General features: G+C 41.0%; 13 protein-coding genes across 13 annotated transcripts; 6 read left to right on the top strand and 7 right to left on the bottom strand.

The window, feature by feature from the left end:
* Positions 1–56,652: 56,652 nt before the first annotated feature.
* On the top strand, positions 56,653–57,021 carry GGS23DRAFT_601142 (cytochrome C oxidase copper chaperone-domain-containing protein; the record flags this gene model as incomplete). Its single annotated transcript, XM_051519175.1, has 3 exons — positions 56,653–56,677; positions 56,732–56,796; positions 56,881–57,021. 3 exons carry the CDS (start codon positions 56,653–56,655, stop codon positions 57,019–57,021), a joined length of 231 nt encoding a protein of 76 aa, XP_051367446.1.
* Positions 57,022–62,042: 5,021 nt separating this feature from the next.
* Positions 62,043–65,126, top strand: GGS23DRAFT_588911 (general substrate transporter). Its single transcript, XM_051517579.1, has 5 exons — positions 62,043–62,940; positions 63,003–63,128; positions 63,203–63,453; positions 63,537–63,979; positions 64,043–65,126. Exons 1-5 carry the CDS (start codon positions 62,771–62,773, stop codon positions 64,628–64,630), a joined length of 1,578 nt encoding a protein of 525 aa, XP_051367445.1. The 5' UTR covers positions 62,043–62,770; the 3' UTR covers positions 64,631–65,126.
* Positions 65,127–68,093: 2,967 nt separating this feature from the next.
* GGS23DRAFT_601140 (uncharacterized protein) lies at positions 68,094–69,438 on the top strand (the record flags this gene model as incomplete). The annotated part of the gene is made up of 2 exons (XM_051519174.1): positions 68,094–68,178; positions 68,240–69,438. 2 exons carry the CDS (start codon positions 68,094–68,096, stop codon positions 69,436–69,438), a joined length of 1,284 nt encoding a protein of 427 aa, XP_051367444.1.
* A 1,587-nt stretch (positions 69,439–71,025) lies between these two features.
* GGS23DRAFT_588893 (SURF4-domain-containing protein) lies at positions 71,026–73,289 on the top strand. Its single transcript, XM_051517578.1, has 4 exons — positions 71,026–71,485; positions 71,656–71,768; positions 71,845–72,338; positions 72,412–73,289. The coding sequence occupies exons 1-4, from the start codon at positions 71,325–71,327 to the stop codon at positions 72,547–72,549; spliced, it is 906 nt and encodes a 301-aa protein (XP_051367443.1). The 5' UTR covers positions 71,026–71,324; the 3' UTR covers positions 72,550–73,289.
* GGS23DRAFT_588891 (glycosyltransferase family 57 protein) lies at positions 73,290–75,482 on the bottom strand. Its single transcript, XM_051517577.1, has 2 exons — positions 75,028–75,482; positions 73,290–74,919 (listed from the first exon to the last, which is right to left on the bottom strand). The coding sequence occupies exons 1-2, from the start codon at positions 75,257–75,259 to the stop codon at positions 73,370–73,372; spliced, it is 1,782 nt and encodes a 593-aa protein (XP_051367442.1). The 5' UTR covers positions 75,260–75,482; the 3' UTR covers positions 73,290–73,369.
* Positions 75,483–75,510: 28 nt separating this feature from the next.
* GGS23DRAFT_588887 (uncharacterized protein) lies at positions 75,511–77,873 on the top strand. The gene is made up of 2 exons (XM_051517576.1): positions 75,511–77,031; positions 77,099–77,873. Exons 1-2 carry the CDS (start codon positions 75,859–75,861, stop codon positions 77,165–77,167), a joined length of 1,242 nt encoding a protein of 413 aa, XP_051367441.1. The 5' UTR covers positions 75,511–75,858; the 3' UTR covers positions 77,168–77,873.
* A 341-nt stretch (positions 77,874–78,214) lies between these two features.
* GGS23DRAFT_608024 (DNA-directed RNA polymerase) lies at positions 78,215–79,699 on the bottom strand (the record flags this gene model as incomplete). Its single annotated transcript, XM_051520144.1, has 4 exons — positions 78,215–78,219; position 78,335; positions 78,528–79,586; positions 79,640–79,699. 4 exons carry the CDS (start codon positions 79,697–79,699, stop codon positions 78,215–78,217), a joined length of 1,125 nt encoding a protein of 374 aa, XP_051367440.1.
* A 359-nt stretch (positions 79,700–80,058) lies between these two features.
* Positions 80,059–83,627, bottom strand: GGS23DRAFT_601135 (ubiquinone biosynthesis hydrox; the record flags this gene model as incomplete). The annotated part of the gene is made up of 5 exons (XM_051519173.1): positions 80,059–81,380; positions 81,436–81,506; positions 82,411–82,817; positions 82,899–83,445; positions 83,518–83,627. The coding sequence occupies 5 exons, from the start codon at positions 83,625–83,627 to the stop codon at positions 80,059–80,061; spliced, it is 2,457 nt and encodes an 818-aa protein (XP_051367439.1).
* A 1,837-nt stretch (positions 83,628–85,464) lies between these two features.
* Positions 85,465–87,815, bottom strand: GGS23DRAFT_617786 (Ribophorin I; the record flags this gene model as incomplete). Its single annotated transcript, XM_051520898.1, has 3 exons — positions 85,465–86,477; positions 86,541–87,392; positions 87,463–87,815. 3 exons carry the CDS (start codon positions 87,813–87,815, stop codon positions 86,201–86,203), a joined length of 1,482 nt encoding a protein of 493 aa, XP_051367438.1. The 3' UTR covers positions 85,465–86,200.
* Positions 87,816–93,920: 6,105 nt separating this feature from the next.
* On the top strand, positions 93,921–97,374 carry GGS23DRAFT_588867 (hexokinase). Its single transcript, XM_051517575.1, has 7 exons — positions 93,921–94,287; positions 94,350–94,599; positions 95,439–95,561; positions 95,619–95,644; positions 95,702–96,115; positions 96,175–96,629; positions 96,687–97,374. The coding sequence occupies exons 2-7, from the start codon at positions 94,560–94,562 to the stop codon at positions 97,108–97,110; spliced, it is 1,482 nt and encodes a 493-aa protein (XP_051367437.1). The 5' UTR covers positions 93,921–94,287; positions 94,350–94,559; the 3' UTR covers positions 97,111–97,374.
* Positions 97,356–98,810, bottom strand: GGS23DRAFT_601132 (arginine N-methyltransferase 2; the record flags this gene model as incomplete). Its single annotated transcript, XM_051519172.1, has 2 exons — positions 97,356–97,972; positions 98,042–98,810. The coding sequence occupies 2 exons, from the start codon at positions 98,808–98,810 to the stop codon at positions 97,356–97,358; spliced, it is 1,386 nt and encodes a 461-aa protein (XP_051367436.1).
* Positions 98,811–121,733: 22,923 nt separating this feature from the next.
* Positions 121,734–125,639, bottom strand: GGS23DRAFT_588858 (eukaryotic translation initiation factor 2C 2). The gene is made up of 6 exons (XM_051517574.1): positions 123,940–125,639; positions 123,637–123,884; positions 122,572–123,577; positions 122,522–122,536; positions 122,170–122,486; positions 121,734–122,099 (listed from the first exon to the last, which is right to left on the bottom strand). The coding sequence occupies exons 1-6, from the start codon at positions 125,033–125,035 to the stop codon at positions 122,046–122,048; spliced, it is 2,736 nt and encodes a 911-aa protein (XP_051367435.1). The 5' UTR covers positions 125,036–125,639; the 3' UTR covers positions 121,734–122,045.
* A 504-nt stretch (positions 125,640–126,143) lies between these two features.
* GGS23DRAFT_608018 (SPX-domain-containing protein) lies at positions 126,144–128,648 on the bottom strand (the record flags this gene model as incomplete). Its single annotated transcript, XM_051520143.1, has 5 exons — positions 126,144–126,390; positions 126,462–126,835; positions 126,886–127,490; positions 127,531–128,038; positions 128,151–128,648. 5 exons carry the CDS (start codon positions 128,646–128,648, stop codon positions 126,144–126,146), a joined length of 2,232 nt encoding a protein of 743 aa, XP_051367434.1.
* Between the last annotated feature and the right edge of the window lie 14,785 nt (positions 128,649–143,433).

Here is a 143,433-nt window from a genome sequence, read left to right as displayed (position 1 = left end):
ATATAAAATTCGAATTTGACGGAAGTACCTTTATAAGAACCGTTAACTTTATCTCGGCCTGAATAATGGTTCCTTTCGTTATTAACGCAAGAAATAATACGTTACTAAGTCTTATATTCGGCGATTAAGAAAACTAGATACTATTAATACCTTAGGCCGCTTTAATAACATATATAAGCCTAAAAACGCGTTCTTAATTAAATACTTAGAAGCCGACGTTAGCCTTTAAGCTAAAATTAACTATATCTACTTTTATAACGACGATACGGAGGTAGTACCTATCTTTAAAGCTAAAGATTCATTAATCCTCGAACTCGGTTTCGATGAGGGAGGTAAAGCAATCGCTAAATTAAGCCACGAAGAACTTCTTTACGTTTTTAATAAAGCCGTTACGAAGGTAATTCGATATACGACGTAGGAATCGAAATAATATAAACGAGACCTAACCTTTATTTCGAAATTAGCTTACTAAGCTAAACGTACGTTTTTAATTAATACTATATATAAACTTAAGTCGCGTAAAGTTTAACCCGTAGATAACGTATCGTTAGATGACTAGATACCGCTAGGAATACTAGATTAAAAAGATTAAGTATTAAGGAGGAGCAGAGCGTACGTGATACTAAAGGCCCGGATAGGTTTACTCGAAAGTATATTCTATCGAAGAGTATAATACGTACGATAGTCTAAGATAGATAAAATTAATACCGCTATACTAATCGAGAGATAAGGAATCTAATGTAGTTATTATATCTTAGCTATGCCCCTTGGTTATAGAGATATAGTAGTCGCTAGCCCGAAGGTATAAGAGGTAAGGGGAGAAAAGGAATAAAATGCAAAAGTTACTTATTCGGTTATAATAGTACGACGAAGTAACTTAAGCGCCTATAACTAAGATAAATATATTAACCGAAAAACGACGAATCTAATAATAAAAACAAATCTTTAATTAAGGTAAAAATAATAAAAATAGTAATCTAGTTCGGCAGTAAATTCGATAATAAGTATAGTATAGCCCGTACTTACCGGAGCTATGGTTACTTTATATAGGTATAAGGCTTGTCGTAATGTATTACGTAATATATTAAGAAGGTATATCCTATCGTATTACTATAGCCTCCTTAGTTTAATTATATCGTAAGGAATAATTAAATTAAAAAGGGTAGTACGGTATATCCCGATTAATATCTTCCCTTAAAAACTACCGCGAAACTTTATTCTACCTACCGTTATTTAATTATTAAGGCAGCGCCTTTAGCTTATCGTTTAATATAACGAAGGGATTCCTTTATTATTTTATAGCTAACTTAGCCCGGTTTACCCTTACCGATCTAGCCCGATCGACGTATTCTTTCTTTATTTCGGTTACCTTCTTTTTAATCTCGGTTTAGCCTTTCTAGTTAAAGGGATAGTAGGAGAGCGGACGCGTCTTAAGGGTCGATTAGGTATTTCCCCTCTATCTATACGGTATAGAGGTTTCCCTAGATTAGAAAGCTTTAATCCTTATTAGGCCGGGGAAGAAAAGGAAACGGGTCGTAACCTTAACGAGGTTATCGTAACGGAGGTTTATATCCGTTAATACGAAGAAGTAAGAGAAATTAGGTACTAAGGCTATAAAGGAACGGCGGACCTCCGCTTATGCGATCGAGCGAACGAACGATTTACGGCTAAGGGGCTCGCCGATCGGCGTACTTTAAGCGGATGTTATAGCGTTAATAAGGTCGATTCGCTTTTAATAATTTACAGCTTACCGGAAACGCTTAACGATACTAACTCCTCCCTTTAAAACCCGAACGCTATAGAATTACTTTACTACCTCGGCGTACTTCCTTATTATATTAAGGGGGTTAAGTCCTTCATTTTCTTAGGCTTAATAAGCAACTTCGATCGGTCGTTTAAATATAAGATACGGTAGAATATCGCTTTAAAAACTATAACTATAGTTATTTTATTAGTTTACTAACGCGACGTAATAAGTAGATTAAGAAGTTATCGTAAGCTTGAAATTACCGTTTTCCTAGGTTCGTCGTAACTAGCCGAGCGCGTACGCTACCTAATCGAAGGCGCCGTTCCTAACTATATTAAAGCTAAATAATCTTCAGGGCTTAGGAAGGTAAAGCGCTACGGCGAAGTAAGCTTAGGAGAACTCCTCGAGATCGATAATAATTCGTTCGAAATTTACTAGATCCGTATAGATTATAAAAACTAAAGCAGAGGTAGGGTTATCGAGGAAGTATTAGCGCGTTAAGAAGTTAAACGATCCTATCGATTAATAGCTTATCGTTTAGTACGGGTTTACTTCGAAGGCCGCCTTTTTACCTTCGAGGTCGTAACTTATTATAGTATAGAAAGCGCGGATATTTTCGTTAATAAGGTAAGCGTAACGGACAAGGTATACGAAAGAATTAGCTAAGGTTACTTTCGTTTATTCTTATTATTAATAATTTATAATTCGGGATCGATTAACGAATAGCCGGAAGGCCTAAGTTATATCGGATCTTAACTCGATCGGGCCCTTTTCCGAATCATAGTTATTTATAATATTAAGCTAATACTTCTTTATATTACTTTAGTTATCTTTATTACTATAAATCTCCCGTAGGAATTCTATTAAGTCGGTTAAATCGGCGCGACGTACGTCTCTATAAACGGAAGGAAGAAAGAAGGAGAGGGAAACGCCGGCGGAGCGAGGGAAAGATATCGTAAAAAATAAAAAAAAGAATTAAGGAAAGGAGAAAAAAAATAATAAGTTAAAGGTAAAAATAAGAATTTAAATTAATAATAAGAAAGGCAGGCTAAAGATTAATAAGAATATAATAATTATAAGGGGAGGGTTTTCGAAATGGGATACCTAAAGAGGAAAAAGAGAAGGAGGAAGAGAAACGTATTAACGATATAATTAAATATTTCTTTACGGCTAACCTTTTAGGAAAGCGCGTTTTTCCGTATACGTATTGTAGTGGTGCGGTGGATCTAGGCCACGTAGCCTTTTCGATGTCTATTTATATGGGTCGCGCACTTATATTTTCATTAGTTAGACTTAGACCAATAGCTATCACGACCTATAGCTATTCACTCATTTCTTACCATGCCTTTCTAGCCATCCTCGATTGCCCTTTTCTAGTCCCCTTCCTCTTTTCCTTTCCTAGCTGCCGTTTTTAGCTGGCCGATTAACCGATTATAGCTATTTATAGCTATAATTTTAGTTAATCGGCACTAGGCTAGTTATTAGTAGTTAGGCAGTCCTTGTTTCGTACCTCTATTATAGCGTACCTACGCTGCTCTTATTTAATGGCGACTACCTAGTAGCTCGCCCTTACCTTAGCCTTAGGAGCGACCTTTTAATCGACTGTTTTTATAGTTAATAGGTTTAGGATACGACGATTAGGAGATTCCCTGTTTTTTAGTTAATTATAAGCTATTTTCGTAGCTCCAGAGCCGTTTTCGTAGCTTTCAGCCTCAGCTTTTTAGGTTAGGATTAACGAGAGGGCAGATAACTATAGCGACTATCAATAACCACGCCCTTCCATTAGCTTTTGATTAGCTTAACTAAAAGCTCGTTTACCGATTAGTGGATCTATCTTATCCTCGTTTCTTAATTATTTCTTTCAAAGGAGCTATGCCCGTTTTTACCCGGTTTCGCCTTCGTTTTTAACAGTACCTAGATAGCAGTTTTTCTCTTAGTTGATTTAACTCCGTTACCGCTACTACCTCCTTTTTATAATAACCTCGTACGCGCTTAAAGGCATCCGTTCGTTATTAATTAGTTTATTTTAATTATAAGAGGCTTGCCGATAGCTCCGATCGCCCTTGTTTTATCCCTGCTAGCCTATTACGGCACCTGGGGAGGTTTCTCCTCCCTAACCGATAGGTACCACGATGCCCTTAATTACCAAGAAGATACCGATATACCTTATACCTACGCCATAAGCCTAATCGGGGACGTACCGATTAGGATCAAAAACCTATATAGACGATATCGCGATAAGAAATAGATAAGATATTGAATAAGATAGCCTAGAAATAGTTACAGGATAGGAACGGTTATAGTAATGCATAGAGACCCCTCTTGTCGCCCTTACCGATATGTAGTTAGTAGGAAGAGCCTAGAGAGCCCCTAGAACCACGTATAGGGGAGGGATCGAGGGTTAAGGGAAGCCCGGTAGATGCTGCCAGACGAATAATAGTTAGAAACGAGTCATAGTCGGGCATGAATAGGATATATTAGTTAGTTTATAGGATTAGGATTAGTTAAAAGGATCGGTAAAAGATAGCCATGGACGAGAAGGACAGGATTACGTTATATCGTATGAGATTATTTCTTTATTTCTTACGAGAGCTACGCTTGTTTTACCTGCCCCGTTATAGTTTACCTATTTCTTAACTGTTAATGCCTATTATTTCTTGGTGGCCTTTAATGGAACTAGCTTGCTCCTAGTGTAGTGGTGCGGTGGATCTAGGCCACGTAGCCTTTTCGATGTGTATTTATATGGGTCGCGCACTCATATTTTCATCAGTCAGACTTAGACCTGTAGACATCACAGCCTACAGCTATTCACTCGTTTCTTGCCATGCCTTTCTAGCCATCCTCGATTGCCCTTTTCTAGTCCCCTTCCTCTTTCCCTTTCCCAGCTGCCGTTTTCAGCTGGCCGATCAACCGATTACAGCTGTTTACAGCTGTAATCTTAGTTGATCGGCACTGGGCCAGTTGTTAGCAGTTGGGCAGTCCTTGTTTCGTGCCTCCGTCAGCGTGCCCACGCTGCTCCTGTTCACTAGTTAATTAGGATTAATTAGAAATAGGTCGATTAGGTTAGCTTACACGTTTATAGCTCCGCCAGCCTAGTTGTTCTTGTTATTAGATCTTTTCTATTATTTTATATTAATTGTTAATTAAACTAGCTAGCTCCTAGTTAGCAGCGATTGAACAGGTTCAGGATTAATTAGGATCAAGCACAGTCAGGCACGGTTGCAGTTACCCACCCTACCACCCACTTATTACTATTGCAATCGCTCTCAGTTAATAACCTATTCCCTAACTTATCCTATTAGCCTTTAATTAAACTAACTAGCTTTCAGTTAATCAGGGTTAATCGGGATTAGGTTAATCAGGCTTAACAGGAAACGAGAGCTACCGTACCTATTACTATTAAGAGTTTAACTACTTCTTATGGATTAATTAAACTAGGGAGGCTGTAGTAGTGCGGTAGATCTAGGCCACGTAGCCTTTTCGATGTCTATTTATATAGGTCACGTACTTATATTTTCATTAGTTAGACTTAGACCTATAGCTATCACGACCTACAGCTATTTACTCGTTTCTTGCCATGCCTTTCTAGCCATCCTCGATTGCTCTTTTCTAGTCCCCTTCCTCTTTCCCTTTCCCAGCTGCCGTTTTCAGCTGGCCGATCAACCGATTACAGCTGTTTACAGCTGTAATCTTAGTTGATCGGCACTGGGCTAGTTGTTGGCAGTTGGGCAGTTCTTGTTTCGTGCCTCCGTCAGCGTGCCCACGCTGCTTCTGTTCAGTATAGAGTTATAATAAAAGATACGTTAGCTTATAGCTTTCTATTATATGCTCTTAATAAAGTAATAAATACGTACGTTCGTAGACTCGTAATTAAACATAAGTTAAGGTAGGTACTATCGAGGCTTTCTTAAGTACGGTACTTACGACCTAGGTAACGTATTCGACTCTCTCGTTCTCGTCCAACCTTCCCTCTTATTTCTCGTTATTTTATAGTTCTGATCTATTTCCTCTCTTCCTTTCCTTAGGTTCTCTATCTTCGTTTTAATTTATTTTTCGATTTTTCTTAATTCTAGATTTATAATTTCGTCGTTTCTCTCTTCCTCTCTTACATATATATATATAATAAACCCTACCCTCTAGAAGGAACTCTTAAAACTAAACCAAGCGTCCGTCCTTAAGCTATTCGGGTAACTTAAGGCTACGGAAATTACCGACGAAAAGATCGCCGGGGCTTCCTAAAAGACTAAGGACGATAAAAAAAAGGCCGTAACGTATTAACGGATTAAATCGATACCGCCGCCGGTAAAGCTAATAAATAAATAACCTAACGAATCCTTCCGCCGGTTACCTTTTACCGAGAAATTTTAGGACGTTAATCGGCTAATCCCTAAGCCTTAGTAAATACCGTATATCCCGTACTCTCGTTCCCTAGATTAAAACCCGAAAATAATTATCAGCCGGTAGCTTCGAAGCATCGAAGGGATTCGGATAATAAACTAATAACGCTAGATATATAGCTCTTAATATTAATAAGATTTATTAATTAAAGGCTAAATTAATTAATAATAAAATAATTCGTAACGTTTAGTTTTATTTTCTAGGTAGGCCGGCGGTCGATTAATATATCGTATAGGAGATCCTAAGTAAGGATTTTTAGGAGGTTACTTACCTTTAAAGCTATATTATATTCCTCGCCCGCTACGTTTAATCTTTCCGTCGTCGGACGTTATTTATAAGGATTAATAATAAGAACCCGGTTAACGAATATTTCCGTCGATTAGCGACGGATTCTCGTTACGTCGTTAGTTTATTTATTTAATAATATAAAGTACCTAATAAGGTATCCTATTAATACTACGAACGCCGGCTCGCTTCTTCCGATACTGCTAAATACGCGGGTATATAGCCGTTCTTTTCCTACCGATCCCTAGCCCCCGATCGTATCTTTAGGTATTTCTACGGCGTTTATTTCTTCTCTATTAACGGAATACGTTATAAATTTCAGGATAAGCGGTTTACCTACCTACGGACGAGGGTAGATCGTAATCCCCCTTTAGTAAAGGATTTAAACTTAGCCGTATACCTACTTATGATACGGGTAACGAGGAACGAGTTACTAGTTATAATAAACTCGAAAATCGCTACGTTCCGGAGGTCGGAAAGTAAGTAAGTTTTTAGTTTTCTTAATAATTAATAAGTAAGGAATAAAGTAAAGGAATTAAAAGGAAAAGAGAAGTATTAATCGGCGGGTATATATTACTTCTAGCTTATTTTTAAATGCGTATTCCTTTTCTTTTCTTTTTCTTTTATTATTATTAATATAAATTACTTTCCTTACTTTCCCTTTAAATATTAAAATATACCTATATTAAAATATAATAATTTCGTAACATTAGGATATTAATATCTCGGATTTCTAACGATAAACGTAAAGAATAACTTATCTAAGTATAAGAACGCGTTAATCGGCGTTAATGATTTATAGAAACATACTTTCTTTTAAGGTAAGAAATAAGGAAGGGCGTATTTATTAGTATCATAATTTAAGGTATTAATTTCGTATATGGACTATCGGTTTAATAACCATATAGGAATAACTTCTTTCCTCCCTTACTTAGGAAAGCGACTATATATTAAGCTCTTAGATTCTATTACTCTTCGATCGATATAGGTAGGTCGTTTTACGGTACTATAGCTTTATCGTTTTATAATAAGAGGGTTATTTATTAAATCGGATCGATTTTCTTAATCCGGGTTTATCGTTAGGTATAACTTTATATCCTTTAAGCTTCTTATTTAATATTTCTATTATAATTCGCGCCTTATCGTTCGGGGTTAACCATTCTTCTTCTTTATCGTTAATTACCGAAGGTATAAGCTTTAAGCCTTCTTTAGCTTAAGGGTCGTTAGTAATCGTCGATTCCTAGTCCTTATATTTAATTAGTAATAAGCGTATACTTTATTCGTTCTCCTCCGGGTTTTTTAGTTCTTAAAACCCGTTAATATCTTAAATAAATTTCCGTAGTTTATAACCTAAAACCGGATATAATAACGTAATTCTATCCGGTTCTTTAAGCTTATAACGACTATAGCTTAAATCTTTAGCGATTAAGTACGGTCCCTTCTAATAGTACTTTAGTTTTACGGCTATCGACTTATTTATATATCGTAACGTATCGTATAATAATACGAGGTCGTCAGTTTTTAGAGGCTCTTTTCGTATTTAGTAAGCGTTCTTTTCGTCCTAATACCGGGTAGCTTTTATATATTTAACCGCTAAAACCTTAACTACGGTTAATATATCTTTCTAACGTCTCTCGATTAATCGTATACGTATAACTAAAAGCGATTCTCGGTCCGGGATATTCTTTTAGTTTATAATACGTTAGGTCGGAATAACGGTTTCTATCGGAATAATAGCCTTACGTTTATATATTAATTCGTATAGCGATATTCCGTATAATTATATCGAAGTCTTATCTACTTATATAATTATACCTAATAAGTTTATTTACTTTTAATTACTACTATTTATATCTTTTATAAGGCCTTCGCGAATTACTATATATCTAACCTCGATTACGCCTTAGGATTATAGGAAATAAGTAATACTAACTTTAACTCTAATACCGACTAACTTTATTACTTTACGAACCTCCTTTTTATTTTCGGAACCGCTATTATACTTAATTATAAGGGGTACGCCGTACTATAAGAATATTTACTCCTAAAGAAACTTAGCGATCGTTTTAGAATCTATCTTTCTAATGGCTCGGGCTTCGAGAAAATCGGATAATTCGTTTCGTACTTCGATTATTATAATAAATCCGTTATCTATTAATATATATTATACGTTTATTACCTAATAAATAAGAATGTTAATTAGCTTATTATATAAGGCGGGGTCGACTTTCTAGGTATTATTTCCGTTTTAATATCTAGGATACGATTTAACCTCTCGGGCGACGTATTCGAATATACCACGCTAGTAATATAGTTTAACTATCCGATCGTAGGTCGAAATACGTCTCTTATAACTAAAATCCTCGTAGTAATCCTTAACTATAGCTTTACGTAGTTTCTCTTAATCGATAACTCGTCGTATACCCTTATACTTTTCGGGCTTCCTCTATAAGATATCTTTAGAAATAACGTATTTAAACGCTTCCTTCTTAAACCGGGTCTATTACTTTTAGTACCTTATTAATTCGTTATCTTTTAATCGGATAGGTAATTAAAATCGTATAAGAAACGTTACTATTTCTTACGACTTTATCGATTATTCTTTTAACGGTTATAGCGGTAGGGCTTTATCGCTAGATTACTTAGCGGTATTAAGTAATACGGTTATATTCGCGTATATTATATTAAGCTATATATCGATAAAGTCCTTTATATCGCCTTCTTATTAACCGTTATCGTCGTCGCTTAGGGCGCTAGGTTTACGTAAGAAACCGTCCGTAGCGGAGTATCTTTTACCGGGTATATTTTAAATATCGAAGCTAAATATCTTTATATAAGCTATCTACCTAATAAGGATAACGCCCGGGAAACTAAAGAATCCGTCGTTAAGCTAGGTAATTAATACTTTAACGTCGGTTTTAAATACGAAATAAATACCGTAAAGGTAGTTTCAAAGCCGTCGTAAGGACTTAATAACTCTTAAATACTCTCGTTTCGTAGCGTCGTAATTTAATTCCGCCTCTCTTTAAATCCCTAACTCGTATCTCGAAGGTTTAAAGTTACCTTTATCGTTATCCTAACCTAATACGTAGCCCTAACCGTCTCTTAATACGTCGACTTTTATTCGAATTAACTATTCGATAATATAGATTAAAATAATTAATACACATACGTTAATAAAGTAATCTTAAGTAAATCTATAATTTATTATTAATCGATACCTTAAATAAAGTATACTTCCTTACGTATTAATACTAGGAAAGGTTTAACGATTATAACGTAATAATAGATCCATATCCTAAAGAAAACCGTAATACTAATAAAAGACCTTACTTCGTTTATATTCTTATATAACTTCTATCTTAAGATCTTAATTATCTTCGCTTCCGAAGGCTTCCTACTATTTATATTATATAAATATCCGACGATTACCGTATTACCTTTATACTAGGTAAACTTAATGGCCTTAATAATAATACCGGTTAATTTAAAGTTTAAAAGAACGGCGTCGATATTTTCTAAGTACTTTAAGATAAAGCGTTATATTCCTAGAAAAGCCTCTTAATTATCGTATCTCGATACCGGCCCTTTAATACTAACGTCGTCGAAAAAGGCTTACATTTAATAGGAATTAAATCGTAAAGAATTCGTATAACAGCTCGGAAAAAAGCGATAATAAAGTTCGTTACGCCTTACGGTAAATTCGTTATACGTAAAAGGCTAATAAAAGTAACGAACGTAATTAGGTTACGGTTTATTTCCGCTAGCGTTATTTAATCGTACCTAGAGAAAATATCAACGACTATAAGGATTAAATATATAGCGAACTTTTAAGTACAAGAGTCTCTATTTCGAGGTAAAATAGCGTCGTAAATAATCTAGGCGTTAAGTTTTATAATAAAATTAATAAATCATAAATTATTATCTTTCTTCTCGACTACGAACTACGTATTTCGATAAGGACCGTAACTCTCTTCTAAGATTCCCTTCTTTAATCGTATACGTAAGACTTCGATTACCCGTTCCTTAAGGGGTACTAAGATAAGGATATCCTTAGCCTATTAGGCGTTATATAGTACCGTCCTAATCTTATAATCGGGGTAAACCTTAGGTTGGATTTTCCCGATTTTAAAAAGATCCTAGGCTAAGGCTATCTCTTTTCGGTATAAGATCTTAATAAGTATGTCTTTCTCTTAATCGGTTACTTCCGTATCTAATAAACCTATTTTAATAACGTTAAGCATTTTCGTTATTAATTTAATACCTCGGGAGGTACTAGCGAATCTTAGTATAATATTCTTATAGAGTTTATTACGTTATAATATATCTAATAACTCGTACTTCGATTTAACCTTCCTTAATATCTAATCCTTTTAATCGAATATTTCTAGCGGTATTTAATCATTTAACGGTACGTTATTCACGAGTTAAACTTTACGCGACTTAGGTTTATATATAATATTAATTAAAAATATACGTTTAGCTTAATAAGTTAATTTTAAAATAAGGGCTAAGTTTCGCTTATATTATTTCGATTCTTACGTCGTATATTAAATTACCTTCGTAACGGCTTTATTAAATACGTAAAGGAATTCTTCGTCGCTTAATCTAGCGATCGCTTTATTTCCTTTATCTAGACCGAGTTCTAAGGCCGATAAATCCTTAGCTTCGGAGATAGGTACTACCTTTATATCGTCGTTATAAAGGCGGGTATAATTAATTTTAGCTTAGAAGCTAGCGTCGGTTTCTAAGTACTCGGCTAGAAACGCGTTTTTAGGCCTATATACGCTATTAAAACGGCCTACGGTATTAATGGCATTTAGTTTTCCTAATTACCGAGTATAAGGCTTAGTAACGTATCGCTTCTTAAGTCGATAACGAGAGGGACTATTATTCGGGCTGAGCTAAAGTTAACGGTTCTTATGAAGGTACTTTCGTCGAATTCGAGTTTCATACTGAGGAGGAGCAGAGCGTACGCGATGCTGGAGACCTGGATAGGTTTACTCGAAAGTGTACTTTATCGAAGACTATAGCTCGTACGATAGTCTAAGATAGATAAAACTAGTATCGCTATATTAATCGAGAGATAAGGAATCTAATGTAATTATCGTATTTTAGCTATGCCCCTTAGTCGTAGAGATATAGTAGTCGCTAGCCCGAAGGCATAAGAAGAAAAGGAAGAAAAGGGGTAAAACGTAAAAGTTACTTATTCGGCTATAGCGGTACGACGAAATAACTTAAGCGCCTATAACTAAGATAGATATATTAACCGGAGAACGGCGAATCTAATAGTAAAAACGAATCTTTAATTAAGGTAAAAATAGTAAAGATAGTAATCTAGCTAGGTAATGAACTAAATGATAAGTATGGTATGTCCCGTACTTACGGGAGCTATGGTTACTCTATATAGGTATAAGGCCTATCGTAGCGTGTTACGTGATGCATTAAGAGGGCATGTCTTACCGTACTACTATAATACGGAACTAAAAGATAAAGTTTATACTAAGTAATAAGGGGTAACTAACGAATTATTACGGTTTTAAGAGCTGTTCGCTGGGTAAAAGCCGTATGTTAATGAACTAAAGCAAACGAGGAGAAAAAGGAGAAAAAAGATACGCCGTATAAGCCGTATTTATAATAGCTGGCCTTATCTTCTGTAGGTACTGGTTACGTATTAAGCCCTAGTACTAGCTAGGGCCCTATAATAGGTATAGCTTATTATATAAGGTCCCTTCCCGGAAAAAAAAAAAAGTACGTCCTACCGCCCTTTTCTTCGGCGTTTAGCCCTAATAACCTAATCCGTTTTCCTTCCTTACGCCTTAGGATACGTACCGCATCCTTAGATGCTACTTCCGTCCCCCGGGGTACGTTACTCGCTCCCCGGGTTACTAATTCCGCTACCTAGGGTACTAATATATCCCTAGGCCTCCTTCCTCTTCTTCCCGGCGGTTATACTATACCCCGGGGTCTCCTCTTCCGCCGTTTCCTTCCCGGGGCCTTTCGTTTCCCGGGGTACTATGCCGGGCGCCTCTAGTCCCCCGGCGCTCTTCCCCCGGGTCTTATTCTTTCCCGGGATTTCCTCCGTAGGTCTCCCGGGTTTCTTCGCTTACCGGGTACGCTTTCCCGGTAGTTACTTCCTCCGAAAGCCCCTCCTTTTCCTAGGGTACTACCGGCGTTCCGGGTATTATCTAGCTCCCTCGGTATGCTATTCTTTTAGGGCCGCCGTCTTCGTTTTTATTTACCCGGGGGCTCTTCGTATTTCCGGGTGCTTCGTCCGTTTCCCGGGTTACGTTATCCGCTTCCCGGGTTATTATCTTCGTTCCCCGGGGTACTACTACTCCCCGGGAGCTACTAGTCCCGATCCTCCTATTAAACCGTAAAGCTCTAAAGCCCCGCGTACGAAGTCGCGTATAGGCGCCTACTAGGTTTAGCTTAACTCCCGTAGCTACGAAATCGTCGGTCCGTTTACCGCCGTTTAAAAACCCTCGTTTATCTTCCGCTAAAGGACGTATTAAAATACGCCGTCCGATTCGTTTAGAAACCATCGTTTATCGTCCGCTAGCGGAATCTAAAGGACTCCGCCTAAGGACGCGCGGAGGCGCGCCTTTCCGTTTACTACTAGCGCTTTTAACGCTCTTATCGAAGTATTATTATCCTAGCTTAACCTATCGTTTCGTCGCTATTCTAACGCCGTTCCTTCCTTATATTACGCTTCGGGCGCTCTTAACTCGCGCCTCGGGCGCGGCTTAACTCGTCGATAAGCGCTATGCTCTAACGCTCTACCATCTTTTTCCGGAAAAAAATTTTCCGCCGTTTTTAGCCGTATTTTTCGTCGTTCTTATCTCGAAATTACCGTCTAAACTACGTTTTCTCGAGGCTATCGGTCGTTTCTTCGGTTATCTTATATCGGTTCTCGTCCGTAAGTACTACCGGCGCGTATATCCAAAAGCTAATACCGCCTTTCCGACTACTAACTTTACCGTACGGTATCGCCTTTCTTATTACTAATCCCGCGTATTAAGATATTATTTCGTCGGTCCTCTTCGTAAGGGCCGCCGGCGCGTATATCTAAAAGCTAATACTGCCTTTCCGATTACTAACTTTACTAGCTACCGCTTCCTTTAGTACTACATTGCCGTTCTTATTACTAATTCCGCTTATTAAAATGCTAATTCGTAAAACGATAAAAGAAGGTTAGTCTAGCTTTTTATTACGGTTTTAAGAGCTATTCGCTAGGTAAAAGCCGTATATTAATGAACTAAAGCTAGACGAGGAGAAAAAGGAGAAAAAAGGTACGCCGTATAGGCCGTACTTATAATAACTAGCCTTATCCTCCGTAGGTACTGGTTACGTGCTAAGCCCTGGCACTAGCCAGGGCCCTACAATGGGCACAGCCTATTACACGAACCTATCTTTAACGACGTAGATCGGTAAGCGAAAGTAGTAATCGGTAAACTAAATAAAACCGTCGATTATCCTTACGTATAAGGTCTTTATGGAAGATCTAAAACCTTACTATATCGCCTTAGTACCGGTTATAAAGAAACGCTACTTCTTTACGTAGCTTTTTACGATTATATTAAACTACGCCCCTATATCGATTACCGTAAATACGAAAGCTTCGTTCCCGTTAGGTACTACGTTAACTATTAGCTTAGGAAGAGGCCGGATATAGTTCCTAATATCCTTTGCGATAATAGAATTTACCGATATTGTAGTAGTGCAGTGGATCTAGGCTACGTACCCTTTTCGATGTCTATTTATATAGGTCGCGTATTTATATTTTCATTAGTTAGACTTAGACCTATAGCTATTACGACCTATAGCCATTAACTATTTATCCGTTTCTTGCTACGCCTTTCTAGCTATCCTCCTTTATCCATTTGTAGTCTCTTCCTTCCTTTCCCTTTCCTAGCTGCCGTTTTTAGCTAGCCGATTAACTGATTATAGCTATTTATAGCTATAATTTTAGTTAATCGGCACTAGGCTAGTTATTAGTAGTTAGGCAGTCCTTATTTCGTACCTCTATTATAGCGTACCTACGCTGCTCCTATTTAATAGCGACTACCTAGTAGCTCCTCCTTACCTCAGCCTTAGGAGCGACCTTTTAATCGACCGTTTTATAGTTAATAGGTTTAGGATACGACGATTAGGAGATTCCCTGTCTTTTAGTTAATTAGAAGCTATTTTCGTAGCTCCAGAGCCGTTTTCGTAGCTTTTGGCCTTAGCTTTTTAGATCAGAATTAATAGGGAGGGTAGACAACCATAGCGATCATTAATAACCACGCCCTCCCATTAGCTTTTGATTAGCTTACCTAAAAGCTCGTTCGCCGATTAGTAGGAATCCCTGTTCTCGTTTCTTAGTTGTTTCTTTTAAAGGAGCTATGCCCGTTTTTACCTAGCTTTGCCTTCGTTTTTACTAGTGCCTAGATGGCAGTTTTCGCCCTTAGTTAATCTGACACCGTTACCGCTACTACCCCCTTTTTTATAACACGCGCTTAAAGGCATCCGTTCTTTACCGATTAGTTTATTTTAATTATAAAAGGCTTGCCGATAGCTCCGATCGCCTTTGTTTTATCCCTGCTAGTTAGTTACGGCACCTGGGAAGGTTTCTCCTCTCTAACCGATAGGTGCTACGATGCCTTTATAATAAGATACCGATATACCTTATACCTACGAACCTAATCGGAACCTACCGATTAGCCCAAAAGACCTATATAGACGATACCGCGATACGAGATAGATACGATATTAAATAAGATAGCCTAGAAATAGTTATAGGATAGGAAATAGTTATAGGTTAATGCCTAGAGACCCCTCTTATCGCCCTTACCGATATGTGGTTGGTAGAAAGAGCTAGAGCCCCTAAAACCACGTATAGGGGAGGGATCGAGGGTTAAGGGAAGCCCGGTAGATGCTACCGGACGAATATAGGAACGGTTATACGAATAATAGTCAGAAACGGAAATAGTCGGGCATGAATAGGATATATTAGTTAGTTTATAGGATTAGGATCAGTTAAAAAGATCGGGAAAAGATAGTTATAGACGAGAAGGACGGAGATTATAATTGCATTAGTTGTTTTACAGGATTATTGTTTCGTTTCTTACGAGAGCTACGCTTGTTTTACCTACCCGTTATAGTTCCTGTTTTCCGATTGACCCCTGTTGTTTCTTAGTAGCCCTGATAGACCTGGCTCGCTCCTAGTAAATTAGGGTTAATTAGGAATAGGTTGATTAGGTTAGTTTATAGGTTATAGCTCCGCTAGCCTAGTTCTTATTATCAGATCTTTCCTATTTCCTATTGATCGTTAATTAAACTAGCTTAGCTCCTAGTTGGTAACGATTGAATAGGTTCGGGATTAATCAAGATTAGGCATAGTTAGGCACGGTTGTAGTTACCTACCCCACCACCTACTTGTTGCTATTACAATTGTTCCCAGTTAACCCTGTTTCTTCCTAACTTATCCTGTTAGTCTTTGATTAAACTGGCTAGCTTTTAGTTGATTAGGGTTAATCAGGATTAGGTTAATGAGGTTTAATAGGAACGAGAGCTATCGTACCTATTACTATTAGGAGTTTAATTGCTCCTTGCGGATTAAATAAACTCGGGAGGCTATAGTAGTGCGGTAGATCTAGGTTACGTAGCCTTTTCGATGTTTATTTATATGGGTCGCGTATTTATATTTTCATTAGTTAGACTTAGACCTGTGGCTATTATAGCTATTAGCTATTTACTCGTTTCTTACTATGCCTTTCTAGCTATCTTCGTTACCCGTTTCTAGTTTCTTCTTTTCCTTTCCTAGCTGCCGTTTTTAGATAGCCGATTAACTGATTATAGCTGTTTATAGCTGTGATCTTGGTTGATCGGCACTAGGCTAGTTGTTGGCAGTTAGGCAGTCATTGTTTCGTGCCTCCATTACAGCGTGCCTACGCTGCTCCTGTTCAATATTTTATTCGAAGGGTTAGTAAGCGAGGCGATAGTTTACGATATATTAAGTATTTTAATACTTTCTTCCTGATTCTTCTATACCTATTCCTTTATTATTTTAATAACCTTAGGCTAACCTTCGTTAATCTCTATAACGCGCGTCGTAAGGTACTTAATTACCTATTCCGAAAATCTAGGTATAAATTTAATTAGGTCGTCCTACGAAACTTTAGAGCGTTTCTTATTATTCTTATTAATTTTATTTAACTAAAACTCTTTTAATAACTCGTTAATAATCTTCGCCTTCCTAGTTAGGTCGTTCGTATTCGAAGTAGCGTTCTTACCGGCTTTAGTCGGTTTACGCCTAGGCTATAACGATAGGACTTCTATATCCTCTTAATCGGGTACTTCTTTCTCGATATCCTCGCTGTTAGGACCTTTAACTCGCTTAACTACGTTTACTTTAACTAGGTCCGTTTTAATAGTATCCTTATAATAATAAATACCTTTGTCGTCGATAAAACCCTTTGTTTAATTATAACTTAAGATCCTAGTTTCGTATAATTCGTAGTTATATTTACGTTCGATTATTTAAATAACGTTAATCTCCGATATAGCTCTTAGTATCTCTTCCTACTTTAGTACTACTTCCTTATTCTTAAAGTATCGTAAGTCGAGGGGTATAAGCTTTAGCTTCTCGGCTAAATAATAATATGCTATCCTACGTACCTATTCTAGAGATTCCTTACTTTAATATACGTAGAATAAGATATAATAAGCGATCGGTTTACCTTTACGCTTAGCTTAAATAATAATCGATCCTAAGACTAATATTAATTCTAACTTATCTAGGTCTTCGTTCTCGAGGTAATATAATCGCTTTTTATTCCTATAGTAGAACCGATTTTACGTTATATCTATTAGTAAAGAATAGCGGCTATAGTTATAAAGCTAATCGAAAGTATTATAAAACTAATATTTAAACTCTTTATAATTACTTAACTAAGTTAATAAAATCTTATAACGTATGCTTCGGTAGTTTAATATAGTACTACGTTTAAAGCTTATTAAGGTCCTTTCGTTAATATATAGGTTATAAAGACTTAAGTTCCGAATCGCTTTTACTAGAAACGGATTTTCTTATTAATATTATTAATCGGCGCCGTACGTATCCCTAGGGCTATAAGAACTACTTTTTTAATAGTAATTCTACGAAGTTATTTTTATTTCTAGAGCGTTAAATCGATCGTAGAGGGCTTATATACTAGCTTCCTAACTAGTACTTAGGTAGCCGTAAAAGGGTTTAAGCTACGAGGAAAGTGGTAATAAAGGTATTTAAAGGCTAAGAGTCGCTAATCGTTAAACTATCTATATTATAAGCTTTTCGGGTTCTTCGAAAGTTACCGTTTTATATTATTATCATTCTTCGGCTTAGTTCCTATTAATAATTTATATTATTATACGACGTTCCCCCTACTTATAAAACTAAGTATAAAGAATTCGGTAGTTAATATCTCTAATTTTATTATAGTTATAATCTTCCCTCTTATAAAACTTTTGTCACGTAGGCATGCACCCCTAGTGGGAACCACCTAGCTTACCTAAGCTAACTGAGTACTACTATATATACCTATAGATCGCTCTATACTCTCTAGTAGCTTTCCTTCTTTTCTAGTTAGTTAATATATACCTTCTTACCCTTATTTCATTACTCTTTTTACGAATAACCTATTAACCTAAGCTTAGCTCTCGCTAGTTACGTAATAGTTATAAGCCCGGGGTACTTCTAAGGAGCTATTATTACTTAGGTTATTCCAGTATAAGTAAGTAATATATTTATCTATCTCTTAGATCTTACGATTATATTCCCTTCTTATTTTTAAACCGGTACTTTGCTCTCGTATCTAGCTTTAGATAGTCGCTTATTTATTTCGCCATAACGACTAATACTTCCGAATTCTTCCTGGATAAGATTCTAGTTAACGTTTACTTACGAGCTTACGATAAATAGCTACGTTAGTTCCTAACGCTTAAGTCGATAGCTACTTAATTCGGTATCTAGAAAGACGTTAATCTAAATAAAGCTAAGTTTAACGTTACTCGAGTCGTAGTAGGTACTCTTAAGGAGTATATTACTTAAGAGAACGAACTTCTTAAAGAAAACTATAAGAAAGCCGTCTACGAGTAGGCGTCGATTCTAACCGAAGACCGAGGAAATTAGCTACTAAGGCTTAAGGTACGAACTTAAAAGTAATAAACGGTAGCGTATAATAAGCTCGTTTCCTAGTAAATAACGATCGAGGCTTAGGTTATAGCTATTAGTAAGTAATATAAGGTCCTCTATAGCTAGATTCTCGCTTCTATCTCTATAGGCTTTCTTAAGGTAGCTAATATAGAAATATAGTTCCTAGATCTCGACCCGATTATTTAAAACCTCGTAAAGATTTTCCGTAAGTAAATTACTTCTACCGAAGCTATTATTAAGACGTTCGTTAGACGAGAATATCGTAAGGTATTCTAAAGAATAAAGGCAGGTACCTATAATCCCGAATAGTTCTACGTTATATAGTAATACGCCTTCCTTCGCGCTCGCGCTTATTACATTAACGAGATTAAAGGCGTTATAGGAGTAAAGGATTTCCTCGAAATAGTTAGGGCTAAGATCGTAATCGATTAAGCTATACGGATATTAATCGCTCTTATTAAAGCTAATAAACTCGGCGAATAACTAAAGACCCTTAAGTAATTAGGTATCGTATTTAGCGCTTTCGCTACCGAGAATAAGTAGAAAGGTAAATTAAGTTATAAAATTTTCGTAATAACTTATTAAGGACCGACTTTAGGAGCGAAATTAGCTAATAGTAGCGGCTAAGGAAAATTAACGAGCTACGAATATCCTTATAAGTCTAGAGGTAAACCATACTTATAGGTAGCTCGTTCTTATGGAATCCTATAGAAGTCCGTTACTAGTTAAACTATACGTAACTTAAAGCCGATTCCGGCTAATATTATACGAAAAATTAAGGCTAAATACGACTTACTTAAGTACGCTAAGTTCCGAAATTAAATTAACCGCTAGGGGTAGGACGTTCCTGTAAATAATATACCTAATAATCGCTCCGGGAACGGGGGAGGAAATAACGTTACTACCTAGCTAGTTAATATTAGCGTAATAATAATCGATTTACGTATTATATACCTATCTACCTAAATTAAGATTTATTTTACTATGAACTTAATCCGATACTTATTATCGGAAAGTACCGTCTTCGATAACTATAGAGTAGTTTACCTTATTAATAATCGTAATCTTTTAATAAAGGGGTCGTTCGTTGCCGTTAGAGACGGATAAACGGTCGAAGCTAGTATTATAAGCTTTCCTATTACTAGTACGGGTCGTAGGATTATCGAGAAGTATATCTTAGATTAATCTAATAAGCCTACTTTTAATTTAAAGCTTAAGGACGTCGTACTTATTAAAGATTTTTACGTTAATATTATCTCTAAGGCGAAACTTTATAGTATAGGTATTTAGTTTTACGGTTTAAATTATACTTTAAGGAATGGAACCCTCGAGAAAAGTACCATAATAAGGAAGCTAAAGCGACGCTTTAACCTAGTCTTTTTCGAATTTAAGTAGTTCTTTTTTTATTCGTAAGTCCTATCCGTAATACTATCTATAATACTATCGAGTATTTTACGTAGCGTAGCGTCGATCGTAATAATACCTTATTTCCCGGAAAGAAACGTCCGGTAAAGAAGATCGAGAGATATTATTAAACCGAAAGAAGATTCCGAGGTATTTTAGCATTAACAAGTAAGGCATCTTAGTCCTAAAGCGCTTAAAGCCTTCGTTAAAAACGCCCGGAACGTTAAGATTAACGGTATACCTATAATTAAGTACGAGTATTATAGTTAAGCGATAGGTAAGAAAGTAATCTTGCGCCGTTTATTAATATATCGCTCGCTACGTCCTTTTTAAAAGGTATATTAGGATTTATTTAACTACCCGGAAGATTACGACGGGTTTAAATAGCTTATCGTAATTAGAAATAAATTTAACGGAATATTATAGGTTAAGACCCTAGAAAGTAAGCAAGGTTTATTAGTAATAAGAATTCTTCGACTCTTTAAAAGATAAGTTCGGAAGTAATTCTGATTCTTAATCTATAAGATACGTTACGATAATAAGCGTTTAATAATAAGTATTAAAGGTATATTCGGATATAAGATCTAAGTAGTAGAAGAAGGTATTAATCTCGAACTCCCGCCGGTTAATATTAAGGAGCTAACCGGTAGGGGTAAGAGAGCTAAATAAATCATTATCGTTAAGTCGATTAAAATAAGGATTAGAGTAAGGCTATTAAAGAAACTATAGCCGGAAACCGTTAAAGCCGCGGTATATTTAATTAATATTAACTTTAGCTAAGCTTATAATCTTCGTATACCTTACGAATTCTTAGATATCTAATTTAAGTAATACTTTAGATAATATACTCTAGAGGTAATAAGGGAGCTAACGAGCGACTTACGACCGGATTAGAACGGTATTTATATATACGGGTATCGCGCGTATCCCTTAATAGAAAAACGTACCTAGGATCTTAATAGGAGAGGGTTTAAGGTAAACCTACGAGCTTATATCGGGTATTTAATAAGATATTATACTAATAACCTATACCGAATTTAGGTTCCTAAGCTAGGTAAAGTAATCTTAATTAAGGATATAGTCTTTAACGAAGAAACGTTTTATAACTAAATAAATAAGCTAAAAGCTTAGTAATTCGAACGGAAAGAGATTAATCGAATAAATCTCTCGATACGTATAAATAATAACGTTACTTAATTAATTATCGAAGCATTAGACCCATAGGATTCGCTCGTATTATTTAATCGAAAGCTAAGTAGCGAGCTAACTTCCCTCGGGAGTAACGAGCCTACCTCGGGTAACGAGGATCTAGATACGACTTAATCCGCCGGTCCTAGCTCGGGAGAAGGATAGCCTCTAGAAAAAGAACTAAAAATAAATTCCGATAATTTAAAATACGAAACGGCTAGGTTTAAAGACGAATAACCGTAAGAGCTAATAAAATCATTCGAATTAATCGAGTAGGAGATATAAAAGTAACTCGAAGCGGAAACCTAGGAGAAATTAAACGAAAAAGCGGATATACCTTACGGGCTCCCGAGTCTAAGACTTACTTTAGTCGTACCCGCGGAAGCTACGAGAAGTAGGAGTACTTCGATAAGGAATATAGAGTAACTAGAGTTAAGTACGGCTATTAGTAAAAGTACCGAAAGTCCGGAGCGGTAAATATATTTCGCCGACGGAATAAATATTCGGGAATAGCCTCTAAAGTAATTAACTAAAAAAACTCGTACTTCCTCCGAAAAAGAGGAATAATATAGCCTATCCCCGTAAACTACTTAGCGTAAATAGCGCAAGAGAAAGGTCCATCTTCTTATTATCCGTTATAATAAAAGGAAGAAAGAAGAAAGCCCGGAAAGGAATAGAATAATAGATAACTTAAGTATTAAAGTTTACGTAATATCGGATAACCTAACGACTAAAAATAACCTCCTAAGAAATCGCTAGCTCGACTTTATAATAACCTTTTAGCTTAATTAACTAAAAGGATAATAAGTAAAGAGCTACGATAAATATATTACGCTATACTTAGTTTTCGTAATAATCGTTAATTAAACGAAGGCCGAGCGATTAAGCGTATCGCTTAATAAGATAAGAATTTACCGCGACGATTTACTTAAACCGCTAAAGATATAAAAGGATTTAAATAAGTATTCATTAGGAGAGCGATTTAAAAAAAACGCTAGATCTAAGATTAAGGCCTTCTTACGTATTAGAATATGGCGTATTATTAATCGCGAACGGGTAAGAATAAAGCTAATTTCATTAATATAGGTCTTCGATTATAAATTCGATAAAGATAATTTCCTTATTACTTATAAGTCGCGCTTAATAACGCGAGAAGATTTATAGCTTAAAGAGTTACTCGAAAGTACTTACGTAGCTACGTTAGTAATAAAATCGTTCCGTATAATAATAGCTATCGTAGCTTAATTTAACCTCGAAGTTAATTAATATAACATTAAAAACGCGTTCCTTAACGCGGTAAGACCGGAAAACGACCTTATACCTATAGAGTTACTAAACGGGTTTAAGGAAGAGGGAAAATACGTCCTCGTTATAAAAGTAATATACGGGTTTAAAGATTTACCCTTATTTTAATTTAAGGAGATCGAGAGTACCTTTAACCGCCTAGGACTTTAGAGCTTTCTAGAGAAGCCGTACTTATTCTATATAGAAGGACGAGAAGTCTTCGTATTAGTATACGTAAACGATATATTAGTTATAAATTATAAAAGCTTAAAAGCGATAGTATAAAAGGTAGCTTAGGGGTTAAAGGATACCTATAAAACGAAAGAGCTTAGACCGGTAAAGTAGTATTTAGGAATTAAGATAATACGTAATCGTAAAGTACGAATTATAACTTTAATATACGACGCTTATATCGAAAAAATTACTAAACGCTTTAAACTAGCGGATAATAATTAGTTTCCGATAATATTATTATTAATTACCGAGTTAGTAAAGTATATAAGCGTTACTTCGAAATAATAAGTTAAGGAATATTAGGAGAAAGTAGGGTTATTCCTTTATAGCGTAATTATAATACGCCTAAACGTCGCTTTCGTAGCGTTTTAACTATCTTATTTCCTAACTAATCTAGGACTTTAGTACTTTAAAGCGGTTAATTAAACGATTAGATACCTATATATTATTCGCTTCTTTAGTATAAGGTATAGGGATAAGAGTAATAGCGCTTAGGTACTCTTAATTAATAGTAACGCTTCGTTTATAAACGATTCTAAATTAAGAAAGTCGTCTTAAAAATACGTAATATCTTTATTTAAAGGTCCGATTATATAAAGAACCGCTTACTAGGATATAGTATCGATATCGACGATTAAAGCTAAACTATTCGTACTAAAGTATATAGCTAAGGAAACGATAGCTTTTAAACGTTTCTTTAGGGATATTACCTTAGAGTTAAGAGAACCTTAGAGGGTATATAACGATAATTAATAAACGATAAGACTAGTAGTAGGGAAGAAAGAAAGGATTAATACTAGGTTACGCTATATAGATATATAGAATATATAACTACGCTAGGAGTATTAAAAAGGTACCTTCGAAGTAATTTACCTCCTTATTAACTAAATGCTAGTAAACGGACTTACGAAAGCTTTATTACGTTAATCGTTCGAGTACTTTAAAGTATTACTTAACTTATAAAACGCTTACGGAGAAATAGTTATAATAATACTTAAAGAGTCGCCGTAAGTACTAACGGTACGTAAATTCTTCCTTTAATTAATTAATATATAAGTATAAAGTATTACCGCTATATAGAGATAGCTTTTCTTACCGCTAAATACCGAACTCGTATTACTTATAGATCTTAATATAGGAAGGCTATTCTAAGATAAAGAATTTAATTACGGGAGTAATAAACGCGGTCGGACTAGCGGGAGATACGAATATTAACGGATTCGTTTTAATATTCGATAATTTCCTCGTATAAGCGGTCGGCCTATCGTTATAATACTTCGCGTAAGTATTACTCGAAAGAAATAAACGCGTAAGCGCGAGCGATCTTAGATATTACTTCCTTAGAAGATTATTCTTCGTTCTCGGAAGTTTCTTCTTCTTTTTCTTCTCCTTTAACGTCTTTTATTTCTATATCTAACTCTTATTCGGGGGCGATAACGGACGAGGCTACGTTAGGTATTACGGTCGATAAGCCGGCGAAGGCGTTACTTACGCCGGTTAAAGTAATAAAAGGACTAGTAGGTATAAAGCTAAGGGCGGATACGGTAAAGGCGGTCGATAATCCGGTAGCCGAAGGACTTACGCTTAGTTAAATAAACTAACCGGAATTAGTTACGCTTCGTCGCGACTTTACGGTTTCGGAAACCGCGGGTATTTATTCCTTATCCTAATAAAGGGTTAGGAATTTTTTTATTATCGTAACGAGCTTAAGGGCTTATAAATAACGTTAGCGAATATTAAATAACGTAAAATAAGGCTTATATATCGATAGAACCTTCGATATAAGCGACGATAAAATAAATAGCCGGTAAGATTAAAACGTCGGCCCTATATAATATTAGCTTTAAACCTCGACGTACGGAGGTAAGAATATCTATAGAAATACGTAAGCGTAACCGAATAAGTAGCGGTAGTAACGGCCGGTACTCTAGAAAGAATCGAAATACTTTTTAATAAATCTATTCTAAGCCGTATTACGTACGTAACCTAAGTAAGAAACTATACGGCGAGTTCCGTACTTTCGATTACGGATAACCGAGGTAATTCCTAAGGCGACGGTAATAAAAGCGAAAGCGGTTGGTACGACGGAGGTATTAAACGAAACCGCCGGAACGGCCGGGCTAAAGGGAATAATAGGAACGGTAATAGCTCCGGGAGCCGAGGAAGCGCTACGGCCTCGTCCTTATTCTCGTTTTCGTCTTACGATATTACTACGAATCGAAATAATAATAATAACGGCCGCTTAAGTTACGCGAATAACGGCGATACTACTAAAAAACGTAACCGAATATACGCGAGTCTAAGTTCGGGTTTTACGCGAGAAAACCTTACGAATAATTAATATAACCGGGCGGTCGCCTTCCTCGATTATTTCCTCGTATAAAGAAGGGAAGTCTTCCTCGGAGGATTTTTCCTTAAAGGATTTATCGGTAGAGACCTTAATAACTCGGGATACGGTACCTTAAAAAACGCGAGTAACTAAGGCTTAGGTACGTTATATTAAAGCGCTAGGTACGATTATATCGACGTCGCCTTCGTCGATAAAGGGATCCTTAAGGGGCTAAGCGATAACTAAGGCCCCGGACCCGGGAGTAAAGGGTATCCCTCCGCGGCGAATAAAGCTACCGGCCGAAGCTCTAACGTTACCTCCCGTATAAATACGGAAGATAAGCTAGGAACTCGCGGCGGAAAAGCCGAATATCCTTTACTTTAACGAAGCTACGGTACCTTAAAGCGCTAGTACTATCTTACGAAGCTTTTAAGTATCGGATATATTAAGAGATCGTTAATTACGGTACTATATTATTACCGGTAAATAACGAATAAGTAATAAACGGATTATCTCGAATAACTTCTTATTTATTAATATAAAATAACTAACGATTACTTTATTATCCTAGGATATTTTAATATTAAAAGTAATATATTAATCGTAAATAATAACCCTTACCGTAATAAGTTAGGCTACTATCCTACGGTCGCTTAATAGGAATATATTACGACTCGTATAATACGCGAGCTACGCTTTACGTAAATTATAAAAGAAGCGGACTTACCTTACGATAATAAATTAACGAAGCTTTATTAATTATATTAGCTTACGATCGCGTAATTAATAGAATTATTTAATTATAGTTAGGGGCATATACCTATAATAAATAACCTAGGAAAGAAAAAGAAAAAAAGAGGTACGTTTAATTCGAGAGCGAGAAATCCTAGATATATTTATACTTAACCGCCTTCGTAAGAGAAACGGTAGAATCGGTTAGTATAAGTAACGCGCGCGAGCGCGCGCGATAGTAATAAAAGAGATTAAATCTTAGTATTAATACTAAAGGTATTACTACTACTATTACTATAAAGGTATTACTACTACTATTACTATATTACCTATATAATTAACTACCGCTTAATCGAAAGCGAATAATTATACGAATAATTATACGAGTAATTATTTTCATTTATAATAAACTATAGAATACTAAGTAAGGGGTACGAAGAGTATATAACTTAGGAGAAAATATTATTAGTAATAAACCGGAGCATATACGGATAAGGGGATATAGGGGAGCCCGAGATAAGGCATTTAGTAATCGATTAACCTTAACGAGGCATAGCGAGACTAGGGAATAACCCCTTGGCCTATCATCGTAAGCAAAGGACTATAGTTAACCTTACTATCGTAAGCTTAATTAGGGGGTATATTACGTAGGTATATACCCTTAGTAGGAACTACCTAGCTTACCTAAGCTAGCTAAGTACTACTATATGTACCTATAAATCGCTCTATATTCTCTAGTAGCTTTCCTTTTTTTCTAGTTAGTTAATATATACCTTCTTACCCTCATTCCATTGCTCTCTTTACGAATAACCTATTAACCTAAGCTTAGCTCTCGCCAGCTACGTAACAACTTTATAATTAAGGATATTAAGAGTTTATCGGTTAGGTATTTTACTTTCTAAGGAAGCTTTCCGTTATCGTTTATAAGCTTAGAAAAACGTTTATAGTTTATAAAATAGGTAAAGATCGCCTCGGAATCGTAAATTACGTTACCTCGTTCTAGCTATACGAGTTTTCGTTTAACGTTAGCTTAACTTAATTTATTAGTAATCTTAAAACGGTACTTTAAGGTTATAACGATAACTCTTTAGATCGTTTAATCTTTTATAACGTCGTTAATACGCTCCTTAATAATCTTAATCGTAATTTATTCGCCGATTTTCTTAATCTTATCGTCGTCGCTTATACGATAGCAGTTAAATAATCGATCTACCCTTTTTAGCTATTAGGTTACATTACGTTTATTAAACTTAAGCCTAAGGTAATCGGTAGGGTTTAGAAATCTAATAACTAGTATTATAATAATTAAGGTAGCTACCGGTATATTCTAGCTACTATAGTGGTGCGGTAAGACATGCCCTCTTGATGTATCACGTGACACGCTACGATAGGCCTTATGCCTATATAGAGTAACCATAGCTCCCGTAAGTGCAGGCTATGCTATGCTTATTATTTAGTTTACTACCTAGCTAGATTACTATCTTTACTATTTTTACTTTAATTAAAGATTCGTTTTTATTATTAAATTCGTCGTTCTTTAATTAGTATATCTATTTTAGTTATAGGCGCTTAAGTTACTTTGTCGTACCGCTATAGCCGAATAAGTAACTTTTACGTTTTGTTCTTTTTTTTCTTTACCTTTTATGCCTTCGGGCTAGCGATTATTATATCTCTACGATTAAGGGGCATAACTAAGATACGATAACTATATTAGGTTCCTTGCCTCTCGATTAATATAACGGTATTAGTTTTATTTATCTTAGACTATCGTACGTACTATAGTCTTCGATAGAGTATACTTTCGAGTAAACCTATCCGGGTCTTTAGTATCGCGTATGCTTTGCTCCTCCTTAGTAACGATTACCCTATAATTTTTCGACCCCTTAACCTTTAGTCTACGGAGTTTCTATTACGTTATTAGGATTTAGAGGATACCGATCGCCGTTAGCGCCGCTATTTAATCCGCGAAATAGTCCGCGTTTTACGTTAAATAAAGTATCCCGCCTTATAGTCGTTTATCTATTATAGGGAAGTACGTATAAGCCCGGGAACGTTTATAATGATATTATTATTACTAGGATAACGCTTAGCCCTTAAATACCGATAACGCCGTTACGCTATCGATACTACGATATAATACGACGATTAAACCGCGTTTATACCGATTAGGATAATCCTCGTATGGTTATCCATCTACTATATAAAGGACGTACGAGCGCCTTAATATAAATTACGATAACCTATACGACCCGTTATTCCCTTATTAATATTAAGGGCGGATAAAGGCTAATAGTAAATATACTTTAACCGATCTTACGATAGCTTCTTTTCCCCTCTAAACCTATTAATCGATATAGATTAAATGTATAGAAACTAATAACTTATTATACTAAAGGCATTTTAGGATACATAGGCGTAGCGATTCGACGATATAGTATACGATATGATATGGATATTAGTATTAATAGCATAGATAGAATTAATAGATTAATAACTATTAGTAACCGATAGTTTTAAGGAGAATTAAAAATTAATATTAATAGGACTACGTAGATATAAAGGATTAAGGAAACGGAACTAAAATCGAGCTAATAGGTATACCTATATATAGGCTGGCCTTATATTACTAACTAATAACTAGTATAGCGAGAAGTACTAATATAGGCGTAAAGCGGCGCCTAACGGTAATACTACTAATATTATTAAATAACCCTTATTAGATCGAGACCGGCTTATAGCTCTAACCGGTATCGTATTTAGCGCGATCCTTTACTCGAGATCTATTCCTTATACGTATTACCTTAACGAAGGTTATACGTTAGGAGTTCTAAACCTTAATAAAAGGAATTATCGTCGATTTATTTATAATAATCAAACTATTGATCCAAGGAATACGTATCGTACTCTAGTTAGGCGTTAGCCAACTAGAAAAGCTTGTATAATATCTAGATCCTATCGATCGGAATAGTATAATAAATAATAATATATCTATACTAGAGGAAAAGTATCAAGATATAAATAATAGCTATCTTATCTTTACCCTTATGTTAGATAATAAGACCCTTACTATCCCTCTTTCTACTTTATACCTCGTACCGTTAGATTAAACGGAATCCGTAGCTAAGAAACGGAGTAAATCGCTATCGAGGCCTAAAGTAATAAAAACTAAACTACTAATAAAGACCTTAAAAGTCGATACTAGCCTTCCGCCCTTATATCCGCCCGAAGAAAAGAAGGACGACGATAAAACTCCTACTTAGCTACTCCTTACCCGTAGCTTTATACTTATTCCGTTAATCCTTATAGTATTATCTTAGAATAATAATAACGGGGCTTTTAGTAGTTAAAATATACCGGTAGCTACCCCGATTATCGTAATACTAACTATTAGATTCCCTAACCTTACCGATTATCCTAGGCTTAAGTTTAATAAATTTAACGTAACCTAATAACTAAAGAAGGTAGATCGATTATTTAACCGCTACCGTATAAACGACGACGATAAGATTAAGGAGATCGGCGAATAAATTACGATTAAGATTATTAGGGAGCGTATTAACGACGTTATAAAGGATTAAACGATCTAAAGAATTATCGTTATAGTCCTAAAGTACCGTTTTAAGATTATTAATAAACTAAGCTAAGTTAATATTAAACGTAAACTCGTATAGCTAGAACGAAGTAACGTAATTAACGATCTTAAGGCGATTTTTACGTATTTTATAAATTATAAACGTCTTTCTAAGCTCGTAAACGATAACGGAAAGCTTCCCTAGAAAGTAGGATACCTAACCGATAAACTTCGGATATCCTTAATTATAAAGTTCTATAAGACGGGAGATTATAACTATAATAAGATCGGAAATGTCGACTACCGGATTCTTTATACCTAGCTTTATAAGTAGGCGGAACGTCGTATAATAGCATAAATTACCGATAAGGCCTAAGCCGAAGAACGACGATAGTAAAAAACGGTAACTTTGAAAGAACCCGAGAAGCTTATAATATAAATAGTTTAACGATTAGCGACTCCTAGCCTCTAAATGCCTCTACTACCGCTTCCTTCGTAGCCTAAACCTTTTTATAGCTACTTAAGTATTTATTAAGAAGCTAATATATAGGCCTTCTACGACCGACTTAATGCTTTAAAGATAAAAATAACTTTATAGAACTACCGTTAAAAGAATAGTTCTTATAGTCCTAAGGATACGTACGACGTCGATTAATAATATTAATAAGAAAACCCGTTCCTAGTAAACACGGTTCGGAACGTAAGTCTTTATAACCTATAAACTAACGGTAGGACCTTCGTAAGTTTTAAACGTAATATAATATTAAACTACCGAGGCATACGTAATAAAATTCTATTAACTTAGTCGAATAATTATAAGGAATTTAAATACTAGTTTTATAATACTTTTAATCGGCTTTATAACTATAGCCGCTACCCGCTACTAATGGATATAACCTAGAATCGGTTTTACTATAGGAATAATAAGCGACTATACTACCTCGAGAACGAAAACCCGGATAAGTTAGAATTAATATTAATCCTAGGATCGATTATTACCTAAGCTAAGCGTAAAAAGGAACCGATCGCTTACTATATCTTATTTTACGTATACTAAAGTAAGGAATCTCTAGAATAGATACGTAAAATAGTATATTATTATCTAGCCGAAAAACTAAAGCTTATATCCCTCGACCCGCGATACTTTAAGAACGAGGAAGCAATATTAAAGTAGGAAAAGACATTAAGAGCTATATTAAAGATTAACGTTATTTAAATAGTCGAACGTAAATATAACTACGAGTTATATAAGACGGGGATCTTAAGTTATAATTAAACGAAGGGTTTTATTAACGACGAAGGTATCTATTATTATAAAGGTATTATTAAAACGGACCTAGTCGAAGTTAATATAGTTAAGCGAGCTAAAGGTCCTAACGGCGAATATATCGAAAGAGAAGTACCCGATTAAGAGGATATAGAAGTCCTATCGTTATAGCCTAGGCGTAAATCGACTAAAGCCGGTAAGAACGCTACTTCGAATACGAACGACCTAACTAAGAAGGCGAGGATTATTAACGAGTTATTAAAAGAGTTTTAGTTAGATAAAATTAATAAGAATAATAAGAAACGCTTTAAGGTTTCGTAGGACGACCTAATTAAGTTTATACCCGGGTTTTTGAAATAAGTAGTTAAGTACCTTACGATACGCGTTATAGAGATTAACGAAGGTTAGCTTAAGGTTATTAAAATTATAAAGAAATAGATATAAAAGGATTAGAAAGAAAGCGTTAAAATACCTAGCGTACCGTAAACTACTACCTCGTTTACTAACCCTTCGAGTAAAATGGCAGTAAATTTTATTATCGTAAAGGATATTAGAAACTATATCCGGCCTTTCCTTAAGTTAATAATTAACGTAGGACTTAATAAGGACGAAGCTCTCGTATTTACGGTAATCGATATAGGGACGTAGGTTAATATAATCGAAGAAAGCTACGTAAAGAAGTAACGTTTCTTTATAACCGGTACTAAGGCGATATAGTAAGGTTTTAGATCTTCTATAAAGACCTTATACGTAAGGATAATCGACGGTCTTATCTAGCTTATTAATTACTACCTTCGCTTACCGATCTACGTCGTTAAAAATAGGTTCGTTAATTATCCCTTATTACTTAATATAAACTTTATCTTCTAATCCTATATAAAACTCGAATTCGACGGAAGTACCTTTATAGGAACCGTTAACTTTAATTCGGCCCGGATAATAATCCCTTTCGTTATTAACTTAAGAAGCGATACGTTACTAAGCCTTATACTCAGCGATTAGGAAAACTAAATACCATTAATATCCTAAGCCGCTTTAATAACGTATATAGGCCTGAAAACGCATTCTTAGCCGAGTACTTAGAAACCGACGCTAGCCTTTAAACTAAAATTAATTATACCCGCCTTTATAACGACGATATAGAGGCAATACTTATTTCCGAAGCTAAGGACTTATCGGCCTTCGAACTTAGTTTAAATAAGGGAGATAAAGCGATCGTTAAATTAAGCGACGAAGAATTCCTTTACGTCTTTAGTAAAGCCGTTACGAAGGTAATTCGATATACGACGTAGGAATCGAAATAGCATAGGCGAAGCCTAGCCCTTATTTCGGAATTAGCTTATTAAGTTAAATATACGTTTTTAGTTAATACCATATATAAACCTAAGTCGCGTAAAGTTTAACCCGTAGATAACGTACCGTTAAACGGTTAGATACCGCTAGGAATATTCGATTAAAAGGATTAAGTATTAAGAAAGGTTAAGTCGAAGTACGAACCGCTAAAGGTATTATAACGCGATAGACCCTATAAGAATATTATACTAAGATTCGCTAGTAACCCCCGAGATATTAAATTAATAACGGAAAGGCTTAACGCTATTAAAGTAGGTTTATTAGATACGGAATTAACCGATTAAGAGAAAGACGTACTTATTAAGATCCTATACCGAAAAGAGATAGCCCTAGCCTAGGATTTCTTTAAAATCGGGAAAATCCGACCTAAGGTTTACCCCGATTATAAGATTAGGACGGTACTATATAACGCCTAGTAAGCTAAAGGCATTCCTATCCTAATACCTTTTAAGGAACGAATAATCGAAGTCTTACGTATACGACTAAAGAACGAAATCCTAGATGTTATGGTTTCAAGAGCTATTCGCTGGGTGAAAGGGTATAAATTAAAGGAATAAAGTTATACGAAGAGGAAAAGGAAGAAAGGTACGCTTTACTAAGGCCGCGCCTTCAGGAGCTGGCTATATACGGGAGGAGCGGTTACGTATCCTAGTATTATATTAACTAAGGTTTTATAATTAGGCGTAACTTATTATATGTTACGTAGGCATGTACCCCTAGTGGGAACCACCTAGCTTACTTAAGCTAGCTAAGCACTACTATATATACCTATAGATCGCTCTATATTCTCTAGTAGCTTTCCTTCTTTTTAGTTAGTTAATATATACCTTCTTACCCTTATTTTATTACTCCTTTGCGAATAACCTATTAATCCTAAGCTTAGCTCTCGCTAGCTACGTAATAGTTATAAGCCCGGGGTACTTCTAAGGAGCTATTATTACTTAGGTTATTCTAGCGTAAGTAAGTAATATATTTATCCATTTCTTAGATCTTACGATTATACTCCCTTTATATTTCTATACGGTACTCTACTCTCGTATTAGTATTAGATAGTCGATTACTTATTTCGCTATAACGATTAATACTCCGAATTCTCCTTAGATAAGATTCTATTAACGTTTACTTACGAGCTTACGATAAGTAGCTACGGTAGTTCCTAACGCTTAAGTCGATAGCTACTTAATTCGGTATCTAAAAGGACGTTAATCTAGATGGAGCTAAGTTTAACGTTACTCGAGTTATAGTAGTACTCTTAAGGAGTATATTACTTAAGAGAACGAACTCCTTAAAGAAAACTATAAGAAAGCCGTCTACGAGTAGGCGTCGATCCTAACCGAAGACCGGGAGATTAATTATTAAGGCTTAAGGTACGAACTCGAGAGTAATAAACGGTAGCGTATAATAAGTTCGTTTCCTAGTAATAACGATCGAGGCTTAGGTTATAGCTATTAATAAGTAATATAAGGTCCTTTATAGCTAGATTCTCGCATTTATTTTATAGGCTTTCTTAAGGTAGCTAATATAGAGATATAGTTCTAGACCTTAACCCGATTATTTAAAACCTCGTAAAGATCTTCCGTAAGTAAATTACTCCTACCGAAGCCGTTATTAAGACGCTCGTTAAACGAGAATACCGTAAGTCTTTAAAGAGTAAAGGTAGGTACTTATAATCCCGAGTAATTTTACGCTATATAGTAATACGCCTTCCTTCGCGCTCGCGTTTATTACATTAACGAAATTAAGGGCGTTATAAGAGTAAAGGATTTCCTCGAAGTAGTTAGGCTAAGATCGTAATCGACTAGTTATACGGATATTAATCGCTCTTATTAAAGCTAATAAACTCGGCGAATAACTAAAGATCCTTAAGTAACTAGGTATCGTATTTAACGCTTTCGCTACCGAGAATAAGTAGAAAGGTAAATTAGTTATAAATTTTCGTAATAACCTACAAGGACCGACTTTAGGAGCGAAATTAGCTAATAATAGCGGCTAAGGAAAACTAACGAGCTACGAATACCTTATAAGTCTAGAGGTAAACCATACTTATAGGTAGCTCGCTCTTATAGAATCCTATAGAAGTCCGTTACTAATTAACTATACGTAACCTAAAGCCGATCCCGGTTAATATTATACGAAAAATTAAGGCTAGATACGACTTATTAAGTACGCTAAGCTCCGAAACTAAATTAACCGCTAGGGGTAGACGTTCCCGTAAATAATATACCTAATAATCGCTCCGGGAACGGAGGAAATAACGCTATTACTTAATAGCTAATATTAACGTAATAATAATCGACTACGTATATATACCTATCTACCTAAATTAGATCTACTTTATTATAACCTAGTCCGATACTTATTATCGGAAAGTACCGTCTTCGATAATTATAAGTAGTTTACCTTATTAATAATCGTAATCTTTTAATAAAGGGGTCGTTCGTTTCCGTAGAGACGGATAACGGTCGAAGCTAGTATATAAGCTTTCCTTATTATAGTACGGGTCGTAGATTATCGAGAAGTATATCTTAGATTAATTTAGTAAACCTACTTTAATTTAAAGCTTAAGGACGTCGTACTTATTAAAGATTTCTACGTTAATATTATCTTTAAAGCGAAACTTCGTAGTATAGGTATTTAGTTTTACGGTTTAAATTATACTTTAAGGAATGAAACCCTCGAGAAAAGTACTATAGTAAGGAAGCTAAAGCGACGCTTTAACCTAGTCTTTTTCGAATTTAAGTAGTTCTTTTCTTATTCGTAAGTCCTATCCGTAATATTATTTATAATATATCGAATATTTTACGTAGCGTAGCGTCGATCGTATATAGTACCTTATTTCCCGGAGAGAAACGTCCGGTAGAGAAGATCGAGAGATACTACTAAACCGAGAGAAGATTCCGAGGTCTAGTACTAGCGAGTAGGGTATTTAGTCTTAAGGCGCTTAGAGCCTTCGTTAAAAACGCCCGGAACGTTAAGATTAACGATATACCTATAATTAAGTACGAGTATTATAGTTAAGTATAAGAGAGTAATCTCGCGCCGTTTATTAATATATCGCTCGCTACGTCTTTTTAAAAGGTATATTAGATTTATTTAATTACCCGGAAGGTTACGACGGATTTAAGTAGCTTATCGTAATTAGGATAAATTTAGCGGAATGTTATAGGTTAAGACCTAAAGAGTAAGTAAGGTTTATAATAATAAGAACTCTTCGATTCTTTAAAAGATAGGTTCGAAGTAATTCCGATTCTTAATCTATAAGATACGTTACGATAACGAACGCTTAATAATAAGTATTAAAGGTATATTTAATATAAGATCTAGGTAGTAAAAAAGGGCATTAATCTCGAACTTCCGCCGGTTAATACTAAGGAGTAACCGGTAGGAATAAGAGAGCTAGATATTATTATCGTTAAGTCGATTAAGATAAGGATTAGAGTAAGGCTATTAAAGAAACTATAGCCGGAAACCGTTAAAGCCGCGGTATATCTAATTAATATTAGCCTTAGCTAAGCTTATAATCTTCGTATACCTTACGAGCTTTTAATACTTAGTTTAAGTAGTACTTTAGATAGTATACTCTAGGGTAATAAGGGAGCTAACGAGCGACCTACGACCGGATTAGAACGGTATTTATATATACGGGTATCGCGCGTATCCTTTAATAGGAAAACGTACTAGGATCTTAATAGGAAAGGATTTAAGGTAAACCTACGAGCTTATATCGGGTATTTAATAGGATATTATACTAATAACCTATACCGAATTTAAGTTCCTAAGCTAGTAAAGTAATCCTAACTAAGGATATAATCTTTAACGAAGAAACGTTTTATAGCTAGATATAAGCTAAAAGCTTAGTAACTCGAACGGGAAAAAATTAATCGAATAAATCTCTCGATACGTATAAGTAATAACGTTATTAATTAATTATCGAAGTATTAAACCTATAGGATTCGCTCGTATTATTTAATCGAAAGCTAAGTAGCGAACTAACTCCCCTCGGGGCGAGCCTACTCGGGTAATTAGGATTTAGATACGACTTAGTCCGCCGGTTAGCTCGGGGGTAAGGTAGCTTTAGAAGAAGAAGAACTAGAGATAGATTCCGATAATTTAAAATACGAAACGGCTAGGTTAAAACGAATAACTAAGAGGTAATAAATTATTCGAATTAATCGAGCAGGAAATAAGAGTAACTCGAAGCGAAAACCTAGGAGAAATTAAACGAAGAAACGGATATACCTTACGGGCTCCCGAGTTTAAGACTTACTTTAATTATACCCGCGGAAGCTACGGAAAATAAGAATATTCCGATAAGGAGTATAAAGTAACTAGAATTAGACGGCTATTAGTAAAAATACCGAAAGTCCGGAGCGGCGAATATACTTCGCCGACGGAATAATACTCGGGAATAGCCTCTAAAGTAATTAATAAAAAAACTCGTACTTCCTCCGAAGAAAAGGAGTAATATAGCCTATTCCCGTAAACTACTTAGCGTAAGTAGCGTAAAAGAAAGGTTTATCCTCCTATTATCCGTTATAATAAAAGGAAGAGAAGAGAAAGCCCGGAAAGGAATAAGTAATAAGTAACTTAAGTATTAGAGTCTACGTAATATCGGAACCTAACGGCTAGAATAACCTCCTAAAGATCGTAGCTCGATTTCGTAATAACCTTTAGCTTAATTAATTAAAAGGATAGTAAGTAAAGAGCTACGATAAGTATATTACGCTATACTTAGTTTTCGTAATAGCCGTTAATTAAAAAGGCCGAGCGATTAAGCGTATCGCTTAATAAGATAAGAATTTACCGCACGATTTATTTAAACCGCTAAAGATATAAAAGGACCTAGATAAGTATTTTTAGGAAAGCGATTTAAGAGAACGCTATTAAATTAAGGCCTTCCTACGTATTAAAATATAGCGTATTATTAATCGCGAACGGGTAAGAATAAAGCTAATTTTATTAATATAAGTCTTCGATTATAAATTCGACGAAGATAATTTCCTTACTACTTATAAGTCGCGTTTAATAACGCGAGGAGATTTATAGCCTAAAGAGTTACTCGAGAGTACTTACGTAACTACGTTAGTAATAAAATCGTTCCGTATAATAATAACTATCGTAGCTTAATTTAACCTCGAAGTTAATTAATATAACATTAAAAACGCGTTCCTTAACGCGGTAAGACCGGAAAACGACCTTATACTTATAGAGTTACTAAACGGGTTTAAGGAAGAAGGAAAATACGCCTTCGCTATAAAAGTAATATACGGGTTTAGAGATTTACCCCTACTTTAGTTTAAGAAGATCGAAAGTACCTTTAACCGCCTAGGACTTTAAAGCTCTCTAAAGAAGCCGTACTTATTTTATATAAAAGGACGAGAAGTCTTCGTACTAGTATACGTAAACGATATATTAGTTATAAATTATAAAAGCTTAAAAGCGATAGTATAAAAGGTAGCTTAGGGGTTAAAGAATACCTATAAAACGAAAGAGCTTAAACCGGTAAAGTAGTATTTAGGGATTAAGGTAATACGTAATCGTAAAGTACGAATTATAACCTTAATATACGACGTTTATATCGAAAAGATTACTAAACGCTTTAAATTAACGAATAATAATTAATTTCCGATAATATTATTATTAATTACCGAGCTAGTAAAGTATATAGGCGTTACTTTAAAATAATAAGTTAAGGAATACTAAGAGAAAGTAAGGTTACTACTTTATAGCGTAATTATAATACGTTTAGATATCGCTTTTATAGCGTTTTAATTATTCTATTTCCTAATTAATTTAAGACCTTAATACTTTAAAGCGATTAATTAAACGATTAAATACCTATATATTACTCGTTTCCTTAATATAAGGTATAGGGATAAGAATAATAACGCGTAGGTATTCTTAATTAATAATAACGCTTCGTTTATAAACGATTCCGAGTTAAAAAAGTCGTCTTAGGGATACGTAATATCCTTATTTAGAGGTCCGATTATATGAAGAGCCGTTCGTTAGGATATAGTATCGATATCGACGACTAAAGCTAAACTACTCGTATTAAAGTATATAGTTAAGGAAACGATAGCTTTTAAACGTTTCTTTAGGGATATTACCCTAAAGTTAAGAAAACCTTAGAAGGTATATAACGATAACTAGTAACGATAAAACTAATAATAGGAAAGAAAGAAAGAATTAATACCAGGCTACGTTATATAGATATATAGAATATATAGCTACGCTAGAAGTATTAAAAAGGTACCTTCGAAGTAATTTATCTCTTTATTAACTAAATACTAGTAAACGGACTTACGAAAGCTTTATTACGTTAGTCGTTCGAGTATTTTAAAGTATTACTTAACCTATAAGATACTCGCGGAAAAGTAGTTACGATAATACTTAAAGAATCGCCGTAAGTATTAACGGTACGTAAATTCTTACCTTAATTAATTAATATATAAATATAAAGTATTACCGTTATATAGAGACGGCTTTCCTTACCGCTAAATATTAAACTCGTATTACTCCTAGATCCTAGCATAGGAAGGCTACTTTAAGATAAAGAACTTAACTATAGGAATAATAAGCGCGGTCGGATTAACGGGAAATATAAGTATTAACGGGTTCGTTTTAGTATTCGATAATCTCCTTATATAAGCGGTCGGCTTATCGGTATAATACTTCGTATAGGTATTATTCGAAAAAGATAGGCGCGTAAACGCGAGCGATCTTAGATATTACTTCCTTAGAAGATTACTCTTCGTCCTTAGAAGTCTCTTCTTCCCCTTCTTTTCCTCCGACGTCCTTTATTTTTATATTTAATTTTTATTCGGGGGCGATAACGGGCGAGGCTACGCTAGGTATTACGATCGATAGGCCGGCGGAAACGCTACTTACGTTAGCTAAAGTAATAAAAGGGCTAGTAGGTATAAAGCTAAGGGCGAGTACGGCTACGGTAATCGATAAACCGGTAACGGAAGGGCTTACGTTTAACTAGGTAAATTAACCGGAATTAATTACGTTTCGTCGTAACTTTACGGTTTCGGATACCGCGGGTATTTATTTTCCGTTTTAATAAAGCGTAAGAAACTCCTTTATTATCGTAACGAACTTAAGGGCTTATAAGTAACGTTAACGAGTATTAAATAACGCGAAATAAAGTTTATATATCGATAAAACCTTCGATACGGGCGACGATAAAATAAATAGCCGGTAGGATTAGAACGTCGGCCCTATATAATATTAGTTCTAAACTTCGACGTATAAGGGTAAGAGTACCTATAGAAATACGTAGGCGTAACCGGATAAGTAGTAATAATAACGGCCGGTATTTTAAAGAAAATCGAAGTACTTTTTAATAAACCTATTCTAAGCCGTATTACGTACGTAACCTAAGTAAGGAACTATACGGCGAGCTCCGTACTTTCGATTACGAAAGGCCGAGGTAATTCCTAAGGCGACGGTAATAAAAGCGGAAGCGGCCGGCGCGACGGAGGTATTAAACGGAACCGCCGGAACGGTTAGGTTAAAGGAAATAACGGAAGCGGTAATAGCTCCGGAAACCGAAAAAGCGCTACGGCCTCGTCCTTACCTTCGTTCTCGTTTTACGATATTATTACGGGTTAGAATAATAATAATAACGGTCGCTTAAATAACGCGAGTAACGGCGATATCATTAGAAAACGTAACTTAATATACGCGAGTTTAGGCTCGGGTTTTACGCGAAGAAACCTTACGAGTAATTAATATAACCGGGCGGTCGCTTTCCTCGATTACTTCTTCGTATAAGGAAGAGGAGTCTTCCTCGGAAGATTCTTTTTAAAGGATTCGTCGGTAGAGACCTTAATAACTCGGAATACGGTACCTTAAGAAACGTAAGTAATTAAGGTTTAGGGGCGTTACGTTAAAGCGCTAGGTACGATTATATCGACGTCGCTTTCGTCGATAAAAAGGTCCTTAAAAGGCTAAGCGATAACTAAGGCCCCGGACCCGGAAGTAAAGGATACTCTCCGCGGTAAATAAAACTACCGGCCGAAGTTCTAACGCTACTCCCCGTACGAATACGGAAAATAAACTAAGAGCTCGCGGCGGAAAGGCCGAATACCCTTTACTCTAGCGAGGCTACGATACCTTAAAGCGTTAATATTATTTTACGAAGCTTTTAAGTATCGGATATATTAAGAGATCGTTAACTACGGTATTATATTACTACTAGTAAATAATAAGTAAGTAATAAACGAATTATCTTAAATAATTTCTTACTTATTAATATAAAATAACTAACGATCGTTTTATTATCCTAGGATACTTTAATATTAAAAGTAATATATTAGTCGTAAATAATAACCCTTACCGTAATAAGCTAAGTTACTATCTTACGGTCGTTAATAGAAATATATTACGATTCGTATAATACGTAAACTACGCTTTACGTAAATTATAAAGGAAGCGGATTTACCTTGCGATAATAAATTAACGAAGCTTTATTAGTTATGTTAACTTACGATTACGTAATTAATAGAATTACTTAATTATAGTTAGGAATATATACCTATAATAAATAACCGAGGGAAGAAAGGGAAAGAAAGAGGTACGCTTAATTCGAGAGCGAGAAATCCTAAATATATTTATACTTAACCGCTTTCGTAAGAGAAACGGCAGAATCGTTAATATAGATAACGCGCGCGAGCGCGCGCGATAATAATAAAGGAGATTAAATCCTAATATTAATACTAAAGCTATTACTATTACTACTACATTACCTATATAGCTAATAACCGCTTAATCGAAAGTAAGTAATTATACGAATAATTATACGAGTAATTATTTTCATTTATAATAAATTATAGAGTATTAAGTAAGGGATACGAAGAGTATATAACTTAGGAGAAAATACTACTAGTAATAAACCGAAATATATACAGATAAGGGAATATAGGAAAGCCCGAGATAAGGCACCTAATAATCGATTAACCTTAACGAGGTATAGCGAGATTAAGGAATAACCCCTTAGGCTACTATCGTAAGTAAAGGACTATAATTAACCTTACTATCGTAAGCTTAACTAAGGGATATATTACGTAGGCATATACCCCTAGTAAGAACTACCTAGCTTACCTAAGCTAGCTAAGTACTACTATATATACCTATAGATCGCTTTATACTCTCTAGTAGTTTTCCTTCTTTTCTAGTTAGTTAATATATACCTTCTTACCCTCATTCCATTGCTCCCTTTATAAACAACCTATTAACCCTAGCTTAGCTCTCGCCAGCTACGTAACATTATATAAGCTTTCCTTTCTGTTAATTAAGGTATTCGAATCGTTCTTAATTAGTAGCGCTTCCTTTCCTTTTTAATTAATTAACCTTTTTCTTACTTTTCCTCTTATTCTTCCTTCTAAACCTCTCCTTTTCTTATAATAATAATAGCTTTTCCGTTTCCGTTACCTTAATTAACGTAGGTAAACCTCTTTCTTTACGGCTATTTATCGTTATTATATTTTACTAAGGCCGTATTTCGTCGGGATATAGCTCTTCTTTTAACTCGCGCGTTCCGTAAGATATTCGATCAATTCCTAGCTAACGTAATATTAGTAAATATTTTTTTCTTCGTTTCCCGACCCCTTAGGTCTTTCCGCTCCTACCTTTCGTCGCTTAATACGACGCCTTACGTCCGTTTTTCCCGCCGACGAAAGTAGTAATAATAACGCTAGTAATATCGCCGCCGTAACGGCCTTAATAAGGCTAATCTTTTTCGTTTCGTTATTCCTTTCGCTTAATTACGTATTAATCGGTTTTATAGCGAGAAAGCGCCCTTTTTAACCCTAAGCCCGCCGCTTAGGAAATTACCGCTTTCCTTTAGATTCTTATCCTCTCGCGTACGATTACCGCCCCGCGTACGGTTATTACCCTTCGTTTAGCCGTTACCCGCCCGGCGGATACCTACGCCCTTTCTTACCGTCGTTACGTAAGCGCTTTACGTATTTATTACGATAAAAAGGGCCGGAGCCCGGCGTATACGGAATACGTAATTAACGAGTATAGTTATTAGCCGCTATAAATATTACGTATGCTTTATATAAATAATTATTATTAATATTTCTTAGCCCCGCCGTCGCGCTTTCCGCCGCTTATTAATAAGTAATCGGCCGTACTTCCGTTAATAACTCCCGCTTACGGGACGTCTTCGCTTTTATTAACGCCGCCGAACGCTTATTAGCTTACGGCTTAATCGGCTCGTTAACCTCCTTTCCTTTTTATATATATATATATATATATATATATATTAATCCCTTTTTCTAAGGAATTCGTAGATACTATAACCCGAGCCTCTAGCCCGGCTTCCCGCTTTAATAAGGCCGCTTTTACCGGTTCGTTTACCGTCGCCGCTACCGCTTCCGCCGGCCCGCCCGCTACCTCCGTTAGCCCGTCCGTTACTCCCGCCGCCCCCGGTCTTAATAACGCCGTTCTTTAGCGTACGATTTCGGCCCTAGAGGAGCGGATTAACGCCTTAAAGGGCTCCTAAAGCTTCCGTTCCCGCTCGCCGGCCCGCTTCCCGCGCCCCTGCTTACGTTTCCGCCGCTCTTAACGCCGCTTCCGCTCCTTAGCTTCTCCTCTTTCCTTAAAGACGTTAGGTATTAACCGCGCCGCGCGCGCTTATTACTCCTTCGCCGTTTAATTTATTTTCGACGAGAAAGCCGAGGAAGCCGATACTTCCGAGTTTTTTTCGGAGGAAAAAAAAGACGGCGACTACGACGACAACGACGATTAATCGCCCCTTTCTTTCCTTTTTTTTTTATAATTAAATAACGCTTTCATAACGTTTAAGAAAGAGATTTAGCCTCGCGGTTTAATTCTTAGGTATTCCGTTTCTTAGTTAATTATAATTTTAAGTTTTCCTAGGTCGTATATTTTTCCCTTAAGCCGTCGTTTACGGTTATTAATCCGTATTTATTTTCGTAAACGTTTAATACCTCCGCTTCTATAAAGTCGGATCATAGGTACTAGGATAATTCCTAGTAGCCCTTTTAACGTATTAAAACTTCGCGTCGTTTTTCCTTCCTTACTTTCTTATTTCTTACGTAAAGGATTTCCTTTATTATAAACTCGTTAGTCCTTTCGATAAATAATAAGAAGAGTTATAAGTCGTTTCGGGTTTAATTTAATAACTCGTCCGTATACGCTTTCTATAATTAATCGACGTAAAACTTATTATTAATTTCGGTCGGGATATCTTTTAGTTCGATTACGTACGGGTTTAATACTTTCGTAACCGTATATTTTATCTTTAATTAATCGAGCTTTTTCTTAAGTTTACTTATATTATAATAAATAAGGTCGAGCTATATTTTATCGCTTACTTAAAATCTTTCGGCCGGGAATCGTTTTTAGTTTACGTAGAATTCGTATTATTAAAAGGTTACGGTTAACGTTACTTATACGAAGTTTAAAACTACGCGGACCTTATTTACGAACGCCTTCGCTTAAAGTTCTGGTAGTAAAGGTATTATTTCCGCGCCCGGGTCGGCGGAAACCGCGGGTACGGGGTTTAAATCGAAGCCGTATATCGCGAAAAAGGGAAAGAGCTTTATCGAGGTATTAGGCCGTTCGTTTAACGTTAATTAAACGATAGGTAGCTATTATATTTAATCGTTTTATTCGTAGTTAATATAGCTTCGTAATACCGCCTAGATTTCTTAATTAACCCTTTCGGAGCCTTCATTTATTTAGGGGTAATATACCGTACTTAGTTTTTATTTTATATTGTCACGTAGAGAGCCACCTGTACATGGCTCCCTACTCCTTCTCGAGTTGCTCGCTTACCTAACATAGCTCCCAGCTCGCTTATATAACATAGCTCGCAGCTCCCTATCGTCTATATATAGGTAGCTCGCATCTCCTTTGTTAATCTCCTTCCTTCTTAGATAGTCAGTCAATTCACCTTCTTCTTCCCACCTTCCGTTGCTCCCAAGAAGCAACCTCAGTGCCCACGTAGCTCTCCCGATCTACGTATCATATATTTATTAATCGATAGAGATAGCTTTAGAAACGGCTTAGTTAATTCGATCCTTTATCGCTTATAATATTTCTTAGCTAGTTATAATATTAAACGTAATACGCTAGGAAGCGCTTCGTATACGCTTTTACGTTTATAATAGGCGTAGGTTCGAGGATTATAATCTTACTTAAGCGGTTCTTAATTACTTATATATATTAATTATTCTTCGATAGAGGTAGGTTTACGATAAAGTCTATTTATATATCCTTAAAGTAACGGTTAGGTATAGGAAGGGATTTAAGGAGTTCTTTTTTATGTTTTTTTTATAGCTTAAAGCGGCCGTAGACGTTATAGTTACGGATAAACCTCTTTACGTATTAATAAAGCATCGGTTAATAAAAGTTTCGGCTTAAGATCGTTATAATATTCTCTCAGCCGGGGTAGCTAATAACGTATAAGTCGTAGGCTCTTTAAATTATTTTCATTCGTAATTCGTTAAATTAATCCGTACCTCGGGAGTTTATTTCCGCGTTTCCGGGGAACGGACCTCTTAATATCTATATCCGGTCCTTTAATAATAACCGTCCTCCGGCGTTAATCGTATATTCCGCGATTTATACCTTTAATTTTATGGTCGGGGCGAAGGAGCGGGCGCTTTATTTTATTACCTAGTACGTTTATTAATATAACGTATCGAAGTACGCCGTCTTTTTTTATAGGGACTAAAGTTCGTTATCTTCGAAAACTCTAACATCGGGCCCGGCGGATTAAGACGTTATTATTACGTAGGTTTAATTTCGAAAAGCCCCTTTAGGGATAAGTTATAAGTACCGTAATTCCTTATCGTTTATACTTAATCGGTTTTAGTTCTTTCGGAAGAGCGTATCGGGAATCGCGGCTTAATTATTAGCGCGGTAAACGAGGTCGAAGTTATATCGGGATAGGAGTTTCGTTTAGCGCGTTTATCGCTCCGAGAGGCGCTAACGGGTTATAAAATATTCGAGGTTTTTATGGTTAATTAAAATAGTAAATTTTTTATAGCTTCTTAGCTCGGCGTTTTATTATTTTAGGTACCTAATAATAATTAATATTTCCTTATCGTAAATCGGGTAGTTAATTTCGGCCGGCCTTAGCTTTTAAGAGTAATAAGTTACTACCTTTCTTCCCTTTCTAGCTTATTAAAATAATACGCCGCCGAGCGTCTATCTTAAGTAGTTTATTTCTAAGAACGTTAACTTATTTAGGTTCTATTACGTTAAAATAAACGCCGACGTAAATAAGGTCTTTAAGCGTTAGAACGCCTTTTCGTAGATAAGGTTCTATTTAAAGGGCTAATGCTTCTTTATTAAAGTAATAAGGGAGGCGGTAATCTCGGAAAATCCGGGGATAAATATACGGTAATAATTAGCGAACCTTAGGAAGCTTTTAATTTTTTTTATTAAGGTAGGGGCCTCTTAGTTTAATATTGCTTTTATTTTTTCCGGGTTTATTTATATTTCTTTACCGGCGTATATAATAAACCCTAGCTATTTAATGATCGTTATTACGAATTCGTATTTCCCGGGGTTTAGGTAGAGGTCGGTTTTATAAAAGCGCTTTAAAATTATACGTACTTTAGCTATATAGTTCTTACGGAACCCGCTCGTATAAATAAGAATATCGTTTATATAAGCGCTAGCGAAGTCGTCGAGGAATTTCTTTAAGACGTTATTTATATATCTTTAGAAGGTTACCGGGGCGCTTATTAACCCGAAAGGTATTATTAATTATTCGAATAATTCGTATCGGGTTTTAAACGCCGTTTTAAATTCGTCGCTTTTCGCGATACGGACTTTATAAAAGGCCGCGATTACGTTTATCTTCGTAAACTACTTTACCGACGTAAGGTTACGTAAGGTATCGCCGATAAGCGGAAGCGGGTAACGGTTCCCTCGGGTTAAGCGATTTAACGCCCGGTAATTATAATAAAATCGGAAGCCGTTTCTTAGCTTACGGGCGAAGAAAACTAAGGCTCCTACTTCCGAGTTACTAGCCCGGATAAACCCCTTATTTAGTAAGTCGCGGAACGTTTTCCGTACTACTAGGAGCTTTTTCCGGGATATCCTATATAAGGAACCTTAAGGTAACGGTTTCTCTTTTCCGTTTAGTCCTTTTTCTATATTAATTTTATAGTTAACGCCTAGGCGATACGGGGCGAAACGGTCGGTTTCTTTCTTCTTTTATAGCGGGAATAAATCGTAAAACTCCCGTGGGATTATTTTTCGTAGTTCCGCTTCCGTTTTTACGGGTTTCGGCTTTAAGGCTTTCTTTATATTTACTAAGGAAGCGGCGAATATCGATATACCTTCCGTATTTATTCCTTCTTTCTTACGGCGGCGTATCTTCTTAGCTAAGCCTACGAACGTATTAACTAATACGTATTAAGCCTTTTTTAACTCCCTTATAAGCGGGGTCGTACGTTTCTTTCCTTTATATTATACGCTTATTCGTATTTTTCCGTATTATAATCGGTTCTTATATAGGTACGAAACTACTTCGTTATATATTTATTACGGTTTTTTTAAAATTATTAAGAATTTTAATAACGGAATAACGTATACGTATATTAACTACGTATATCCGTTAATCTTTAGGGCTATATAAGTAATACCTTAAATTATTACTTCTTTTATAGCGCTTAAAGCGCCTTTAATACTACGGGAAAGAATAAGAATAAGAAGTAGGTTAAGAAATCTAAATAAGTCCTTATTAATAGCTATAAAATATAGGTAACCTTCGTTTATAAGGGCTTCCGATAATAACGTTTTATTAACTATAATTAATAATAACGAGGAGCTACTTTTTATTTTATCCTTATAAGCTTTTTATTTATTTATTACCTCCTAGCTAGGCTCCGTCGCCCGACTTTATAACGGAGTTATTCTTTTTCCGCTATTATATTAATTAATATATCCTTTAATTCTTTTAATAATAATTCGATAACTTACGTTATCCGTACCGATACGGGCGGGAACCGCCTTTAGTTACTCGGGCGAATAGCTAGTAGGTAGGAGTAATCCTTAACCTAATATTAGTTAACGCCGTAGCGGAAGTAGCTATCTTAGACCTTCCTTTTTTCGTACTTCTTCTAAGGTACTTATTTTATCCGTCGGGTATTACTACTAGGTCCGCTACTAGACCTACCGTAAGCTTAACGGGGCTTCCTTTACGATTTAATAAAGCCCGTTATAATCGTATCGCTTTAAGTATTTATCCGGACGGAGTTCGAGCGCTAGGTAGCGGATGTTAATTCGTAGCTCGGGGTCGCCGAGTAGCGCTTATTTTCGCCTAACTTCTTCGCGAGCCGCTTAAATTCGGTTATTTATTCGTAACATTACGCGATTAAGTAAATTTAGACGATAAAGATATCGTAATCTTAAGATATTTAAATCGGGATTAATATATTTTAAAGGTAGTTAAATAATATTACTTTTAGTTACGTTAGTTTATTATCGTTATCCTAGCTAGAGCTTCTAGCGTTCGTTAGGACCTCTTCGAAGTCGGGTAGGAAGCTTCCGAAGGTCTTTTCCTCTTTCTACCGTAGTTTCCGTAGTTTTTATTACGCGTTCTCCTTAACCTAAATATTACCGAACGTTTCTTTTATATGCCTTAGTAAGTCCTTAGGTTAAAATCCGTCCCCTGAACCGCCGGATCTTTAGAAGTATTTTATTTTCCGCTACCGATCTTCGGATATCGTACCGAGGATAAAGTACTATATCGCGTTATTATTACCGAATAAACCGTTCGGAACGTCGATTAAGATTTTCGCTTATAGCCTTTTTAAAATAAAGTAAACCGATATAGCCTTTCCGTTTTATTCGTATTACTTAAGAGGTTTTCGTCGAGTTCCGTTTACGCCCGTAGGTAGGGTAGTTATAACCTTAAGTACCGGTACGGGTACCGGTAGTACGGGTATTAGGGAGTTACTTCGTAGGAAATCGATTATATATTCTTTTATAGAATTTAAGAAGTAAAGGTCTTATAATAATACGTAATAAGCTAGCGTCGCCTCCTAAGCGCTCGACTACGCCTAGGCCTTAGATTTATCTTTCGTTATTTAGGAGTCGGATATCGAATATCTAGGTATTAACCTTACGGAGAAGATAGTATAGCTTTTTATTACGGTTTTAAGAGCTATTTGCTAGGTAAAAGGATATAAATTAAAGGAATAAAGCTATACGAGGAAGAAAAGAAAGAAAGGTACGCTTTACTAAGGCCGCGCCTTTAAGAGCTAGCTATATACGGGAAGAGCGGTTACGTACCCTAATGCTATGTTAACCAGGGTTCTATGACTAAGCGCAGCCTATTATACTAGAAGAGAGTTACGGTCCTTATCGAAATACGTAATTCGTAGTCGAGAAGAAAGATGGTAGTTTACGACTTATTAACTCTACGATAAAACTTAACGCCTAGATTATTTACGACGCCTTCCTACCCCGAAATAAAGACTCCTTTACCTAAGAATTCGTTATATATTAAATCCTTATAATCGTCGACCTTTTCTCTAGGTACAATTAAGTAATACTAACGAAAACGAACCGTAACCTAACTACGTTCGTTACTCTTATTAGCCTTTTACGTATAACGACTTTATTAAAAGGCGCGATAAACTTAGTTACCGCTTTTTTTCGAGCCGTTATACGAATTCTTTACGATTTAATTCCTATTAAATGCGAGCCTTTTTTCGACGACGTTAGCATTAAAGGGCCGGTATCGAGATACGATAACTAAGAGGCTTTTCCGGGAATACGACGCTTTATCTTTAAGTACTTAGAGAATATCGACGCCGTTTTCTTAAACTTCGAATTAGCCGGTATTATTACTAACGCCGTTAAGTTTACTTAGTATAAAGATAGTACGGTAATCGTCGGATATCTATACGGAATAAACGATAGAAAGCCCTCGGAAGCGAAGATAATTAAGATCTTAGAGTAAAAGTTATATAAGAATATAAACGAAATAAAGTCTTTTATCGGTATTACGGTTTTCTTTAGGATATAGATCGATTATTACGCTATAGTTACTAAATCCCTCCTAATATTAATGCGTAAGGAAATATACTTTATTTAAGGTATCGATTAATAACATACTATAAATTCGCTTAAAACTACTCTTATTAACGTACCGGTATTAATTATTTTAAATTATATTATTGAATAACTAATTCGAGTAAAAGTCGACGTATTAAGAAACGGTTAGGGTTACTTACTAGGTTAGAATAACGATAAAGGTAACTTCAGACCTTCGAGATACGAGTTAGGGATCTAAAAAGAGGCGGAGTTAAATTACGATACTACGAAACGAAAGTACCTAAGAGTCGTTAAGTCCTTACGACGGCTTCGAAACTACCTTTACGACATTTACTTCGTACTTAAAACCGACGCTAAAGTATTAATCGCCTAGCTTAACGACGGATTCTCTAGTTTCCCGGGCGCTATCCTTACTAAGTAAATAACCTATATTAAGATATTTAGCTTCAATATTTAATATATACCCGGCAAGAGATATTTCGCTACGGACGGTTTTTTACGTAAACCTAACGGCCTAAGCGACGACGATAACGATTAATAAAAAGGCGATATAAAGGACTTTATTAATATATAGTTTAATATAGTATACGCGAATATAGTCGCGTTACTTAACGTCGTTAAGTAATCTAACGATAAAACCCTACCGTTATAACCGCCGGAAGAATAGTCGATAAAGTCGTAAGAAATAATAACGTTTCTTACGCGATTTTAATTACCTACCCGATTAAGAGATAACCGATTAATAGGATATTAAAAGCGGTAGACCCGGTTTAAAAAGGAAGCGCTTAAATACGTCGTTTCGGAAGGTATCCTATAGAGGAAGCCCGAGAAGTATAAGGGCATACGACGCGTTATCGATTAGGAGAAATTACGTAAAGCTATAGTTAAGGATTATTACGAGGATTTCAGTTATAAGGGACGTATTTCGACTTACGATCGGATAATTAAACTATATTATTAGCGCGGTATATTCGAATACGTCGCCCGAAAGGTTAAATCGTATTTTAAAATAAAAAGGAAATAATACCCGAAAAGTCGATCCCGCTTTATATTACGAGTTAATTAACGTTCTTATTTATTAGGTAATAAACGTATAATATATACTAATAAATACTAGATTTATCGTAATAATCGAAGCACGAAACGAACTATCCGGTTTTTTCGAAGCCCGAGCCATTAGAAGGATAGATTCTAAGACGATCGCTAAGTTCCTTTAGGAATAAATATTCCTATAGCACGATATACCCCTAGTAATTAAGTATAATAATAATTCCGATAATAAAAAAAAAGTTCGTAAAGTAATAAAGTTAATCGGTATTAAAGTTAAAGTCGGTATTATTTATTTCCTATAATCCTAGGATATAGTCGAAGTTAAGTATAAAGTAATTCGCGGAGGCCTTATAAAAGGTATAAACGGTAGTAATCGGAAATAAACGAACCTATTAAGGGTAATTATATAAGTAAATAAGACCTCGACGCGCTTATACGGAATATCGCTATACGAATTAATATATAAGCGTAAAGCTATTATCCCGAAAGAAAACCGTTATCCCGACCTAATATATTATAAACTAAAAAAATATCCCGGACCGAGAATCGCTTTTAATTATATACGTACGATTAATCGAGAGATACTAGGAAGATATATTGCCGTAACTAAGGTTTTAACGGCTAAATATAAGGAAGTTATCTAGTATTAGGACGAGAAGAACGCTTACCGGATACGAAAAGAGCCCCTAAAAACCGACGACCTCGTGCTATTATACGATACATTACGATATATAAATAAATCGGTAGCCGTAAAACTAAAGTACTATTAAAAGGAATCGTACTTAATCGCCGAAGATTTAGGCTATAATTATTATAAGCTTAAAGAACCGGATAAAGTTACGTTATTATACCTAGTTTTAGGCTATAAATTACGGAAATCTATCTAAGATATTAACGGGTTTTAAAAGCTAAAGAACCCGGAGGAGGACGAATGGATTATACGCTTACTACCGACTAAATATAAGGACTAGGAATCGACGATTACTAACGACCCCTAAGCTAAAGGAAGCCTAGAACTTATACCCTTAGTAATCGACGATAAGAAAAAGAATATTAGCTTCGAACGATAAGGTACGAATTATAATAAAAATATTAAATAGAAAGCTTAAAGGATACGAAGTTATACCTAACGATAAACCCGGACTAAGAAGATCGACCCGATTTAATAAATAACCCTCTTATTATAATACGATAAAGCTATAGTACCTTAAAATAACCTACTTATACCGATCGAAGAGTAATAAAGCCTAGGAGCTTAATATATAATCGCTTTCTTAAGCGAGGGAGAAAAGAAGTTATTCCTATATGGTTATTAAACCGGTAGCCTATATACGAAATTAATACCTTAAATCATAATACTAATAAATACGCCCCCTTTATTTCTTACATTAAAAGAAAGTATATTTCCATAGATTATTAACGCCGATTAACGCGTTCTTATACTTAGATAAGTTATTCTTTACGTTTATTATTAGGAATCCGGGATATTAATATCCTAGTATTACGAAACTATTATATTTTAATATAGGTATATTTTAATATTTAAAGGGAAAGTAAGGAAAGTAATTTATATTAGTATTACGTAAAACGTAGACGCCTACATTCACGCTTTGCGGTATGTAGGCTTATATAGGCTGGTTCAACTGCTACGTGACAATTAGTAAAAGTAAAAGAAAAAGGAAAAGGAAAGGAATACGCGTTTAAAAATAAGCTAGAAGTAATATATACCCGCCGATTAATACCTCTTTTTTCCTCTTAATTTCCTTACTTTATCTAATTTCCTTACTTTATCCTTTACTTATTAGTTACTAAGAAAACTAAAAAACTTATTTATTTCCCGACCCCCGGAACGTAGCGATTTTCGAGTTTATTATAGCTAGTAACCCTTTTTCCGTTACCTATATTATAAGTAGGTATACGGCCTAGCTTAGATCCTTTATTAAAGGGAGGTTACGATTTATCCGCGTCCGTAGGTAGGTAAACCGTTCGTTTCGAAATTTATAACGTACCTTATTAATAAAGAAGAGGTAGATACCGTAGGAGTACCTAAAGATATGATCGGGAGCTAGGGATCGGTAGGAAAAGGCTATATACCCGCGTACTTAACGGTATCGGAAGAAGCGAGCCGGCGCTTATAGTATTAATAAGGTACTTCGTTAGGTACCTTATATTATTAAACGAATAAACTAACGACGTAACGAGGGTTTATTATTAATCGACGAAAATATCGCCGACCGGGCCCTTATTATTAATCTTTATAAATAACGTCCGACGGCGAGAGGATTAGACGTAACGAACGAAGGATATAATATAGCTCTAGAGGTAGGTAACCTCCTAAAAATCCTTACTTAAGATCTCTTACGTAATATATTAATCGGCCGCCGGCCTACCTAGAAAATAAAACCGAACGTTACGAATTATTTTTATTATTAATCTAGCTTTCGATTAATAGATCTTATTAATATTAAAAGCTATATACTTAGCGTTATTAGTTTATTACCTAAATTCCTTCGATACCTCGGAACTACCGGCTAATAATTATTTTCGGGCTTTAGTTTAACGGGCGGGAATACGGAATATACGATACTTACTAAGGCTTAGGAATTAATTAATTAACGTCCCGGAATTCCTCGGTAGAAGATAAGTAACGGAAGAATTCGTTAGGCTACTTATTTATTAAATTTACCGGCGGCGGTATCGACTTAGCCCGTTAATGCGTTACGGCCTTCTTCTTATCCTCCTTAGCCTTCCTAAAGGCCCCGGCGATCTCTTCGTCGGTAATTCCCGTAGCTTTAAGCTATTCGAATAGCTTAAGGACGGACGCCCGGTTTAGTTTAAGGAGTTACTTTTAGAGGATAGGGTTTATTATATATATATATATAAGAGAAAGAGAGATAGGGACGACGAAATTATGAATCTAGAATTAAGAAAAATCGAAAAACGAATTAAAACGAAGATAAAGAACCTAAGGAGAAGAAGAAAGGAAATAAATCGGAACCGTAAAATAGCGAGAAATGAAAGGAAAGGTCGAACGAAAACGAAAGAATCGAATACGTTACCTAGGTCGTAAGTACCGTACTTAGGAGAGTCTCGATAGTACTTACCTTAGCCTACGTTTAATTACGTATCTATAAACGTACGTATTTATTACTTTATTAAGAGTATATAATAAGAAGTTATAAACTAACGTATCTCCTATTATAGCTTTATACGTATACGGGAGAACGCGCTTTCCTAAAGCGTAAGCCGTAAAGGTATATCTAACTATATCGTCGATACGTCTCCCTTCCTCCCCTCTTTTTCCTCTTTAGGTATTTTATTTCGAAACCCCTTCCCCTATAATTATTATATTCTTATTAATCTCTAGCCTACCTTTTTTATTATTAATTTAAATTCTTATTTTTACCTTTAATTTATTATCTTTTCTTTTCCTTTCCTTAATTCTTTTTTTATTTTTTATGTCTTTCCTCCGTTCCGCCGGCATTCCTCCTTCCTTTTCCTTTTCTTCCGTTTATAAAGACGTACGTTACGCCGATCTAGCCGATTTAATAAAACTCCTACGGGAGATTTATAATAATAAAGATAACTAAAGTAATATAAAGAAGTATTAGCTTAATATTCTAGATAATTACGATTCGGGGAATAGTTTAATCGAATTAGGATCCGATATAGCCTAAGCCCTTTAGCTATTCGTTAATCGATCCCGAATTATGAATTAATAGCTATAAGAATAAACGAAGGTAGCCCTAGCTAACTCTTTCGTATACCTCGCCCGTTACGACTACCTTACTAACGAAGATATCCGCGCCTTTTATACCATAACTAACTATAACCTTAAAGGTAGAAAGGCGGCCTTCGAAGTAAATCCGTATTAAATAATAAGCTATCGATCGGTAGGATCGTTTAACTTCTTAACCCGCTAATACCTTTTCGATAACCTTGCCTTTATTTTAATTTTTACGATCTATACGGATTTAATAAATTCCGAACGAGTTATTACCGACCCGGAGAAGTTCTCCTAAGCCTATTTCGCCGTAATATTATACCTTCCTAAGCCTTGAATATTATTTAGCTTTAATATAGTTAAAAACGACGCCTTTAATCGGGCGGCGTACGCGTTTAATTAATTACGGCGAGTATAAGAAAACGGTAATCTCGAGCTTACTATAACCCCTTAGTTTATTTATTACGTCGCGTTAATAAATTAATAAGATAGCTTTAATTACGGTTTTTAAAGCGGTATTTTACCGTATCTTATCTTTAAACGACCGATAGAAGTCGTTTACTAAGCCTAAGAAATAAAGGGCTTAATCCTCCTAATATTATAAAAAAAATACGCCGAGGTAGTAAAGTAATTTTATAGCGTTCGAGTTTTAAAGGAGGAGGTAAGTATCGTTAAGTATTTTCGATAAGCCGTAGATTATTAAAAGTAAATTAACCTTATTAACGTTATAGCTTCGGCGTAAAATACGCCGATCGGCGAATTCCTTAGCCGTAAATCCTTTATTCGGTTTATCGCGTAAGCCGAAGTCCGCCGTTCCTTTGTAGTCTTAATACTTAATCCCTTTTACTTCCTCGTATCGGTAAATACCGACCTATGTTACGACGACCTCGTTAAGGTTACGATCCGTTTTTTTCCTTCCCCCGGCTTAGTAAGGATTAAAGCTTTTTAATCCGGGAAGATCTCTATATCCTATAGGTAGAGGAAAGATACCTAATTAACCCTCGGGACGCGCCCGTTCCCTTGCTATTTCCTTAACTAAGAAGGCTAAGCCGAGACTAAGAAAAAGATAGCCGAGGTAGAGAAGAAATACGCCGATCGGGTTAGATCGGTAAGGATAAACCGGGCTAAGTTAACTATAAAGTAATAAAAAGGCTTCTTTATTATATTAAACGATAAACTAAAGACCTACTTTTAATAATTAAATAATAACCGAGGAAATAAAGTTTCGTAATAGTTTTTAAGAGAAGATATTAATCGGGATATACCGTATTATCCTTTTTAATTTAATTATTCCTTACGATATAATTAAACTAAAGAGGCTATAATAATACGGTAAGACATATCCTTTTAATATATTACGTAATACGTTACGATAGGCCTTATACCTATATAAAGTAACTATAGCTTCCGTAAGTACGAATTATACTATACTTACTACCTAGCTTATTACTTAATTAAATTACTATCTTTATTATTTTTACCTTAATTAAAGATTCGTTTTTATTATTAGATTCGTCGTTCTCCGATTAGTATATTTATTTTAGTTATAGGCGCTTAAGTTACTTCGTCGTACCGCTATAGCCGAATAAGTAACTTTTACGTTTTACTCCTTTTCTTCCCTTACCTCTTATGCCTTCGGGCTAGCGACTACTATATCTTTATAATTAAAGGGTAGACCTAAGATATAATAACTACATTAGATTCCTCGTCTCTCGATTAGTATAGTAATATTAGTGTTATTTACCTTAGATCATCGTACGTACTATAGTCTTCGATAGAGTATACTTTCGAGTAAGCCTATCCGGGACTCCAGTATCGCGTACGCTCTATCCCCCCCCACTATGAACTTCGATAATAATATCCCTAAACTAATTATAAATATTAATAAAAGATCTGTTAATAAATAGCTTAGGATCAGATAACGAAGAAATCTTAACTTAAGGATATAGTGATAGTTTAGAAATAGCTTTAGATTTACTAAAAAAGATAATATAGCAGTATACTTATAAGTAACTAGTTATTTATACATTTTAATAAAGCTCGCTTACGTTACTTCACAATTACTTAATTATCTAAGAATATATAAAATGTTATAAATTAAACTTAACTACTAGTCTACTAAAAGAAGATCTAAGTCCTAGAATTATAAAATAACGAGCTTTTGTAAAGCTCGATTTATAAGTAAATTACAGCTTCCTTTTAGGCAAATAAGCAAGCCTCCTTTTAGATGAATAGATAATCGTTACAAGAGCCTTTAACTATAAATAGGCAACCATTGTAAGAGTCCTTTGCTAACTAATTGGATACATCAGAATCTACACTGGTAGCCTCATCCCAGATTTAGGAATATGTTTTTAGCGAGAGTTAGTAGGGTATTAATGTACGTTTTAACAGTTTACTCTCGGAGCCTTGCTATATTAATTATAAGGTATATAAAACGTATTAAAAGCTAAATCTAGTTAATTAATTAAAAGTATAAAAACTAAACTATTAAAGGTACTTAAATATAGCGTTTTGTAAATAGTTAGCTCTTACGTAGTTTTCTTTAATTCTACTAATTATAGGGCTCCTTTCTTAATGCCTGATTGCTCAGGTGCTATATCGATAGAAAAATAGGAACGAAGGATATGCGTCTATCCAGTGGTTGGTAGATAGTATCTCGCTATGCTCTTAGGTACTTATGTAAGCGCCGGGATCGCCCGTGCATTACAAATCACGTCATGCCCGGCCGTCGAATCGTCGATCAATTCAACCTAGCATCCAACTTTTACGACGAGGGAAGAGGACGTCCATAACACCATCCGCCGTCCGCGACCATCTAAAAGATAATACATAAATAAAAGGACTGCTATGGCGTCACAGAAATTATCAATGCGTAAGCAGAGCTAGCCAAGGTCACTTGTTCCCGTCGCTAATCTCTTCTGCGCAGCCTCGATTTCTTCGAGCTCCGATGCGAGCCGCGATTCCGACGCGGCCGTAGCGTCAAAGCCGAAGGTTTGATTGGAACCCGACATCTCGTTCTTCTCTCTGCCTGCCGGTTTCCAGTAGCACCCTCGCTAACTCACGCTCCCCGTGTAGCCTTGCTGCGTCTGCAAAGATGAAAAATCTAAGCGCGACGAATGCATGTTATTTTCCAAGGCATCGGATCCTGCAAGCGATTGCAAGACGACTGTCCAGCAGTACAAGAGCTGCATGGCCGGGTTCGGCTTTCAGGTGTAAGGAGGAGGGGAGGGGAGACGCACGGTGAGGGGAGCGCGGTCCGTTCCTCCCCGTTTCTCTCGGAAGGGGGATTTGTATGGCATAAGGCCGATCAAATTAGGGGAAACTCGGCGTTCTGGAACCAGCCAGAAGGGATTGCATGTATCAACTGGCTCTCTCTCTCTCTCTCTAGGCGTGTCATGCATTAACACTGGCGTTCGACGAAATAGAAGATAATTTAGAGGCGATGGTGGGGTAAGAAAATACCACTGTTCGGTGTCATTACTCGGTCGTTTTGATGTTCAGGGGGGTTCTCTTTCGGCCTGCCTATGCCGCGAGAGTGACGTTTAACTTGGAAGCAATTCCCTTGACTGCTAACAACCTCACATCTTGAGGGGGCGGGTTAGGCCGGTGTTTATCGCGTGCCAGGCTGAATGCGATGGAGGCGATAACCGAGATGTCCACCGCATAAGCGATGCAGACAACGGCACACCACGACGGCGCCACCCCGGAAGTGATATGGAAAACCCACCACGCCGTCACAGGGCGGCCAATCAACCACGGCGCCCGATACAGCCTCGCGCAGGCCAGTCTCCGTTGTCACGCGCAACGTATGTCTATTCGCCTCCAGCTAGGTTGCGACCTGGCCCGAACCTCACCCAGGTCGTCGTGCCAGATCGGCCCGTCGCCCACCGGAAGTCTCTTCGACTATTCCCGGCGAGCGCCGCGGGCCATCACTTTCGGGGCCCTATTGCCCCTATTCATGCGGGAACTTCCACAAGTGGTCGACCGAGTCAAGATGTGATTCCCGGCAACGCCGGCTTTTTCCTGGTCCGCACCCAGGGCTCTTCCCACGGTCTGCGTGGGCGCATATAGATAAGTATATCGGCGGACCTGTAGATCAGGTGGTGATGGTCATTGTCGGCGTCATCATGGTGGTGTTGTGAGTAGTTGTCCCCCTCCCCCCCTCTCCTTGGGACGTCTCGGCGCAGAGACATCTGTATGAGCAGCACCGAGAATTCCTTAGCTCTGTCCTGAAAGGATTAACGGAGTCGAGGTGCGCTGAGAAGGTATTCTAGGGCGGATGTCCGTCGAGGTAGGTGGCTGACAAGGCATGTTCTACCTACGGTTTTCCCTCAGGCGGTAGGTAGGTACTTTTGGGTTTCGACAATATCGGCCTGTGGCTCGGGCGAAGCCGGCAGGTTGACGCACGATCTGCGAGATCTCCAAGCTCCACCATTCTACCTACATTACCTGCGTACTTAATCTACCTACATACCGCCATCATATCACGGATTTAGCTAACGCGCTACACGGAATTGCTGACACAGATAGGTGTGTGATCGGTTAATAATCGATTTCGTCGAACAGACGAATATGGATCCGTTCTAGGGTGAGGCCTTTCGAGGAACTTTCGTGAATCCCCGCAGCTCCTCTGCCTTGTGCGAAAAGCAGGTCTCAATACTTGTACGTAGACCTTTGACCTTTGTGGGCGTGGGTGGGGATTTCTCTTGGACGAGGCTCAGATGAGGTTGTGCGTTTTGGTGGCGGTTCCTTTCGTGGCCTCGCTGCCTTAATGGTAAGGCACGCAAGACGAGTTGAAAGGTAAACCTAGTTGATCAATTGAAGGTGTAAAAACTAAACTGCTAAAAGGGCTTAAATACAGCGTTTTACGAACAGTTAGCTGTTGCGTGTTTTTCTTCAATTCCACCAATCACAGGGCTCCTTTCCTGATGCCTGATTCCTCAGGTGCCGCAAGGTTACGTGTATATTACATAGGCGGTATGTACTTACCTAGGTACCTAAACATCTAACGCAAGGGCGTATATTCCCTCGGAAGCTTCCGCCGGAGTGTGGAGACGCCTAGCCTCCGTTGTCAGGCGCGTACCTACCTAGGTAGGTAGGTATATATGTCTGTACATGTTCTACGCTGTATTAGGTAAATCTTTTAGGTACCCGCCATGTATCCAGCCGTGCGCGGTACGTCCGTGGGTACCGAGCCTGCGCGTGTCTATCCGATGGACCCCATGTGTCCCTGATGGATGTGTACCTACTATATACACCCAAGGTACATTTTCCAAAACAGAAGGCCATGTACCAGCCACGCTCCCTGGACCCTATGCATCACGCATGGCGGTCCCCGGCAAATTACTAACCAGGGGATATTTTTGCCGCATTTAGGCTAAATGGGAAGATCAACAAGCCTTGATCTCAAATCCCACCACCTAGCAGCCTAGGTAGTTAGCTAGCTAGGTAACAGACCAGCAACACGTAGCACCATCCCCTCTGATAGTATCGTGAATAGTATCGTGACATGCCTGTGCTTGTCCTCGGTTGGTGTCTACGGCCTCGCGCTATGGCTAACTGTGGCTAGACAGCCCGGCGGCGAGCGGCATCGCGCAACTACATGCATCACTTGGACCAGCAAACCCGGCGTGCCTGAGGCGCGCCCAAGACCGCCTTTTTGCTGTGGGCATGTGCCGGGCTGAAAGTCGCCGGCGATGATGACATGAACGTGACCAAGGCCGTGAACCCCGTCGGAAACGGTCTGCTAATTTAGTCGCTCGTGAGGTGAGACGTTGTCCAGTCTCGTCTCCTCTTTTTCCTTCTCTGCGTCCTAGGTCTGTCTGTCCATTCGCTCGTCTGCCTGTCTGTCCTGCTTTCTCTCTCTCTCTCTCTTTCTCTCTCTCTCTCTCTCTCTCTCTCTCTCTCTTTATACTACGTCGTATATCTCGCAATCGCCCGGCATTACGGGACGGCGCTCCGAAGCGAAGCATTCCTCGTTGTTGGTGAAAGAGCTATGCGCCTGACCACGCCGTAAGCGGATTTTACCGATCGAGCAAACCCCCTGCTGCTGAACCCGGTCGTTTTCAGTGTTTGAATTCCTTCGTCGCTTCTGAAGTACATGCATAGCTCAAATAGTTGGTCGGTCTATGAAATGCGCGGGCGCGCGTACGCCAATGTATCGGCCCCATACCCGTCGCCTTACACGACGCAGCGCACGGCGAGACGGCCTCGATGTGGTTGGGGCGAGTACGTAAGTCGCCTCGTGATGCGGACAAGCGAGCTCAACCCCCTCATCGAGCGTGTCGCAGGCGTCCAGGACCACGGAGCAGAACAAGGAGGCGAAGGGAAGCAGAGCATTGCCAAGACCGGTTAATTTAACCCGCCGCGACCGCTGTAGAATGCCTCGGGTCCAATATAACACCCGCCCAACCATACGAACCCGTTTTGGCGAACACGCGATATACTTGCCCGTGAAAAGCAGATTCACCTGACGGCGCAGAATTTCTGGTCATCGGCCGCCTCAATGGCCGGAATTCGTTAGCCGCGCCGGACCAATACGTTCACATGAAGTTGGGGATAAGAAATGGCCTCTAGGGCCAGCGGGCCTGTTCCTCTCATCGCTGTGCTGTATAACACCTTGTCTTGCCATGGCCACGGGGATAGACAATTAATCATGCTTACCAGCCTACCTAGTACCTACCTACCTACGTGCCCGCCTACCTGCCTACGCGCCTAGATTCCTCCTTGGGGCCAAAAGGGGTACAAATTTGGTGTATGTATGCGCGAGTCTCTGTGCGGGCGTGAGCGGCTGTTTTCGTGTGGTGTCGTGGTCTCGGTGAATCTCGACCGCCCCGTCGGCGTCCCGTCGAGGCTCTTCTGAGTATGTACTGCTCCTGCGGTATGGGTAGGAAGTGGGGGTGAGGGGGGGCCGGTGGACGACGTCGAGCTCTATTTGTGCCACCCTATCCCGTGCCGAAGGACGATTCTGACGGGCATGAGGCGATATGGCATTGCTTCTGCCCCAATACAGAAATCAAGGTAGCATGTCCCAGGCCGTCCCCGACACGGTGGAACCGTCTATTCTAGGCGACGGGACATTCGTGCGAGGGATTACAGAAAAAGAAGGGGAGACACGCACGGGCAAGCTGCTGATGAATTGGCAGCAGCGGGAGCAATTTGGGAGGGAGCATGGGTGGGTATCTTGAAACAAGACGCGGCGCCGCGGCGGGGGATGAGAGTGAGAGGTGGCGCCGTCGGGGGGACGTGGAAATCAACGTGCGGCCTCTATGAGTACTCGTCCACCCCGGCCACGACAAATATACGCCACCAATGAGAGGAATGGGGGGCGCTTGGATGCGGTAACTTACACGGCGTCCAAGCAGCGCAACCCTTCTTCGTCTGGTCTCCCGTGGTGGCATTCCAGATCCAGCACGTCGGTGTTACTGGGCGTATTTCCCCGCAAGTCCATAAGCACACACAGGAGCCAGCAACACCGAACCAGAGGACGGGTTGATCACCGTCACCACCACCATCATCACACGGCATCTGCTGCTGTCGCGCCGATAGCGAGTGGGCTTATTACCCATAGGCGAGCAGGGTAACTGATGCTTTCTGGAATGCTTCCGGTACACCTGGGGAAGATGGTCCACCAAACACCCACCCATGATTTATTTCGCCGCCGGCCCCCGTCCCTCCTCTCCCAAGCCGATCCCACCAGTTCGCAATGCACACAAGTAGATATTCTGGTGAGGTCGATCGCGAGGGAAGTAGAATCACCTACCTGACGAACCCCGGCCACGGTGGAGGATCCCCGCTGCTATCCACCCTTACGTAGGTACCTTGGCCATCTCATCTTCCTCCTCCCATCTACTGCCGCCCTCTCACCTCGACGGGCGACAGCGAGATGCCGGAACTTAAGAAGCACATGGGTAGGTACCCAACTAAGTATCTACCATAGTAGATATACCACCAATTGACAAGCCCGTGTACGTTATGTCCCTAAGTCACCTAGGTATCCAAGGTACTCAAGGCAGGTGGGTACATAAGCGAGGTGTACACAGCTGTATCTCGCATGCATCGAGATACCTGAGGTACCTACCTAGGTAGGTAGGTATGTTAGGTACCTAATGGCAGAGATACAGGTATATAGACGCACGGGATAGGTACCTAGGTACCCGGCTGTTTTTTCAGCTTACGTTCCAAGCAGGCCGAGTCCCCGATACGGCGATGCCTCGATTATGTGAGTGGCGTTGCATATAGGAACTCGACCTTGCCCTTGAATGCTCTTCCTCGGCGCCATCCAGAATTTGGTTCATTATCCGAAATGTCATCGCTTTTTTTTTTCTCTTCCGGATCCCAGGAGTCTCCAATGCCAACTGGAACCCGTCCCCGCTCCCCCCGGTACCCTTCCCCCTCCATCTCCTCCCTCCCCTTGACCTACCTCGCGTTGGCTGTCTTTCCCCATGGCACCACGGGGGTTAGGGATGGAGCAACGGGGCAATGGGGTAGCTAAGGCAGATCCGCAACCCACACACACACACCCACGTGAGCCGTCTCTTACCATGAGGGAGGTCGAGCTCGTTCGAGATATCGCTCCTCCTCGGTGGGATGTCCTGCGGACTAGTCGCTCTTGGTGTAAGTCGGGGGTGTAGGTCGACCTCTCGACCGGACCGCTCGCCCGCACCTGTATCCTTGTAAGACCGCCCTGTGCGAGAGGGCCCCTGGCCTTTCTCTTGGTATATCTGGGCTCACGTCCCTTCGAGCTGTGCAACTCCCACCTGCTGCTGTCTACTCATACTCGTTTCTGCCGACGATTCTCGCGTCTCTTCCCCTCCCCCCTCCCCTAGCCATAGATAAAATAGCCTTGCAAGCAAGCCGGCGGGACAAGGTCATCATAAGGCATCCCTAGCGCTCGCATCTCCGAACATAAACACACCTAGTCGTCCGTCAGTTCAGCGACCCGCGGTATCGACCAGCCGCCACGATGGTGATCGGCTTCACGAAGAAGGCGCCCCGAGAGGAGGCAGTCGCGCACTCCCAGGAGGACGCGCCGGCCTTCGAGAAGGTTGACTGGAAGAGAGATCCTGGGTTGAGGAAACTCTACTTCTATGCATTTGTGCTCTGCTTCGCTTCCGCCACGACAGGTTACGATGGGTACGACACAGGTACCACTGCTAGGCATGTGGGAAGATGGGCTAACTCGCACCGTATGATAGCATGTTCTTCAACTCGGTCCAGGTGTTCGAAACGTGGAAGTCCTACTTCAACAATCCCCAGGGATCGGATCTCGGTCTCCTCGCAGCCCTATACCAGATCGGTAGCTTGGGCTCGATTCCCCTGGTGTGAGTATGGGTGATTGCCCTCCCCGTTCGAAGAGAAGGACCCCGGTGTGCTGTTCGCTAACGCCCCATCCTAGTCCTATCCTCGCAGATAACTTTGGCCGCAAGCTCCCCATCATAGTTGGCTGTGCCATAATGATTGTCGGTGCCATCATCCAGGGAACCTCTCAGAACATGGGCGCGTTCATGGGCGGCCGTGTCATGCTGGGGTTTGGCAACAGCTTGGCCCAGATCGCCTCCCCCATGTTGCTGACTGAGATCGCTCATCCCCAGCACCGCGGTCGTCTAACGGCCGTTTACAATTGCTTGTGGAACGCAGGCGCTATCAGTACGTCGACGCCCCGGGATCGATGGCGTGGCTGGGATGAGAAGGAGAGAGGGACGAATGAATGCTAATCTCTATTGATATAGTTGTTACATGGCTCTCGTTCGGCACCAACTATATCCAGAACGACTGGTCCTGGCGTATTCCGGCCATCATCCAGGCCCTTCCCTCGGTCTTCCAGATACTCTTCATCTGGTGGGTCCCTGAGTCTCCCCGATACCTCATAGCCAAAGACAAGCAAGACCAGGCTCTCGAGATACTCGCCAGGTACCACGCCAACGGCAACACGCAGCACCCGACGGTCCAATTCGAGTACCGCGAGATCAAGGAGACGATCAGGCTCGAAATGGAGAGCAAGGCGAACAGCACCTATCTCGACTTCCTCAAGACCAAGGGCAACCGCTACCGATTACTCATCCTCCTGTCTCTCGGCCTCTTTTCCCAGTGGTCTGGCAATGCCATCATCTCCAACTTTGCCAGCAAGCTGTACGACCAGGCCGGGGTTACTGATTCTAACTCCAAGTTCGGCGTAAGTTCTGCAGTTCTCTCGCTCCGAAGAAAGAAGGGTTCATCTAACTCGATGCGTCGTTAGCTCTCGGGAGGTCAAACCATCCTATCCCTCATAGTTTCGGTCACCATGGCTATGCTTGTCGACCGATGGGGCCGCCGACCGATGTTCTTGGCCTCGACCGCAGGCATGTTCGGCGTCTTCATCTTCTGGACCTTGTGTGCGGGTTTGTACGGGGAACACAACGCCCCGGGCGCCAACCACGCCATGATCTTCTTCATCTGGCTATTCGGTTTTTTCTACTCGATGGCATGGTCAGGCTTACTGGTAGGCTATGCCATCGAGATCCTGCCGTATAAGTTGCGTGCCAAGGGTCTCATGATCCTCAACATCATGGTCCAGGCGGCGTTGTGCCTCAACTCATACGCTAATCCGGTTGCGTTCGAGGCCTTCGGCGAGAAGCACTCCTGGAAGCTCTATCTCATCTACACCTGCTGGATCTTCTGCGAGCTGGCCTTCGTCTATTTCATGTACGTCGAGACGAAGGGCCCTACGCTTGAGGAGCTCGCCAAGGTCATCGATGGCGACGACGCGGCCGTCGCCCACGTCAACCTCGAGAAAGTCGAGCAGGAGACTGCTATCGAGTCTCATGATGTCGTGCACAAAGTTTAATGCGGAGCGGGTGAATAATAAGCGTCGGCGTTCCCTACTTGGGGTTGGTTATCTGCATAATATGGTCGGTTTCTGCTGCGACGTCTCGATTCTCTAGTAATGTTTCTACCATGGCTCCCATCTTCGCTGTCGCGTAGAGCGAAGCGTCTATCTCTCGCCATCGATACCTCCCCTCACTTACCTATATAACGAGCGTGGCACGTATAGTCTCTCTCTCCCTCTACCCTTGCATCTGGGTAATGATTGGGGCCATCTTCTAAAAGTCGGGTTATATATATGCATCGATATAGGTATATAGGCATACACATCTAGGAAGTGGGAAGCTATGCCCATCGAGATATACCTCTATTCTTCGAATGTTTTCTCGCAGGCATCGTCCGTGGCTACTTAGTTAACTACCTAGGCTAACTCGAGTAGAGCTATACACTATCATCGGATGCTAGAGATATCTACCTAGGTATATTAAAGCCGCGCACTGCGATTAGTCGGATATCGACCTATTCTCACAGGAGGGTGTTTTCTTATAGGAAGACAACCCGTAGCTCGTCAACTTCCATGGAACACGATGTTAGCGTCAAGTCCGGGCCGTTTAATTGCATCGGGATCCACCTCCAACTCAAAGGGTAGCGTTGAAGCCGAAAGAATTTACTCAACTGTAGGTAAGTAACCTTTTTTTATTACCTATCCAACACTTACTTAGCAGCGCCTATGCGGAATCGAAACTACCTGTATTATCTACCCCTTCTACCCGTCACGCGAGGCAAATCATTACCTACAAGCAAAGCAAGATCAAAATTTGTCTCAGCTTCTTGCCCCCTAGGCCGCTCTCATACCCTAAGCACAAAAATTGCACGCTCATAACCAGCTTTTGCGGGGGTTCAAAAAAAAGAAAAGAAAAAAGCTTCGCTGTTCGTTCGCATAGCGTGAGGCTGGGTTAAAAGGGAGAGAGGGGGAAAGGTACGAGATGGAATCTTTTTCTCTCGCTGCGCAACATGGGGGCGCTGTCGAACATTTACACATAATACGTCTGGACTCGTCGGTGACGAACGTGGCCCGCGAGTTGCGCATCATGGTGACAATCGCCGTCGCCGGTTGGGTCGTCGTTCAGGGGCTGAGGACGCTACTTGGATTCAGCGGCCGCGGCCGCGGAAGGTGAATTGACTACTTCTTCCTCTGGTTATATTTTTTCGGCTGAGGTTGCAGTTGATTTCCACGCGGCCCTCCGGCCCAAGCCCGTATGGGCCCGCACAGCGACGACCGAGGAGGGAAATGCAACCTCACGCGTGTTCGATGGGTCTGTTTTTAATAGGTACGCGTCGCCGCAATATGGAGTTGTTGGGCCTCGTACGGACAAAGCTAGACGAGTCGCTTTGGGCTACCCAGATCTCTTCAAACTCTCCCTAGACCTACCTACCCCAAGGGAAAGTGGCGGTACTACACGCGCTTCCTATACCTATGTGCAAGTCAGGAAATGCTTCGTGAGGCGGCCTGGGAAGCGAAGGTTGGATGTGAGCCAACCCAGCCGTACCTACATACTTTTTATTTCATATTTTATCCGTTTCTTTTTTTTAGATTTGTTTATACGCACCTCATGTTCACGTACTTAGATACCTAGTACCTAGTACCTATACCTACCACCACCCGGATTCCTCGAGACTACCTCCTAGCTACGTCTGAGAAAGTGGTGATCTGAATCCGTAGGCGGGTAGAGATGAGTCGTCTCCTGTTGGTTCATGATATCCGTTTATAGAATACCCCGATTTCGGCATAGACGTATATAGATATGTAGGTATAGGTAGGTATAAAGGTACGGAGGCCAACGGGGCAAGCAGGGTCCCCATATAATTAGGTAGCGTGTAGTATCGAAGGCAAGTCGACGAAATGTCGTCCTTGAGGTTCTTGGACTACTCCATTCATTCTATCCACAACATCGGTAATAGGCAGCCCCCTCACCATCTAACGACTACCTACTGTTTTATGTGATGGTCTGCTGCATTGATAAGGATACCGGAAATGCGCTTGTCGGGCCTGCAAAAAGAAGTGTTATCACTCTACCGAAGTTGCCTTCGCCAGAGTCGCAAGAAACCTGCTGTCGGTGCCGCCCTCCCCACCCCGTTCTCTGAGAGGAAGAAAAGGGAAAGAATGCGTTGTATGGAACTGACTAGGCGATGGTAGGCAACGCGGCCGCGTTTCGACTCTTTTTCTAGGCACGTACCTATCACTTTACCGGGCCTGACGAGCTCATGTTTATGCTAACCCGGGAAGCCCAGGTCGGAGTTCAACAAGTACGTCACGGTGGATAGGAAAGACTTCGCTGTTATCGAGTTCCTTTTGCGAAAAGGCCGGCGCCAGCTAGAGTTATACTCTTCACCCGGCATAAAAGACATCAGATGAACGGCCTGCACGAGGCATCGTACCCTGTGAAGATCTCCTAGAGATGTGGGTACGGCCTAGATGATACCTAGACCTATATCCCCTTTAAGTACGGCGATATGTCCCTGAGCCGTAAATATAATACTGGGCCGGTTTTTATTTTTATTTTAAAAAAAACATATGAATGCAGTCGCAAACCCAGGACATCAATTGCCAGCCTTCTAGTCTCGCTTATAGAGAGTGGTTGCTCCCTCTAGAATGGGTCTGTCGTCTAAGGAGTAGAGAGCCTCTTGAAAATAAGGCGAAGATACCTACAATCCCTGCCTCACGAGCTTCTCTTGAAACGGACGTGCGGCATACGGTTACCTAGCTACTCGAACTGCGCCTCGCCCCCTTCATCGACACACGGTCGTTATACCTACCTATCGGGAATGTCCCCACGTGCCTGTAGTAGGTACCTACATATCTAGGTATACTCTGGCTCCGTCGTTTGGGGGGCGCTCTATAAAAAGCGGCCAAGGAGTACGAAACGGGGCCTGCTTCTTAGAAGAGCCTAGAAGCTCAAATCCATCGCCCGGTTTGACGGTTTGATCTCGGCGACCTACTTTCCCGGATCCTGCCACCTTCTCCTGTTGTCGTCGCCGGGGGCGTGAGCGGCAGCACGTCCAGGCGTGCTTACCTAACGGGAATCCTGCGCGCAGGAAGTACCTACGTGTAGACCCAGGTAGGTGGCGCAGGCGCATTGGCGTGGAAAGTACGAGTGGCCAGGCTCGACATACTCACTCATCCATACAATATACGAATCATTTCGTCCAATGCATAGGCACTCAAAAAATCAACCACCTCCCTACCTCCTCAACGCTCCGCCCCCCTCTCGCCCCAAGTCCTCAAGGTCCTTCTCTCATAGGTAGCCGTGGAGAGTGGACGGCCTAGGCTAGGTCAAATTGCCGCCCTCTATTGATGCCTCCCCCATCGATGCATCGCCTGCCGAGACAAACCTGCCCTCTCCCCGTCGCTGCATTCGGTGGCGAGTTGTTTCGCAGAAACCCAGCCTAGAAAGCTGAGTCGGCGTCTCGAGTCCGAGTCGAACATGTCAACGGCGATGGCTACCGGCACTACCGCCATCTGTCCGGCTGCCACGTCTCGCCCGAAGCACCGCGCTTGCGACGAATGCCGTATGCCTAGCCACCGCCCCCCTCCGTCCCGCGTTCAAACGCAGACTGACCATCGCCACAGGCACGCGTAAACTCGCTTGCACCAAGGAGCCAGACGGCTGCTCCCGCTGCTTGCGCGAGGGCATCGACTGCCACTATTCCCCGCAGAAGCCCATGGGCCGGCCGAGGAAGCGACCCCTGGACGAGCCGAACGGCGAAAGCGCTGCCGGTGCTCCCGCGGTGAGAAACACGATGACCGACGTCGCGGCCGATACGCCGGAGCTCGACTTCTCCTTCCTTGGCCATATGGCTACGGAGGATGCTCAGTCTTACCCGCAAACCAGCCAAGAAAAGCCTTTCTCCTGGGCCTTCGGCTACGCGGGGAACAGCCTCGGGGACGTGGGCTTCGACACGGTTCCCCAGCATACACCCTCCTTCTCCCCGTCGAATATCGACCCGTCTTTGTTCATTTCCGAGCCCCCGGGTGCGGAGCAGGTGCCTAACCTGTCGCCGAACTCCGCCACCACGCCCGAGAGCATCGATAGCTCGAGCGCTCTGCCGCCGCCGTCGCCGGGCTGCGCGCACACCGCAGCCCTGTACCTATCCCTGGACTCGATGCAGAGGCTCCCCGAGGGCGTGGAGGAAGGCATCCGACACGCGCGAAAGGCGACCAAGACGGCGTACGATGTCGTCTACTGCCCGGTGTGCTCGTTCAAGATCGAGCCCCCCCACTCGGCAGGCTCCGAAGGGATCATGCGCAACTTCCAAAACCTCATGTTGCTGGCCGCACTGATTCCTAGCATCGTGCACGCTTACCAGCGCATCCTAGAGACCGTCGACCAGGAGGTCAAGAAAGCGGTAGCGGAGCGTCGCCGGCTTGTTTTCAACCTAGCTGGTTTTGGTGGCGTCCTGTTCGGGGACGAAGTAGTAGGGCGCCGCTGCGGCTGCACCTCCACCAGCCTTCTTAACCACCGCGAGATGGAGCCCGCCATGTGGCGACTCACGACCAGGGCGCTCTTGAGAGCCGACATCTACGGGCTGTCAGGCACGAAGACAGAGGTGGCCGACGGTTCACCTCTGTATATCGGCCTTAAGGACATCGTGCTCCAGATGGAGCAAAAGTCGAAGGCGCGGCACGCGGTTGTAGACGCTCTGATAGAGTCTGGCGCTTGGCCGGAGCCGAGTTGCGGCTTCAAGATGCATGCCAAGGGCGAAACGCCGACATGCCAGAGGGTCATCGCCATTGCGAAGGCGTCTATAGAGTCGCTGGTCATACCGTGAGGCGGGCGGTCGACTCATCTTTATGAATACTACGACGCCTTAGCTAGGCATCAGTCACGCCAGAGGGATGTCCCGACCTGAGATTTCGGGCGACTAGATCGAAATTTTCAACACGCAGCGTAACTACCTAGCACCGCCATTTATCTGTTCCATGTTTGGACCCACGGCACTTCTAGATCTAACAGCTACTAGCACGGGGACGGCAACCTCCCGTCGTTTGGACGGTGGCCGTAACGTATAATCGGTTCGTTCCACCTTCCGCAACCTTGACTTGTAGCTTCTGGGCGGTGCTGACACGGGCCATGCAGGTTTCGCGGCCTTCGCAGTACTCCCTTTTTGAACATCCGATACCCAGCCTACAGGTTGGGGCCTAACGAGGGGGCCCCCGAGGCTCGTCGGTATCCAGGGGGCGTGTAGGCGTGGTCGGCCAAGATCCGTTCGCGGTTACGTCGGAGCGACCCTCAGCAGAGGCTGGTAGAAGAAGGAGGAAGGCCGAGGAGAAGACGTGAGACCCAGGTTGTGCTCGTACCGCGGGCACCGTTTCGCCCCAAAGAAGTGGCTTATCTCCGCCATCACCCAGGGCTGGTGAGGGGGAGAAGCCAAAACGAGTGGTCGGGTAGGCTCGCAGGAATACTGCACCAAGAAACAGCACCCACTCGACTAGAGGCGTTTCCCTCTAATATATTGTGCTGCGCTGTAGGCAGCTAATACTACGGATGAGTGCTGGCCCTCGTACCTTTGACGACAGGAGCAGTTAGCGCTGAGAAGGGAACCGGATTTTAGTGTTGTGCTGGAGTTGTCCCCTCGGAGGTTACGGGGATTGTATATATATATATATATCAGGTACCTAATGTAAGTCACTCGTGGAGGGCACCTCTAGTGTGTGGCCTGGGCGAGGCTTGTGTCTGCCTATGTATACGGGGCAGCGGGGATACCTCGGCGATGCCAGCTGCCATAGGCGTGGGCCACGTACCCGAGTACCTACCGTCTACTACAGGTACCAGCTCCGTGGGTTTGATAATAGAGGACAGGTTCGATTCCTGACAGCGCTACTTGGTAGTCTCTATTATTTAGCCTATCTGTACCTACCTACCTAGGTACCTACCATAGCGGGATGCCCCCGGGGGTCAAGCAGTCTGGGACGTCACTTTTTTTTTATTTTTACCTCGGATTCCCCCTCCCTAGCTGGCCCATGCGTCTGGGCCACGCCCCCTGGGGCTTTTTTAGCTGGATTGCAGCGTCCCACACTCGGAGGCGGCGTGCCCCAATCTGGCATGTCGGAACCTGGGCGGATGTTTTGGCGGCTTTGCATCATTGTTCAATTGAGGACACGGTTTGTCTAGCACACATTATAAGCTCACTGTCACGGCCTGCAACCGCCAGCAAGCCGAAAGGTAATTGGAACTTATCCACCGCCCACATCCCGCAGCCTTCTTCTTGCTATCTCCGTCTCCGTCGTCGTCGTCGTCGTCGTCGTTAGACAGCCGGCCTACCTGCTCTCGCACGCATCTGTACCCGACGCGCCTCGTCTCGCCCTCTCACCTTCGTCCCCTACATATATTACCGCCTACTTCCGCTGCTGCTCACCCTCTGTCTCCTCCTACTCATTCCACTACCGCTGCCACCTACTCCCCCCTTCACCACTCCTCCATCCTGGGCCCGTTTCCCCGTCTCGATAATTTTCAATCCCAGCCGCTAGGCACCTTTTTTCCCCCAGACTCTGCAGAACTTGCTCTCCCTGCGCCTCTATCTCTCTCTTCCGCTCCCCCTCCCCGCGCGCGCCCCTCGAAGCCTGGCCGAACCTCTCCCTGTCTCTGTCCTCTCCCGCGTCCTCCGCGCCAAAAACAGCTGGCCTGCGCAACATCTACCGCCGAACATCCGACACTATGGCCCAGATCCGAGGCACAGCCGGCTACCATCTCGGCGGCCCCAACCCCTTCGGCGGCCCGAAAACCGAAGCGCCTGACCCGAGTCCCCTGGACGCCATCCGGGAGCAGACCAGTAAGATTGAGGATGTTCTCGACACTATCAGCGAGCCCATCAAGCCGTACGTGTTACCACGTCTTGCCCCGCCTGTACCCTGCCGTCTGCTACGTGCGGCCCCTCTACCCTCCGCTCACAGAAATATCTGCGTACCCGCGCATGCCTATCCATATTGACTTATTAGCTTGAGATTGAGTCTGCCGGCGACGAAGCTAACGCGCGGTTCTACCGTAGATACCTACCAGCCATTGGCCGTTTTCTGATAGTGGTCACATTCCTCGAGGACGCCCTGAGGATCATAACGCAATGGACTGACCAGCTCGTCTACCTGAATTCCTACAGGCACAGTATGTTCCGGCGCCCTCGAAGCGCTGTCACGGACGAAGCCCCATTCTATCCAGCTAACCAACCTTACCCGTGTAGTTCCCAACGGCCTGACGCACTTGTTCCTCATCACCAATGTCGTGACCATGAGCGCCTGCTCCATCCTGGTCATCGCTCGGAAATATTCCGACCACGCCGTTGCCGGTCTCATGGCAGTAGTCGTCACCCAGGCCTTAGGGTATGGCCTGATTTTCGACCTCAACTTCTTCCTCCGAAACCTCTCCGTCATCGGTGGCCTTATCATGGTCCTTTCCGACTCGTGGGTTCGGAAGACCAAGGCCTTCGCCGGCCTACCCCAACTCGACGAGAAGGACCGGAAAATGTACTTCCAGCTGGCCGGCCGCGTGCTGTTGATATTCCTGTTCATCGGGTTTGTCTTCAGTGGAGAGTGGTCCGTCTGGAGGATCGGCGTGTCCGTCATCGGCCTGATTGCTTGCATCATGGTAGTGGTCGGCTTCAAGGCTAAGTTCAGCGCCACTCTCTTAGTCGTCATTCTGAGCATCTTCAACATCTTGGTGAACAACTTCTGGACGGTAAGTTCTTGCGCCCAGTGCCGGGACGGGCTCTCGGGTCGTGGATCGGTTAACCTATTTGCTCCTATTCTAGCTTCACGAGCACCACCCGCACAAGGACTTTGCCAAGTATGACTTCTTCCAGATCTTGTCTATCGTCGGCGGGCTTCTCCTGCTTGTGAACAGCGGCCCTGGCCAATTCAGCATCGACGAGAAGAAGAAGGTCTACTAGGCGGCTACCAGAGTCTGCTGAACCGTAAGAACGTCTACCCACTAGCACTTGGCATCGCGATCACGTAGGACCTAGTCATCTAGCAATGCATGTGCCGATGCCGACTGGGTCATGCATCGTGCGGCGCAACGGGCGTAGAGCGACGGGGCTTTGGATCTTATTTTGGGGGCCGGAAAGGTTCAAGTGAATCGGTCTGGCCTTTTAGCTAGTCTGATGGTGAGCCCCCCCCCTCCCCACGGCAAAAACCCGGAGTAAAAAAAAACCCGGAGAAAGAGATAGTGAGAGAAGAAAGTTGATCAATTCAAGGCAAAAGTGAATTACAGGTCCCCGACATATGTGCATCATGTAATGTATAGGGTCGATATATGTTGGGGCAGTCACGCATAGCCTCGACCAGACGCCTGTATTGAAAAGATGCCAATAGCAAGGCCAAGTCCATTTCTTACCCCGGGAAGAGTAACATAGCGGACGTATCTGTGTGAAGAGGGAGGTTAGGGACGGAGGTTGGGTGCGTGTATTTGAGAGGACAGGAATGGGACGGGGTTGGCGGGTAGCAGTTCAGAAGAGGGGCTACTTGGCAACGTGATGCGCATACCTAGGCCACCTAGGCATCGAAATTACTCGCACCGGAAAAGGTGTCAATGACGAGGGGGACATAAGGCGGCTATGTACGATACGACGTACGGTACTTGGATTATAGACAGATGGGATAATAGGTGCGTGCCGTGAAGGAGGCTTCCAATAGTTAGTCCATAAATGTTCGCATTAACTCAGAAGCGCCGATGTGGGCAGGTTGGTCTATATTTCCCTACACACAAGGTCACTTCGCTTTAAGCTTGCCTTCTTTTGATTTAACCAAGCCCCCAGAGAGAATTCCGCTCTCCTGAACCAACCCCCAGAGGCACCAGGCGTAGCAGAGCGCAAACCCAGCCGCGCCGACGACGACGTTGGCGACGACCCAGAGGTCGGGTTTTTCCGGGGGCGGAGCGACGAAAAAATCCAGGACGTGCCAGGCACCCATGGCGGCGTAGAAACTGCCGTGGACAATGGCGGTCATCCATTGGACCCAGATGTTCTGGCCTTCCTGGAAGTATGCGCTGGTCGACACGGGAGGTAGACCTAGTAAATACGTCCACAAGAGCGTCAAGACGGCGTAAGGCACACGCAGGTCGACCCTTTGGAGCAGCGGGAACATCGTCCAGGCGCCGACGACGTTACCAAATCCAACCCAGGACCTAATCTCCTTTCCCAGCCCTTGCTTTCCCGCGAGGAGTACCGTCATAGGGAGGAGCGGCAGGAGCACACTCTTCTCGTGAACCTGGTAACTGAACAGGAAAAAGCCCCAAGCAGTTGCGCTGAAGGCGTACGGTAGGAGTTCCTTGCGCGGCTGGATGAAGATCAATAGACAGGGTGGAGCGATGACGGCGAGAGTCGACAAGAGCGACGCCCGCTGAAGCAGTTCAACCGGATACCGCCGCAATTTAATGACGACGTTTGCCGCACACCAAAAATTAGCAACCTTATCCTCAAACAGTCCCCGCGCGAAGGGAAACATTCGGTGGATCATCTGGGCCATCTGCTCAAAAACTGGGTAGTAGGGAGCCCCCGTGTCAAGACGATCGGAGAGAGAGGCGAAAAGGGGTAGTGCGGGTCGGGGATCTTCGAGGCCAGGCTGTGCGTCTACGCCTCGGCTAGCATCGTATAGAGTGCCTATGACGATAGGGAGGACGAGGACGGCGAAGGAGGCCAGCGTGACCGCGGCAATTCCCATCAGACGCCCTATATTGATCCGAGGGAACATGCAACTGCCGAGGAGAAAGGCGAATACGGCCGGGGCGTAGTACAGCGCCATCTGCTTGAACCCCAGTGCGGCAACGAAGAAGATGGACGACCACATATACCGTCCTGCCACCATGCTAGACATGCTAGCCAAGACGAAGCCAAGCATCATCGTGTTATACTGGAAATGAACGTGATCAATGAGGATAATAGCAGGCTGCATGAGTATAGCGACAAGTGCCACCGACGCGCTCCACTGGGCCACGCCAGAGAGCTTGCTGTACCTGCGGATAAACACCACGGCGGCTGGTATGTAGACAAGGTACTCGGACACGATAACGGTCGCCCTCATGAATATCTTGAGCGCCGGGTCTTCGAGGCCGCGCGAGGTGTAGAGGGCAAACCACGACGGATCTATGGCAGACCCGACCTTGCCGAGCAGCCAGCTGTGATAGGCGGTCAGGGGGGGGTAATCGAGCCCCCACCACTGCAGGTCGTGAAAGTACCACTGCGATATGGGCAGGCTCGTGGTGATTTCCATCCAATGTCTTTGTGCCTCGTAATCACCGAACATGGGCGGCTTCTGGAAGCCTAGGGCGAGGAGGGCATACGCGTTAGCTAACTTCTGGCCCGGCATGGTCTCTCGGAGGAGAGAAGAAGAGAGCGCGAGCGAGGTCCGGCGGCAGAGGCGAGACGAACCTGAATATCCCCAAAGGCCGGCAGCCCATCTAAACAGGCCGACGACCATGAGGATGAGCGGCAGAACCTCCCATTGCGAAAGGGAGCCCCTGGCAGGCCAGAGGAAGGCGGCCAGAGGAAACGAAGGGCTTCGGACCAGCACTTCGGGCTTGGGGCTGGCGTGGGTGGCAGCGCTATCTGTCTTCTTCGTCTTGCGCCGCGGCTTGTGCGGTGACGGCGAGGCAGAGACCATGGCGCTTTTTCCGTCGATTGGCTAGTTGGCTCATGAGAGAGAGAGAGAGCGCGCGGCTGGGAAGCAGGTCGGACGAGAAGGAGAGAAGCGCTGGATGCTAAGGAGCAGGCGTCCATAGTCATGGAGTAGGTAGGTGAGGTAAAGGTAATGTAGAGGGTAATAGGTGACTAGCAGAGCTTCCAGTGGCAGCGCTGGCAACCGGTTTGTTAACGTGGAGCTTCCCCTACACATGTGGGTACATTAAGAGGTACCTGTAGGTACCTAGGTACCTATATCTCCTAAGGTACAACATATGTACCTAGGTACCTCTATATTAGAGCCCTGCTAACATTCAGTTATCCGGATTGCCGATACTAGAGCAGGGCATCGAGACGTCGGCTTCAATCCCCTACGAATAGAACATGTCATGACGTCTCATTAGGTATTCAACTACGACGGCCTCTACAAATCCTTTCATTTCGGTCTCTTTTTCTCGCTCCTCCCTGAGCCAACTCGCATCCTCCCCACTTACCCAAGGCCTAGCAATCTAAGACTCTCGTCTCGCCACTGTCATTGCCGTTGTCTCGTCGGTGCTCGTATGCTGGAGTGCGCACAATAACATGCCGTTCCCATTCACCCTGCCCACCACATCCTCCTTTGCCTTCTCCTCTAGCTTCGACTGCGAGTCCCATCCCTCGCTGACCCTATACGCCAGCACGCTCCGAGGCGTCGCCAGGGACTCCTTAAAGAAGCACAAGCGGCTCCCTCCTGCATCGCAAGGGCCCAGCCTCCCTACGGTATTATCCAATGTGAATAACTACCTTCCCTACCTCCTTGCCGTCGATGCTGGACTGGGAAACAGGCTAGTTTCTGGCGAGGAGGTCAACGTAACCCCGACCTCTACCCCAGCCATTGAGTGGAGGCCGACTCTGTCAGACCATGCTGTGCCCGGCAAGGAGATGGCCAGGGTCAAGATCCAATCCCTCGAACATGAGCTTCTCTTCGCCCTTTCCACTGTGGGCTACACCCATACCCTCCTTGCTCGCTCTTCGCTACACCCGCTCTACGTCACTTCGGGCTCGCCCCTCAGCAGTCAGGAACGGACCACGGCCATCACCACGGCCACCAAGCATCTACTCGATGCTGCCTCGGTGCATGACTATCTTGCCCGTCGACCCGACGGCCTGGTCCCCAATCCTCCTTGTATGGACATTTCTAAGGCCACCGCCCGTGCCATGTCTTCGCTCGCCCTAGCTGAGGCAACACTACTTGCGGTTCTCAAGGACGACCCTTACCCCGCTGTCGTTGCCCAGGATAGGAACGAAAATGACCGTGAGTGGATGTATAGAGCCCCTGAGATACCCAAGGTTCGCGCCCATCTATTCGCTCGGCTCTGTCTCGCTGCGGCGGATCATGCAGCGCAAGCGTCGTCGTTGTGCCAGTCTCAGGGGAGGGGAACCTCGAGGCTCGACGAAGGACTCTTGCGGTATCTGGAGGACTTTAGAAGAACGAGCCGGGCAAAGGCCTGCCGGTTCTTCGGCATCGATGCCGAACTATCGGGTCAGACCGGGACCGCTCTCGGCTGGCTGCGGTGCGGCCTCCAAGAACTCGGGGTCGAGCCGAGAGAGGCCAAGAGGGGTCCTAGCCTTAGCAAACTAAGGAAAGACTGGTCCGAGAGGAGAGAGGACAAGAAGGTCGAGAGGGGCACTAACTGGGGGGCAGATGCGGGCAGGTTAGAGGAGACCAGGGTCATCGAGATGTTGGATGCAAAATGGACCAAAGTAAACGATACGGTCAGTATCCATCACCCCAACCAGAGTGTGCTTCCACATGGCGACGCGAGGTAACTGAGGCTCACAGCCGGGGACAGATGCTCACTCAGCTCGTCCCGTCACCCGGGACCTTACTGTCCACTCTCCCGTCCGGTAGAGATATACACTCAATCAAGCCCTACCAACCCCTAGAACTTGACAGGGAAGCTCTAGAGGCAATACGCGCCCCCCCGGATCGGATTGGCGATTTCGCGGACGATCAGCAGAGCTCGGATGAGGAGAGGACTGCCATCGACACCGCGACGGGGTCGTTCTTGGGCACTCACCAACACCAAAGCACCAGCACGAGGTCTTATTATTAGTAACGTTCAGACGGTTCCAGCTTCCCATACCTCATCATCTCCACAGCAACGACGGAGGGAATCGTGCCGACGACGACTCTTAATCCCCGAGTCGAGTGACGCGGCCGTTGGCTCCTAAGCACCGCGGTCTCATGGTATCCTACGACCGTAGGAGTGGGAGCCGTCCAGGCCGCCTCGGTAGATGCCACTATCATTAACCCAGCCATCCGAGTCAGGACAAATAGGCTAGTTGGCACATCCACGAGCCTCTTCACCTGCTGACGCGCAATTCAGGGTACTCTGTACATGTCGTAGTCGCCGCCGACTTCCAACTACCACACGCATGCCCAGAGGCTTTGGCGATCTATCTACCGGCTCGCCAGCTACTGCTTGACAACAAGGTGCGAGTCAGCTTAGACCGGTGGCCTATCAGGAAGTTCAATCGGTACCCGTCGCTCTATCCCTTCCTCATAAAACCTAAGAGGTGAGGAAAAGATATATATATATATATATATATATATAATTGTCAAGCAACCCGATACATATATCCTCGGAGGAACCCACAAAAGGGGCTACCACCGAGGCTTTCTGTACTTTTAATACCTCGACGGATATTGCCCGCTTACATGTACTCCATACTAATCACATCGCTCGCGAGAAGTCCTACCGATACACCTCCCTCCCTCCCCCTACCCGCCTCTACTATACAGAGGGAGACCCTTAGCGCTTGTGCTAGCTCTCTACCCAGCCGCAACTAGATGGCCGTTGCTCCCGCTATACTCACCCACCGTTTATGCTGTTCAGATTCGGGTATTTCCTTGTTTTCAGTTAGGATGGACGTAACCAGGACCATTTGCAACAAACTAAGCTTTCAACCTATATACGTAGACGAGTGATCCAGTCACCATGAAGCGTTTAGGAGCGTCTACTTGCAGATTTCGGTACGTCAATGATTAACGTGTGTGTGGACTTCAGTTAAACACCCTAAATCATCTCTATACGCCCCCCAGGTACCTCCCCCTCGAGGTGTAAGTGGTGAGGACTGTCTAGGTCTACTTTCGTTCTCGTTTACTTTTCCTCGCAAACGCTATCCCTCCATGGCGCCACAAAAAAAAGGTGTACCTTACCAACCCATCATATCTCAGTAAGTGCAAGCCATGTTTGTATCTTTGTAACCTGGGGCTTGAGTACTTGGCACTTCTTCTTGAGTGCCTTTACCGCCTCCATGAACAGCTCGTCACTATCCCACTGGCCTGTGCTCTCTATCGAGAAGATGAAGTGATCCTTCTTCCGCCCGAGCTTGACCTTGCCCTCGAATTCGGGGTGCCGCAGTACCTCCCGACTGACGGTGTCACGCATCGGGTCCTTCACCACTGCCTTCATCTCGCCCTCGTGGCCCTCGTAGCCACTGCCGCGGGTCCTGGCCTCCTGCCTCGTGACCGGCTCCAGCCCTATGACACCCGGCATGAAGCAGTTGGCGAATTTCTTCGCGTCCTCCCCTAGGATCGGCTTCGTAATCTTGATGGTGGGCATCAGACAGTAACTGGCTGTGGCTACAGGCGACCACTTGGCGTGATCCCAGCCGTATCCCTTGTGCATGTGCATCTCGATGTCCAACTCCTGGCCCGGCCGCATCTTGGCAATTAAAATGTCGGGGTTCAGGGCCCGGATGGCATCTTCCCCAGAGAAGAATTCGCCCTGCCTGCCAAGCGGCTCGAACGTGATGTCCTTGGCGTATACGCAAGCGTTGTGGTACAGCTCCTTGGGATCCGTCGAATCGGCGGGTGCATCCTTCTTGTGAGTGCACTGAGCGACGAGCTTGAGGCGTATAGTGTTCGTGTCGAAGGTGGTGGCGTACGCCTCCTCGCCTTCGGCCGGTTTCCTCCAGAACCGGAGGAAATCCCGGATGCCCTTCTTCCCACCGGTGAACGGGATGAGGCCGAGCCTGTGGGCGAGAACCTCGTCTTGGATGACCGACGTATTGTTGTGCACGAAGACAATGTCGATGGCGAGGGTGGGTATCTCGGCGATGAGTATGCGGCGGAAGGCGTTAGCAATGGAGGCGTCAATGCCGATGAGGGAGAATTGAGATTCGAACTGCCGATTCTCGTGCCACTGGACCTGGAAGCTCTGACTAAACGCCTCCTTGTCCCACGCATGCTCTTCGTTTGCAAAGTTATCGGGGTAATCGTCCGAGACGGTATTGGTAATCGTCTCCTTGTTTATGCCTATGATCTGGCAGAAATGTTAACCGAGTCGAGGCTAAGCTAGGCTAGGCTCTAACATACGTTACGGTCTTCGAGATCCTGTGCGCTGGCAGGTCGTCGCCTCCCCGACGAGGGTGCCATGATGCGTGGTATGGCTGGTTGTTGGTCTCGAGCGAGGTGAATGGACAAATGCGAGCTGAGGAATGGGTGTGGAGGGAAAAAAGAGGGAACTTGGTAAAAGCGACTTTCTCAGATCTGCCCTTTATCGATTGCTTATCGATATCCCATCCCAGATACTGGAGGGGACACTAGGAACACCCCCCTTCTTAAATTGGTCCACCCCTCTAGCTTCAGGCATGCATTCTCAAGGGGGCGGGTAATTCTCGAGAATGGCCACATGCGGAGGAGGCCATGTATCGTACACCCACATCCACAATATACCTACCTACGCAGTGGCGAGCTTGTAAGCATGGCTTGCCATAGTATAGGCGGTCATTTGCTTAGAATAGTTTAATTCCGTTGCCCGCTGCTTGTTCCATCATGAAGCGCTTTACGGGCCCCATGGCGTTGATCGCATTGAGCCCCAGCGTCCTCAGAGGGACCAAGGGACCGCTGCCGACGGAATAGATCTTGCTCATCTTGTCGCACACTCCCAGGAGGACGTGGTTCGGCCTGTACCGCTCTGCGCTGTACGGCTCAAGGGACATGCGAGAGCCGATATCTTGGCCGTGCGCCACCGCGTACTCGATCGTCCGCGCCAGGCTCTCGACGTCGCCTTGACCCTGGTTCAGTCCCTGCCCAGCGAGCGGGTGGATCGTGTGGGCCGCGTCGCCTACGAGCGCCACCCGCTCGCCAATGTATGTGTCCGCGTGCCGCATCTTTAGCGGAAACGAGGCCACTGTGCCATCCTGAACACCCACCACCATCTGTGGTATAACATGGTGGTCAAAGGTCGTGTGCTGCAGCCTCCACGACAGCTCCTCTTCCTGGCCCGAGCCTAGCGTGTGCATGAATTCGAGGTCTACGGGCCTGAGCCGGAAAGCTGCGTTGACGAGCGCGACTAAGTCGCGCGCCGAAAGACTCTTTAGCACCGCAGCATTCGAGGGCGTCGTCGACCAGACGAGGGTCGAGTAGTTCCCCGGTAGGGGTAGCATGGCGACGGGACCTGTTGGCAGAAATCTCTGATACGCAACCTTCGTCGCGTCTCCGCCCCAGCCGGCACCCTCAAGCTCCAATGTCGCTACGACGCCATGTCGCTCGTAGTCCCACCCCCTGCTCTCGATCCCCGCAAACGTCCGCACGGGACTGTTAGGACCATCGGCACCTACGAGCAGCCGCGCAGCAAGCTGCTTTCCGTCATCGAGGCGGACTATCGGCCACTCACGAAGGTCCACACTTTCGGTCTCCTCTCCAAGCACGATATCCGTGACCTTAGCTTTATCAATTACCGACACGCCACCTAGCTCGTGCAGCTGGCGCATCAACCCAAACGTCAGGTTCAGGTTCTCCACCATATACGCGATGGCCTCGACATCCGCTCCATCCCCGTCCCTTCCCGTCGCCTGTGTGCTAGATGCCCACTCGAACTCGATCCTCGCATCTGTGACGCCATCCCAGACCTGCATCTCGTGGTACGGCTGTACCCTGGCCCGCTGCATGTGGTCCCACACGCCGATCGAGGCGAGGAAGCGTACAGATTTAGGCGTTAGCGAGCTGCACCGGTTTGAGTACCGGTCGTGCGGCATCTGCCAGGCGCGGGTCTTGGCTAGGTCCTGGGCCTCAACAAGGGCGACGCGTAAGCCAGCAGTGGTGGGGTTCGACCCTGCGTACCTCGTCTCAGTTCGTGTAGAATCATCGGTACGGGGCGGCAGACTCACGGAGCGCGGTGAGCAGACTTAGGCCCGCAGGCCCACCGCCGACGCATACAACATCGTAGATGTCCAGCGGCCTAGAGCCGGCCCCGGTAGTATACGATCTAGCCGACTGGGGAGGGAAAGGTCGGCTACACCCCCTACATAGGCTCAAAAGTGGCTTTCGAAGCTGGGTTCTGCGCAAAGCGGTATTGCTATTCATCTTGTTGAAGCGCAGTCTCTCGGTTTCTTCAAAGTGTCAAAGCCGTAAGTAGGTAGAATGACATTTGCCTATTCACATACTACTTAGGTAGGTATTACTAGTGATATACTTGCGCTGAATTACCTTCTTATACTTTGTTAAATCTATTAAAACCTCGTTTTATATAAATATAATTTAGAGTTTCTAACGAGTTCAACTCTGTTACGTTTTTATTATATTATTAAATTATATAAAATATTTATATTATTTATTAATTTCAAAAAATAATAATAAATATATAATTAATTTTAAATTAATATATAATAATTATATTATTAAACATTTTATAATTAATTTTATTATAATGAAATATTAATTTATAATTAAATACTTACTTATAATTTATTATTATTAAAAAGCTAATAAAATAATTATATATATAAAGATTATTAACTTCATAAGGTACTGTAATTAATTTTATTACTTAGGTAGGTATAGTATCAGCTGAAAGCTACCTAATTATACCTAGGTACCCTCCTCTCCCCCGTTACGGCATTTAAGCGAGTGTAGATAAAAACTCGCGTCGCCGGCCCCTCCTCCTGTACTTTTAAGTGTGCGGCCCGAGGCCAGTCCAACAAGACGATAACGCAGATACATTAACCCATTCAATGTTTCTCTCACGAACTTTTATTTTGGTACGAGTCGGCCCAACTCTCTCTTAGCCGAATTCCCAGCGTGGCATGCGCAAGCCATGGTGCCTATAGTATCGCATGTTCTTAGGCATGCCTGCTCGTGTTTACTCGGCACCGTTGAGGATGGGGCTCTCGTCAGATGCTCCTCGAGAGCCCGGTTTGCCCTCATCAGCAGATGGCCAGCGAATGGCACCGGACATCATAGACGCCTCGCCCCCTCCTGGCCCCCTATCACCGTGCCCAGCCGCGACAATCCCGATAGCGCCGTCTCCGTCTGAGTCGAGGCCGCCAGCATGCACTTCCCAGCTCTTGAGGTCATCCTCCGCGTCATTGAGTACCTGCCGCGAGGCCGTTCTGTTCTGGTAAACGCGCCTCGGGTCGCCCGGTGTCACAGGCGAGTCATCCAAGAGGTCGAGTAGACGACGGCCGTGTCTGGCGAGGAGGATCTGCTTTTCTGCGCGCTCGATGACGGCGACAAATTCCATGTCGTAGGCTTCTTTCAGCTTATTACGGGTCTACGCTCGCGCGTTCACACGACGCGTCAGTTAGTGGCTTCGCCCACCGACCACCATACCAGGAAACTCGGGGGTACATACAACATTTGTCAGCTGGGCCTCAGCAACCAAATTCTCCGCCTCCGCCCTGACTAGCTCCTGCTCCAGAACGACAAGGCGCGCGCTCTGAGAATCCCTGAGCTTGAGCCTCTGTATCTCGTCTGCAATCTTGCTTTTCGCGTCGCGGCTGGGTTGGACACTCCTCTCGGTATTGCGAATGGTTTTGAGAAGGCCGCGCGCCTCATCGAGCGTATGGGCATAAGCTTCCTCTTGGGCGCCGAGCTCAGACAGCACGACACCCACCTTGTCACTGATGTCGGAGACGGCGTCGTCACGCGTCTGCTCGCCCCATTCCGACAGTTGCCTCGCCACAACCTCGCGCTCGCGTCCCGCCGCCTCATGCGCCGATACCAGGCTGTTGGTTGACTTGATAAGCTGGTACAGCCGCCGCGACAGCTCAGGCTGAATCGAGCCGCGTAAAGACGCGAACGAGAATCCCTTGTTGCGTCGCGGTACAGGCGAAGATGCCGGTATCGGCTGCCCTACCGCGGCATTTCCCTTATTCGAGCGAATGGAGAGCGAACGGTTCCTAGGGTAGACCTAGATGTTAGCTGCCTGTGTTTTCCCGCTGTTATAACCTAAGCCCCGCAGGACGTTTTACATGTAAGTCAAGGCTGGGAATCGAGTATTGCCCTTGCAGCTCAGCTGTGACATCCTCTCGAGCTCTGATACGCCTTTCGAATTGCCGTCGAGGAGTGGGAAATCATTCATGGCCTACATGGTACGTTCAGGGTGATGCTCCTTGCACCAGGGTCGGCCTTCGGTTGATTATAGGGTGAGCAACTACCGAACTGGTTAGTTAGCTGCTCCCTATCGTCTCCTTCTCTTCCCCTCTCGCTTCCTCGTTGACTCTCGCGTACGTCTTCCCCATTGTGGCAACCAGCCAGCCTCCGAACCTAGGCTTTCCCAGAATGCCACTTTCCAAGGAGGGAACGGTTGGTCTCCCCCCTCCCCCACGCAAAAATGGGCACACGCGAGACGGAGGGAAGGAAAGGGAAATCGTATGCTCCGAGGATGTCAGCAAGGCACTCGTTCGACTTACTATTTGGTCCCTCCCAGGTAGACGAGATGCAATGTTACCGTTCTCGGTGGGGCGAATTATCGTCTTGCAGTGCGTATGCAGGATGGTATCATTCCCGCTGCCCGCTCTAGCAGGGATCTGTGGAGGGGCGAACCAATGCGAGCCAGGCAGCTAGTTATCTGTCTCGATGTCTGTGGCCATCCAACTTGTCAGTCCTTGGAGGGCGGCAGCTTGGGGGTGCGTACGTAGACTGGGCCGAGTAATGGGGAATGTCGAACAAGCAAGCAGGGAAAGAGAAAGAAAAAGATGAATCCCGTAGGAACCGGCTTTGGTTGTAACAGAGAGGGGGTGCTGGGCGACGCCATGTCATCTGCGAGGAGATGCTCCGTTTTGGGTGTTGCACGAGGGGAACCCGTCACCCACGGTCCGAGGCGGTCATCGCATTCTATACCTAGGTACCTACCTAGCTGCCTACCTATGACGTCGGTAAAGAGCTACTAGTGAGATCATGATACCTACATGTTTCCGCGCCTTCTATGATGTCATTTTTCGGAGCTACACCTAGGTATAGGTATAGGTATATCCATTTGTCTTGACATTAACTTGAACAGATGTATTCTACCCATCCACCCACGCTTGATTTGGGGTTTGCCTGCAATTCAGCGTGCCCAATATTATCCGTCTCGGACCCCCTAGGTACATAGTGACGCCATCCCCCCCCCCCCCAACAACGTCAAGTCGTCAGGATAAGGGACGCTACACCTGCCGCCAGCAACGGCGACCACGGAAACCTGGAGAGTTGTCTGCCTGTTGATCGAACAAGAGCACTCTAGTGCCCGGCACCGCTTTCCGGGGAGGAGAAGGATGACATCTTAGTGGTATCTTGTCTGGCTCGCCCTCTCGTACACAACTGGGCCCCCGTGCCGGTAACTAGTGGCGCTCACACGTGGGCTATGATGCGAATGATAACTAGCCCTCGGAATCGCCGAGCGATGTTGATGGTGGTGGTGCTGGTGGTGCCCGTGATGCGGTCTCACGGGAACGTACTCTTCGTGGTAGTAGTACTTGGCCCGCGAGGGCTCGGCGCGGAAGCACATTTAGGCCTTCCCAGAAACGGCACTCCGGTGCAGGCTGTCAGAAAGGAGCCGTGGGCGAATCCGGTATTCGAGTAGTCGTCACTTGGACTTGTCGAGAAGACCCGCGGTGAGTGACCACCCAATCCCCCGAGGGTATGGGATGTGGAGGTATAGACGTAGGTAGTCAAGTGCTGGGCAATTTTCGACGCTTTCTGGCGAATTCAAAGAAATACCTAGCGGGGCAGCAGCCTTGCATCCGATGTGGTGGATGCTGAGAGACTCGGGGAGGGTCGACTGGGCCTTTATTTATCTCCCATCTGCCCGAGTCATGGTAGGACTAAAATGTAGGTTATGTCACCCCCCCCCCCTAGCTCCCCCTTCTTGCCCTCTTCCCTTCCTTGCTTAAGCTGCAACAGGAGCCACAGCCACGACGTCCAACCCCCCCCCCCCCCCCAAGAGCCTTACCTATAAAGCCGGCCATATCGTTAGCCAGTCTACTACCCAGACAGTTCGAGGGCTGAACATAAGCAAGCCATATATGACCTAACCTACACCACGGTGGCAACAGTAACAAGCATGGAAGAGGCGGGTCGAGGTAGCGGTTAACAAGGTGCCGATCCTAGCAACATTGCGTCTAGCCGTCAAGCCCATAGTTATCCATACGGATACCAATGTCTGTCGGCTGGCACCCCCTCCCCTCCTGGTGCCTTGGGGTTGGGTAGTAAACCTGCCCCCCCATGTACCACTTGTAGCAGGTATACAGATGCCTGCGTGCGTCTACATAGACCCGAGGCTCAACCAACGCGTCTGCTGCTGCGTATTTTGCATTGGCATTGCTGAGACCCTGTACAACAGTCCGGTGGGGATTCTTGTAGCGGGCCTATTCGCAGGCTAACTCGGCCATTCAGATATACCGAAAACGGTGTGAGGTTATCCCCATTCACCTCAGCGCATGCCGCCAAGCCAGGGTCCTCATAGGGAGGGGATTGATTAAAGTGCAAATGAGAAGGAAATGCGTCAAAGTCGTATTCTTCATGCTGGACCTGTGTGCCTTAAGCTAAGCAACCTTCCCCCCTCCTCCTCCTTAGGGCTGTTTATGCTACGCTCAGATCCCATGGAAACCCTGTACTGTACACGATGTGCGTCGCGCCTCCCGCCCTCCTTCCCCTGGGGAAGTCAAAGGTCTTTTATGTTGTCGAAAACTTGACATTCACTTTTGAGACAACCCACATTCCGACGAATACCGCCATCGTGCTGGCAAATACTATCAATGGCTTCCGAAGGCTCGCCGCTATCGAATAGTCGTAGGAGACGACCAAATCGCGGTCTCGGAAGTCGTCTGCCAAGTTCTTTGCCTTAATTGTTAGGACTGTTCGGCCAATGGTGTCCAGATATATCTTTTGTAGATCAACCGTATAATGTGTAATGGCGGACCCGGGAATATTTGTGTAGAACCGAACGTTCCTGAAAGGTGACGGTTAGTATATATCTGCGTCGACGTAGCGCAAGTCACAGGGGGGCACATACTCGGCGCCCTCTGGCAAGAAAACACGAATCTGTATACGCTCAAACGAGATGCCTTCCGACTGCTTAGGCCCCTCGATAAAGGGCACGTTCAACAGATAGCTATCGCCAGACTGCTTCCTCAAGAAGTGCCTCGAGTCGGCGTTCCATCCGATCGTGAAGGGATACTTCCAACCGCCAAAAACGGGATACCGGGGTTTGAGTTCAAGAACGGCCTCTCGCCTATTAGAACGGAAGCGCGACGTAGATACATTGCCAATGGCATCTGTAAAATACGCATCCTTACTTCCAATCCGGAGGGGGAACTTCATCTCTTTTAGAGCGTACGTCTGCGGGTTGAAGTACTGGGACTGCGCCCATTTGACTCTGTTGAACTGCGACGAGAGGTTCGCGCCTTGATTGTGGAGAGTATATCGCTCCTCGAACGCGATATTGCCGCCCCAATGGCTGACCTCAACGTCCCGCTCTAGCTCTGACACGTGCGTTACTGGTTTCGTAAACTCGTACCGTACTGTGACAGGAGATACCGCGCCGGCTGGGACTTCGAGGAAAGGGCCATAGGTTAGCTTCGACCCTTGCTTCTGAGGAAACTCTTTAGTCTCTCCGCTACCAGCGATCCTAGTATAGTCCGGGATATCAGAGGATGGAAATTTAACCTCCGTCTTCTGCTTCAACGTGGGATAGACTGATGGGCAGTATGCTGAGAAATGGTAGACAAGGTATTGCTTGTCAGACTGCTCAATAGCGGTTGGCAATGGCGCAAAAGCATTAAGAAGGTAGAAGGAAATTCCTAGCGTCTGTTGACCTTTTACTGGCAATGGTGTAGGTAGTCGAATGCGGTAGTATTGAGTATCGCTAAGGATACAAGACGTCAACAGAAGAGAAGGGCGGCGGGAGAGAAGTCTAGGAGGTAATGTTTTCATACCTCTGTCTGTCGAATTCAACAGCTTCCACGGAAAACCCCAACAAGCTGGCATCTTTCCTATCCTTAACCTCAATGCCTCCTACATTCTTGACCTGGCCTCGCATAAAAGGGAGGAAGTATTCATCCTGCGGTTCTGTTGACGTATTCTCAATCAGAACATTGATGGACTCTTTTGCGAAGTTCTTCTCCAGAGAGATGACATGCACCAAGTTGGCATTCTTGAAGACCTGCGGCGGTTTGAAGGTAGCCGGGAGGGTGATCTTGGACGACAATGACGGCTGAGATATGTTGATTGCGCCAAGTGCCTGCGAGACCAAGAAGCACGCTGCTGCTGAGACTGCAGTAAACTTCATGGCGTTAGGGGGTCAGGAGTTCTTTACATGGAGAAAGAGATAAAGAAAGGGCGAGAAGAGAGCAAGCTCCTAGAGACTTAGATAAGCAGTTAAGGTGTTTTGTTTCCAATGGACAGCTGGCTGAAGCTGCTACGCAGGTACGCTAGTACATAGATATGCCTGGTTTATTTCGGACCCGCCTACCAGATGCTAGGTATAGTTACCTACATAAGTACCTATACTTAATAAGGAGTTATTTTTAATTAATATACTTCATAGAAATAAAGTAAATAAAATACGTCAAAGTACTCTGCGCTTCTCTAGGTTTTCGTATCGAAAACTTAAAACCTCTCTAAAGGCTATGGAAAAAGAAGTAAGCAGGAATTGACGCTTAATTTAACTACGAAAAGGGATTAATTAAATAGAGAGAAACTAACCTGGATTAAACGAAGAGAAATTAACTTTTATTAATTTATATATAAATAGGGTTAAAATAAGTAGAAAATATAATTAAACGTGTTATTAAGTAAATAGATAGACGCGTATACTGTGGTTTTATTAGATGCATTCCTTTTAAGCAGGTCGTATGAGCTTTTAATTAATTCAAACGGCGTATACGAACTTTTAGCTAATAAAAATAGAGTATCCTTTAAATAACTCTATATTTATAGAGTTATTTATAAGGTTATTTATAGGGTTATTTATAAGATTATTTTTATAAGGGAATTACCCTTGTAAATTGATCAGCATAATAAGAGGTTTAACGTATTATAACTATCCTTCGAATACGGATAATAATAAAGTATATTAGCTTAAGCTTATATTTTATTTTTATTTAAGTTTTATATTTAGTGCTTTATTATAAGTTAAACTTTAGATTTTAGAGTATGTCACGTAAAACGTAAACGCCTACATTCACGCTTTGCGGTATGTAGGCTTATATAGGCTAGTTTAATTACTACATAATATACCCCTTAGTTTTTAAATACCTCTAGTAGGTGGGTTAATAACTACTAACGTCCGACCGCCTTTTTTAAGGCCCCTCGTGGAGAATTAAACCCCCTACCTCTTGGCGCGATACCTTACTGCTAGTTCTAATCTAGCTCTGGGGCTTTACCGCGTAAGGGGCTACGCTTACTACGCCGTATACGCGTAATTAAGGGAACCGAACTACTAAGCTACTAGTACCTTAGAGCGCTAACCGGGCTTATACCTATCACGTAAAACGTAGACGTCTACATTCACGCTTTACGGTATGTAGGCTTATATAGGCTGGTTTAATTACTACGTAACAGAGTATTATATATATGCTATAGTAAATTGTTTTCAAAAAGTTAATATATTAATCTCATACGCAAGATAGTGTAGTGGTGCAGTGGATCTAGGCCACGTAACCTTTTCGATGTGTATTTATACGGGTCGCGCACTCATATTTTCATCAGTCAGACTTAGACCCGTAGCTATCACAGGCATCACGACCTACAGCTATTCACTCGTTTCTTATCATGCCTTTCTAGCTATCTTCGTTACCTTCTTTTTCTAGTCTTCCCTTTCCCAGCTGCCGTTTTCAGCTGGCCGATCAACCGATTACAGCTGTTTACAGCTGTGATCTTGGTTGATCGGCACTGGGCCAGTTGTTGGCGGTTGGGTAGTTCTTTTTTCGAGCCTCCGTTAGCGTGCCCACGCTGCTCCTATTTAATAGTTATAATACGTTAAGCTTACTGTCATGCTAATTAATTACAAGGTTAAATACCTTTATAAATATCTTTGTAAATACGGTTATAAATTTAAGGAAAACTTTATTTTCATTAACTAAAAGTTTATATATGTATTTTAATTAGTTAAAAGTTTGTATAGTATAGTAGTACGGTAAGATATGCCCTCTTAATGCATTACGTAATACGTTATGATAGGCCTTATGCCTATATAGAGTAACTATAGCTCCCGTAAGTACGGGATATGCTATGTTTATTATTTAATTTATTACTTAGTTAGATTACTATCTTTATTATTTTTACCTTAATTAAACATTTATTTTTATCATTAAATTCGTCGTTCTCCGATTAATATATTTATTTTAGTTATAGGCGCTTAAGTTACTTCGTCGTACCGCTATAGCCGAATAAGTAACTTTTACGTTTTATCCCTTTTCTCCCCTTACTTCTTATGCCTTCGGGTTAGCGACTACTATATCTCTACGACTAAGGGATATAGCTAAGATACGATAACTACATTAGATTCCTTATCTTTCGATTAGTATAGCGGTATTAGTTTCATCCATCTTAGACCATCGTACGAGCTATAGTCTTCGATAAAGTACACTTTCGAGTAAACCTATCCGGGTCTCTAGTATCGCGTACGCTCTGCTCCTCCTTAATAGCTTGCTTAAAAGGAATATATCTAATAAAACCGCAGCATATGTAGCGGGATTTATATATTACTATTTACTTATTAACGCATCGATTTTCTACTTATTTTAATTCTATTTATATATAAATTAATCAAAGTTAGTTTCTCGCTATTTAAAAATTAATTACTAATTCTTTTTCATAGTTTAGTTTCATTTATATACAAATTAATCGAGGTTTATTTCTTTTTATTTAATTAAAAATCGATTGTAAATTAATTTCCTTTTGTAGTTTAATTAAACGTTAATTCATACGTACTCTTTTTCTCTAGCCTTCGGAGAGATTCTAGATTTTCGGTATAAAAGCATAAAAAAGCACAGAGTGCTTTAACATATTTTAATACATTAAACCCTCTATTATACTAATTAATTATAATGGTGAATACTTTTATAAAAATAGTACTGTAAATTGCTCTATAAATAGTTTTCACGTAGAGGATTCGCCTCTTCATTGCTTACCTCAGCAACAGGAGCTTCTATATATACGCTTCCATTGCTTCCACTCCTCTAGCTCGTTTTTAGATAGATCTATGACTTTTTCTCTCCTTTCGCTCCTCCTCCTATTGCTCGTAAGATAGCTCTCTACGCGCGCTCTCGCACGTAGCTCCTTTATATAGCTACGTGATAATAGCTCTATAAATAGCTTTATAAATTTAGAGAAAACTGTATTTTTATTAACTAAAAGTTCGTATACGCGTTTTAATTAGTTAAAAGCTTGTACGGCCTGGGTAAAAAAGATGCATCTATTATAGGCTATGCATATTGTAAAGCCTTAATTAGCGCTAGGGTATAGTACGTAATTAGCCTAGTACTTACGGAAAATAAGGGTAGCTATTATAAATACGGCTTATAAGGCGTACTTTTTCTTATTTTTTCCTCGTTTAGCTTTAAATCATTTATATACGGGTTTTATTTAGTATATAACTTTTAAACTCGTAATAAAAAGCTAAACTAACTTTATTTTAATCGTTTTACGGAATTAATATCAAAGCGAGCAGAATTAATAATAGGAACGGCGGTATAGTACTTAAAGAAGCAGTAGTTAATAAAACGAATAGTTAGGAATACGGTATTGATTTTTAGATATATGCGCTGGTAGTATCTACGAAAGAGGACGGATAGAAATAAGTATTTTAACAAACGGAATTCATAGTGGAAAAAACGATATTAATACTTAAGAAAAAGATAATGAACAGGAGCAGCGTGGGCACGCTGTGATGGAGGCACGAAACAAGGACTGCCCAACTGCCAACAACTGGCCCAGTGCCGATCAACCAAGATCACAGCTGTAAATAGCTATAATCGGTTGATCGGCCAGCTGAAAACGGCAGCTGGGAAAGGGAGAGACTAGAAAAGGAGGGCAAGGAGGATGGCTAGAAAGGCATGGCAAGAAACGAGTGAATAGCTATAAGGCCGTAATGGCTACTGTGATAGCTATAGGTCTAAGTCTAACTGATGAGAATATAAGTGCGCGACCCATATAAATAGATATCGAAAAGGCTACGTGGCCTAGATCCACCGCACCACTACAATAACTAGTTAAATTAATAGTTATAAAAGCGGTATTAACCTTTAGATATACGCGTCAGTAGTAACTATGAGAGAAAACCGATAGAAGATAACTGAAGAAATGATCGATAATATCTAAGAAAACGTAGATTTAAACGGTAATTTCGAAGAAGATACGATATAGAAACGTTTAGAAATATTCATAATCAACGAAATCGGTAGTTAAAGAAGATAGAAAAGTTTTTTTCCTAAAAAGATAGTAAAGCGTTAAAATATAATGCTTAATAAAAAGTTAAAAGCGCCCGAGACGTGATATAAGAAAGAAGCGACGTTAAAATAACGACGAAATGATAAAGTTAGTTAGGATAATAATATTTCGATAAAAGTATTAAAAGCGTTAATAATAGAAAGAATAGCGTATTTTTAATACGCTTTTTAGCGCAGCTTCGTAGTTTCGTTAACGATACAGATAAGTCTTCAACTTTTAAATAGTAAGAGAAACTTTAAATCTTTTAATAATAAACGGAAAGGCGTATCTAGTGCGTTTTTTACGAAACCCGAAGGATTTTGTTAATAAATACGGATAAATGATAATTTTGAAACAAATAAAAACGGCGTATTTGAATACGTTTTCCGACGGATCCGACAAGATTCGTTAACGGAAAATAAATAAAGGTCTTTAAACGGCGGTAAATAAACTGACAATTCTATAGCTACGGAAGTTAGGTTAAATTTAATAAGCGTTTATATACAATTTTGTATACAGGGCTTTAAAGTTTTACGGTTTAATAAAAGGATCGGAACGATAACCTTTAGGAAGTAGTAATATTTTAAGAAAAAAAGAAAGTTCCGAAAAGTGATAATATCTCGGGAAACGAAAATAATAATTTAAAAAACAGAAACGTAACCTATGAAACGAACGGAATATTCGGGGGTATAGAATAATTTCCGAGTAAACGAATACGGAGAGCGGTTTTAAGAAAATAATATACCGGAAAGTTAAATAATATCCGGAGCGCTGGTGGTATCTTAGGAAGAGGATAGGAGGAGGGCTTCCTAGTAAAAGTAAGATAACGGAAAAGGCGTATCCCAGTAAATTAAGGCCTTCAGAAAGGGAACGGAAAAGAAGGAGAAAACCTCGGGATATAGTGTAATCCCTAGGAAAGAGGAGAATAACCCCGGGGAATAGTAATACTTCGGAAAGCGGAAATAATATCCGGAGATACGAAATAACCCCCGGATAAGAAAATAGAAAGAGGAGATCCCGGAGTATAATATAACTCTTGGAGAGGAGAAGAAAGCCTTACCCAGGGGATATTAATACCTCAGAAAATGAAAAAAAGAAAAAGAAACCTTAAAGGAGCATTAATACCTTAAGAAGCGGAGACAGTAACCCGAAAAGCAAATAACGTATCCCGAGAAACGGAAGTAGTATTTAAAAATAAGGTACGTATTTTAAGGCATAAAAAACCAGGTTAAGTTATTAAAGCTAAACGCTGAAGAAAGGGAAGGTAAGGCGTACTTTTTTTTTCTAGGAAGGGACTTTATATTATAAGTTATACTTATTATAAGGCCTTAATTAACATTAAAGCCTGATATGTAATTAGCTTAGTACCTACGGAAGATAAGGTAAGTTATTATAAATACAGCTTATAAGGCGTACTTTTTCTTCTTTTCTCTTCGTTTAGCTTTAAATCGTTAATATATAGCTTTTACCTAACGAATAGCTCTTAAAACCGTAATAACATTTAATAAAACTACAGTATACGCGACGAGATCTATATATTACTATTTATCTATTAACGCGTTTAATCATATTTCCTATCTAATTCTATTTAATTTAATCAAGGTTAGTTTCTCCTCGTTTAACAAAGAGTCGATTAGTAATTAATCCCTTTTCGTAATTTAACCAAGCGTTGATTCCTACTTACCTTTTTTTCCTTAGCCTTTAAAGAGGTTTTAAGTTTGTAGTATAAAAACGTAAAGAAGCGCAGAATACTTAAACGTATTTTATATATATAACTAGCTTATAGCGCTATATAATAAAAGTATTTCTTTCTATATACAATACGAGTTGCTTAAATTAATACTAAACTAACTATAGTGTTGGTTTTTAGAACTATGACAGCGGAGAGCGGGGAGTAAGTAGATCAGGGTCGAGGGATAGAGGGGCGCTTATCGTCAACCTCCAATACCCCTCATCGCTTTCCAGACTGCCCTCCCTCATATTAGGGAGGTAGGTATATTCTCCATCAAGTACCTTAAGCATGCACTTCCCCACCTAGATACCTGTACTTAACGGATCGATATATGTAAGTAATATGTATGCGCGATGTACTTTGCTATCCCACGATACATCAGGTTTCTCGTACTCTACATTGAATGACATGGCCCTCCTCCTCGTCAAATGTAGGTACATAAAAAAAAGGTTAGGTACCTACAACTACGACGCCTTGCAGACTTTTGCACCTATCCTCGACTTCCAACGCGCCTCTCTCTTGTACCAGAGCCTACGTCTGCCTAACACGCGCGCTTATCTGCTGCCATTGATGCCTTTATAAGACCTGCCTACGCTGAGTAAGTCCTCAGGTTTTATCTCAAGATGCTTATGGCATCTCTGATTTGCTCCTTTTCCCAAGACCAGCCTTCGAGGCTACGCCATTTAATAGCTCGCATGCCTCCCGGCCACTCTGCGCTTCCAACTCCCTCCCTCGATCCCGATCACCATTCTGGTCAGACTAACACCTCAGCCTGAACTACTCACGTTCCTCGCCCCTTACCACTAGGGCCCTCCTTACGCTCAGATCCAGATTCTCCTAGTTTTTTATCACCTAGTCACTACCTACAAAATGGTTGGCCTTGGTCCCAGGAAGCCTCCATCCCGGAAAGGTACGTGATTCTGCCAAATTCTGTCTCTCCCCTCGCCCTTGTCTTGCTTCCATGCCGCTCCCCGTCTGTTTCTGGGCCTACGAGGGCCGCTTAGCAGCCATATACATGCCGATGTCAGGCAGGAGCTCTGTTTAAGCACTTGAGATGCTTGAGCTTAACTGCAGAAGAGGCTCCCTGCCGAGACATCCCTGTCATTTCCCTTACCTTGTCTGCTGGTCCTTACAACTTCTTATCCCGAGTGTCGCTATACTGTGTGTGAAGTTTCCATGAGACCCAAGCTACGTGGCAGCTAGACTCAAGCAAACGGCAAGCGAGTCTTCAGAAGAAGCCAGCTTGCTCCTTATAGAGGCACCCGGGCAATACACACTCCAAATTATCCTTCCATCACCCAAAGGTCTGCCGGCTCATCGTGAGCATATATGGACGCCTTGTGACGGTGTCTAGAGCGCGTATGTTGGGATTATAAAGGCTGCGGAGTTATGGCTGGTTGCCCTGCTCTCACAGCAACCGCCCTCTACGTGTGCCAGTCCAAGTATAATACAGCCCCTGGCAGTTCACACGCCCTTGCCGGTCCTCTTGCTTCACCTCTACCTTACTCACTTGCCTATGGTAACCGACCTCAGTTTGTTTTGACACATGTCAACCTTCTCACTCACACCCTTTTCCCTATGCTTCCTGCCCGTCAGACAATCGCCATGGCTCCCAGGCATCAACCAGCCTCTCAGGCAACATGCCCGCTTACATACCATCAGCGTTGTCTGTGCGAATCACATAATGGTGCCGATTCTTAACCAATACTATCAGCCTAATATTCGCACCTACTAACATAGAAGGCATAGGATCGATGGCCGATGTACCGAAGGACCTCCTTGCCGAGATTGAGAAGTTGGAGAAACTGTTTACCGTGGATACTGCCAAACTTAAGAGTATCACCAAGCATTTCGTGTCCGAGCTTGAAAAGGGCTAGTAGTACCTGCCTTTCTTTCCGGTATTATTAGAGCTACTAACAACGTAGGCAGGCTTGAGTGTGGAGGGCGGCAGCATTGTAAGCTTCCTCGACAAGAGACCAATGCAGCCACCAGCTAACTTATAAATGATATAGCCCATGAACCCGACTTGGGTTATGGACTTCCCGGATGGATACGAAACAGGCACTTACCTAGCGCTTGATATGGGTGGTACAAATCTCCGTGTTTGCGAGATTACCCTGACAGACAACAAGTCAGAGTTCGACATCATCCAGTCCAAGTACCGCATGCCTGAAGAATTGAAGACCGGCGAGTCCGAGGAGCTTTGGGAGTATATAGCGGATTGCTTGAAGCAATTCATCGAAACACACCACGGGGACATCCCCTCCGCCGAAGGGAAGATTCCCCTTGGTTTTACATTCTCCTACCCAGCTACCCAAAACTATATCGATGAGGGTGTTCTACAGCGATGGACCAAGGGTTTTGACATCAATGGCGTCGAGGGGAGGAATGTCGTGCCGCTGTTAGAGGCCGCCTTGGATCAGCAGGTAAAGCCCTACGGAGGGATGAGAGAGAATGCATGTGTGCAATATTGACAAGAAGCCAGGGGGTTCCTATCAAGGTCTCGGCCCTTATCAATGACACCACTGGAACTCTCATCGCTTCCGCCTACACCGATCCCAAGATGGCGGTTGGCTGTATCTTTGGAACGGGCTGCAACGCCGCATACATGGAGAACTGCGGCTCTATCCCTAAGCTAGCCCATATGAACTTGGATCCTGATTTGCCGATGGCCATTAACTGCGAGTGGGGCGCCTTCGACAACGAGCACAAAGTTCTCCCTCGAACGCCGTACGATATTATTATTGACAAGGAATCACCCCGACCGGGTCAGCAAGCCTTCGAGAAGTGTATCGCCGGCTTGTATCTCGGCGAAATCTTCCGTTTGATACTGGTTGACTTGCACGACAATAAGGACGTCCACATATTCGAGGGCCAAGACATCAAGTATCTCAGGAAGCCATATACTCTCGATTCATCTTTCCTCTCGGCTATCGAGGAGTAGGTTATCGAAGAACTGTGAATGACTCATTGCTCTATTGCGCTAACCGCATCCAGTGACCCTTTCGAGAACCTGCAGGAGACCGCAGACCTATTCCACGAAAAGTTACACTTGACCTGCACTCGCTCCGAGCTCGAACTCATCCGCCGGGCTGCCGAGCTAATCGGGACGCGCGCGGCTCGCCTATCCGCATGTGGCGTTGCTGCCATTTGCCTCAAGAAGAACCTCCAACCTTGCCATGTTGGTGCCGATGGCTCTGTCTTCAACAAGTATCCTCATTTCAAGGCTAGGGGCGCACAGGCCCTCCGAGAGATTTTGGACTGGCCGGCCAAGAAGAATCAGAGGGAGGAAGACCCTGTAGAAGTTCTGGCTGCCGAAGATGGAAGTGGCGTAGGCGCTGCTGTAATCGCTGCCCTGACACTCAAGAGGGTGCAAAGGGGCAACGTTGCTGGCATTCTACATCCCGAAAATTTCAAATGAGCAGCATAGATGCCTAAAGGCGCAGCCGGGATCACATCGTGTCTGTCAGAAGGTAACGGGCAGGTATCGCCTATAGATGGATGTACGAAGAGGGGGCCCTCTAGGTGCCTGAATGGCGCTTGGTGGCTAGGGCTAGTTGTCGGATTAGAGCAAGACACGGTGGGAACCCTATCCCATGAAAGTACACATGGGAAGTCTATATGCTGCTGTAGGTTAGCTTGCGTGTTCGGGCCGGGGCCGTCCGATCAATCATGGATCGACTCACTATCCAGGGTCCAATAGCGTCTCTTGACGCCCTGCCATTCCCCTTCGCCCTCCTTCTCTAGATCTGTCATGTCTACGCCCAATTCCTGCCACTCGACATCCATACCGGCATCGCTGAGATGCAGCCCAACTACTTGCGTGTACACATCGTAGCAGATCTGCCGATCGGCACCCAAGCCGTTGAAGAAGCCAAACACACCCTTCTCGTCCAGTAGGCTAGGGACGTACTCGGTGAAGAACATGCGTAGCTGGCCGTAGTCCTCTCCAAAAGTGTCGAAGTAAATGGCGTCGTAGATCTCGCCCTGCTCCAAGAGGCTGGGTACCACATCTTGCCAACGGCCGGCGAGGATCTGATACGCCCCCTCGCCGGGACCGCTCTTCGCCCATTCCCCGCCGAACTTGCTGTCTGGCTTGCTATTGATATGCTCAAGGACGGAGGGGTGCGCCTCGATGATGTGATGCTTCGACGGCAGTGTCGCGCTGAACATACTGTCGATAATGCCCATGCCGAAGCCGATATTGAGGATTCGCCGGCCGGAGGGAAGACCCGGGAGTAGCGCATCGACGGAAGCGCGCATAATAGATGTCTCCCAAGACACTGGTCGAGAGACGCGGGTTAGCGGGTGGGCTTGGGGGGCGTAGAGGTCGCGGATCTACAAATACGTACTCATAACACCGTTTCGTGAGGAGTCGACGAGCTTTCCCTCGCTATATGTTAGGCTCGAGCGCAGGTAGTCCTCGCTATTAACATCAGGCTCGGCAACGTGTCGCGGCGGGCTAAATGTGCGGCCGGGGTCAACCGCGACAACCATACTCTCCGCCGCACTTATTTGGATGGCGGCGTCTGCGTCGTTTGTGTATCGTGTGCTATTTGTCTCCTCCGTCCCTTCCCGTCCCACCTCGCGGGGTTCTTTGCTATCCCCAACTCCAGCTTGACCCTTTTCTTCCTCTCCGTCCATCATCTCCTCGCTACCGTTTGACTCGAGCTCCTCATATCCATCCAGCAGACTGAACAACAACTCGGCACGCACACCGGCCGCGACGCATAGCATATATAGAGGCCTGAGCCCGAGACGTGCGGCAACGCAGCCGGGCGTCTCGTTGTTGCTATCGACATCGTTCCATATTGCCCCGCTCCGAAACAGCTCATTCACGACTGCCGTTGCGTTGTCTGCTACTCGGGAATCATCGGCGCTGCCTTCTGTCGAAGTCCCGTCATTACGGCCTTTCAGTGCACTCTGGTTCACTGGCGCACAGCTGCGGATGGCGGCATGCAGCGGCGTCTCGCCCGTCGTGGGTTCCCGGACGCTGGCACGACCCGGGGCCTCGAGGAGCCGCTTGAGACGCCCGAGATCGTGGTGCCAGGCGTAGTACAGGATCTGAGAGACGGGGGCCGGGCATGAGGCAGGGATTCGCGTGGAGATTGTGTCGCTCATGAACGTGATGAAGAACCAGTTTACAGGGCTATTGCCACACGAATCTATACCGCCACGAGGGAGGTAGTTAGTGGTTGGATAAACCACTGTTTGGAGCTATAAGTTCGGTGGTATGACATTATCTGTCGAGCACATGCAACAACCCTTTTCCTCTCCCTTATATTTAATCTGTTTCAAAAGGCGATCAGCTTTTATTAATTAAGCTTAACTTAAATATATGCAAATTAGACGAAGTTTACTTAGTTAAGAATGTTATAAAATTAATATAAATTAGTTATTTAATATTATATTAGTAAAATGAAATTTTAATTATATTTAAAACAAATAGTATATTAATATATATTATCTACTCTTTTAATATATTATGTAATGTGCTATAATAGGCTATATTAATATTTTAGATTAAGGGCTTTTAATTATATAAAAGCTGTATACTAATAATTTTAAAGCTATATAAAGAGAAAAGGAAGAAAGTATACTTTTAAGAAACTATACTTATAATAATTAACTTTACCTTTATAAATATTAAAAAGATAATTATATATTAAGTCTTAATATTAATTAAAGTTTCATTTTTAACTATTATAGTAGTGCGGTGAAACTAGGCTACGTAGTCTTTTAAATGTATATTTATATATGTTACGAATTTTCATTAATTAAACTTAAACCTATAGATATTAGAATCTATAATATTTATTCCTTTTCTTATTACGCGTTTAATTATTATATCATTTATTTAGTTTTTTTTCGCTACCGTTTTAGCTAGCCGATTAATTAATTACTACTATTTATAACTATAATCTAGTTAAACTAATACTAGGCTAGCTATTAGTAGTTAGGTAGTTATTATATAGGTTTCTAATGACGTACCAAACAGGAGCAGTGGGCACGCTGTGATAGAGACCTGTATAAGAACTGCCCAACTGCTAACAACTGGCTTAGTGCCGATTGAACTAGATTACAGTTGTAAACAGCTGTTATCAGTTGATCGGCCAGCTGAAAACGGTAGCTGGGAAGGATAAAACTAGAAAGGAGAGATGGAGATCGAAGGCATGGTAGAAGAAACGAATAGATAGAGCTATAGAACTTGATATTGTAGTAGTGTAGTGGATCTAGGCCACGTAGCCTTTTAGATGTATATTTATATAGGTTTCGCACTCATATTTTCATTAGTTAGACTTAGACCTGAAGGTATCATAACCTGACAGTTATATTTACTCCTCTTGTTATGCCTTTCTAGCCTTCTTGCTATCCTTGCCTTCTAGTCCTTTTCCCAGCTGCCGTTTTTAGCTAGCCGATCAACCGATTACAGCTGTCTACAACTGTGATCTAGGTTGATCGGCACTGGGCTAGTTGTTGGCAGTTAGGCAGTTGTTCGTGCCTCCATCACAGCGTGCCCACGCTGCTCCTGTTCACTATCCTTGTTACTTTCCTATTCTAGTCTTTTTCTAGCTACCGTTTTCAGCTAGCCGATCAACCGATTACAGCTGTTTATAGCTGTGATCTTGGTTAATTAGCACTGAGCCAGTTGTTGGCAGTTGGGTAGCCGTTTTCGTGCCTTCATTAGCGTGTCCACGCTGTTCTTATTCAATACGCTTAGCTTAAGTAAAGCTTCTTATCCGTTTATAATGTACGTAGCTACTCCTACTTCGTTTCTTCTGTTATTTCTTATTATTTTGGTTACTTTCTTTAACGATGTTTCGAAATAACGTAGAGATTGAAGACGGGCGTATATTCTAGTTTATAACCCTTATCCTTAAAGAGGAGCTCCTCCGTTTCTTAAAGTTCTAATAAGTTTAAAGATCGAGGATTTTCTCGAAACGCTTCGCTGGTCTTTTATAACCTACGTATTCGACGTTACTTATTTATTATAACGTTAATACGAGTTTACTTTAATTTCTTTACGTAATTAAAGTATTATACCTTTCGGTTACTTTAGGTATTTAAAGTAATGCTTCGTACGTAAGCTATATCATTTATCTTTTTCTGACGGTTTCGGAGCGTTACTCGCCGCCGTTAATATTGTAGTAGTGCGGTGGATTTAGGCCACGTAGCCTTTTCGATGTCTATTATATGGGTCGCGTACTTATATTTTCATTAGTTAGACTTAGTCCTATAGATATTACGACCTATAGCTATTTACTCCTTTTACCATGCCTTTTCTCGCGATCCTCGTTGCCCTTTTCTAGTTACTTCCTTTCTTTAGTCCCTTTCCCAGCTGCCGTTTTTAGCTAGCCGATTAACCGATTATAGCTATTTATAGCTATAATCTTAGTTAATCGGTACTAGGCTAGTTATTGATAGTTAGGCAGTCCTTGTTTCGTGCCTCCATTATAGCGTACCTACGCTACTCCTATTCAGTAGCGACCACCTAATAGCCTGAGCCGCAACCTCATTAGTCTTAGGAGCGACCTTTTACGCCCGTTTTTGCAGTCATTAGGTTCAGGATTCGTCGATCGGGAGATTCCCTGATTTTTAGTTAATTAGGAGCTGTTTTCGTAGCTCCAGAGCCGTTTCGTGGCTTTTAGATTAAGCCTTTTTAGGTTAGGTACCAGGATTAACAGGGGGGTAGATAACTATGGCGACCATTAATAACCATGCCCTCCTATCAGCTTTTGATTAGCTTACCTGAAAGCTCGTTCGCCGATTAGCGGATCTATCTTATCCTCGTTTCTTAGTTATCTCTTTTGAAGGAGCTATACCCGTTTTTACCTGGTTTTGCTTCCGTGTTTTTTAAGTGCCTAGATGGCAGTTTTCTCGCCCTTAGTTGATCTAATTCCGTCACCGCTACTACCCCTTTTTATAACCTCGTACGCGCTTAAAGGCATTCGTTCTTTACCGATTAGTTTATTTTAATTACAAGAGGCTTACCGATAGCTCCGATTGCCCTTGTTTTATTTCTTCTAGCTAGTTACGGCACCTAGGGAGGTCTCTCCTTGCCTTCCTAACCGATAAGGTACTACGATGCCCTTAATTGCTATACGAAGATACCGATATACCTTATACCTACGAACCTGATCGGGGAACCTACCGATTAGCGCGATAAACCTATAGACGATACCGCGATATATGAATTAAATAGGATATTAAACAGGATATTAAACAAGAAAGCATAGAAAAAAATAGTCATAAGTCATAGTCGGAAATAGTTAGGATTACCCAGAGACCCCTCTTATCGCCCTTACCGATATGTGGTTAGTAGGAAGAGCCAGAGCCCCTAGAACTACGTACAGGGGAAGGATCGAGGGTCAAGGGAAGCCCGGTAGATACTGCCGGACGAATATAGGAACGGTTACTAGAAACGAGTTACAGAAACGGACATTAAATAGGATATATTAGAGCTAGATGGAGTGTAAAACGTGCTTGATTCCTAAAACCTCCTATCTAGGATACCCTTGCTAAACAACACCCTTTGACTCTCGAGGGTTGCTTATATAATGTATATTATATAATCAGGAGAGCTCCTACTTAGCTAGTGGGAGGGGGCAAAGGTAACCGCCCCCGGTTATAGCCTTAGAGCCTCCAAAAGATTATAGTAACGAATAGTAAAAATAGGTTTTAGTAATAGTTTATTTCCTCGTCCTTCTTAGTCTCCTCTAGTACGGTAACTAAAGGTCTCTTAGTAACCTTAAATAACCCTTCCGTGGTTTAAATAGTTTTAATTAATTCGTATGATATAATGGGGTCCTAATGGCTTACCATTTAATAATAGTAACTAATATACCGATCGTCCGACTAGGATCCCTACGATAAAGGGTTCCGTTTATTTCTCGCGTAGCTTAGGTGGTTTTCCATCCTAATAAAGTATAACGAGATCTCTTCTTTCGATAGTCCTTTTTATTTCCTTAAGAGCTTCCTCTTTCTTCTTCTTAGTCCGTTTAGATAGCTTCCAGACGTTTTCCTTATAGTGTTATATCCGAGCTATATGGCTTACGATTAGGTCGGCGTATATCTATTCGCTAGAGAGCTTAAAGGAGCTATTAATTAAAGTAAATCTTAGTTTAGTTAAATAGGATAGCGGATACTCGGCTTCGAAGGTACTAACGGGAAGGTTCCCATATAATATCTCGAACGGTAAATGGCCTAGGGACTTAACGTAACGAGCGTTAATTTTAGTTATTATTTTAAGTATAGAGCTAGCTTAGTCTAGTGGTTCTTAGGTTTAAGGTAGTAGGTTTGCTATCTTCTTTAAGACCTACTATAGGATCTTATTAAATACCTTAACTAACCCGACTAATCGGTAGGAACCTAAAGAGGCGTTAACGACTAGTATCCCCTTTAATGCTAGATATTATAACATCCGTTATAAAGTAAAGGCGGATCTAGGGTCTAGGTAAAAGGCTAAGGGTCTTATTCCTAAGTTAGTAAGCCATATGTTAAAGCCTGCGAGTGCGTTATTTACTAAGGTATTAGTAGTAGGTATTACTTAGCCGTATTTACTAAACTAATTAACGATTACTAGGATATATCGGTACCTTAAATGTAATGGTAGAAAGGGGCCGACGAAGTTAGACGAAAGGATCTATAACGAGGCGTAAACCGTTATAGGGAAAGGAGGACTTAGTGGTTTAGTTAGTTTATAATACGCGTAAGGGAGGCAGCTATTTATATAAGTAGATATATCTCTAGCTATCCTTAGCTAAAAGACCGAACGGGAAAGGCGTTTTAAAGTAATCGATTTAAAGAAGTAACCGGCTTCGTCGTAAGCTTTAATAAAGGCGTTTAAAACTTCGTTTAATAGTAGGTATTTATTCTATATTCTACGATAATAATGCTATAACTACGTTCTATAGATCCTATATTCCTTAGCTTTATTAAGTAGGAATCGTATCTTAAGCCGACTATAGGTATCTCTGGTTCTTCCGGTAATAAGGAATTCGATTACTTCTCCGTACCATTCAGAATTTAGCTATTTATTATATTCGGAAAACGATCCTCTTACGAAGAGCTCCGAGGCTCTGGCGGTAAGGTTAGCCGTTAACGAAGGTAAGTTGTTATAGATAAGTAGATAAAGGGATATGGAAACGCTATATTTAGGTAGGTAAACTCTCGAAATATAACGTCCCCCTGGTTAGGTGTTTAGGCTCCAGAAGGCGGGGTAAGTAATCGTCGGTTTCATCGTTAGTATTAGCTGGTTGTAGTTTACGGATATACCCAGGTCCTGTTATTCGTAGTTTAAGGACGTACTCGGGTCCTATTATTCGTAGTTTAGGGACGTACTCGGGTCCTATTATTCGTAGTTTAGGGACGTACTCGGGTCCTGGATGCAGTTTAAGGACGTGCTCAGGTCCTTTTGCAACCGTAGGTGACGATAATACGAAACTAAAGCTATAATTACGTCTAAAGCTGTAATTACGTCTGAAGCTATAATTACGTTTGCGTTTACGTCTGCCTTAGTAGGGGGGGGCAAAAGATCCCGCCCTCGGGATCCCAATAGATCTACTAGGTAAGGTAATTAAGCTAATAACTACTTATATCCGCCTACGCCGTCCTTCTAAATCCATAGTCCGTTATCTTAATCGCCGAGGGTCTTTAGGTACTCGACGTCGTCGTAGGAGTTACCTAGGAATATAATACGAGAGAGGGCGTTAGCGGCTTTATTCCTTGCCCTAGGATATATTTAATCCGTATGTAAAATAATCTAAGCTTAGAGGCCTAACGAACGTAAATGCCTTTAACGGCTAATAAAGATAAAAACCAAGTTAAGGGTTTATAATTAATAAAGAAGATAAACCTATCTTTAGCCCGAAATATATAGCTATAACGACGATAGAATTCGATTATTACGTATAGCTCTCTTTTATAGGTACCGTAATTACGTTAAGGCTTCGAAAATATAAAGCTATCGTATAAGATAGGAATATCGACCCCGTTTTACCGTTAGAGGATAACGTAACCTACTATAAATTACGAAGCATTAATATATAGGAATATAAGTAGATTAAAAGCGTAACTATAGGTATTAACGGCAGCTAATGCTAGTAATTTAACTAGTTCAAAAGATAAGGACTCGGTAGTATTTTATTTCTATTCGGCGTTTTTACTAAGCAGGCGTATTAAAGGGCGATAGATCTCTAAATAGTTTTTTATCCATCTACGATAAGGACCTATAGCCCCTAAGAAAGACCTTACTTTTAACTAGTTAGTTAGAACGGGTTAATTACGAAGACGGGTAGCCCGATCCTTTCGTATACGTAAGCGATTACCTATATAGTAAATAACTCCTATAGCTAAAATCTTAGTAAAGCCTATATAAATCTTTACGAAAGATAAGCGTAGTTTAGCCTATCGTATTCGGGGTAGAAGGTAGTATATTAACTATTACTATTATTCTTCTACATTAGTATAAATACCGAAGATATCGTCTATATAAAATACGCCTTTAGGAATCTTATCTAGCGACGAAGAGGATAAAAGAGACGGTTCGGCTTATAGTTTAGGGATGGCGCTAAGAATTACGTATATAAGTTCCGTTATCGAAAATACGGCTATCTAGGTTCCTTAGGATATCCTAATAGGTTAAAGCTATAGGAAGCTAGGAATAACGAACGCGAAAATATACCTATCTTTAAGGTAGATTTTAACGCATTAGTATCCGTATTTTAGGTTTAGTTTATAATAAGATCTAATGCCTAGATGCGAGAAATAATTATATACGTCTGCTAATAGGGTAACGTTTATTCCTAGTACCTCCTTTTCGACTTAATTATAATTAAAGGTTAGACGTAGCTCGGCCTACGGATCCGGGTCTAGTAAATCTTTATCTTTAGGTACTAATATAGGTTAAGCTACCTAGTTTAAAAGACGCTTATTAGCGACCTTAATCGACTTAAACTATCTTACCTCTACCCCTTCTTAAATTAAACGATCTAATTAATATTTCTAGGGTAAGGTCCAGCTCTTCCTTCTAAACCTATTCCAAGGAGGCGTACCGGGACGTAACCTAACCCTATGTGTTACGTAGCTGGCGAGAGCTAAGCTTAGGTTATAGGTTATTCGTAAAGAAAGTAATGGAATGAGGGTAAGAAGGTATATATTAACTAACTAGAAAAGAAGTAAAGCTACTAGAGAGTATGGAGCGATTTATAGGTATATATAGTAGTACTTAGCTAGCTTAGGTAAGTAGGTAGTTCCTACTAGGGGTATATGCCTACGTAATATACCCCTTAGTTAAGCTTACGATAGTAAGGTTAACTATAGTCCTTTGCTTACGATAATAGCCTAAGGGGTTATTCCTTAGTTCGCTATGCCTCGTTAAGGTTAATCGATTACTAGGTACCTTATTTCGGGCTCTCTTATATTCCCTTATCCGTATATATTCCGGTTTATTACTAGTAGTATTTTCTCCTAAGTTATATACTCTTTATATCCCTTACTTAGTACTTTATAGTTATTATAAATGAAAATAATTATCGTATAATTATTCGTATAATTATTCGCTTTCGATTAAGCGGTAGTTAGCTATATAAGTAATATAGTATAGTAGTAATTCTAATTTAATACTAGGATTTAATCTCCTTTATTACTATCGCGCGCGCTCGCGCGCGTTACTATACTAACCGATTCTATCGTTTCTCTTACGAAGGCGGTTAAGTATAAATATATCTAGGATTTCTCGCTTTCGAATTAAGCGTACCTTTCTCTTTCCTTTCTTCCTAGGTTATTTATTATAGGTATATATTCTAACTATAATTAAGTAATTTATTAATTACGCGATCGTAAGCTAATATAATAAGCTTCGTTAATTTATTATCGTAAGGTAAGTCCGCTTCTTTTATAATTTACGTAAAGCGTAACTCGCGTATTATACGAATCGTAATATACTTTTATTAAGCGACCGTAGATAATAGCTTAGCTTATTACGGTAAGGATTATTATTTACGATTAATATATTACTTTTAATATTAAATATCCTAGGATAATAAAGCGACCGTTAGTTATTTTATATTAATATAAGAAGTTATTCGAAATAATCCGTTTATTACTTATTCGTTATTTACCGGTAGTAATATAATACCGTAATTAACGATCTCTTAGTATATCCGATACTTAAAAGCTTCGTAAGATAGTACTAGCGCTTTAAGGTACCGTAGCCTCTAGAGTAAAGGATATTCGGCTTTTCGCCGCGAGCTCCTAGCCTACCTTCCGTATTCGTACGGAAGGTAGCGTTAAAGCTTCGGCCGGTAGCCTTACTCGCCGCGGAGGATATCCTTTACTCCCGGGTCCGGGGCCTTAGTTATCGCTTAGCCTTTAAGGATCCTTTATCGACGAAGGCGTCGATATAATCGTACCTAGCGCCTTAATATAACGTACCTAGGCCTTAGTTACTCGTTCTTAGGTACCGTATCCCGAGTATTAAGGTCTTTACCGACGAATCCTTTAAGGAGAATTTCCGAGGAAGACTTCTTTCCTTATACGAGGAAGTAATCGAGAAAAGCGACCGCTTATTATATTAATTATTCGTAAGGTTTCTTCGCGTAAAACCCGAGCCTAAACTCGCGTATATTAAGTTACGTTTTAATAATATCGCCGTTATTCGCGTAACCTAAGCGGCCGTTATTATTATTATTTCGATTCGTAGTAATATCGTAAAACGAAAACGAGGATAGGAAGGCCGTAACGCTTTCGGTTCCGGAGTTATTACCGCTTTCGTTATTCCTTTAACCCGGCCGTTCCGGCGGTTCCGTTTAATATCCCCGTCGTACCGGCCGCTTTAGCTTTTATTACCGTCTTAGGAACTACCTCGGTTATCCGTAATCGAAAGTACGGAGCTCGCCGTATAGTCCTTACTAAGCTACGTACGTAATACGGCTTAAATAAGTTTATTAAAAATACTTCGATTTTTTCTAAAGTACCGGCCGTTATTACCGCTACTTATCCGGTTACGCTTACGTATTTCTATAGGTCTTCTTACCTTCGTACGTCGAGGTCTAGAGTTAATATTATATAAGGCCGACGCTTTAATCCTATATTATTACCTTATCGTCGCTATATCGAGTCCTCGGTTAATATATAAGCTTTATTTTACGTTATTAATATTCGTTAACGTTATTATAAGCCCTTAAGCTCGTTACGATAATAAAAAGCTCTTACTTTATTAAACGGAGAATAATACCCGCGGTACCCGAAACCGTAAAGTCGTAACGAAACGTAATTAACTCCGGTTAGTTTACCTAACTAAGCGTAAGTCCTTCCGTACCGGCTATCGATTACCGTACCGTACCCGCCTTAGCTTTTATATTATCCTTTTATTACTTAGCTAACGTAAGTAGCGTTTCCGCCGGCTATCGATATAATACCTAGCGTAGCCTTACCTGCTATCGCTCCCGAGTAGGTTAGATATAAAGATAAAGGACGTTAGAGAAGGAAAGAAAGAGGAAACTTCCGAGGACGAAGAATAATCTTTTAAGGAAGTAATATTTAAAATCGCTCGCGCTTACGCGCCTATTTCTTTCGAGTAATACCTATACGAAGTATTATACGATAGCCGACCGCTTATACGAGGAAATTATCGAATATTAAAACGAACCCGTCGGTATTATATCTTCCGCTAATCCGGCCTTACTTATTATTCCGTAGTTAAGTTCTTTATTTAAAGTAGCTTCCTATATTAGGATCTAAGAATATACGAGTTCGGTATTTAGCGGTAAGAAAGCTATTTCTATATAACGGTAGTACTTTATACCTATATATTAACTAATTAAGGGAAGAATTTACGTACCGTTAGTACTTACGGCGACTCTTTAAGTATTATTATATATTTTTCCGTAGCGTTTTAGGTTAAGTAATACTTTAAAGTATTCGAACGATTAACGTAGTAAAGCTTTCGTAAGTCCGTTTATTAGTATTTAATTAATAAGGAGGTAAATTACTTCGAAGGTACCTTTTTAGTACTCTAACGTAGCTATATATTCTATATATCTATATAGCGTAGCTAGTATTAATCCTTTCTTTCTTTCCTATTATTAGTCTTATCGTTTATTAGTTATCGCTATATATTCTTTAAGGTTTTCTCTAGCTTTAAGGTAATATCCCTAAAGAAACGTTTAAGCTATCGTTTCCTTAGCTATATACTTTAGTACGAGTAGTTAGCTTTAATCGTCGATATCGATATTATATCCTAGCGAGCGGCTCTTTATATAATCGGACCTTTAAATAAGGATATTACGTATCCTAAGACGACTTTCTTAACTTAGAATCGTTTATAAACGAAGCGTTATATTAATTAAAAGTACTTAAGCGTTATTATTTTATCCCTATACCTTATATAAGGAAGCGAGTAATATATAGGTATTAATCGTTTAATTAACGCTTTAAAGTATTAAGGTCCTGATTAGTTAGGAAATGAATAATTAGACGCTACGAAAGCGACGTTTAGGCGTATTATAATTACGCTATAGAATTAACCCTACTTTCTCCTAGTATTCCTTAACTTATTATTTCGAAGTAACGCCTATATACTTTACTAGCTCGGTAATTAGTAATAATATTATCGGAAATTAATTATTATCCGTAGTTTAAAGCGTTTAGTAATCTTTTCGATATAAGCGTCGTATATTAAGGTTATATTTCGTACTTTGCGATTACGTATTACCTTAATCCTAAATATTACTTTACCGGTTTAAGCTCTTTCGTTTTATAGGTATCCTTTAACCCTAAGCTACCTTTTATACTATCGTTTCTAAGCTTTTATAGTTTATAATTAATATATCGTTTACGTATATCTAGTACGAAGACTTCTCGTTCTATATAGAATAAGTACGGCTCTTCTAGAGAGCTTAGAGTCCTAGGCGGTTAAGGGTACTTTGATCTCCTTAAACTAAAGTAGGGGTAAATCTCTAAACCCGTATATTACTTTTATAGCGAAGGCGTATTTTCCTCTTCCTTAAACCCGTTTAATAACTTTATAGGTATAAGGTCGCTTTCCGGTCTTACGCGTTAAGGAACGCGTTTTTAATGTCATACTAATTAACTTCGAGGTCGAATTAGCTACGATAGCTATTATTATACGGAACGATTTTATTATAACGTAGCTACGTAAGTACTCTCGAGTAACTCTTTAGGCTATAAATTTCCTCGCGTTATTAAGCGCGACTTATAGTAGTAAGGAAATTATCTTCGTCGAATTTATAATCGAAGACTTATATTAATGAATTAGCTTTATTCTTATCCGTTCGCGATTAATAATACGCTATACTTTAATACGTAAGAAGGCCTTAATCTTAGATCTAGCGTTTTCTTTAAATCGCTTTCTTAATGATACTTATCTAGGTCCTTTTATATCTTTAGCGGTTTAAGTAAATCGTCGCGGTAAATTCTTATCTTATTAGGCGATACGCTTAATCGCTCGGCCTTTTTAATTAACGGCTATTACGAAAATAAGTATAGCGTAATATATTATCGTAATCTTTACTTACTATCCTTTTAATTAATTAAGCTAAAAGGTTATTACGAAATCGAATAGCGATCTCTTAAGAGGTTATTCTTAGCCGTTAGGTTACCCGATATTACGTAAACTTTAGTACTTAAGTTACTTATTACTTTATTCTTTCCGGGCTTTTTCTTTCTTCTTTTATTATAACGGATAGTAGAAGAATGGACCTTTCTCTTGCTACTTACGCTAAGTAATTTACGGGGATAGGCTATATTATTCCTTTTCTTCGGAGGAAGTACGAGTTTCTTTAGTTAATTATTTAGAGGTTATTCCCGAGTATTTATTCCGTCGGCGAAGTATATTCGCCGCTCCGGACTTTCGGTACTTTTACTAGTAGCCGTACCTAACTTTAGTTACTTTATTCCTTATCGGAATACTTACTTTCCGTAGCTTCCGCGGGTATAATTAAAGTAAGTTTTAAACTCGGAAGCCCGTAGGATATATCCGTTTCTTTATTTAATTTCTCCTAGGTTTTCGCTTCGAGTTATTCTTATATCTCTTGCTCGATTAATTCGAATAATTTTATTACCTCTTACGGTTATTCGTCTTTAGACCTAGCCGTTTCGTATTTTAAATTATCGGAATCTATCTAGTTTTCTTTTTCTAAAGGCTACCTTACCCCCGAGCTAGGACCGGCGGACTAAGTCGTATCTAGATCCTAATTACCCGAGGTAGGCTCGCTACTCCCGAGGGAGTTAGTCTTCGTACTTAGCTCTCGATTAAATAATACGAGCGAATCCTATAGGTTTAATACTTCGATAATTAATTAAGTAACGTTATTACTTATACGTATCGAAAGATTTATTCGATTAATTTCTTTTCGTTCGAGTTACTAAGCTTTTAGCTTATTTATCTAGCTATAAAACGTTTCTTCGTTAAAGACTATATCCTTAATTAGGATTACTTTACCTAGCCTAGGAACCTAAATTCGGTATAGGTTATTAATATAATATCCTATTAAATACCCGATATAAGCTCGTAGTTTACCTTAAACCCTTTCCTATTAAGATCTTAAGTACGTTCTTTATTAAGGGATACGCGCGATATCCGTATATATAGATACCGTTTTAATCCGGTCGTAGGTCGCTCGTTAGCTCCCTTATTACCTTTAAAGTATACTATTTAAATACTACTTAAACTAAGTATTTAAGAGCTCGTAAGATATACGAAGATTATAAGCTTAGCTAGGGCTAATATTAATTAAATATACCGCGGCTTTAACGGTTTCCGGCTATAGTTTCTTTAGTAGTCCTACTTTAATCCTTATTTTAATCGACTTAACGATAATAATTTATCTAGCTCTCTTACCCCTACCGGTTAGCTCCTTAGTATTAACCGGCGGGAGTTCGAAATTAATGCCTTCTTTTACTACTTAGATCTTATATCCAGACATACCTTTAATGCTTATTACTAAGCGTTCGTTATCGTAACGTATTTTATAGATTAAGAGTCGGAATTATTTCCGAACCTATCTTTTAAAGAGTCGAAGAGTTCTTATTATTAATAAGCCTTACTTACTCTCTAGGGTTTTAACTTATAACATTCCGCTAAATTTATTCCTAATTACGATAAGTTACTTAGATCCGTCGTAACCTTCCGGGTAGTTAAATAAATCCTAGTATATCTTTTAAAAAGAACGTAACGAGCGATGTATTAATAAACGGCGCGAAATTACTCTCTTACCTATCGTTTAATTATAATACTCGTACTTAATTATAGGTATACCGTTAATCTTAACGTTCCGGGCGTTTTTAACGAAGGCTTTAAGCGCCTTAGGATTAAGATGCCTTATTCGCTAGTACTAAAATACCTCGGAGTCTTCTTTCGGTTTAATGATATCTTTCGATCTTCTCTACCGGACGTTTCTCTCCGGGAAATAAGGTACTATTACGGTCGACGCTACGTTACGTAGAATACTCGATGGTATTATAGATGGTATTACGGGTAGGACTTACGAATAAGAAGTAAATTATTTAAATTCGAAAAAGACTAGGTTAAAGCGTCGCTCTAGCTTTCTTACTATAGTGCTTTTCTCGAAGGTTCCATTCCTTAAAGTATAATTTAAACCGTAAAATTAAATACCTATACTACGAAGTTTCGCCTTAAAGATAATATTAACGTAGAAATCTTTAATAAGTACGACGTCCTTAAGCTTTAGATTAAAGGTAAGCTTATTAGATTAATTTAAAATATATTTCTCGATAATCTTACGACCCGTATTAGTAATAAAAAAGCTTATAGTATAGCAGCTTCGATCGTCTATCCGTTTCTAGCGGAAACGAACGACCCTTTTACTAGAAGATTACGATTATTAATAAGGTAAATTACTTTATAGTTATCGAAGACGGTACTTTCCGATAATAAGTATCGGATTAGGTTTATAGTAAAATAAATCCTAGTTTAAGTAAATAGGTATATAATACGTAGGTCGATTATTATTACGCTAATATTAGCTAGCTAAGTAATAGCGTTATTTCCTTCCCCGTTTCCGGAGCGATTATTAGGTATATTATTTATAGGAACGTCCTACCCTTAGCGGTTAATCTAGTTTCGGAGCTTAGCGTATTTAAATAAGTCGTATTTAGCCTTAATTTTTCGTATGATATTAACCGGAATCGGCTTTAGGTTACGTATAGTTTAATTAATAACGGACTTCTATAGGATTTTATAAAAGCGAGCTACCTATAAATATAGTTTACCTTTAAACTTATAAAGGTATTCGTAGCTCGTTAGTTTTCCTTAGCCGCTATTATTAGCTAATTTCGCTCCTAGAGTCGGTTTTTAATAGGCTATTGCGAAAATTTTATAACCTAATTTACCTTTTTACTTATTCTCGGTAGCGAAAGCGCTAAATACGATACCTAGTTACTTAAGGGTCTTTAATTATTCGCCGAATTTATTAGCTTTAATAAGAGCGATTAATATTCGTATAGCTTAGTCGATTACGATCTTAGCCTTAACTACTTCAAGGAAATCCTTTGCTCTTATAACGCCCTTAATTTCGTTAATGTAATAAGCGCGAGCGCGAAGGAAGGCGTATTACTATATAACGTAGAATTACTCGGGATTATAGGTACTTACCTTTACTCTTTAGAGTACCTTACGGTATTCTCGCCTAACGAGCGTCTTAATAGCGGCTTCGATAGGAGTAATTTACTTACGGAAGATCTTCACGAGATTTTAAATAATCGGGTTAAGGTTTAGGAACTATATCTCTATATTAGCTACCTTAAGAAAACCTACCGAGATAGATACGAGAATCTAGCTATAGAGGACCCTATACTACTTACTAGTAGCTATAACCTAAGCCTCGATCGTTATTTACTAGGAAACGAACTTATTATACGCTACCGTTTATTACTCTCGAGTTCGTACCTTAGGCCTTGGTAGTTAATTTCCTCGGTCTTTGGTTAGGATCGACGCTTACTCGTAAACGGCTTTCTTATAGTTTTCTTTAAGGAGTTCGTTCTCTTAAGTAATATACTCCTTAAGAGTACCTACTAAAACTCGAGTAGCGTTAAACTTAGCTCTATCTAGATTAACGTTTTTCTAGATACCGAATTAAGTAGCTATCGATTTAAGCGTTAGGAACTAACGTAGCTATTTATCGTAAACTCGTAAGTAAACGTTAACTAGAATCTTATCCAGGGAGAATTCGGACGTATTAATCGTTATAGCGAAATAGGTAAGCGATTATCTAAAGCTAGATACGAGAATAGAGTACCGGTTTAGAAATAAAAAGGGAGTATGATCGTAAGATCTAAGAGATGGATAAATATATTACTTACTTACGCTAGAATAACCTAAGTAATAATAACTCCTTAGAAGTACCCCGGGCTTATAACTATTACGTAGCTAGCGAGAGCTAAGCTTAGGTTAATAGGTTATTCGTAAAAAAAGTAATGAAATAAGGGTAAGAAGGTATATATTAACTAACTAGAAAAGAAGTAAAGCTACTAGAGAGTATAGAGCGATCTATAGATACATATAGTAGTACTTAGCTAGCTTAGGTAAGCTAGGTGGTTCCTACTAGGGGTGCATGCCTACGTGACACTATGTTAATAAAGGTCGGTTACTAGTATATCTAAAACCGATATAGCTATTAGTTTACGGTAAGTATATAGTCCGTAGGCTATCTTTAGCTTTAATTTATAAGAAATAAGAGGGCCTAACTTTACTCCTACTCTACTAAGCTAACGGAGAGCCTCTTATTCGGGTAGTTCGTTACTAATAACTAATAGGAGTCGTTTAATTCGCCTAATGGTTAGAAATAAGTAGGCTAATTCCGGTACGGAACTAATAAGGGATGCTAAATTATCTTTAATTACGGCGGCTCTAATTAGGTAGTAAACTACTAAATCATCTCTAAATGCGGTTAATTTAATTAATTAACGTAGACCTAATACTAAATCATCTTCGAATGCGACGGATCTAATTAATCGGACGCCTATCGGGTAGAATTCGTTAATTACTAAGGGGGATAAGTCTTTTAAAGTTAATATAGATATAAAATAAGCCATCTAACGAAAGGCTAGGCGTCTCTCCGACGTTACTATGATCCGTAAAGCGTAGAAGTTTAACTAGTTAACGCTAGAAAAGGAGGATCGATAAGATAAGTTTAAAAGCTCCTAAGGGGTATCTAATATATAAGCTTTAAAGGAAGTAAGGGTCCTATTTACTCGTAGTTTAAGGACATGCTCGGGTCTATCTATAGGTTACTAAAGGCTAACATCCGGCGAGGTAGGGTTTAAGGAGAGGTCTTAAAACGCAATATCTATCCGATTAGGAGTTTAGGTTCCAGAAGGCGAAGGCGGGTATATGTAACCGTCGGTTGATTATAGTTTATAGACATGCTCAGGTCCTATTATTCGTAGTTTAAGGATATACTCGGGTTCTGTTATTCGTAGTTTAAGGACATACTTAGGTTTAAGCTAATAATTCAGTTTCCCGTCTCATTATCTAAATCGCTCTTATTAAAGGAATTACTATTACTATTACTATCGTCGTCGTTTACTATCGGCGACTTATAAGTAATAAGTACCCGTAAATACTCTATAGGGTTAATAACTAGTCCGGTAGCCTTAAGGGCTATCTTATAAGTAATGGAAGGTTATAAGAAGGAGCCTTAAAGAGATATTACTTCTTTACCGACTACTTTATCGCCAATGGTAAAGGAGCTAGCTTTAATATCGAACTTAATTATAACGTCCTATAACTAAGGGATACTAAGTAATAAGAGGGTATCGTTATTCGTAGATTCGGGTCGTATAATGGCCTATACCGATCTCCATATCCCTTATATTCCTACGTTAAATAAAACGAATTCCGTTACTTTTAAGCGACGACTATCTAAGGTTAGTAAGAATAAACGCCTAGTACCTAAGTAATATAAGAATCTCCGTTTAATACGGAGCTAATCCATTAGCTTACCGGATATAAGGTTAATGTTACTTCCCTAGTTAGCTTAAGTAGTATTTTCGGGTAAAGTATAAAACATAAGCGACTCTTTATCTTATTTAAAACGAAGAACGGCATTTATATAGAAAGATCTAACCGGTTTTAGCGGAAATAGATTAGCTAGGACTAGGGTAGTTCTTAAAGCTAGGGTAGCTCCATCTATATCCATTTAAATGTTATCTAGGTAAGTAGCTAGGTCATAAGGGATAATGTCCAATACCTAGGGCGTTACGTTTCGGGAACTAGGTAGGTTTTTAGGTATGTTACTTATCTTAACGGGTTCATCCTCCTTTTTTACCGTTAGTTCGACGACTAGTTCAGCGAAATGTACTAACTTCCCCTTCTTCGGAGGTAGAGGATTAGGTAGGATATAAGGACGAGGCTAAAACGACGGTCTAAGGGCTGCGATCTTACGTACGGCTCTAGCTTCTGCTTTTACGTTCTTACGGGTAGAGAAGTACCTAAACTACCGGGTATATTCGGGAGATACTTAGAATAAGTCTATTAAGTTTAGCTTTACTTCGATTTAACGAGCTAACGTATTAAAGTCGAAGGAAGGGTCTTCCTCTTTTCCGTAAATAATTTAAAGGCCCTTACGGGGCTTTTTTTCTTCTTAGTTTTTCCATCGTCTTTTTCTATAACGGAGCCGTTATATCGACGTTTGCCTAAAAAAAAGGCGAGCTCCAGTACCTCCGTAGCTAGGTTATCCTAGATATTAACGCCGGTAGTCTTTAACTTTATTATGCCTATCGGTTTAACTATAAGGAGTAATAATTAGGTATTTAAAAAGGCAGTACCTAATAAGATAATATCCGGCGTAGCAGAGGTCGGCTATAACTCGTTAGCTACCTATCTATACTTAGCCGTATTCTAATTTAGCGCTTCTTATTCCTAAGATTACTCGTAGAAGAATTATACGGATTTCGCGTCGAGATTTCTACTTATTTTAGCTACCTATTTTAGGGTTAGATAAGTTAACGACTTAAGGATTAACTACTCCTAGTAGGCTAATTACTACCCCCGGGGAGCCTCGTAAGGCTATACGTAATTAAGACTTCTATACTTAAAGCATATTCTTTCTCCTCGTTATAAGATTCGTAAACCATTAACGATCGGATGCTTCGACGTCTTTTTATTAGGGACTACCCGGGATATATTCCCAGAGCCTTGGTTACTACCATTGCCATACGACTACTATCCTTATGGATACTACTAAGGTTGCTGCTATTAACTACTAGAGGCCTAAGGTAGAGCTAGCTAGGCTCCCGGGACCTACTAAGACCACTATATTAGGCCTTAATTCGGATATGGATAAGGAGGATATAGCGAATAAGACGTAGGAATCGGGTAAGGTATAATCTATTATACCCGTACGTATAAAGGCGGCGCCGTTAGGGGTTAAGGTAGCGTCGTAGTAATAACCTTAGGAGCTAATACCTAGTTAGGATGCTCGTTAGCGATAGCTTACTTAATTAATAAGCCTATCTTTTCTATAATAAAGCGTTCGATTAAGTTCTCCCGCTCCTTTAATTATTATTCCTTAAGCTATTCTTTCTTAAGGTTTACGACCTTCTAATAACCTTATATTATGCTATATACCTCCTAAAGGGCTCTAAATACGTAAGCGGCCTTCTCGAAGGCTTCCCTTTTTAGGTCCGGATCCCTTAAACCGTTTATAAAGCGTATAATTACTAACTTAAGTATATAGGTTTCGAGGATAGTTAGGTTATCGGTACCGTTTAAGCGTAGAACTTAAAGGAAATCTCTCGATTCCGTACGTTTTAATAACTCCTATACCCTAATATAATAAGAGGTAAGGGATTCTTCTAAGCCCTAGGAAATGTTAACGATTTCGTTTCGTAGGTCCGATTAATTAGCCGTTTTAAATGGAAATCTTTCCCTTAAGAGCTACTAAACCATAAGTAAATCATTCTAGGTAGCCATTCCTTACCTAACGAAGTCTAAAGTACGTCGGATACGAGAATTACGATCTAGAAAGGCCGCTATCTCTCCTTTATATAAAGCATTTATAGCTTAAAGCTTATTAAAGCTAGTAAACTAAGTAGCTAGCTAATCTAAAGGCCTACGTAAGTAGTATAAGCCATCTAGACGCTGCTTTACTACCGTTAAAACGACTATATATAGTTAAGTCGGGTAAGGCTTACGGAGGGATCGGTTCTTAAGGATCTGCCATTACGGAGAGTAACGAAGCTATGGAGAATAGCGAGAAGGACGACGAATTCGATAAGCAAGGAAATAGTAGCACGTTTTCCTCTAAAGGAGACGAAGATAACGAAGTAAACGGCGATAAAGGGGGTTATTCTAACTATAATGGATCTATTATTAGATTTAACTATTCCTAATTCGAAGGTCTTAATACCTCTGTTTCTAACGTTAACTAAGACTAAGGGAATATTCCACGGGGAACCTTACCTAGGTTCTTAAGGTCCTATAAAAGGTCGTCTAGTTCGGGACTTCCGGAATTTAGTAAAAACCTAGTTACTTTCGCTAGGTAGGGGTGCCCTATAGCAAGGAAAGAATCGGCTAAAGCTTTAAGAAGCTCTAGGTTTCGGTTATAAATAGTAGCGATATATAGCTCGTCGGATATAGGAGAAAGGGAACTGCCTTCTCCTTCCTTCGGTATATCCCGCCGGTAAATAGCATCGGCAACGAAGGGACTAATATACCCTAAAATAAGGCTCGAAAACGAACTAAGAATGCCTCTTTCCGATAGAAAACGACGAATTAAAGTATTGCCTTTTGGTAGATAATAACGAAACGAGAGTACTCTTATACGAGCGAAACGAACTATCTAGACCCTCCGCGCGGAGAGGTCAAAACGGGGTAAAACAACGAGAAAAACGACTAAGTATACCCGTAATCTAGATGCCTCCTACTGCCTGGGTTCGATCACCAGCTAGATGGAGTGTAAAACGTACTTGATTCCTAAAACCTCCTATCTAAGATACCCTTGCTGAACAACACCCTTTGACTCTCGAGGGTTGCTTATATAATGTGTATTACATAATCAGGAGAGCTCCCACTTAGCTATCAGTCAGTTTATAGGATTAAGAATCAGTTGAAAAGGATCGGTAAAAGACAGCCATGGACGAGAAGGACGGAGATCACGTTGCATCGTATAGGATTGTTTCTTTCGTTTCTCACGGGAGCTACGCTTATTTTACCTGCCCCGTTATAGTTTACCTATTTCCTAACTATTGATCCCTATTGTTTCTTAATGGCCCCAATGGACCTGGCTCGCTCCTAGTTAATTAGGGTTAATTAGGAATAGGTTGATTAGGTTAGTTTATAGGTTTACAGCTCCGCCAGCCCAGTTGTTTTTATTAATTAATCTTTCCTATTATTTCCTGTTAATCGTTGATTAAACTGGCTTAGCTCCCATTTAGCAGCGATTAAACAGGTTCGGGATTAATCAGGTTCAGGATCAGGTACAGTCAGGCACGGTTGCAGTTACCTACCCCACCACCCACTTATTGCTGTTGCAATCGTTCCTAGTTGACCTATTTCCTAACTTATCCTATTAGCCTTTGATTAAACTAGCTAGCTTTTAGTTAATTAGGGTTAATTGAGATTAGGTTAATTAGGTTTAACAGGAACGAGAGCCACCGTACCTATTATTAGGAGTTTAATTACTCCTTACAGATTAATTAAACTAGGGAGGCTATAGTAGTACGGTGGATCTAGGCTACGTAGCCTTTTCGATGTCTATTTATATAAGTCGCGTACTTATATTTTCATTAGTTAGACTTAGACCTATAGACATTACGACTTATAGCTATTTACTCCTTTTGCTATGCCTTTTCTCGCGATCCTCGTTACCCTTTTCTAGTCCCTTCCTTCCTTTAGTCCCTTTCCCAGCTGCCGTTTTTAGCTAGCCGATCAACCGATTATAGCTATTTATAGCTATGATCTTAGTTAATCGGCACTAGGCCAGTTATTGATAGTTAGGCAGTCCTTGTTTCGTGCCTCCATCATAGCGTACCTACGCTGCTCCTGTTCAATATTCGTAAATATATGTAATAAACGATAAGGACAATACCTTGTTACATTATAATATATATCCTAAGGATCGTAATATAAAATTCTTACTTCTTAATATTAATATTCTTATGGGTATTAACCGGGTTAGTAACAAGGTTTATATTCACAGTATAAAAATTGCAATAAAGCTTTATATATTGCGGTTTTATAGAATACGTATTCTAATGTAGTGGAGTATTATTCCGCGGATATATTCGGTATTTAAGGTAAAGGCCGAGAAAAGTAGGAGGAAGGTTACGACTATAAGAGGGAATTTGTTTACGGGTTATAAGTTTAGAGCTATAGACGACGCTACTTCCAGGGTTAGTTACTTTAGATTTATTTCTACGTATATATCCTTTTTATTAAAAGATATACAGAATTTATTTATTAGTTAATTAAGAAGAAATAACGACGTAATATACTTTTAGATAAGAGGTAGTATTTCCGCGTAAGTATTTAGTTATAATTTTATCCTTTCGAGTTTTAGTTATTTATTTAAAGGAAGTTAAAGGCTCGTTTAAGCGGTATTAATAACTTGAATCAAATTAATCAAGAGAATGAAGTAAAGTATAATCTTTATATTATAATTATTATTAAAGTTTTTTATTTTTTACTTAAGCGAGATGTTAAAGTTAGTATTTTGTACGTTATTAATAGGTTAAATATTATTAATATTATAGTAGTGCGGTGGATCTAGGCTACGTAGCCTTTTCGATGTCTATTCATATAGGTCGCGTACTTATATTTTCATTAGTTAGACTTAGACCTATAGTTATCATAGCTATCACTAGTTATAGCTATTTACTCGTTCCTTGCCATGCCTTTCTAGCTATCCTCGTTACCCGTTTCTAGTCCTTCTTCTTTCCCTTTCCCAGCTACCGTTTTCAGCTAGCCGATTAACCGATTATAGCTATTTATAGCTATAATCTAGGTCTGATCGGCACTGGGCTAGTTATTGGCAGTTGGGCAGTCCTTTTTTCGTGCCTCCGTTAGCGTGCCTACGCTGCTCCTGTTCAATATTAAAGTTCCGGATAGCTTATTCGAAAGTATATTCTATCGGTACCTATAATACGTACAATAATCTATAATAAATAAAACTAATATTACTTTATTAATCGAAGGGTAAGAAATTTAATATAATTATCGTATCTTAGGTATATCTTTTGGTTATAGAGATATAGTAATCGTTAACCTAAAGGTAAAAGAAATTAAAGGAGGAAAGGAGCTAAATATAAAAGTTACTTCTTCGGTTATTACTGAACAGGAGCAGCGTGGGCACGCTGACGGAGGCACGAAACGGCTACCCAACTGCCAACAACTGGCCCAGTGCCGATTAACCTAAGATTACAGCTGTAAACAGCTGTAATCGGTTGATCGGCCAGCTGAAACGGCAGCTGGCAAAGGAGGCTAGAAAAAGGGCAACGAGGAAGGCTAGAAAGGCATGGTAAGAAACGAGTGAATGGCTGTAGGCTGTGATGTCTACATGTCTAAGTCTAACTGATGAAAATATGAGTGCGTGACCCATATAAATACACATCGAAAAGGCTACGTGGCCTAGATCCACTGCACCACTACATTACAGTATAACGAAGTAACTTAAGCGCTCGTAATTAAAATAAATATATTAATCAAAAGACGACGAATTTAATAATAAAACCGAATCTGAAATAAAAATAAAAATAATAAAGTTAATCATTTAATTAAATAATGATCTTTATAATAATCGTAATATAGTCTGTACTCACGAGAGCTATAGTTACTTTATATAAGTATAAAGCCTATCATAGCATATTATATAATATATTAAGATTGCATATCTTACTATACTACTACAGTATCCTTTAAAAATAACTAGTTTAACGTATTATAACTATCCCCCGGATAGGATAAATACTTATGTAAAAGGCTACGTGGCTTAGTCTTACCGTACCACTACAATATATTTACCGCTGCTTTTAATTAATAAGAGCTCTCGAATACGTATTAGATTAAAGTTATGAAAACGCAAAATTAAAAGTAAACCTCTATATAAACTATAATTATAATATCTTAGGAATAGCTTTAATATTAATAGAAAGCGGTAAGCTCGAAGTTAATAACTTTTAGCGTTTTTTTAGTAAGATAAGGGTGGCCCGAGGTGGGTATAGCCCGTAGTCACGTAACAGATGGTAAGTTTTCTATCCATACCGTAACTTGACATTTTCACAACTCATATATCACCGCCGGCCACAAACTATCAAATTTACCCTCTTTTCGTTACATTCCCTGATACTGAGTCTCGTGGCTTCACGGACCTCGCCTTAGATGTAGAACATTGTATTCTCCAATCTCCCGTGGGTCTTTACGAAAGATTGCTCTGAAGAGACCCCAGTCCCGCTCGCGATGACTTCGTCTCCCGCCACGGACACCGTTGTCGAATTGGACGGGGTCAAAAACTTTGCTATAGCATCGAGCACGCTCACATAGAATGTCGGCGTAGTATGCGGGCGTGCAGTAGCTCACAGCCTTGGTGGCGCGGCCAAACACATAGCACATGCTCTGAGTCAGCTCTTGCAGTTCGTCGGCGATATTTTTTCCTGGTGTGGTAGCTGGGGTCTTGCCCTTATTACCTGCGCCGGTATTTCGGCGGCGGAAGATCTCATCTAGCACAACAAAGTAGTGTGCTGGTCGTGCCGTGCCCTGAAGTGCGGTGTGGGCTTGTAGGAAGAAGTCCCAGCTCCGCGCCTCGGTGACGCCTCGGTCTACCACGGTGCCGCCGGTCGCGTGTTGCCTGAACGGTCGGCGTCGGTCTCTGCGGTTGGGTAAAACGCGTGTGGTGACGCTTACCAACTATGACTATAGTCAGGCGTGGGAGTCCTTTGCTTTGGTCCGGGATAGAATAGACTTCCCGGCATGCGGCGCGAAGTAATGGGAGCTCCTCATCTAGGACTTTCTGGTACTGGCCCTCTGAAACACCATCCCGATATACAAGTATATTCTCGGGAAGGGTGGCATGCTTCCCTTTCTCGCGCCATAAATGGAGGCGGGACTTGAGCATGCTTTGCAGGTCCGAGACCATCTCCTGGCGACGTTCCTTTTGGATACTCAAGATACCAGGCCACTGACCCAACTGGCTGTTAATACTGGCTACCATACCTGCGACGCTAGGAGCCATCGAGCTCGATCCCGGGGAGGGGTGAGTTACGTCGATACCGACGATCATGGTTTTGTTTTCGGCGACCAGAGCTAGATTCGCGGGACTGACGATATGGTTGTCGCCACCCAGTTTCAGGTTAAGTTTAAGAGCCTCGTTACGGAAGTACTGGTCCTGGCCCGAAAGTTTCGCAATTTTCGTGCCGACGCTGCAAATGGTGTGGATACCGTACTTTACGTCGCCCAGCTGCTTAATGCGGTCGTAAAGGGGTATCGGACTGGCCGGCAGGATGATACACAGCAACTGCAACGATGAGGCTGCACGTTTGATGAAGTTGTCGAGTTTGATATCATCTGTATCGCTCAGTTGGACCTGCTGTGGGGAAAGGGGGGGACTTGCAGCAATCCCGGTGTCCTTAAGGACAGAGTGGAACCCTCCTATTAGGCTCGCGAGGCTTTCGGGCGTGAACTTTTGAGCTCTCGGGTACAAGTTACCCTCCATTTCGATATACAGACATGACCATCTTTGCAGGACGGTACCAGTGTGAAACTTGAGACTCGCTGAGTTACGTGGCACCAGGTTCCAGCCACCAGCCATTACCTGGGCTTGCTGGTTTTGCTTGTATACGATCTTTGGCGGGGAGAGAACACGGGCCGAGACAGTAATGAGGTCGGGCGAGACGGTGACCCCAAATTGCGACTGAAAAGAAAAACATGGTCAGCCGAGTAATGAAGGTGACTGATTCAGGAGGAATATACCAATCGTGGGTTTGTGTCGGGGGACAAGCCCGATGTATGCCGTCCCTTCATAACAATAGACCTCGCATTCTCAACGGGTCTGCGAACTGCAAACCGAATCATGTTCTGTGTCTCGGCCGGGCCGAGCTTGGTTTTGGCAGGTTGGCCCGGTAAAACATGGCAGACCTGGGCCGGCATGTACGAAGGGTTGTCCCTATTCCCAACGTTGATTACGGGAAGGGTGACATCCGCGATACGAATCCCATGTGCTGCGTTATCGTCAACAACCATCACCCTCCTCGGATGGAGCTGGGCATGACTTACTAGACAGGAAATGGTCAAACACAGAAATATACTTGCCGCCGGACGCGGCAGTCTTTCCCTGGGACCTGGTACCCTTGCCACCCTTTTTGCCCGCGGGCGTCTGTGTCGACGGACCAGCCGAGACGTTCTTTTCATCCAGCCAAAATTGCACCTCCTTCGCACCAGATCCAAATCCCTTCACTATAGGGGGGTGTCCTAGGCTATGTCCATCGTTCTTGTTTGCCACTCCAGAAATGGTCTTCGCTCGCAATATGACCTTACCGGATTTGTTGTGTCTGTCTTTGAGGTGGGTGACCTTAATCCTCAGCCCCTTCAGGAAGGCTTCCAGCCTGCGTGGATCTCTCCGCAACCCAGATTTGGCGATGAGTGCATCAAGACGGTCCTCCTGATAAAAGGCACCATGGCTGACATTGACATTGACAAGGACCCGAGCCGTGGCTGCGCGTACACTCGCGAAGAAGCCACGTAAGGCGATGAGACAGTCGCTAAGAATCCATGTATCAGATTCGTTACTCAAGGAGAACGTTTTCGATGCACCGATGGTAGCAAGGTTCCCGGCAGACTTAGCGTAGTGGTTCAAAAAGATATTGAGAGCCTGTATCACTGCCAGCTTGTCATCGTAAGTGGCGGACAGGTTTGTGGAAGTAAGGTACTCGGTTAACGCGGAAGCTTCTAGGACCTTGATAAAGTCCAGCTTGACGGTATACTGACGAGCACCAGGGCGAGGCTCGTCCTCGTCCTCTCCTCTGTATTCAACCTGGACTTCTTGGATCTCAAACCTACGCCGCGAGATGAGAGTCGACCGGAAGTCGGTGGCGATGTCGGCTTGGAATGGTAATAGGTCTGGTGCTTGCAGAAGCAGACGTATAACCTGGGTCAGCTTTTTCCCCGTGGCAGCAGGAGTCACAGATATATGGTATTGCTGCAGGAGAAGTTGCCGTGGGGTGTCGAGGACGAAGTAATTTGCCCAAAGTACGACGTCCGACCCTTTTACCCCGTAGCTGGGGCGAGTGGGAAATCCATCTGCAAGGCTCGGGTTTCCGAGGTTAAGCGATGCTTTGCCGGCCTGGAGAGCGTCTTCGACCTTCCTGACCATCGCATCAGGCGGCGGGACGCCACCCGAGGGCCTATGGCGAACCCGTGTAAGGATAAATCTTTAAGTAGGCGCATCTAGATGGGCTGGTGTCACTTGCCTGAATACCTCTGAGGATCCAAACCCACCACCACGACTACCCTGAAATGACCCTCCTCGCCCATGAGGCGGCCCTCCTCCTCCACGCCCATGAGGCGGTCCTCCTCCGCCGCGACCTCGCCCATGGGGTGGTCCTCCTCCCCACGCCCTCGACCACCCGGCCTACCTTGACCTGACATGACGAGCGGTAATTCTTCGAGCTGCTTGGAATCCCCGATCCGATGAATGGGAAGGAGGCGGGTCTAGTTGGATGTTGTTTTTGCTGAGATGTAAGACGAAGTTTTACAGACAGCATGTCTTAGGTAGCCTTGCCTAAGTGACACGTCAGGCCCACGTGAATGGTTGGATTGTGTTATTCCACCAACTCATACCTTTGTAGAAATGTATTATTTGCTCCATTATATCAACATTAACGAGAGGCCGGTCGATATATAAAACTTGAAGTCTTTCTTTATATATATTATATATATATCAAAGAGATATCTTTGATTCTAACTAGACATAACATGTTTACTATATTGATATTAAAACCATAATTCTTTTTCTAAAAAGGAAACATCTTTTTATTTATTATCGGCGGTTAACTACTTTATCTAACCTACTTGTTGACGTGTTATAGGTTATTTACTGACAAGTAATATAGTACACATGGTGCATATAATCCCATACCGTTATGTGTTGTTACTCACCCTCTCTAACCTACTGGGTAATTTACTCACAATCTGACAGCAATAAGGTGACATATATTCAATACCAACGTGCCTGGGAATTCCTCAGTTCTCCTTTCTCCAGTTTCTCTCTCCTCCAAGGTGGACTTGAACTAGAATCCATTCGTTCGTTTACGCTCTAATTCTATTTATTGCAAGTGTTCCCTACGTTATTTAGTATTCCCAGAGTAAGTACCTGAAACCCAACTGGCTTTTCTGGAGGCTCTCTCCTCCTGTTTATTCTATGTTTTATCTGGAACTGGCTCATTGGAGACGTAGCTGGCTCTCATACTGATATGGCTGCCTTACGAGAGGCTCCTTTCCCGGCCCTGGAATACGAAGTTGAGCACTACCCCTAGGAAAAGCGCAGAGCATAGAACGGTCGGCCCTAATCTATCATAATATTTAATGATCCTGCGCTCGCGGATCCCCCTGCTCCGGTACAAGTAGATGCCGACAGAGTAGCATAGCGACACGATAGCTAGAAGAGTAAATATACCAGAGACGACGAAAGAGAGCGTATTAGGTTTCGCGCCAAATTGAGCAGCGTGACTGCGATCGTACCGATATAGATGGAGAACTCGAGCTAGAGAGACGTTAGTAAGACGGAGATACCGCGCCACTAGAGAAAGTTACGTACCCAACCAAGATAGGTCCTCTCCGCTGCAAAATAGACCTTAGGCTCGACCCTGACTGGAACGTATATCCTTTTCCCTCTCGGCGCCTTGAACCTCTTGGTTTGGATATCTGCGTCGCCGAAGAACATCTGTGTTCGATTGCTACGAGGTACGATCGAAGCTCGAGGACGCGGCGCAGCGCTCGCCAGTGCGGCCCAAGCACCGCGGCTAGCCGCTCCAATGTACCTGTTTGCAATGCTCGAATAGTACGCCCATCCACCAATTCTCCTCGCCTCCTCGAGGGCATCCTCCTCATCCACTTCATTATCGGAATCATAGAGGGAGTAGTCTTCGTTGGGGACTGTGCAAGTCCCGGCTGTCTGCCCTTCAATGTCCCCCACGACAAGCGCCTGGGTACCTCGTGAAAGACCGTTTCCGGCATGTGGGTGGCCCGAGACGCGGGCTCGGTAATTTCCCCAGCATCCGAATCTATGTCGTCATCGTCATCGTCATCTGAGGTCGTGCCACTGGTGTGTGAGTGTGTCGGGCGGTGAATACCGAAGTCGTGAGTTACTGGTTTGCGAATGTCCATATCCATCTGTGGCATCCAGTACGGAAGCAGGTTAATCTTATCGGGGAAAAGGCAGGCGGTGCCGTGGATGAATTTCGAGAACTTCGGGACGGCCTCTACAAGGTGGCTAGAGATGAGTTGACGAACCCACTCCGGAGGCTCCTGTCCATGTTGGGTTTGGAGCTTGACCTCTAGAACGGCGTATGGGAAACGCACAACGTCCCCGGGGGACAATTGCGAGAAGGGATAATCGATGCCGATGTCCATTCGCCTCCAATTGCTCCCGGATCGTTTAAAACCATCCAGGTTGTCTTCCCGAATCATCGTCAGCTCGGTATCGAGCGATATTCGAACGCGTGCATCGGCTGGTAACTGAAATGCGGTGCGGTTGTAGAACGATCTGCAAACGGGTCTATACCCGTTCTTTAAGACGGAGTACTGTATCTCTTTCGCTAGGGTCTCATCTTCAGCGATGAGCTTTTCGGATTTCTTTGCCGTCCTTACGAGCTTTTTCGAACAGGGCGGTTGGGAGGAGGTCACCCCTCAGATATCCATTGACATTCTTCTCTTTCGTGGAGAAGCGAGCCTTCACGGACTTTTCCCCGGTCCAATCTTCGCGGTGCGTCTTGCGCTCAACAAAGATGGTGTCGGATTGCATGCCGCCGTACCATCTCAGGCGAATAGCTTCAGCACCCTCGGTCTTTTTCAGTCGCCCTTCGTACAAGTCCCATTTCTCTGGATTGTCGAAGTAGATAGATGAGATAGCAGAATCCTGCGTCTCAAATTCCTTGCCGGCATTGAAGACCAGCACCGGGAGATGTTTCAAGATGATGAGCTTCAATTCGGTGACATTGTCCGGGTGCACCCAATATTTGGTGGTCTGGCGGACGAAGCTGCCTTGGGAACCGCCGGCGGCGCTATCGCCCTTGACCGGGTTCCCGCGCGTTCGGACATTGTTATACATGTTGGATAATTTTACGACCTCGGCATCGAAGTCTTCGTTATAGAAGGGCTTGTTTTGAGCGCGGTGTCGAACGAGGGTCGGAGGTGCCAGTCAGTCATTTTCTACAAGACGCGTTAGTTCACCCGCGAAACCGCACGGATATTGAGGTGAGGGCACAAACGTCGTGCTTCTTGATGATCTTATAAAAGCCCGTATAATTCAGCTGGACGTATTTGGCCAAGTCATGGACATCAGCAATGATGTCGCTCAGGTCTTCCTCGAGCAGTATGAACTCTTCTTCGGAAGGGCCTTGTTCCGTCAAGCCCCTCTCCGTGACCTTGGCGACGACCTCCTTCACTTCTCGCTCACTGACAGCTATGCGACGTTGTATTTCTGATTGCTTAACCTTGGTTTTGGTATAGACTTTCTCAAGCTCGGCATAGAGTCTAGCAATAAAACGCTGCTCATCCTCCTCTGTCCATTTGTTCTTCCGCTGGCCTCTGGCCTTGGCCTTTCCCTTTTTGTCCGTCGCGCTCAAGGGAGCTACGTGGGAGCTTTGGTCCATATATAGGAGAGGCCCAGAGGCGATCTTCAGCTCGTTTTTGAGGCCATCGTAGTCGATATAGTACCACTGGTACTCGCGAATGATGCTCGAGCGGAGCTGCTCACCGAACTTCATGACGATTAACCCTGGACGGGCGCGCCACCTGTACTTAGGATCGGCGCTTCGGGTAGAAAGCCAGGAAGTCTTCTTCGTTTTCAGGTCTTGTATAATTAGCATGAGATGAACACGGTACAAACGTCATCCGGTCTCAATAGCAGCGTGGACATACGAAAGCAGGGAATCGATTAGTCAATAGACGGGGGGAAAGGAAGCCACTTTCGACTATCCAATACTTATGTGTAGAGAACCAACTTGCTTTTGTCACGTACTCCTGGCACAATGCGGGCTGTTAGGTTTCCGAATGCATACGCGAGAGGAACCACAAGGAACGAGACGAGTTAACGATAGAAATACTTGAGGTGGGAAGAATGGATGGAAATGCGAAATGCTACCGAGGAGAGGCAAGGGGCTAGCTCTAGGTACCCACCTGTCTACTTACTACTTTAGGCAAGTACTCCTGTACGTTTTGGCAAGGCTGGCTTCCGTTGCTTCGTAATCACTTAGTCATCTAAGGGTATACAAAACGTTAAAAACTCAGCCTGAACTGCTAATTAATTAAGAAAAGATTTCAGTTTTAAATATATAAAATAATAAGATTTTTATAAAGCTCGTTTCATAGATAAATAAATAAATACTCTAATAAGGAAATAAGTAAGTGTTATATAATAAGCTATGCTTAATAATAGAGCTCTAGTTAATACTAAGGCTTAGTATATGATTATCTTCTTAATGTTACGGTTTTAAAGGCTATTTGCTACGTAAAAGTTATATATTAAGGAGAAGCAGCGTGGGCACGCTGACGGAGGCACGAAAACGGCTACCCAACTGCCAACAACTGGCCCAGTGCCGATTAAACCTAGATCACAGCTGTAAACAGCTGATCAGTTGATCGGCCAACTGAAAACGGCAGCTGGGAAAGGAAAAGGAAAGAGAGACTAGAGACGGGCAACGAAGATAGCTAGAAAGGCATGGCAAGAAACGAGTGAATGGCTGTAGGTCGTGATAGCTACAGGTCTAAGTCTAACTGATGAAAATATAAGTGCGCGACCCATATAAATAGACATCGAAAAAGCTACGTAGCCTAGATCCACCGCACCACTACAATACCTAAACGTAGCGATTCAACGATATAGTATACGATATAATATAGATATTAATATTAATAGTATAAATAAGATTAATAGACTAATAACTACTAATAACCGATAGTTTTAAGGAGAACTAGGAATTAATATTAATAAGACTACGTAGATATAAAGAATTAAAGAAACGGAACTAAAATCGAATTAATAGGTATACCTATATATAAGCTAGCCTTATATTATTAACTAATATCTAATATAACGAGAAATACTAATATAGGCGTAAAGCGGCGCTTAACGGTAATACTACTGATATTATTAAATAGCCCCCGTTAAATCGAAACCGGCCTATAGCTATAACCGATATCGTATCTAACGTGATCCTTTATTTGGGATCTATCCCTTATACGTATTACTTTAACGAAGGTTATACGTTAGAAGTTCTAAACCTTAATAAAAAGGACTATGGTTAACTTATTTATAATAATTAAACTTTTAGTCCAAGGAATACGCCTCGTACTCTAGTTAGGCGTTGACCGATTAGAGAAGTTCGTATAATATCCAGACCTTATCGATTAAGATAATATAATAGATAATAATATACCTATACTAGAGAAAAAGTATTAGGATATAGATAATAGCTATCTTATCTTTACCTTTATGTTAGATAATAAGACCCCTACTACTTCTTTTTTTACTTTATACCTCGTACCGTTAAACTAAACGGAGTCCGTAACTAAGAAACGAAATAAATCGCTATTAAGCCCCGAAGTAATAAAGATTAAACCATTAGTAAAGACCTTAAGAGTCGATACTAACTCTCTCTTTTTTATCCACCCGAAGAAAAGGAGGATAACGATAAAACTCTTATTTAATTACCCCTTATTCGTAGCTTTATATTTATCCCGTTAATTACTATGGTATTATCTTAAAATAATAATAACGCAGCCTTTAGTAATTAGAATATACTGATAGTTACCCTGATTATCGTAATACTAACTTTTAAATTCCTAAACCCTACCAATTACCCGAGGCTTAAGTTTAGTAAAAGTAACGTAACCTAATAATTAGAAAGGGTAGATCGATTATTTAACCGCTACCGTATAAGCGACGACGATAAGATTAAAGAGATCGGTGAATAGATTACGATTAAGATTATTAAGGCGTATTAACGACGTTATAAAGGATTAAACGATTTAGAGAGTTATTATTATAGCCTTGAAGTACCGTTTTAGGATTACTAATAAACTAAGCTAAGTTAACGTTAAACGAAAACTCGTAGCGCTAGAACGAGGTAACGTAATTTACGATCTTAAGGTAATCTTTACTTATCTTATAAACTATAAACGTCTTTTAAGCTCACGAACGATAACGGAAAGCTTCCCTAGAAAGTAGGATACCTAACCGATAAACTCCTAATGTCTTTGATTATAAAGTTCTATAAAACGAAAGACTATAACTATAATAAGATCGGAGATCGACTACCGGATTCTTTATACCTAGGTTTATAAGTAAGTAGAACGTCGTATAATGGTATAAATTACCGATAGGAACTAAGCCGAAGAACGATAATAATATAAAACGGTAACTTTCGAAGAACCCGAGAAACATATAATATAAATAGTTTAATAATTAGCGATTCCTAGCTTTTAAATACCTTTACTACCGCCTTCCTCGTAGCTTAGACCTTCTTACGGTACCTAAGTATTAGTTAAGAAGTTAATATATAGGCCTTTTACGACCGACTTAACGCTTTAGAGATAAAATAACTTCGTAGAACTACCGTTAAGAGAGTAGCTCTTATAGTCCTAGGGATACGTACGGCGTCGATTAATAATATTAATAGGAAAACCCGTTCTTAATAAACGCGGTTCGGAACCTAAGTCTTTATAACCTATAAACTAACGGAAGAACCCTAGTAGGTTCTAGACGTAGTACTATATTAAACTACCGAGGCATACGTAATAAGATTCTATTAACTTAATCGAGTAACTATAGAAAATTCGAGTATTAGTTTTATAATACTTTCGATCGGCTTTATAATTATACTTATTACTTACTACTAACGGATATAATGTAGAATCGGTTCTACTATAGGAATAAAAAGTAATATACTACCTCGAGAACGGAGACCTAAATAAGCTAGAGTTAATACTAATCCTAGAATCGATTATTATTTAAGCTAAGCGTAAAGAAGAACCGATCGCTTATTATATTTTATTTTACGTATATTAAAGTAAGGAATCTCTAAAGTAAGTACGTAGGATAGTATATTATTATCTAACCGAGAAGCTAAAGCTTATATCCCTTAACCTACGATACTCTAAGAATAAGAAAGTAGTATTAAAGTAAGAAGAGATACTAAGAGCTATATTAAAGATTAACGTTATTTAAATAGTCGAACGTAAATATAACTACGAATTATACGAGATTAAGATCTTAGGTTATAGTTAAATAAAGAGACTTATTAACGACGAAGGTATTTATTATTATAAGGGTATTATTAAAACGAACTTAGTCGAAGTTAACGTAGTTAAGCGAGCTAGAGGTCCTAACGGCGAGTATATCGAGAGAGAAGTACCCGATTAGGAAGATATAGAAGTCCTATCGTTATAGCTTAAGCATGGACTAACTAAAGCTAGTAAGAACGCTACTATAAATACGAACGACTAAGCTAGGAATAAAGACTATTAACGAATTATTAAAGGAGTTTTAATTAGATAAGATTAATAAAAATAATAGAAAACGTTTCGAAGTTTCGTAGAACGACCTAATTAAGTTTATACCCGGGTTTTCGGAATAAGTAGTTAAGTACCTTACGATACGCGCTATAAAGATTAACGAAGGTTAGTTTAAAGTTATTAAGATTATAAAGAAATACGTATAAAAAGATTGGAAAGAAAGTATTAAAATACCTAGCGTACTATAAACTACCGCCTCGTTTATTAATCCTTTAAGTAAAATATCGGTAAATTTTATTATCGTAAAGGATATTAGGAACTATATCCGGCCTTTCTTTAAGCTAGTAATTAACGTAGGACCTAACGGAACGAAGCTTTCGTATCTACGGTAATCGATATAGGAGCGTAGTTTAATATAATCGTAGAAACTACGTAAAGAAGTAACGTCTCCTTATAACCGGTACTAAGGCGATATAGCGAGGTTTTAGATCCTTTATAGAAATCCTATACGTAGGAATAATCGACGGTCTTATCTAGCTCGCTAATTATTACTTCCGTTTACTAATTTACGTCATTAAAAATAAGTTCGTTAGTTATCCCTTATTACTTAGTATAAACTTTATGTTTTAATCCTATATGAAATTCGAATTCGACGGAAGTACCTTTATAGAAACCGTTAACTTTAGCTCGGCCTAGATAATAGTCCATCTTGCTATCGACTTAAGAAGCGATACGTTACTAAGCCTTATATTCGGCGATTAGGAAAACTAGATGCTATTAATATCCTAGGCCGCTTAATAATATATATAGGCTTAAAAACGCGTTCTTAGTCGAGTACTTAAAAGCGACGCTAGCCTTTAAGTTAAAATTAATTATACCCGCTTTTACGACGACGATATAGAGGTAATACCTATTTCCGAAGCTAAGGACTTATCGGCCTTTGAATTTAATTTGGATAAGGGAGATAAGGCGATCGCTAGATTAAGCGACGAAGAATTCCTTTACGTCTTTAGTAAAGCCGTTACGAAGGTAATTTAATATACGACGTAGGAATCGAAATAACATAAGCGAAACCTAGCCCTTATTTCGGAATTAACTTACTAAGTTAAACGTACGATTTTAGTTAATATTATATATAAACTTAAGTCGCGTAAAGTTTAACTCGTAAATAACGTACGGTTAAATGGCTAGATACCGCTAGAAATATTAAATTAAAAGGATTATATATTAAGGGAGGTTAAATCGAAGTACGAACCCTAGAAGTATCTTAACGCGATAAACCTTATAAGAATATTATATTAAGATTCGCTAATAACCCTCGAGGTATTAGATGAATAATAGAAAGATTTAACATTATTAAAATAGGTTTATTAGATACGGAAGTAATCGATTAGGAGAAAGACGTATTTATTAAGATCCTATACTGGAAAGAGATAACCTTAGCCTAGGATTTCTTTAAAATCGAGAAAATTCGACCTAAGGTTTACCCCGACTATAAGATTAGGACGGTACTATATAACGTCTAGTAAGCTAAGGATATCCTTATCCTAGTATTCCTTAAGGAACGAGTAATCGAAGTCTTACGTATACGACTAAAGAACGGAATCCTAGAAGAGAGTTACGGTTATTATCGAAATACGTAGTTCGTAGTCGAGAAAAAGATAATAATTTACGACTTATTAACTCTACGATAAAACTTAACGCCTAGATTATTCGCGACGCCTTTCTACCTCGAAATAAAGATTCCTTTACCTAAGAATTCGTTATATATTTAATCCTTATAATCGTCGACTTTTTCTCTAAGTACGACTAAGTAACGCTAACGGAAATAAACCGTAACTTAACTACGTTCGTTAATTTTATTAGCCTTTTACGTATAATGATTTTATTATAAAGCGCGATAAACTTAGTTACCGCTTTTTTCCGGGCGGTTATACGAATTCTTTACAATTTAATTCCATTAAATACGAGTCCTTCTTCGACGACGTCGTATTAAAGCGCCGGTATCGAGATACGATAACTAAGAGGCTTTTCTGGAAATACGATACTTTATCTTAGTACTTAAAGAATATCGACGCCGTCCTCCTAAACTTCGAATTAGCCGGTACTATTATTAGCGCCGTTAAATCTACTTAGTATAAAGGTAGTACGGTAATCGTCAGATATTTATATAGTATAAACGATAGGAAGCCCTCGGAAATAAAGATAATTAAGATCTTAAAGTAAAAGTTATATAAAAATATAAACTAAGTAAGGTCTTTTATTAATATTACGGTTTTCTTTAGAATATAGATCGACTACTACGCTATAATCGCTAAACCTCTCTTAGTATTAATACGTAGGAAAGTATACTTTATTTAAGGAATCGATTAATAATATATTATAAATTCGCTTAAGATTATTCTTATTAACGTACCGGTATTAATTATCTTAAATTATATTATCGAGTAATTAATCTAAGTAAAAGTCGACGTATTAAGAAACGGTTAAAGCTACGTATTAGGTTAAGATAACGATAAAGGTAACTTTAAACCTTCGAATATAAGTTAGGGATTTAAAGAAAGGTAAAGTTAAATTACGATACTACGAAACGAGAATATCTAGGAGTCGTTAAGTCCTTACGACGGCTTCGAAACTACTTTACGTACGCATTTACTTCATACTTAAAACCGACGCTAAAGTACTAATCGCTTAGCTTAACGACGGATTCTTTAGTCTCCCGGGCGTTATCCTTATTAAGTAATAACTTATCTTAAGATATTTAGCTTCGATATTTAATATATACCTAATAAGAGATATTCCGTTACGGACGGTTTCTTACGTAAACCTAACGGCCTAAGCGACGACGACGACGATTAATAGGAAGGCGATATAAAGGACTTTATCGATATATAGCTTAATATAATATACGCGAATATAGCGTATTACCTAACGCCGCCGAGTAATCTAGCGATAAAGTCCTACCGTTATAACCGCTGGAAGAATAATCGATAAAGTCGTAAGAAAAATAACGTTTCTTACGCGATTTTAACTACCTATCCGATTAAGAGATAACCGATTAATAAGGTATTAGAAACGATAGACCCGGTTTAAGAAAGAAGCGCTTAAATACGTCGTTTCGGAAGGTATCCTATAGAGGAAGCCGAGAAGTATAAGGGCATACGACGAATTATCGGCTTAGAGAAATTATATAAGCTATAATTAAGGATTACTACGAGGATTTCGCTTATAAAAACGTACTTCGACCTACGATCGGTAGTTAAATTATATTATTAACGCGGTATATTCGAATACGTCGCCCGAAAGGTTAAATCGTATCTTAAATATTAAAAAGGAAATAACTTAAAAGTCGACCCCGCTTTATATAACGAATTAATTAACGTTCTTATTATTAGGTAATAAAAGTATAATATATATAATAAATAACGGATTTATCGTAATAATTAAAATACGAAACGAATTATCGGTTTTTCGAAGCCCGAGTCATTAGAAAGATAGATTCTAAAACGATCGCTAAGTTTCTTTAAGAATAGATATTCCTATAGTACGGCGTACCCCTAGTAATTAAATATAATAATAATTCCGAAAATAAAAAGGAGGTCCGTAAAGTAATAAAGCTAGTTAATATTAAAGTTAAAGTCGGTATTACTTATTTCTATAATCCTAGGGTATAGTCGAGGTTAAGTATAAAGTAATTCGCGAAGGTCTTATAAAAGGTATAAACGGTAGTAATCGGGAATAAACGAACCTATTAAGGGTAATTATATAAGTAGATAAAACTTCGACGCGCTTATACGGAATGTCGTTATACGAATTAATATATAGGCGTAAGGCTATTATTCCGATAAAAACCGTTATTCCGACCTAGCGTATTATAAATTAAAAGAATATCCCGGACCGAGAATCGCTTTTAATTATACGCGTACGATTAATCGAGAAACGCTAGGAAGATATATTAGCCGTAGCTAAGGTTTTAACGGCTAAATATAAGAAAGCTACCCGGTATTAGGACGAAAAGAACGCTTATAAGATACGAAAAGAGCTCCTAAAAACCGACGACCTCGTATTATTATACGATACGTTACGATATATAAATAAGTCGATAGTCGTAAAATTAAAGTATTATTAAAAGGAACCGTACTTAATCGCTAAAGATTTAAGCTATAATCGTTATAAGCTTAAAGAACCGGATGAAATTACGTTATTATACCTAGTTTTAGGCTATAAATTATAAAATTTATGAAAGATATTAACGGATTTTAAGAGCTAGAAAACCCGGAAGAGAACGAATAAAATATATGCTTACTACCGACTAAATATAAGGACTAGGAATCGACGATTACTAACGACCCCTAAGCTAAAGGAGGCCTAGAGCCTATACCTTCGGCGATTAAAGATAAAGAAGAAGAATAATTAGCCCCGAACGATAAGGCTCGGATTATAATAAAAATACTAAATAAAAAGCTTAAAGGATACGAAGTTATACCTAACGATAAACCCGGACTAAGAAGATCGATCCGATTATATAAATAACCCTCTTTTTATAAAACGATAAGGCTATAGTACTATAAAACGACCTACTAAGGAGGAGCAGAGCGTACGCGATACTAGAGACCCGAATAGGTTCACTCGAAAGTATATTCTATCGAAGACTATAGCTCGTACGGTAGTCCAAGATAAATAAAACTAATACCGCTACGCTAATCGAAAAACAAAGAATCTAATGTAGTTATCGTATCTTAGCTATACCCCTTAGTCGTAGAAATGTAGTAGTCGCTAGCCCGAAGGCATAAGAAGTAAGAAAAGAAAAGGAGTAAAACGTAAAAGTTACTTATTCGGCTATAGCGGTACGACGAAGTAACTTAAGCGCCTATAATTAAAATAGATATATTAATCGGCGAACGGCGAATCTAATAATAAAAACGAATCTTTAATTAAGGTAAAAATAATAAAGATAATAATTTAGCTAGGTAGTAAATTCCGTAATAATAAGTATAGCATAACTCGTACTTACGGGAGTTATAGTTACTCTATATAGGCATAAGGCCTATCGTAACGTATTACGTAATATATTAAAAAGATATGTCTTACCGTATTACTATAGCTTCCTTAATTTAATTATACCGTAAGGGATAATTAAATTAAAAAGGATAATACGATATATTGAGGAGGAGCAGAGCGTACGCGATGCTGGAGACCCGGATATGTTTATTCGAAAGTATATTCTATCGAAGACTATAGTACGTACGATAATCTAGGATAAATGAAACTAATATCGCTATATTAATCGAGAGGTAAGGAATTTAATGTAGTTATTGTATTTTAGTTATGTTCCTTGGTCGTAGAGATATAGTAGTCGCTAGCCCGAAGGTATAAGAGGTAAGGGAAGAAAAGGGGTAAAACGTAAAAGTTACTTATTCGGTTATAGCGGTATAACGAAGTAACTTAAGCGCTTATAATTAAGATAGATATATTAATCGGAGAACGACGAATTTAATAATAAAAACGAATCTTTAATTAAAGTAAAAATAGTAAAAATAGTAATCTAGTTAGGCGATGAATTAGATAATAAGTATAGTATGTCCCGTACTTACGGGAGTTATGGTTACTTTATATAGGTATAAGGCCTATCGTAGCGTATTACGTAATATATTAAGAGGGTATATCTTACCGTACTACTATAGCTTCCTTAGTTTAATTATACCGTAAGGAATAATTAAACTAAAAAGGGTAATACGGTATATCCCGATTAATTTCTCCTTTTAAAAACTACCGCGAAACTTTATTTTATCGGTTATTATCTAACTATTACCGTCGCGCTTTTAATTTCTCGTTTAATATTATAAGGGAGCTTTTTTATTACTTTATAACTAACTTAGCCCGGTTTACCCTTACCGATCTGGCCCGATCGGCGTTCTCTTTCTTTATTTCGGTTACCTTTTTCTTAGTTTCGTCCTAGCCCTCTTAATTAGAGGAATGATAGGGGAGCGGGCGCGTTTTAAGGGTTAACTAGGTATTTTTCCTTTACTTATAAGGTATAGAGGTCTTCCCGGATTAGAAAGCTTTAATTTTTATTAGGCCGGGGAAAGGAAAGGGCGGGTCGTAACCTTAACGAGGTCGTCGTAACGTAGGTCGGTATTTACCGATACGAAGGAGTAAGAGGAATTAAGTACTAAGGCTATAGAAGAACGGCAGACTTCGGCTTACGTAATAAATCGAACGAAGGACTTACGGCTAAGGGCTCGCCGATCAGCGTACTTTACGCCGAGGCTATAACGTTAATAAGGTTAATTTACTTTTAATGATTTACGGCTTACCGGAAACGCTTAACGATACCTACCCCCTCCTTTAAAACTCGAACGCTATAAAATTACTCTACTACCTCGGCGTATTTTCTTATAATATTAAGGGAATTAAGCCCCTTATTTTCTTAGGCTTAGCGGGCGACCTCGATCGGTCGTTTAAAGATAAGATACGGTAAAATACCGCTTTAAAAACCGTAGTTAAAGCTATCTTATTAATTTATTAACGCGACGTAGTAAATAAACTAAGAGGTTATATTAGGCTCGAAATTACCGTCTTCTTACGCTCGCCGTAACTAACCGAGCGCGTACGCCGCCCGATCGAAGGCGCCGTTTCTAATTATATTAAAGCTAAATAATTTCCGGGGCTTAGGAAGATATAATACTATAGCGAAATAAGCTTAGGAGAACTTTAAAGGGTCGGTAATAGCTCGTTCGGGGTTTATTAGATCCGTATAGATCGTAAAGACTAAAGTAAAGGTAGGGTTATCGAGGAAGTATTAACGGGTTAGGAAATTAAACGATCCTATCGATCGGTAGCTTATCGTTTAGTACGGGTTTATTTCGAAGGCCGCCTTTCGGCCTTTAAGGTTATAGTTAGTTATAATATAGAAAGCGCGGATATCTTCGTTAGTAAGGTAGTCGTAACGGGCGAGGCATACGAAAAAGTTAGCTAGGGCTACTTTCGTTTATTTCTATAGTTATTAGTCCATAATTCGGGGTCGATTAACGGATAGCCGGAAGGCTTAAGCTATATCGGATCTTAATTCGATCAGACCCTTCTTCGAATCGTAATTATCTAAAGTACTAAGTTAATACTTCTTTATATTACTTTAGTTATCTTTACTACCGTAAATCTCCCGTAAGAGTTTAATTAAGTCGGTTAAATCGGCGCGACGTACGTCTCTATAAACGGAGGAAAGGAAGAAGGAGAGGGAATTCCGGCGGAGCGGGGAAAGACATCGTAAAAATAAATAAAAAGAATTAAAGGAAGGAGGAAAAAGATAATAAGTTAAAGGTAAAAGTAAGAATTTAAATTAATAATAAGAAAGGTAGGCTAGAGATTAATAGGAATATAATAATTATAGAAAGGGGGTTTTAAAATAGGATACCTAAAGAGGAAAAAGAGAGGAAAGGAGGGACGTATCGACGATATAATTAGATATATCCTTACGGCTAACGCTTTAGGAAAGCGCGTTTCCCCGCGTACGTATAGAGCTATAATAAGAAATACGTTAGCTTATAGCTTCTTATTATATACTTTTAATAAAGTAATAAGTACGTACGTTCGTAGACTTATAATTAAACGTAGGTTAAGATAGATATTATCGAAACTCTCCTAAGTACGGTACTTACGACCTAAGTAACGTATTCGATTCTCTCGTTCTCGTTCGACCTTCCTTCTTATTTCTCGCTATTCTACGGTTCCGATTTACTTCCTTTCTTTTATTCCTTAGGTTCTTTATCTTCGTTTTAATTCGTTTTTCGATTTTTCTTAATTCTAGATTTATAATTTCGTCGTTTTTATTTTTCTTTCTTTCATATATATATATATAATAAACCTTATTATCTAGAAGTAACTCCTTAAATTAGACCGGGCGACCGCCCTTAAGCTATTCGAATAGCTAAAGGCTACGGGAATTACCGACGAAGAGATTACCGGGGCGTTTAAAAAGGCTAAGGAGGATAAGAAAAAGGCCGTAACGTATTAACGGGTTAAGTCGATATCGCTACCGGTAAATTTAATGGATAAGTAATCCGACGAATCCTTCCGCCGCTTATCCTTTACCGAGAAATTCCGGGACGTTAATCGGCTAATTCCTAAGCCCTGGTAGGTATCGTACGTCCCGTACTTCCATCCGTTAAACTAAAGCCCGAAAGTAATTATCGGCCGGTAGCTCCGAAGTATCGAAGGAATTCGGATAATAAACTAATAACGTTAAGTATATAGCTCTTAATATTAATAGGATTTATTAATCGAGGGCTATATTAATTAATGATAAGATAATTCGTAACGTTTGGTTTTATTTTTTAGGTAGGCCGGCGGCCGGCCGGTATATCGTATAGGAAATTATAAATAAAGACTTTTAGGAGGTTACTTACCTTTAGAGTTATATTATATCCTTCATTCGTTACGTTTAATCCTTTCGCCGCCGGACGTTATTTATAGAGATTAATAATAAGGGATTAATTAGCGAATATTTCCGTCGATTAGCGACGGACCTTTATTACGTCGTTAATTTATTCGTTTAATAATATAAGGTACTTAACGAGGTACCTTATTAATACTACGAACGCCGGCTTACTTCCTCCGATACCGTTAAATACGCGGGTATATAACCCTTCTTTTCCTACCGATTACTAGCCTCTAATCATATCTTCGGGTATTCCTACGGCGTTTACCTCTTTTCTATTAACGAGGTACGTTATAAATTTCGTAATAAGCGGTTTACTTATCTACGGACGAGGATAGATCGTAACTTCCTTTTAATAAAGGATCTAAGTTAGGCCGTATACCTACTTATAATACGGGTAACGAAGGAGGAGTTATTATTTATAATAAACTCGAACATCGCTACTTTCCGGGGGTCGGAAAGTAAGTAAGTTTTTAGTTTTCTTAGTAATTAATAAATAAAGATAGGATAAGAGGGTAAAGAGAAAAAGAGAGGTATTAATCGGCGGGTATACGTTACTTCTAGCTTATTTTTAGACGCGTATTCCTTTTCTTCCTTTTTCTTTTGCTTTTATTAATATAAATTACTTTCCTTACTTTCTCTTTAAATATTAAAATATACCTATATTAAAATATAATAATTACGTAATACTAATATATTAATATCCTAGATTCCTAACGATAAACGCAAAGGATAACTTATCTAAGTATAGGAACGCGTTAATCGGCGTTAATAATCTATAAGAATATACTTTCTTTTAAGGTAAGAGATAAGGGAGGGCGTATTTATTAGTATTATAATTTAAGGTATTAATTTCGTATATAAGCTACCGGTTTAATAACCATATAGGGATAACTTCTTTCCTTCCCTACTTAAGAGAGCGACTATATGTTAAACTCCTAGGCTTTATTTCTTTTCGATCGATATAGGTAGGTTATTTTAAGGTATTATGGCCTTATCGTATTATAATAAGAGGGTTATTTATTAAGTCGGGTCGATCTTTTCGGTCCGGGTTTATCGTTAGGTATAACTTCGTATCCTTTAAGCTTTTTATTTAATATTTTTATTATAATTCGTACCTTATCGTTCGGGGCTAATTATTCTTCTTCTTCGTCGTTAATTACTAAGGGTATAGGCCTTAGGCCTCCTTTAACTTAAGGGTCGTTAATAGTCGTCGATTCTTAGTCCTTATATTTAGTCGGTAATAGGCGTATAATTTATTCGTCTTCCTTCGAGTTTTCTAGCTCTTAAAACCCGTTAGTATTTTAGATAAATTTCCGTAGTTTATAGCCTAAAACCAGGTATAATAACGTAACTTTATCCGGTTCTTTAAGCTTATAACGACTATAGCCTAGATCTTCGGCGATTAGGTACGGTTCCTTTTAGTAGTACTTTAGTTTTACGGTTATCGACTTATTTATATATCGTAACGTATCGTATAATAGTACGAGGTCGTCGGTTTTTAAGGGCTTTTTTCGTATTCGGTAAGCGTTCTTTTCGTCTTAATACCGGTAGCTTCCTTATATTTAGCCGCTAGAACCTTAGCTACGGCTAATATCTTCCTAGCGTCTTTCGATTAATCGTACGCGTATTATTAAAAGCGATTCTCGGTCCGGGATATTCTTTTAGTTTATAATACGCTAGGTCGGAATAACGGTTTCTATCGGGATAATAGCCTTACGCTTATATATTAATTCGTATAACGATATTCCGTATAAGCGCGTCGAAGTCTTATTTACTTATATAATTACCCTTAATAGGTTCGTTTACCTCCGATCGTTACCGTTTATATCTTTTATAAGGCCTTCGCGAATTACTTTATACCTAACCTCGATTATATCCTAGGATTACGGGAAATAAGTAATACCGACTTTAACTCTTATACCGATTAGCTTTATTACTTTACGGACCTCTTTTTTATTCTCGGAATTATTATTATACTTAATTACTAGGGTACGCCGTACTATAGGATATTTATTCCTAGAGGAACTTAGCGATCGTTTTAGAATTTATTTTTCTAATGGCTCGGGCTTCGAGAAAGCCGAATAATTCGTTTTATGCTTCGATATTACGATTAATCCGTTATTTATTAATATATACTATACGTTTATTACCTAGTAAGTAAGAACGTTAATTAGTTCGTTATATAAGGCGGGGTCGACTTTCCGGGTATTATTTCCTTTTAGTATTTAAGATACGATTTAACCTCTCGGGTAACGTATTCGAATATGCCGCGCTAGTAATATAGTTTAGCTATCCGATCGTAGGTCGAAATACGTCCCGTATGGCCGAAATCCTTATGGTAATCCTTAATTATAGCTTTGCGTAATTTTTCCTAATCGATAACTCGTCGTATATTTTTATACTTCTCGGGCTTCTTTTATAGGATACCTTCCGAAACGATTTATTTAAGCGCTTCCTTTTTAAACCGGGTCTACCGCTTCTAGTACCTTATTAATCGGTTATCTTTTAATCGGCTAAGTAATTAAAAATCGCGTAAAACGTTACTATTTCTTACGATTTTATCGATTATTTTTCCGGCGGTTATAACGGTAGGGCTT

Source organism: Durotheca rogersii (genome assembly GCF_024521655.1).
Source record: "Durotheca rogersii strain YMJ 92031201 chromosome Unknown GGS23scaffold_45, whole genome shotgun sequence".
NCBI classification, from domain to species: domain Eukaryota; kingdom Fungi; phylum Ascomycota; class Sordariomycetes; order Xylariales; family Xylariaceae; genus Durotheca; species Durotheca rogersii.
Note: the sequence above shows the minus strand (reverse complement) of the source record. Positions and strands in the feature narration are given on the sequence as shown.

What these genes read in the sequence shown, in the direction of transcription:
- GGS23DRAFT_588911 (XM_051517579.1), top strand. Translation starts at nt 62,771, where the DNA reads ATGGTGATCGGCTTCACGAAGAAGGCGCCCCGAGAGGAGGCAGTCGCG. An exon ending in TTGGGCTCGATTCCCCTGGT is followed by an intron (nt 63,129 to 63,202) that starts GTGAGTATGGGT and finishes GCCCCATCCTAG; the next exon opens with TCCTATCCTCGCAGATAACT. An exon ending in ATTCTAACTCCAAGTTCGGC is followed by an intron (nt 63,980 to 64,042) that starts GTAAGTTCTGCA and finishes ATGCGTCGTTAG; the next exon opens with CTCTCGGGAGGTCAAACCAT.
- GGS23DRAFT_588893 (XM_051517578.1), top strand. Translation starts at nt 71,325, where the DNA reads ATGGCCCAGATCCGAGGCACAGCCGGCTACCATCTCGGCGGCCCCAAC. An exon ending in CCTGAATTCCTACAGGCACA is followed by an intron (nt 71,769 to 71,844) that starts GTATGTTCCGGC and finishes TTACCCGTGTAG; the next exon opens with TTCCCAACGGCCTGACGCAC. An exon ending in TGGTGAACAACTTCTGGACG is followed by an intron (nt 72,339 to 72,411) that starts GTAAGTTCTTGC and finishes CTCCTATTCTAG; the next exon opens with CTTCACGAGCACCACCCGCA.
- GGS23DRAFT_588891 (XM_051517577.1), bottom strand. Translation starts at nt 75,259, where the DNA reads ATGGTCTCTGCCTCGCCGTCACCGCACAAGCCGCGGCGCAAGACGAAG. An exon ending in CGGCCTTTGGGGATATTCAG is followed by an intron (nt 74,920 to 75,027) that starts GTTCGTCTCGCC and finishes TCCTCGCCCTAG; the next exon opens with GCTTCCAGAAGCCGCCCATG.
- GGS23DRAFT_588887 (XM_051517576.1), top strand. Translation starts at nt 75,859, where the DNA reads ATGCCGTTCCCATTCACCCTGCCCACCACATCCTCCTTTGCCTTCTCC. An exon ending in GGACCAAAGTAAACGATACG is followed by an intron (nt 77,032 to 77,098) that starts GTCAGTATCCAT and finishes TGAGGCTCACAG; the next exon opens with CCGGGGACAGATGCTCACTC.
- GGS23DRAFT_588867 (XM_051517575.1), top strand. Translation starts at nt 94,560, where the DNA reads ATGGTTGGCCTTGGTCCCAGGAAGCCTCCATCCCGGAAAG. An exon ending in GAAGCCTCCATCCCGGAAAG is followed by an intron (nt 94,600 to 95,438) that starts GTACGTGATTCT and finishes TAGAAGGCATAG; the next exon opens with GATCGATGGCCGATGTACCG. An exon ending in TTCCTCTCGGCTATCGAGGA is followed by an intron (nt 96,630 to 96,686) that starts GTAGGTTATCGA and finishes AACCGCATCCAG; the next exon opens with TGACCCTTTCGAGAACCTGC.
- GGS23DRAFT_588858 (XM_051517574.1), bottom strand. Translation starts at nt 125,035, where the DNA reads ATGGTCAGGAAGGTCGAAGACGCTCTCCAGGCCGGCAAAGCATCGCTT. An exon ending in GTTTGACCATTTCCTGTCTA is followed by an intron (nt 123,885 to 123,939) that starts GTAAGTCATGCC and finishes ACGATAACGCAG; the next exon opens with CACATGGGATTCGTATCGCG. An exon ending in ATAGCAAAGTTTTTGACCCC is followed by an intron (nt 122,100 to 122,169) that starts GTCCAATTCGAC and finishes GTCTCTTCAGAG; the next exon opens with CAATCTTTCGTAAAGACCCA.